Source organism: Cantharellus anzutake (assembly GCF_015039405.1).
Source record: "Cantharellus anzutake strain C23 chromosome Unknown EI90scaffold_15, whole genome shotgun sequence".
NCBI lineage: Eukaryota > Fungi > Basidiomycota > Agaricomycetes > Cantharellales > Hydnaceae > Cantharellus > Cantharellus anzutake.
The window spans coordinates 898,036-1,033,960 of NW_024066965.1; the positions used below are offsets into that span (position 1 = coordinate 898,036).

At 49.7% G+C, this 135,925-nt stretch overlaps 22 protein-coding genes across 22 annotated transcripts; 12 read left to right on the forward strand and 10 right to left on the reverse strand.

Moving 5' to 3' along the window:
• Positions 1-20,085: 20,085 nt before the first annotated feature.
• On the forward strand, positions 20,086-21,418 carry EI90DRAFT_3014965 (uncharacterized protein; the record flags this gene model as incomplete). Its single annotated transcript, XM_039056843.1, has 5 exons — positions 20,086-20,284; positions 20,476-20,546; positions 20,605-20,661; positions 21,012-21,093; positions 21,147-21,418. 5 exons carry the CDS (start codon positions 20,086-20,088, stop codon positions 21,416-21,418), a joined length of 681 nt encoding a protein of 226 aa, XP_038918225.1.
• Positions 21,419-21,428: 10 nt separating this feature from the next.
• Positions 21,429-23,115, forward strand: EI90DRAFT_3049966 (chorismate mutase). Its single transcript, XM_039059729.1, has 7 exons — positions 21,429-21,591; positions 21,663-21,777; positions 21,840-21,971; positions 22,028-22,049; positions 22,108-22,403; positions 22,504-22,793; positions 22,857-23,115. The coding sequence occupies exons 2-7, from the start codon at positions 21,687-21,689 to the stop codon at positions 22,938-22,940; spliced, it is 915 nt and encodes a 304-aa protein (XP_038918226.1). The 5' UTR covers positions 21,429-21,591; positions 21,663-21,686; the 3' UTR covers positions 22,941-23,115.
• Positions 23,116-23,155: 40 nt separating this feature from the next.
• Positions 23,156-25,762, forward strand: EI90DRAFT_3049967 (Septin-domain-containing protein). The gene is made up of 7 exons (XM_039059730.1): positions 23,156-23,987; positions 24,067-24,364; positions 24,421-24,470; positions 24,527-24,572; positions 24,626-25,238; positions 25,291-25,349; positions 25,401-25,762. The coding sequence occupies exons 1-7, from the start codon at positions 23,569-23,571 to the stop codon at positions 25,500-25,502; spliced, it is 1,587 nt and encodes a 528-aa protein (XP_038918227.1). The 5' UTR covers positions 23,156-23,568; the 3' UTR covers positions 25,503-25,762.
• A 1,276-nt stretch (positions 25,763-27,038) lies between these two features.
• Positions 27,039-29,187, forward strand: EI90DRAFT_2970160 (high-affinity nickel-transport protein-domain-containing protein; the record flags this gene model as incomplete). The annotated part of the gene is made up of 12 exons (XM_039055677.1): positions 27,039-27,182; positions 27,264-27,282; positions 27,349-27,370; positions 27,432-27,534; positions 27,592-27,611; positions 27,670-27,695; positions 27,746-27,772; positions 27,824-27,909; positions 27,960-28,076; positions 28,129-28,728; positions 28,813-28,935; positions 29,000-29,187. The coding sequence occupies 12 exons, from the start codon at positions 27,039-27,041 to the stop codon at positions 29,123-29,125; spliced, it is 1,413 nt and encodes a 470-aa protein (XP_038918228.1). The 3' UTR covers positions 29,126-29,187.
• Positions 29,188-29,654: 467 nt separating this feature from the next.
• Positions 29,655-33,053, reverse strand: EI90DRAFT_457582 (uncharacterized protein). Its single transcript, XM_039067640.1, has 7 exons — positions 32,347-33,053; positions 32,185-32,280; positions 31,105-32,048; positions 30,627-30,954; positions 30,355-30,574; positions 29,949-30,247; positions 29,655-29,861 (listed from the first exon to the last, which is right to left on the reverse strand). Exons 1-7 carry the CDS (start codon positions 32,819-32,821, stop codon positions 29,794-29,796), a joined length of 2,430 nt encoding a protein of 809 aa, XP_038918229.1. The 5' UTR covers positions 32,822-33,053; the 3' UTR covers positions 29,655-29,793.
• Positions 33,054-35,493: 2,440 nt separating this feature from the next.
• EI90DRAFT_3049978 (uncharacterized protein) lies at positions 35,494-40,317 on the reverse strand (the record flags this gene model as incomplete). The annotated part of the gene is given in 11 exon segments (XM_039059731.1): positions 35,494-35,595; positions 35,624-35,999; positions 36,022-37,432; positions 37,457-37,526; positions 37,551-37,592; positions 37,646-39,229; positions 39,295-39,445; positions 39,501-39,646; positions 39,703-40,155; positions 40,202-40,229; positions 40,241-40,317. 9 exon segments carry the CDS (start codon positions 39,850-39,852, stop codon positions 35,494-35,496), a joined length of 4,032 nt encoding a protein of 1,343 aa, XP_038918230.1. The 5' UTR covers positions 39,853-40,155; positions 40,202-40,229; positions 40,241-40,317.
• Positions 40,318-40,767: 450 nt separating this feature from the next.
• On the reverse strand, positions 40,768-45,123 carry EI90DRAFT_458255 (uncharacterized protein). Its single transcript, XM_039067642.1, has 5 exons — positions 45,110-45,123; positions 44,912-45,053; positions 44,702-44,852; positions 43,056-44,636; positions 40,768-43,002 (listed from the first exon to the last, which is right to left on the reverse strand). The coding sequence occupies exons 3-5, from the start codon at positions 44,765-44,767 to the stop codon at positions 40,912-40,914; spliced, it is 3,738 nt and encodes a 1,245-aa protein (XP_038918231.1). The 5' UTR covers positions 44,768-44,852; positions 44,912-45,053; positions 45,110-45,123; the 3' UTR covers positions 40,768-40,911.
• Positions 45,124-46,734: 1,611 nt separating this feature from the next.
• On the forward strand, positions 46,735-47,273 carry EI90DRAFT_3049985 (uncharacterized protein). The gene is made up of 2 exons (XM_039059732.1): positions 46,735-47,082; positions 47,140-47,273. Exons 1-2 carry the CDS (start codon positions 46,796-46,798, stop codon positions 47,150-47,152), a joined length of 300 nt encoding a protein of 99 aa, XP_038918232.1. The 5' UTR covers positions 46,735-46,795; the 3' UTR covers positions 47,153-47,273.
• A 337-nt stretch (positions 47,274-47,610) lies between these two features.
• EI90DRAFT_3049990 (uncharacterized protein) lies at positions 47,611-48,764 on the forward strand. The gene is made up of 3 exons (XM_039059733.1): positions 47,611-48,104; positions 48,180-48,322; positions 48,377-48,764. The coding sequence occupies exons 1-3, from the start codon at positions 48,088-48,090 to the stop codon at positions 48,658-48,660; spliced, it is 444 nt and encodes a 147-aa protein (XP_038918233.1). The 5' UTR covers positions 47,611-48,087; the 3' UTR covers positions 48,661-48,764.
• A 2,871-nt stretch (positions 48,765-51,635) lies between these two features.
• On the reverse strand, positions 51,636-53,775 carry EI90DRAFT_3050000 (uncharacterized protein). The gene is made up of 2 exons (XM_039059734.1): positions 52,444-53,775; positions 51,636-52,374 (listed from the first exon to the last, which is right to left on the reverse strand). Exons 1-2 carry the CDS (start codon positions 53,525-53,527, stop codon positions 52,082-52,084), a joined length of 1,377 nt encoding a protein of 458 aa, XP_038918234.1. The 5' UTR covers positions 53,528-53,775; the 3' UTR covers positions 51,636-52,081.
• Positions 53,776-56,085: 2,310 nt separating this feature from the next.
• On the forward strand, positions 56,086-57,775 carry EI90DRAFT_3014974 (uncharacterized protein; the record flags this gene model as incomplete). The annotated part of the gene is made up of 2 exons (XM_039056844.1): positions 56,086-57,252; positions 57,311-57,775. 2 exons carry the CDS (start codon positions 56,086-56,088, stop codon positions 57,773-57,775), a joined length of 1,632 nt encoding a protein of 543 aa, XP_038918235.1.
• Positions 57,776-58,295: 520 nt separating this feature from the next.
• Positions 58,296-59,791, reverse strand: EI90DRAFT_3121182 (uncharacterized protein; the record flags this gene model as incomplete). Its single annotated transcript, XM_039063377.1, has 2 exons — positions 58,296-58,405; positions 58,489-59,791. The coding sequence occupies 2 exons, from the start codon at positions 59,789-59,791 to the stop codon at positions 58,296-58,298; spliced, it is 1,413 nt and encodes a 470-aa protein (XP_038918236.1).
• Positions 59,792-61,457: 1,666 nt separating this feature from the next.
• Positions 61,458-63,634, forward strand: EI90DRAFT_2970168 (HisG-domain-containing protein). The gene is made up of 8 exons (XM_039055678.1): positions 61,458-61,489; positions 61,538-61,987; positions 62,048-62,065; positions 62,142-62,223; positions 62,279-62,649; positions 62,728-62,739; positions 62,826-63,098; positions 63,173-63,634. Exons 2-8 carry the CDS (start codon positions 61,927-61,929, stop codon positions 63,298-63,300), a joined length of 945 nt encoding a protein of 314 aa, XP_038918237.1. The 5' UTR covers positions 61,458-61,489; positions 61,538-61,926; the 3' UTR covers positions 63,301-63,634.
• EI90DRAFT_457937 (uncharacterized protein) lies at positions 63,327-64,264 on the reverse strand. The gene is made up of 3 exons (XM_039067641.1): positions 64,122-64,264; positions 63,935-64,055; positions 63,327-63,877 (listed from the first exon to the last, which is right to left on the reverse strand). The coding sequence occupies exons 1-3, from the start codon at positions 64,231-64,233 to the stop codon at positions 63,463-63,465; spliced, it is 648 nt and encodes a 215-aa protein (XP_038918238.1). The 5' UTR covers positions 64,234-64,264; the 3' UTR covers positions 63,327-63,462.
• Positions 64,265-66,959: 2,695 nt separating this feature from the next.
• On the reverse strand, positions 66,960-67,917 carry EI90DRAFT_458647 (uncharacterized protein). The gene has a single exon (XM_039067643.1). It carries the CDS (start codon positions 67,684-67,686, stop codon positions 67,369-67,371), a length of 318 nt encoding a protein of 105 aa, XP_038918239.1. The 5' UTR covers positions 67,687-67,917; the 3' UTR covers positions 66,960-67,368.
• Positions 67,918-68,959: 1,042 nt separating this feature from the next.
• EI90DRAFT_458712 (uncharacterized protein) lies at positions 68,960-70,412 on the forward strand. Its single transcript, XM_039067644.1, has 5 exons — positions 68,960-69,051; positions 69,113-69,399; positions 69,455-69,541; positions 69,599-69,719; positions 69,775-70,412. The coding sequence occupies exons 2-5, from the start codon at positions 69,135-69,137 to the stop codon at positions 70,184-70,186; spliced, it is 885 nt and encodes a 294-aa protein (XP_038918240.1). The 5' UTR covers positions 68,960-69,051; positions 69,113-69,134; the 3' UTR covers positions 70,187-70,412.
• A 748-nt stretch (positions 70,413-71,160) lies between these two features.
• Positions 71,161-72,651, reverse strand: EI90DRAFT_458758 (NRDE protein-domain-containing protein). Its single transcript, XM_039067645.1, has 3 exons — positions 72,440-72,651; positions 72,178-72,378; positions 71,161-72,117 (listed from the first exon to the last, which is right to left on the reverse strand). The coding sequence occupies exons 1-3, from the start codon at positions 72,481-72,483 to the stop codon at positions 71,319-71,321; spliced, it is 1,044 nt and encodes a 347-aa protein (XP_038918241.1). The 5' UTR covers positions 72,484-72,651; the 3' UTR covers positions 71,161-71,318.
• Positions 72,652-74,441: 1,790 nt separating this feature from the next.
• Positions 74,442-78,935, forward strand: EI90DRAFT_3121187 (uncharacterized protein; the record flags this gene model as incomplete). Its single annotated transcript, XM_039063378.1, has 5 exons — positions 74,442-74,612; positions 74,673-74,809; positions 74,868-75,006; positions 75,064-76,626; positions 76,683-78,935. The coding sequence occupies 5 exons, from the start codon at positions 74,442-74,444 to the stop codon at positions 78,933-78,935; spliced, it is 4,263 nt and encodes a 1,420-aa protein (XP_038918242.1).
• Positions 78,936-81,694: 2,759 nt separating this feature from the next.
• EI90DRAFT_459352 (uncharacterized protein) lies at positions 81,695-82,498 on the forward strand. Its single transcript, XM_039067646.1, has 2 exons — positions 81,695-81,848; positions 82,094-82,498. Exons 1-2 carry the CDS (start codon positions 81,809-81,811, stop codon positions 82,336-82,338), a joined length of 285 nt encoding a protein of 94 aa, XP_038918243.1. The 5' UTR covers positions 81,695-81,808; the 3' UTR covers positions 82,339-82,498.
• A 385-nt stretch (positions 82,499-82,883) lies between these two features.
• On the reverse strand, positions 82,884-83,825 carry EI90DRAFT_3050046 (uncharacterized protein). Its single transcript, XM_039059735.1, has one exon. The coding sequence runs from the start codon at positions 83,812-83,814 to the stop codon at positions 82,996-82,998; it is 819 nt and encodes a 272-aa protein (XP_038918244.1). The 5' UTR covers positions 83,815-83,825; the 3' UTR covers positions 82,884-82,995.
• A 4,585-nt stretch (positions 83,826-88,410) lies between these two features.
• EI90DRAFT_459420 (uncharacterized protein) lies at positions 88,411-91,103 on the reverse strand. Its single transcript, XM_039067647.1, has 4 exons — positions 90,653-91,103; positions 88,988-90,228; positions 88,663-88,919; positions 88,411-88,607 (listed from the first exon to the last, which is right to left on the reverse strand). The coding sequence occupies exons 1-4, from the start codon at positions 90,674-90,676 to the stop codon at positions 88,516-88,518; spliced, it is 1,614 nt and encodes a 537-aa protein (XP_038918245.1). The 5' UTR covers positions 90,677-91,103; the 3' UTR covers positions 88,411-88,515.
• Positions 91,104-91,282: 179 nt separating this feature from the next.
• EI90DRAFT_3014984 (uncharacterized protein) lies at positions 91,283-91,877 on the forward strand (the record flags this gene model as incomplete). The annotated part of the gene is made up of 3 exons (XM_039056845.1): positions 91,283-91,303; positions 91,359-91,412; positions 91,560-91,877. The coding sequence occupies 3 exons, from the start codon at positions 91,283-91,285 to the stop codon at positions 91,875-91,877; spliced, it is 393 nt and encodes a 130-aa protein (XP_038918246.1).
• Positions 91,878-135,925: the final 44,048 nt, after the last annotated feature.

Here is a 135,925-nt window from a genome sequence, read left to right on the forward strand (position 1 = left end):
AGGCTATCAACGTGATTGCCCAAATCACGACAAGCCCAAACCGCGCATGTACAACATAGCGGTCGAGTCTGACGAACGAGACCTACAGGACTCGGAGCCTGTAGAAGAACCGGAAGATGTTGAAGATCCTGCAGAGGTGCAGGACTATATGGCCGACGATGAGGCGTTCGACGATAAACTCGTGGACGACCCATACGATCCCAACCTCCTCGCTGAGGCGGAGGAGGAGTACGTAGAAGTGGACGCCGACATGTTCGTCGGTGCTATGACGTTCATGGATCCCACGGACGAAAACTTCTCCATTAAATTAGCGTCTGCTCGGCAAGCAGACAAACTGCCATCTGATGAGCAGATAGTAGCTGAGCTTGTCGACGACGCGGTAAAGACCTACAAAAGGGACGGTGTTATACCGGTCCCAAAATCTTCATCGGGGAAACCGTCAACGCAAAGTGTGACGAGTTCTTCAGTGCCTAACAAGCTTCTGAAGAAAATCCCGCCAATATTCGACGCGAAGTTTAGAATCTCACGAGAGGCGGGTAAATACCCTGAAAACCGCAGCGCCGACTTAAGGCGGACGCTCACCGGCGAGGTTAACATCGCCGGGGTAAACGCCTTTGTCCTATTTGATAGTGGCGCTGAAACAGACGCCCTATCTCCAGATTTTGTCCGAGCAGTTCACATTCCACTGCTCGAGTTGCCAAACCCCTTGGTTCTCCAGATGGGGACCAAAAACAGTCGTTCGTGCATAATGTACGGCACGAATACTCCCGTAACCATTCACGGGGTTACGTCTACTCACTATTTTGACGTCGTCAACATTGACCGCTACGACGCCATTCTCGGGGCTCCGTGGCTGAATGCCAACGGAGCGTCCCTCAATTTCGAAACTCACACCGTCCACATAAAGACGGGCGACATCAAAACGTTTGATGTCCTGACGGAACGGGGTAAAACCTCAGTGGGGGCTGCTGCACGCGGTCGCCCCAAACTTCCCCGTGCACCGAGATCCGAACTGTCATCTAAACAGACGGCATGACGCAATACGGCGAAGGCTGGAAACCCTTCGCCACGCATCCTTGCCATCTCCGCTCAAAAAGACGCAGATACCTCCCAGTGGCCCAATCACTGGCCAAGCCCGAGGTCGAAAGATCTCAGGCTTCCCGACTGTTCCCATTTAGAAGGTCTGCCAATGACAGACCCTGAATTCGTGCCACTCAGGAATTGGTGGCGTGAACGTTTCAAAGACGTCATGGCGCCAGCCCCTGAGGTCCTACCTCCGTTCAGGGAGGTTAACCACCGGATCAACTTGATTGATCCGAATAAAAAATATATAGAAAGAAGGGCTACGTGCCCTCAGGCTCTCGAACCGCAGCTTCAAGAAAAGATCGCTCGTTATGAGCGAGCCCAATGGTGGGAACGCAAGGCGGTCGCAACGGCGGCTCCACTTCTTTGTCTTGCAAAGAAGGACGGTTCTTTACGGACTGTAATCGATGCGAGAAATCGCAACGCGAACTCCATTCTCGATGTCACGCCCATGCCTGACATGCGTTTCATCATGGATAGTATGGCTCGGGTAACTTATCGATCAAAGATCGATATGACAGACGCATACGAACAGATTCGTATCGAACTGGACTGCGTACAATACACGGGGATGAGTACCCCGTACGGTACTTTCATATCGAACGTGCTGCAACAAGGGGACTGTAACGGCCCTTCCACGTTCCAGCACGTTTTGACTTGGATCCTAAGGGACCAAATCGGTCGAGCCGTCCACGTATGGTTCGACGACATCTTCACTGGAACTACGTCAGTGAAGCAACACAACGAGAAATTCTTGTGGATATATACTCGTCTAAGGGACGAGAAGCTCTATGTAAGCCCAAGAAAATTTGAGCCATTCGCCCCTGTACTCGACATACTGGGGTGTAAAGTGGACTCAAACGGAATCCACGCAGATTCCGACAAACTAGAGAAAATAAGGAACTGGCGAACGCCAGAGAACCACACCGAGGTTCTGCGATTCCTAGGGCTCATTGAGTACCTAGCGAAATTCCTACCCAACGTCAGTGCATACACTGGACCGTTGCAATCCATATGCACCAGCCATATGCCGTTCCGCTGGAGCGCCCTACACGAAAAATGTTTCGCGCAGATCAAAATAATCGCGTGCAAGACGCCGATTCTAAAGCCCATAATCTGGGATATACCGGATTCAGAAGACCAAAACAAGTACCGTGTCTGGGTGATCACGGACGCCTGCCCCGCTGGCGTCGGGGCCGTGCTCGCACAGGGTGCAGAATGGCAAACCTCTAACCCTGCTGCGTTTATGTCGAAGAAGTTCACCCCGACTCAACGGGCGTATTTCGCCTATGAGCTAGAAGCTCTAGGCGTTCTGGAAGCGCTCACCAAATAGCTCAACGAGCTGACTGGTGGGCGGAAATTCACTGTGGTCACTGACCACAAGGCGCTTACTTACTTCAAAGAGAAGAATCACACTGCGCCGCGTCACATTCGTTGGCAGAATTTCTTTCACGGTTTCAATTGTGACATCGTGTATGTACAAGGCCACACAAACAAAGTGGCTGACGCCCTGTCGCGATACTATGAGTCCTCGTCAGACGAGGATGTCCTCTACGACGATTACGTATCCGCAGACATACGAATTGATAAAGAGGGCGACGATCTGCCCTTGGCGCGTGCTGAGGAAGCACGGGAATTACTACACCTGCACAGGTTGAGACTGCAGTGCATACGGCTGGGCGCGTCCCACTCTATCGGAGACGCTCAGGAGCCATGAGATCTCGAAGCATCCGTGCTCGATCCCCCTGACGATCGTCAAGGGAGGAGGGAGCTTTCCCTCGAAGATGTACTGCCGCCATTGGCAGAGCTACGTCCTCATGTAGAGGACAAAGCTTTCATCGCAAGTGTGAAAGATGGCTACTCCAAACACAATGCTTGGAGAGGGATCCTGGCAAAACCTGGGGATTTCCCTAGGTTCTCGATCGTCGATGGCCTAATTTTCCGTCTGAATGATTCAGGCGAGCCACGACTTGTCCTCCCTGAATCTATTCATAAAGGGGAGAGGATAACGGGCATCGCGATCGAGCACGCACACCGCATCCTTGGTCACCTCGGCGCCAAGAAGACGCTCGAGTACATACGCAAACACTACTGGTGGTCTTCGATGTCAAAAGACATCGAGAAATTCTGCATGTCCTGCGGGACGTGCCAGATGACCAAGAAAAGCAAACTCAGATATCCGGGACTGCTTCACCAGCTCCCGGTCCCTGAGAAACCTTGGGAGTCAATCGCCATGGATTTCGTCGGACCATTCCCGACGAGCCTGAGTTATAACTACCTCTGGGTAGTTCTGTGCCGACTAACGTGCCAGGTTCACCTAGTGCCTGTGACGACCCAGGTCAAGACTATTGAACTGGCGCATCTGTTCCTGCAACATGTCGTGCGCTTGCACGGCATGCCAACATCCATCGTGTCAGACCGTGACACGAAGTTTACGTCTCAATTTTGGACTGAGTTACACCGACTCATGGGTGTTAAACTCAAGTTAACTACCGCATTCCATCCTCAAGGGGATGGCCAAGCAGAACGAGCGATCCAGACGGTGGTCCAGATCCTTCGGTCATTCGTCCGACCCGATCAGCGAGATTGGGCCGTGCATATACCCATGGTAGAATTCGCATTGAACTCAAGTGCGAACAAATCAACGGGATTCGCCCCGTTTGAGTTGGTATACGGATACCTCCCACAAATGACCGTGTCTCTGCCGTCATCCGAATTGCCGGGGGTGAAATCCTTTGCCCAGCGGGCCCTGGACAACATCCAGGCCGCTCACGACGCTATTATTAAGAGTCGTGTAGAACAGGCTATCCAGGCGAACCGACATCGGCGCCCTGATTCCCCAAAACTGAAGAAAGGGGACTACGCATATCTTTCAACGAAAGATCTGAACCTCCCCAAGGGGAGGGCACATAAGTTGTTGCCAACTTATATTGGCCCCTACGAAATACTGGAGGTATTTGAGGACTCATCAAACTACGTCCTCAGGCTTCCCCCAGTGTTGACGCAAAGAAATATCTTTGCGAAGTTCCACGTCTCACGGCTCGCACCTCATGAGCCGAATGATTCTGTGCTGTTCCCTGGGCGCGCCGTAGAAGTGTTTTACGACTTTGGCGACGACCCAGAACGGGAATACCAGGTTAAGGAGATCGTCGACCATCGATGGGACGACGATAAGTCTTTATGGTTCCGTGTCCGATGGGGACTTGGTGACCTTACTTGGGAACCCTTGGCCAACGTAAACAATCTAATTGCGTTGGATGACTACCTAACAGTACAAGGGGTAGAGAACGTCGAGGAACTGAACCGTCAACGACGGGATCAGACGCCGGACAATAGATCCAGCGGACCATCACGACCACAGCGTGAACGTCGCCTACCGGTCCGATACCAGCGGATATCAATGCCTTATCACGGCCAACTATGGCGTTGAAGCCATGAGTTGCCTAAACTGGCAAGTCCGGGAATATCCGAATAATATCGGATAAATGCGACGAAAGCGGGATCAAATCCTGCTTCCTACCATCAAATTTGAAATCGCTCAAATGAATGCTACTGAATCCCCCCTCGCTGATTCCTCCCTCGACCTTTCCCCCATCAAGGAGGCCCTCGTAGACTCCAGTCCAAACTCCCCACCTGTAAGTCCCACCACGGATGCTGCCATGTCGTCAATGGACGACAACTCCACAGTCGCTCAGACTGTCACCCCTGGAACGCCCAGCACGGGCGTTTTAACCCCAAAACAGGACCATTTGGTCCTGCCCACTCGCGTAAGCGCGAGTGAGAAATACCCCCACCTGCTGCGTTCCACGCAGACAGGGCTCGATCAACTCGAAATGATTACAGAAGTCGTGTGGGCCCGTATCGAAAAGAAACTCGAGAAACGCAAAGAGACTACGTTCGAAGACGAACGTAGGAGTGATGAGCTCGATGAGCTCAGGAACAAGTATGAGATGCTGCAGAACGAGGCCGACGACCTGCGTTCTGAAAACGACCATCTTCATCGACGGGTCGAATCCCTCCGAAAGGCCAACGACGAACTCAACGAGGACGTCTTTAGAGTCGCGCGCACGGCGAGGGGACGCCCTGCGTCTCCCAAACCCGCCCCGATCACATCTTCTGCTCCCTCGTCGTCATGGCCCACTGTTCCCCAAACCATCGTTATCCCCGGGGTTGGCCCGGTGGATCCTGCGTCGGCCAAGTCTGCGCCGTCGAAAAAAACCACCTCTTCCAAGAGATGGGCCCCCACGTCCGACGATGACGAGATGGAAGGCGAATGGGTCGTCGACCCTGATGCCCCGTTCGAAGAATTCGTCGCGAACCGTCCACCCGGCTACCATTACTACGAGTACTACGACGCCAAACTCACTGAAGTGCATGGCGAACCCCTACCCCCACCGACATATTGTCGATCGGTGGCCCTTCCTACCCGCTTCTACGACATCGACCATGTCGATAGAATCGAATTCCCAGACACGGCTGCGCTCGTCCGCGACAAAGAACCTAAGTGGTTCGAGTTGGTTCGTAACTACATACACACCGAAGAGGGTGTGAGGTTCTATGCTACAATGTACCATCTTGCCTGGTCGTTCAAGACGGGCAAGCCCTCGCAAGAGGACGTCGACACCTGTACCGATTGGTACAGGGTGGCTACAAACAACCGCGCCTCACGAATGCGTATGTCGCGCGACGACATTGAGACGGAGGCGAAAAGACTTCCCGACCAGTACCCCCCGGCTCGTATTGCACGGATGTACATCCTCGCGTGTCGATGGATAAAACCAATGACTGACGACGCTCGTGAGCGTCGTAAAATTCAACGCCAGGAACGAGCACTTATGTACTCGAACCCTCCCCCAACATCGTACTCAAACCCGCCTATGATGTACGCGAGCCCACACCCTGTGGCGTATTCAAACGCCCCACCTCCGCCGCAATACCCCCCTCCGACATATGCACACTCGTCGGTGTATGAATCGGCCCACGCACCACCAGTGCGAGGGCGTGCTCCCTCTTCTCATGGACGTGGCCATCCCGCGCACCATGTCCATTATTCGCACCGTCGTCAAGACGAGGATTCGTCCATGAACGACGCTGATGTCGAGACTCGTCACTACGACGACAACTATCTGAGTGACGATGTCGCTGTCGACGCGGCTAGGTCCACGACGACTCGTAGGACTACGTCGAATCGCCCATCCGGCTCTGGCCCGTCCGGGTCAGCGCCGCGTAAACGAATGAGGAACTGACCCCCCCTCATCCATACCTTTGTCAACGACAATGCCGTCGTTGATTACCCACTTTCGTCAACGACAAGGCCGTCGTTGATCAATAATCTCTTACCTTCGTCAACGACAATGCTGTCGTTGATTGTCTATTCTGTACCCTTCGTCCTTCGTCAACGCAATCGTCGTTGATTATTCATTTTCTCGTCGGCGACAACTCTGCCGTCGACGAGCTACACTGTCAACATTGTCACGGTGGACGATGGTATTTAATAAACTCACAACGACGAGAAAGTCGTTCCATCGTCGACAACACTGTCGTCGAGATCTGGGTGCATATGTTCCAGGAGAAACTCTAAGTGGGCTTCGCCTACAAAATACTATTATAGCCTCCTGCAATGAGTGTGCCCCCGTTTGCATACATTCTTCGTATGTAGAACGTTTTTTTTTTATTTCTTTAAAAATGCTTGCTTTCCCCTTGTGTATATATGCTAGTACCCTGTCTGCGATCTAGTATCGCAAGGGAGGAGGATGTGAGGCCCCGGCCCATGTCTATATTCCGCCCACAACATCAGTTGATGTTGTGTTGTGTAATAATTATGTCGCGACGCTAATTTAGCGTCGCGGAAGCTTCTCTATTTATTTGTGCCGAGAATGTATAAGATTGTATATAAACCCTCGGGGTAGCTGTAAAAGGCAGATTAGCCTTTACTTCTACCCCGTCAATATACAGCCAAATCAAGCGTATACTTAGACGGATTACTGAGGCCTGAGGCGAACGGGGGAACGGAACATTACCGTCCCCAAACTAGTAAGACAACCTTTCAGCCAGCCTGTTAGGGGATCTATCCAGGATTTTTTTCAGTTTCATAAGGTAGATTGCCTCATTCCTCGCTTTGATGTTCAGGATGTTTCTTCCCCCTTCTCCCGGTGGGTTGTTTAGGGTCCTCATGTTGAGAGGGGGAATCTGGGCATCCCATATGAAGTTTATTATCAGGGTGCTGAGCTCTTTTTTGACGCTCTCTGGCATGCCTTGTGCTGAGGTGTGGAACTGAGTCATGCCGCCTATCACCATTTGGGTGATGAGTTTCCTCCCTTCGATTGTCGGGTAGGTTTTTTGCCAGTTTTTGAGGTTCGTATTGATTTTGGCCATAATGTCCGGCCAAGGGTCGGATCCGCTTGGATGGTTTCCACATTGGGCTCCAAGGTATCTTGTGGTCTGGCCGTCCTGGAGGATTGTTGTGTCGTCATGGAAGGACATGGTTGAGTTAGGGCTCAGTTTCCTTGTGTCATGGAGGTTTTTGCGGTATGTCGGTGAGCCAACGGGAATAATCACCATCTTTTCTTTGTTAAATTTAGCTCCTGAGGCGGTGCACCATGTGTCAAGGATGTTATGGAGGTTGTTTATTTCATCTTTTTCTGAGAGGTAGACTGCGGCATCGTCTGCAAATAGGGAGACAATGATTTTCTGGGTGAGTGCCGGGGTTTTGATTTCAAGGCCATGTATTTTGCCTGATTCTCTTAGCATTGCTGATAGGGGTTCTATGGCTATGTTGAAAAGAAGGCACGATAGAGGGTCGCCCTGCCTTACTCCTCTGTATATTAGGAACTCTTTGCTGGTTTCACCGTTTAGGATTATGCGGGTTTTAGGGTTGGTGTAGAGAGCTTTTATGGTGTTGATGGTTGGGGTTGGGATTCCCATGGCTTCTAGTGTGCGCCATAGATAGTCATGGCGAATTCTGTCGTATGCCTTTTCTTGGTCCAGGGCGATGATTGCTCCATTTTGGTTGACTATTTCGCATAGGTCTATCATGCGGTTGACAAGGTCGATTTGATCGTGAATGCTTCTGCCCTTTATGAACGCGGCCTGGCACTTATTTATGAGGTTAGGAGCGATTGGAGCGATTTTATTCATGAGGGCAGTTGTCATGATTTTGTATTCTGCGTTAAGTACTGTTATTGGCCTATAGTTTTCTATCTCCCTCTTATCTTTCTTTTTGTATAGGGGGCATAGCCAGCTGGCTGTGAATTGTGGGGTGAGTACACCTCTGGTCTCAATATCGTGTATAACCCTGTGGAGGAGTTTTATTATGTCAGTACTTCTCTCCATTTTTGTTTGCCACCTCTCATGGAGTTTCTTGTAGAGCTCGGTTGGGATACCATTTAGGCCCGGGGCCTTACCATTTGGAGATTGTTTTAGGGCTGTCAGGACATCTTCGTAGCTTATGTCACCTGCCATAGAGGCAGTCTGTGTTGGGGGGGCTGGAGATATTTGTGAGAGGCATTCTGTGATACAGGCTTCTCTCTCGTTTGGGGGCAAGAGGTGGAGGTCTCTTAATTGTACTGTGTTGTAGTGTTCCATAGCGATTTTGGCCATTTCAGAGGAGTTTGAGGTGTAGCAGGGGGGGACGGTTTGGGGGATTCGTAGTTCGGCAATTGTATTGCATGATTTATTATTTTTTCCCCACCTGCACCAGTATTTATTTATTGATTCAGCGAAAAGGAGTCTGTTCGCGCTGGCTGTGTTCTTGTTATTTTTGAGCCGGATTCACTCTATCTCTTGGATCCTTTCTGTGAGAGCCATTATCTGGTATTGGGTCTCTTCTAGATGTTGCAGTGTTCGCAGTGAGCTTAATTTCCTAACTGCCTTGTCTCTGCGTTTCTCAAGATGTATGAGGGTTGAGTTTAGTTTGCTGGATTTGACTTTTGCAAGTTTGCGTGCGAGTGATGTGGTGGCTTGTGTCATATCCATTCCCGGCCATCAACTTCCGGTCCCTCCGATCCCTCCGGTCTAACTCCACTCCTTCCTCACTAACCTCGGAGCTCCCGCATTCCGCAATCCCCTCGGTACCCCTCGATGGTCACCACCCCCTCATTTCAATTTATTACCTACGCCTCCCTAAGTACGGAGCCCTGAAGACTTCTGGACAGCTCCAACATCCGCTAGTGCACCCCTGCCTCCGCTGGGCAATACACTCGCCTGCCCTGCAGAGCCCACCTTCGGGCCTATCCCTCCTTTCCGTTTCTGGGTTATCGCCTGCCTTTCCGCTAACCCCGCAACCCGACTCGTTGGTAATATTCAGTCGGCTAATGTTTAAACCCTGTTAGCTCCGCTCCGTTCGGACCCGTCTTCGCTGTAACCATATATATATCCCACTTGTACATAGGTTACACCCCAGTAATAAAATCAACTAGAGTTACCCCCCTTTGGTTCTGATTGCCAGTCAGTAAGTTAGGGCACGGATGTGTCACTAGGCACAGCGCTCTTGGCAGAAGTCGCTGAGGCCAAAGCCCTCCGCTATGGAGACACTCCCTCGTCTCGAATCTGGTCTCTGACAGCTTGAGTGAATAGCAGGAAGGTGTCTTGTATTTCCCTGGCGCTTGATGCGGTGGGTCTATCCATTTTGTCTAGGGCTTCGTTCCCTAAGTTTTCAACCCCTTTCAGGGATTCATGATCGTTTATCAGGTAGTTGGGGATTGCCCATCTACCTTTGCCGATATAGGGAGCTCGGGGGTCATTTAAGGTTACTGAGATCAATTGGTGGTCAGCAGTGGGGATACCGGGATTTTGGATGTTCCAGGTGAGCGCTTTATTTAACACTTCACTTGTGGCATAAATCCTGTCGATTCTTGACATGTGCATACCGGTTTTATGTCCGTAGGTATAGTTTTTTGCGGGTGCGGGGTTGGCTTGGCACCAACCATCTTCCAGGTTGTGGAGGTAGCGTAGTTCTTTGAGGGCTGTTACCACGGCATGTGCATCTTCGTGCTGGGGGGTGCGGTCGATTGCATCTTCAACGATGTTGAAGTCGCCCAGTATCATATCGATCTGGAGGTTTTCAGTGATCTTGCCCAGTCTAAGCCAGAAAGCCGCATTTTTGGCTCCTGCACCTCTAACATTTGGGGCATAGATGGTGAGGATTGTGATGTTGTCGTTTGATGGCCATTCGATGGTGGTGAGGAGGGCCCGGCCAGGGATGAGGTTGGTCGTTCCAGATGTTTTCTTAATGATATTTTTATTAATGATGATTGCAACCCCCGCAGCTCTGGAGTGGGTTGGGTCATAGGTGTGGAAGATTAAGAATTCATTGCCATAGCGGCTTGTTAGTTGGTTCTCCTGGGATTGGTCTGTGTGAGTCTCAGAAATGCACATCACTGCAATCTTATCTTTTTTCATTCTGTCAGTGATCTGTTTCCATTTCCGTCTTGTTTGCGGGCTATTGGCCCCTTTGATGTTGAGGGCGTCAATGCGGAGACTGCCATTCATGGCTGTTGGGTCTCTTCCTCCTCTCAGGCGGAGGAGTTTGGGTCCGTTTTCCGATCCCTGGTGACCGTCATTGGGTTTCGATGAAACAGTGTAAACTCTCTGCCCTCCGGGCACCGGGGGCTGTGGTCTGTTAGCCGGTTGAGTATTCGCCGTGTGATTGGGCTTTGGGGGGTTGATCTTTTTGCAGGCATTTTGGTGTTCCACGATCCGGTTGCCAGCCGGGGTTCGGGGTGTTCTCGGGTATTTTAGGGGTTGGACTACTAGGCTTTCCTGTCGCCCATGGGCTCAGTAAGTGTGGGCTCAGTAGGTGGGGTGATGGAGTGGGGGTCGGGGCTAGGTAGCAGTTTTGGTGTTCATTTGGGGGTTTTGTGAGCATATTCGCGCGGTTGTGAGTAGACTAGGGAGAGGGGATTGTATTCATGGGGGTGTGGCTTGTAGGTATTTACAGAGCAGGATGGGACGGCTGCGACGATATGAAAATAGATGATTTAGCAATTCAGGCTGTACTGCTGTATACCTATAGTTCTGACTTGGGTCTTTTTTTTATGGGAAACATCAGTCAAAGTTATATTTGGGTGGGATGTAAGAGGGGAAACATGGGCCGTATTGAGTGGGGGGCAGCCATGTCCTCTTCCTTGTTGGAGATTCGAGTACAGTGGGTATCGGGGGAGAGAGGGGAACGGTCCTCCGCTGGAGCTGGGGGGGATCGTGTTGCCGTCAGTGTCAGGTTCCTCGTGTTTGGGGTAGCGTTGTTTCCAGGCCGAGTGGGAATGGACTGGGCAGCAGTGAAAGAAGTGATCGGAGGCCTTGCAGGTGTTGCAGACTCTTTGTCTGTTGAAGGCGTGTCCAGCCTGGGTTTTTTCGCTTACAAACGAGGCTGATTTGAAGAGTTGGGACCACTGGTCATGTGGGGTTTTGCGCGCCTCTTTGAGGGTCTTGTAGGGTGGGTCTACATGCAGCTCCCACATGGTTACCGACTTGTCCGAGGTTGGTCTCCTCTTTTCTTCTAGGTTCTCGTTGTTTTCTTTCCCGTTGGGAGCATATCCTCTTGGGATTACTTTGATGCTGTCTACTATATCATTTATTTGGTTGTCCGTCATACTTGCCCCTTTCAGGAACATCATGAGGGGACTCGCCGGTTTGGCCATTGTTTGTTTGATGGCATCCTTAATGTTATTCTCATCTTTTAGTCTGTTTCCCATTCCCACAATAGAGATCATGAAGGTTGATGGTTTGAATGTGGTATTGATAGCGATGAACCCAAACGTTTTGCAGATCCACAGGTGTTCACGAACTAGGAGGTCGGCATATTGGGGGTTTAGGCCTTCAATTAGGAAGCCCCACGGTTTAGCATATTGGGGGGTTCCACCGCGTCTGAGGTCGATGGGGACTGGGGGGATGATGTTGACTTCCCCGACTTGGTCAGGGAATGCCCTTTCTAGGAAGGCCTCCATGTTTGTTTGGAAGTTGCTCGTGTTTTCTTCGCTGTGGGCGGCATCGAGGGGCATGGCTAGGATGGCACCTGCCTTTTTTAGCCAGGCTATGGCACGGTCAGGGTTCGCACCTTCAAGAAGGCGGCCTGGGCGGAGGCCGTGTGCGTAGAAATTGGTTAGGTCGGGTCCAAGTGGCAGCCAGTTGAGGTCATCTTTTCCATCGTCAGGTTTTTCCGCGATTACTGGCATAAAGGTTGGTTGGTCAGTGACAATAGGGGACCCGCTGCCGGCTGTGGCTGGGCTTCAGGTTGGGGGAATTCAGTAGGGTCGGTATTTTCCATGAAGGCCGATTGGCCACCTATTCCGGTGTTAAAGATGTCGGGGGTGAGATCATTGAGGGATTTTTGGTTCTGGGTGGTTGCTAATAGGAGGGCTAAAGCGGGAGCTCAGTCTCCGTTAATGAAGAACTGAATTACTATGGTTAATACTAACCTAAAGCGGGAGCTATAGTACAGAAGAGTACAGAGTAAGTAATGTAACAACTAACTAAAAACAATGATACTAACCTCAGTCTCCGTTAATGAAGAACTGAGGAGAAAAGGAAAGTAGACCCAAACAATTACCTATATACAATGCAGTCACGGTATCAATACAACGGAAACGAAAAATAAGATCATGTGAGTTTGGTTAGTGAGTCACGCGTCGTTGTAACTCCAACACGCCCACTCAACGCTTGTTGACTCATCCCAATCCCAAACTCGATCTGAGCTTCTCGAATTTTGACGCGGGTAATGGCTTTGTGAATATATCTGCCACTTGATCGGCAGTAGGGACATATTCCAGCCTCAAGGTACCAGTTTCGATTTTTTCGCGGATCCAATGGTGTCTGACATCAATGTGTTTTGTTCGCGCATGGAATATAGGATTTTCGGCAATGGCAAGCGCTGATTGATTATCGACGAAGATGGTGATGGGTTTTTGGGAGGATATGTCGGAGTTGTCGAGTAGATGATCCAGATAAGTAGCCTCTTTCCCTGCATGCGTGGTGGCCATATATTCAGCCTCGGTGCTTGATAGCGCTATCGTGGGTTGCTTCTTTGAAGACCACGCTACTGCGGCACCACCGAATATGAAGCAGTATCCAGATACTGACCTTCTTGTGCTAGGATCTCCAGCCCAATCCGCATCGGAAAATCCACACAAACCCTTGTCCAATCGCTTTCCATCAAACGTCAGTGCAAGGTCGCGCGTCCCGTTTAGATATCGGTATACCCGCTTGATACGGACAGATGTTGTTGTCCAGGGGCCACCGCGTGTTGAGATAACAATCCAACGGCGAAGGATATATCAGGACGAGTGCTGATCGCTGCATACATTAGCGATCCGAGCATAGATTGGTATAGCGTTTGGTCGATTTCTGGTGAGTTTAACTTTTCAAGTTTTAAATTTGCGGCCATTGGGGTACTCATTGGTCATGCTTTTTCCAGCCTGAATCGCACGAGGATGTCGGTGACATATTGTCGCTGACTTATCGTAATAGTACGTGCAGCTCTATCGCGCGTGATTTCCATTGCTAAAAACCAATGGACTTCTCCTAGGTCCCGCATCTCGAATTTTCCGGTAACCTCGGCCTTCATGTTGGCCAACTCGGACTTCGGAGCAACGAGTAACAAATCGTCAACATAGACGAGAATGAAGCGTGAGTGATCCGCATAATATAAACAAGGATCGTATCCAGATTGCTGATATCCAAGTGACTTTAGGTGCTTTTGGAGTGTGCGGTACCATTCTAGGCCGGCTTGCTTTAAGCCATACAGGGCCTTCTTCAGCAACCACACCTTTCCCGGTGTTGTCGGGACTCCGGCAGGAGGTTTGATGTAGATCTCCTCCTGGAGGTCACTATTCAGGTAAGCGGCGACGGCATCTAACTGGTGGATTTCGAGGTCGTGTCCAGCAGCATAGGTGAGGCACGCAAATAAAGTGTCACGGCCAAGTGTGGGTGAGTAAGTCTGGAAGTAGTCCACTCCCAGAACCTCGGTATATCCTTTTGCCACCAGTCTAACTTTCTTTTTTACGATTTCTCCTTCGGCATTAGTTTTCTCGGCAAAAACCAATCGGCCATCGTGGACTCGAATGCCTTCGGGAACATCGGTTTCCTCAAATACCTTTCGGTTGACAAGGTTCTGATATTCTTCGGTTATCGCTGCCGTCCAGCCATCAGCATCATTCCTTTTCATCGCTTCGTGGTAACTCCGGGGAGAGGTTGCTGCAACATAGGCGAATTCTTTGCCATCGCGCATGATAGCAAAGTTGAGTGTTTCAACTTTCTCTTCATTTTCGCCCACTGAAGTTGTATTCTTTTCAGAATCGCCCACTGTTTCCACATTCGGGATTGGTTGCATGGTTACTTGGGTGCGTCTAGAACCCAAATCCATCTTTGGATCTTCATCCAGTCTGATGGGTCGCTTTCCAGCATTCTTACGAGTCGTCCGACGGAGTGGTGGAGTTAGAGTAGGATTTGGGTCTGGATTGGGATTTGGGTTCGGAGCGGTGTTGGGTTTAGGATTAAGGTCGGAATGTTGGTTCTCGATTGACGGGTTCTTGGGTACGTTAGGTGAGTTGATCTTTGTATCATTCTCGCCATTTCCGTCCTTGTCCCCCCCTGAAACAGCATTCTGACTACTCGGACTTCCTTTAGGGCTTCCAACTTCGTCTTCCACTCCCTCTTCCTCATCATCTACATTCACCCTCACCCTCTCATGTTCACCTCCCTCAATAAATTCAACGTCCCTCGACTCTATCATCCGGCATTTAGCGCGGTCCCACAACAAGTACACTCTTTTGTCTTCGGCAAACCCAACGTGAATACACTCGACTGTCCGGGCCTGTCACGACCCGGCGTTCCCCGGGGCCAGACGACCTCCTCCCTGACCTTCTCCCACGCCCGAACACTCCCCGCACACTCCGCTCGCCGCCCGTCGCCGTCTAACCACTTCCCGCCACCTCTCCACAACACCTTCCCTCTTTGTCATTGAACGACCTAGCGGCGCAGAGCGCTGCGACCCGTTGTTCCATGTTTCGCCGCACCTTGTTATCTCGCGGCGAAGGTCACGCTTGACCTTCGTTGTCTTGAGCACGTGCTCTTTGTTTGTTTTCCTGCTTCTTTTCTCCGCCCGCAATCTCCGCGAGATCTGGCGACTTATTCCTCATTCAGTTCCCTAGCGCTTATATACGGCTTGTAACTAATGCCTGTACTGTAGTTCGAAATCAACTAGAATTCACCCCCTAGGCTTACCTCTGTCCCCCGTGAGACCTCTGACTTTCTGAAGTATCGGGACCGCGTCGAGAACGAGGCGCAACGCTCCTCCTCGAGTCGTTGAAGCCGAAATCCCGGCTCTCTCGCCTAAGTAGCCTCGGCCTCGAGATCGGTGGGGTTTATTCCTCGCTAAAGCTCGGTCGTGTGTAGGACGCCTATTCCACTAGCAGGCAACGCTCGGTCGCCTACGGCTACCCTCGGCGAAGATTCGCACGGTTCTGACAGGGCCCCAAGTTTCGTTTGAAACTTTTGGGGAATGTGTGCATAGGCAACACATCCGAATAGTCGCAGTGATTTGAGTGAAGGTTTTCGACCGAAATATGCCTCGAAGGGTGTCTGGTTCTGGTTTAGTGCTCGGGTTAATACCCGGTTCTTAATCCAGACAGCATGTCGTATGGCAATACCCCAGAAACTCGGAGGAAGTTGCTTGACTTTAAGCACTTCTTTCGCATCTTCTAGCATTGACCGTGCGCGGTCATTTAGAGTGCGGTTTACCCTTTCAGCAACTCCATTCTGTTGCGGGGTGTAGGCGTTTGTGATCTCGTGGGTGATTCCCTCGGACTCAAGGTAAGTTTTGAAGTTGGCAGATGTGTATTCGCCACCTCCATCTGTGCGCAGGGTTTTAACCTTTCTTCCAGATTCCTTTTCAGCTTTCGCTTTCCAGGCTTTGAATAGATTTAGCGCTGAGTCCTTGGTCTTTGCAAGTCCGATATGGGTGTACCGGCTATAATCGTCGGTGAAAGTGATGAAATAACGGTGACCCTCGCGGGTCTCTGGAGTGATTGGGCCGCATAAGTCGCTAAAGACTCGGCCTAGTGGTTCGGATGAGCGGGTTGAGGTGGATTTAGGGATTGGATCGCGTGTTTGCTTTCCCTTTAGGCAAGGTATGCAGCGTCCCTTTCCTTTCTCCGTAATTTCCATTTCGCCCACTGACCCATGTTTCTCCATGTTTAGGATTGTATCCTCAGTAACGTGTCCAAGCCTCCGGTGCCATAGGGCTAGGCTGGCTTTGGAAGTTGACATGGTTTGGGTCGTGAGTGCGTGCTCATCATCCTCTGCAACTTCGACTCGACAAAACTTTGCAGTTTCGGGATACATGATCTTTACCCGGAGTCTATAGAGACTTCCGTGTGGGTATGCGTGATTAACGACTCTTCCAGATTTGGAATTTACGATGTCGATGCGGTCATCCTCAATAATGGTTCTGAGACCATTCTTCGCAAGTTGTCGGCCAGATAGAAGATTTTCGTTTAAGCGGGGCACATGAAGAACATTTGTGAATCGGCCAGGATGGGATTGATCTCCCATGAATGTTTGGACCTCGATATCACCAATACCAACTGCGTCGATATAAGCGTCAGCGGTTTTGATCTTCTTTGGGTGAGTGAGTTTCTGATAAGTCAAGAACATTGAGGAGTCGGGGGTCATATGTGATGAAGCCCCTGTGTCGATGACAAAGTGGGTGAAGGGGGAAGTTTTTGAGGCTACTAGCGCAGTCTCAGACTCGAGGGTCTCATGTGCGAGGTATACCAATAACCCCTCTCCCGATTCTTCGGCTTCAGCTACTTTAGCTGATTGCCCTTTCCCCGACTTCTTCCGTCTCGGACCTCTTCCCTTTGGGGCTTTCCCTTCTGCCCCGCCTCCTTCTGCCCAACATTGCTCTGCAGTGTGCCCCTCTTTCTTGCAGTTGCCGCACGTTAATTTGTTTCCCTCCCTAGATCTCTGACTCAGCTGGCCTGAAGAGGCCTTCCCTTTTGGGGTTCCCTTCCCAACTCGGACTAGCATAGCAGTTTCCTGCTTGTGCTTGAGTTTACTCTCGTGTACGAGGATCGTGTCTATTGTATCTTACAGGGTAAGTTTGTCCTTGTTCAGGAGAATTTCCTGAATCATCTCCCACTCTTCCGGAAGTGCCATGAGTATGGCAACTGTCTGGATTTCCTCGCTAATATTGGTTCCTAGTGAGTCGAGTTTAATGAACAAATCCTTTAGCTCCTGAATTTGACTGTAGATATCCTTTTCGGGAAGCATAACAGTGTGGAAGAGTTTCTTCATAAGGTAAAAGACAGACTTCGTGCCTTTTCCTTCAAACTTCTTTTTGATTTCCGCCCATGCTATAGGAGCTTCTTTGATACCCTTTATGAGAAGTTTGACTTCCTCGTCGACGGACACAACAAGTTGGAGTAAAGCCGCAGAATTACCCTCTTTCCATATTTGGAGTGGAGTTAACGCGGTGCTGGGTTGTGGGGCAGGAGTAGCGGGGGGAGTGTTTCCTGAACCTGTACCAGTATTGGCAGGTGCAGTAGTGGGTGCGGGAGCAGGGGGAGTGGAGGAAGGTTTAGGGATTGAACCATCAATGTATTCCAGTAAGTGGTGATTCTCGAGTACGAGTTCAATCATTGATTTCCAAGTTCCGTAGTTCGATCCATCAGCTCGTAGCCGATCGTTCTCGAAGATTCTGGTATCGACTTTGTGGGAAATGGTGGTCATGGTTGATACTGGGTTGATGGGAGTCCTTCCTGGTTAGAATTAGAGAGCCTCTGGGCTCATAACCTAATAGGAGGGCTAAAGCGGGAGCTCAGTCTCCGTTAATGAAGAACTGAATTACTACGGTTAATACTAACCTAAAGCGGGAGCTATAGTACAGAAGAGTACAGAGTAAGTAATGTAACAACTAACTAAAAACAATGATACTAACCTCAGTCTCCGTTAATGAAGAACTGAGGAGAAAAGGAAAGTAGACCCAAACAATTACCTATATACAATGCAGTCACGGTATCAATACAACGGAAACGAAAAATAAGATCATGTGAGTTTGGTTAGTGAGTCACGCGTCGTTGTAACTCCAACAGTTGCAGGGAGGGGCCTCATCGCTTTTAGTGGAAGGAAGCGGGGGGGTGCCTTTTGGGGGCCTTGGATTTTCGCGGCAGTGGGTGATCTCGCATGTTTCCTCGTATCATTCTCGGTTGCTGATGTGTGTTCTTTATTTTTGCCGCTACCTTTATGTCTATTGCCGAAGAGGGGGGCAGATTGGGCAATATCTGTATCGTCAGAGTCGGAGGAATCCTCGTCCACCTGTTCGGCAATGGTGGTCGCAAAGTTTTGTGGCGCATTGGTTATGGCCACTATCATTTGTTCATCATCAGATGTTAGCGAGGTCTGGAAGGATGCAGAGAGGGGGGCAAGTATCTGTTTGGACTGCGATCTTGTCAGGGGGTTGTGAGTTGGGCATTGGGAGTATTTACCTCCATGGTTCCGTGGGTTGCTCTTAGCCAGTTACTTTTAGGGTCTGGGGCTATGAGTGTTCTGACGGAAACTGTCATAGTTCTTGCGGAGCTAACTGTATTATATCCAGCTGCTGGGGGCGTCGGTATTTGAGGTGGTCTAGCGCTTGCGATTTGTGGACCCGTGTCTGAGGTTAGTTTGCTGCCTGCCTAGGTACTGCTTGGGCGTCCTTTGGGTTGACGTGGTTAGCCCTATGTTGTAAGTTCTTTTGTGTAGGAGAGGACTTTGCAATTGACTCGTGGGCAGTTATTGGGTGGCGGGAGTGAACCTACAAAACCCCTCTGAGATGAGCGCAAAAAAATCACGTGTTTGATGAATTTACACAAATATGAAAATGATGATATTTTGTTTGAATCCGCCAATTACAATGAAGGAAATGAATAGGATGCAAGCATGAAGACACAGGCAGGGGCCCGGGCGCCTTCATAACTGTGGGGCATTTAACGGAAGGGAACAGAAAGTTGTATGCAGTAAGAAAAAAATAGTGGAAGAAGGGGGGCGAGGGAATTGAGGCCAGTTTAACTATACATATATATGGTTTGGTCAAGGCCCCTAGCGATGGTGGTTTGGCCTAGCGGCCGGTGCCGGATTCTCTTCAATCCCGTGTCTGGATGGGTCTTGGTTCGAGTCCTATATGGTGTTTCTTTTTTTTCTCCCTTAGAAAACTTTTAAGATGAGAAACTTCAATTCCGAGGGGTGATCAATGTCATGAAAAATGTACATTGGGCGGCTTTTGACTTCGTGATCAACCCCGGATCCGTGGCTGAAATTAACACTTTATATATTACTTTTAGGACCGGATCCATGTGAGGTCTACTTGGTCTAGTGGATTATAGCGCTGTTTATGACCCTGTCTCCCCCCTGCTTGTGCAGGTTCGATTCATTTATGGTGGATTTTTTTTTGCCTCAGTTATTGCACGAGGATGACTTCAATGTATATATAACACCGATAAGCAATGCTACACTAACTGCACTAAACAAACCCTATTCCGAGCACGTTCTACAATACACAAGCGCTGTAATGGTAATTAATAATTTTAGTTTGGTAATTGGGTTGGGTTGGGGAATAACAGGGAGGGGACGATGAGACCGCACGCAATGAATATTTATTACATAATAACGTCACATGTAGGCAATGGTCGTTGGCTGGTTTCTAAATCAATTCCCATCATTTTTTGTTCGGCCATGATCACGTGTATATTTCCTTTTGCGCTCATCTCAGAGGGGTTTTGTAGGTTTTCTGGTGGCGGGTTTCTTGCCCGGATGTTGTGGCCGTGCCAGGGTGGAGATTTGGTGGCAGCGATTCTGGTTTAGGTTAGCGGACAGATTGACTGCGCAATTTAGGATGGACATAGGTAATGCTCATTTGGTTATGGTATGGGTTAGTTCACACAGGTTGTACGGGTTATTTTATTATTATTATTATTTATTTATTTATTCCGCACGTTGATTCGGGTTTTCGTCAGCGTGTTGCGCATTGTCATGACAGCCCTTGAGATTTCATCCACTGTGGCAGGAGGGGGAGGTTCCTGGCCCTATTCTTATCGTGGGCGCGGGGAAACTGGAACCGGGGTTTTGGTATTCCAAGATGAGCTGCAATGGGGCAGTTTGGGTATATCGTGGATGTACTCTCGAAGGGGACGCAGATCGGCGTATATTAGGCTTGGGTTTGAGGGTTACGGTGGGGACAAGACATAATGTGTCCATGACCAGGGCGATACTGAAGCTTGGTGTTTCTTGAGTCATTGCGGTTGGGGCACGAAGATTGTGCGGTTATAATGGGGCAGGACGATTGGGTAGGGGGGTGGGGGAGAGCATCCGACAGGGCCGTCTTGGCTAATAGTGGCCGGGGATTGTCTGGGTAGCCGTTAGGTGGCAGGCCAGGCGTCGGTTGCGATCGGTGGTTGAGGTTTCGTGGGCACTGCGTTGGGGTTAGGGCTGAGGTGGGCAGTTGGAGTGTTTCGTAGGTCTTTAATATAGTTTGATTTTTTTTTTTTTTAGGGGGGTCGGTTGTCTGCTTGGGCTGCGCCCTCGTCAGGGGGAGGACAGATGGAGGTGGTACCTCCTGACTCTGCGAGTCTATAGTGGGACACCTAATCTACGGCGCGTAGGCTGTGTGGATGTTCCCGTGAACTGTCCTAGTTCTTGCGGAACTACCCATGGACCCAATTGCCTAGGCCGCGCTCGGCGTTTTTATAAGGTGGCAATTGGGCGCTCATGGTCGACGGCCCTGGGCTCGGGGTCGACGCGACGCCCGCCCTGGTGCCGCCTGAGCTTTACCCCCTGGTCGACATTGCCGGCCCCTTTTCTTTTCGTTTCTCTCTTTTTTCTTTTTTCTTTTTTTTTTCTTTCGCGTGTGTGTACTAGCTGTATGTTTTGCCTTTCGCTTTTGTTTTTTACCTTTCTAGTTTAACGACTTTGCGGTCGATTTTGTGATGTTTAAGCACCAGCCCAAGGGCGACTCCGATCGAATTGAACTAGGGGGAATGGGTGCGACCGAAGAGTTCTGACAGTGTCAACGGATGACTAGGCACCAGAATCAGGTAGTGGATGTGTGATCTGGGTGGAGATTGGTCGGGGTAGGGCCAATTGTAAATTTGGTGTTGGCCTGGTCGTAGCGAAGGGAGCAGGGGTTTCGGAGAATCTGGTTAAGTTTGAATGGAGTTCCAGTGCCAGTGAAGCTATAATTAAGGGTGTTCACGACCAGCCACGGCTCGACCCCAGATCGACCAGAATTCCACGTCTAAATTTTACAAATCGACTCATGACCTCGGCGTTCCCAGGAAGGCACGAGTTCTCGAAGCTCGGTGTGTGAGATCGAATGAGTTTAAAACTTGGAGGCAGGACTATATTTGTTAGTTCCGGGGGATGGCGCGTCGAGGGACCCAGGAAGAGACCGTTTCGAGGGCAATAAATGAGGTTCACGCGGGAATTACTTTTGACCACGGGAAATTGGTGGACGTGACTCTGACGTTAATTAGCCACAAGGTAATGTCCATCGGATCTGGCGTTTCGTCACCCAGCTAAGACTTCATATATCGGCAATAATCCACTTCAAGCTCCTGCACTAGAGTCCTTTCGAAATGATGCAAAATTTCCTCAGCTCCGACGATCCACTCAACCTGGACAATGTTCGAGCGACGCTTATACGACTTGAGGACAGCATCATTTTCGGTAAGATCCTGACTTCCTTACTGCACGAGAGCCGCCTATCTGATTATATACTGTGGTCAAAGCTCTGATCGAACGGGCGCAGTTTGCACTTAATCCTCGAGTTTACGAGAAGGGCGCATTTCAAGAGTTGATCGACCTAGGATTTAACGGCACTCTTCTAGGATGGTTCCTCAAAGAGACGGAGAGCTTCCATGGTCAGTAGTCCTAGCCTTTGTTCATCCACCTCACATGACGATAGTTTGCGAGGTAGCCAAGGCACGACGATACACGAGGTACGAACACTGCTCAGATGTCAGCACAACGTTCGGAGCTTATGTTGCGACTCCATAGCCCAGATGAGCACCCCTTTACTCCAATAGAGTGCCTACCAAAGCCTATCCTCCCTCTTCTTGAAATGCCTGCGATCCTCCATCCGAACAAGATCAACGTCAATCCCTCCGTCTTGTCTTTCTATACGCGAACTATTGTTCCTCTTATCACTCGACGAGCGACAAGAGATTTCGCTGCTATGAGCCGATCCAAGGGTAGGAATGGAGGCGAAGAGTTTGAGGATGATGGCAACTATGGCAGTTCTGTCACGGCCGACCTCGCTGCTCTGCAACTCATCAGCAAACGAGTCCATTACGGTGAGTCAGCCTGTTTGTGCATGCTAACTTGACATAAGTTTTCACGTCTTCATTATCGTCCTATGGATAACACCCTTCATCTTCCATGCGCCGCCTGCAGGGAAATTCGTTTCCGAGTCCAAATTCCGCTCTGACCCTGCCGCGTTCATTCCACACATACTCAAACCAGACCCTCAGGCTCTTGAGGCCCTTATCACCAAGCCTGCAGTCGAGAAGGCGCTTCTGGACCGGATTGTCGAGAAAGCCAGCATCTATGGACCTGATTTAGGTGTGGATGGGAAATTGCCGATTCAGAATGGGAACCATTCTGATACCAAGTGGAGGATTGACACTGAAACCGTTCGGGAGCTGTATGAGGATTGGATCATTCCCCTCACGAAGGAAGTAGAGGTATGCTGCGTCTCACAATGCGTCGCTTTCTTGATGTGATTACTAACGTGTGTTTCCTGAAAGGTTGACTACCTTCTCCGTCGTCTAGATGGACTTACACAGGAAGAAATTGACCTGCTTTCCAAATCCCAAGGGCCTGAGGCATGAAAACATTGACATGCCAGTCATCGCTTGCTATTTAGACACAAATGGCCCTGCCATTCCCCAACACTCTTATATTTCTTGTATCCACATATTTTGTACTATGTGCGTATCCCTCTGGCGCTCAGCCGTTGGCGTCCTCAAACAGAGAAATAAAGTGAGTGGAAGCGTTCGTGACGAACACCAGCTTCGGAGGAAAGCTAGCCTCAACGAAGGACCGCCTTCAACACTTTGAGACACATTGGCCGTGGGCAGTTCGCGGGGGCGATTTATAGTAATCCGCCTTCAGTTTGTCTCGATTGCATAAGCCCATGGCCGCTCGGGGGCATGGTAAATTGCATCCGGTTGCCAAATAACCCTGATTTGGGAAGTACATATTGAAGGGCTTTCATCCTTTGCGACGCCTCTTCTAAACGTTCATTGCACGCTCTCTTCGTTTAAAACATCCATCATACTCATTTCTCAACCAGACTAGGTCGCGCGAGATTGTGTGCACCGCACGCCCCGCTCGTGAAACGCGGGCATATATTGGAACCTCGATCTCTCGTAGTTCTTCTTACGGCGACCTTTGATCTTTTCTTAATTTGCCAACTCACACATTCCACACCTGCCAACCACGTAACACGTTTCCTCAATGGTGCTCGGCCTGACGCTTGGAAAATCTAAACGAAAACACTCTGTCAATGAGGAGCCTGAGCCTGTACACCTCAGAGCTTCCCCATCCCTCCCTGAGCTCAATCCCACTGCCGTCTCCTGGCCTTCGAACCTTGTCACCGATACTAACTTCAACCTTGACGATGCCACCTCCAAGCAGAATGGGAATGTGAGAGCGTCTCTCTCCCGACAAAGCAGTGGCCGAACGATCTCGTTCAGCAAGCCTTTCAAAAGGTTCTCGGTCTCAACGACTATTGGGGATGCAAGAGAGAAGAAAGACAGTATGGGGTCTTCATACCCTCCTTCTGCATTTGAACGTGCTGCAGGTATTATTGGTAGCCCATTACGTTCCAAGAGACGGCCGCAAAACATCGTCCCTAATTTCAACATCATGATTGTGTACGTAATGTTCGGACTTCATTCCACTCCAGCCGCATGACTTCTGACGCTCCTTTTCTTTCTTTTGGGTATTCTTTAGCGGAACTGTCGGAAGCGGGAAGACCAGTTTGATGCGTTTACTTCTTGGAACGAGCAACATCTCGAAGGGTGCTACGCCCGAACAGCGAGCTAAAGTTGAACAGATCCTCCAGAATCCGTCTCTATCGCATGACTCGGCTGTGAATTCTGCTTCGGTTGAGATCGAAGAAGGCGCGGAGCGTCTAATTTTAACTTTGCTTGATACTCCTGGTTTCCACCACAACGAATTAGACTTGGAACGAGCCATCACAACTCTGGTTCGGATGGTCGGGGCGAGATATGATGAGACGCTCAACGAAGTTAGTGGCTTGATGCGTGAGATAAGGTCACTGATCTCATACGTTCTTCCCCATAGGAGAGTAAAGTTGTACGACAGAGCGGCAAGGGGGATCATCACATTCATTTGTACAGCGATTGATTCTAACACTCTGAGTTGCATTGTTTAATAAGCCTTTAACTAGATGTCTATACCTTATTTCACCCACATCGCTGAGGGAATATGGAGACGTAAGCTCATTGTTTTTTTCCAGGGGTGCTTTTTTTGACGCCCAAGGACTCAGAGTCATCTCAAGCTTGACAAGGCCGATATCACAGCTGTCCAACGGCTTTCTGAACGTGTCAACGTTCTTCCCATTCTCACCAAAGCAGATACCATGACGGACGAACGGATGGCACTGGTGAAGGCAGCCGTGAATCGGGACCTCCGAGCGGCAGGCCTCCCTATAACGCTTTTGGGTTCCACAGATGTCGAACCTTCGGATGCTATGGAGATAGATTTGCAGGAGGATGCTGAGTACCAAGATGAGAATGAGCCCGTGCCTGCTGAGCCAACTCCTCACGTCGTACGGATACGCCCGACCTCCGCATACATCAAGGCTAAACGCCGGCGTACTTTCAGTCAGCGTTCAAGATCTCGTGCGCGGGCAGCGTTGACCGATGAGGATCTCGAATTGTTCGGAGATTCTGGCACTGGTTTGTTTACCATGAATGATTTGCGAAATGCCCTTCCCTTCGCCGTCATGTCGCCCAACAAGCTGCCTACTGCCTTGGGCTCTTTTTTGTACAAGGATGCGCCTGATGGTGGACTCTTTCCTCCAAGCTACGTGGAAGCGCTGTCCCAGAATAGGGGACAATTCACGCGGAAATACCGATGGGGCCCAGCTGATGTACTTGGTCAGGAATTCGGGTGTTAGCCAAGACTGCATGCTCACTTCTTCTCTTTCAGATCCACAACACTGTGACTATCTTGCGCTTCGGCATTCTATATTAGGTGTTCGGATGAAGGTAGAATTCAACATGGATTATAGATGGGGATTCACTGACAACTTTTGCAAGATGTTGAAACGGACCACCCGCGAAGTGTTGTATGAGAAGTATCGCACAGAACAACTTCTTGCCCGACGACGATCAATGAAGACCAACACCGAGATGTTGTAGCTAGCGTGTGTCTTCGTGCTCCATTTTAGACCTGATGACGATGTCTAGGCCACGGCACATCAAACCTTTCAACCATTTCACAATAATAGGGAGTTTTCTTGTCTTGCTTTATACTCTCCTCAACTGGAATCTGGGAAATTATTATATTCTTGCTTATTTCAGCCTCGGTACCTCACTCCTCTCCTTTATCTGTCGCCCAATTCACTCATTTTGCTTTCATCTCGTGTTCGCCGGTCATCGAGTGGCATGGCCCCTTCACCTCCCCCCGGATGTTCTTCGTTGCTTAGTCGTTCGAAGCGCTGGTTCTGCGTACAAATGTAATTCAATGCATGTTCATTGGTTTTGACACATCAATCAGTCTCCTTATAAAGCACCTTGCCCAAAAATTCTGATCAAGAGCGAATGCCAAGTTCTACATTCGGGGGCATGTTCAAAGGCCCTCTACTTCTCATTTGTGTGCTTCCGTCGATCCGTTAGTTGACCTGTAAGTTGGCCTGGGTTCCCTGTTAATTTGTTTTTTGAGTCGATCCTTGATGTCTTTGCGCTTGTCGGTATGTTGCTATTCTCTTATTGCGAAGTCATAGAGGCTGGAGTCCTGCCTATCTTTCTCATCGGTCAACGAGGCTCAGCTTCTTAGTGGTAGCGGGTTCTCCGAATTGTAGTAATATTAAATAAACTAGAAATGGCTGCCGTGCAGCCCTTGTGATAAGGCTTCTGCATGTGAGGTTAACCGCCACAGCAGAACAGTTTGTGCCGAATCGTTGATCAAACTGGCAGGGTCTTTTTGCACCATTATGCTGAGGTTCTTTCTACCATCGCGCAACTTTTATTAAGCTGTCATGGGTGTTCTTTCCCCTCTTTTTGTTTGCCATGAGCACACTACATTAGTTATTACCCAACAGTTAGCTTTCCCAACGCTCTATTCCACTAGCTTTATCCGATTAAAAGAATGCAGGACATTGCGCCGTTGATATGAATCACGGAGGTATGTGTAATCAGTGATGGTGGATGGATCGAGGTCCAAGGCACACTCAAAAATGAGTATGACCACGGTTTAGAGGTTGAATCGGAAGTGATGCAAATGGAGTTAGAGGAAGCCACAGTGTGCAGGAAGAGTCGCGTTTCAAACTGAGATTGGAGTAATGAGGAATGTGTAGTGTTAGTCAAGTTCGTACTCACAGAGAGCCGACTGGGTGTCTGAAGTCTGAGCTAACATAGTTATACGAGGGGTCAAGTGATTTGTCTTATCGCAGTGGTACTACAGCGGAAGTGATTGTCATATTGGGAAAGGAGGACCCTAGGTTACAAAGGATCCTGTGAACAGCACTTGTGGGGCCTAAATGTGCAGAACCCGCTACGAAGTAGTGGGAAAAATGAGCCAGAAAGATCTTATCGCGAGAGTTGTAAGAAAGGACACGTGCAGAGAAGAGGTCAATACATTTTCAGAATTCCCACGAATTGTGGACATGCAAGAGACCTTGCAAGCAAGGTAATCAAGTCTGGTCACCTGCTTACCCCGACAAGGACTTCAGACTGATGCGTCTGAGTCTCTTTGGCCGATCTCTCCTGCTATTTGTTTGCGAGGTGTTGGCAAATGCGGCCGTCTGGATTACCTCTGGATTACTTTTTGGCCTTCGTTCGGAGGCCCGATCCGTCCTAAGTTTATGTCTCCTTGCATGGGTAAGGATTGTGAACTTCTTCCCTTTTTTCCCTTGCGGCGTGCGCGTTCTACACCTTACTGATGCTTGTCCTGCTGAGCAGACATTAGGCCTTAGGCACGGTATGTCCGGTCAAGCCGATTCCCTTTATACCCCAATAATTACACAACAACCCGGTCGATCCATAGCTCTGGATGCCGATCATATAAGGTGCGCAATGGACTGTACTCTTTGAGCATGCCACACATTTCTTTGCGCTTCGATTGCTCAGTGCCATCGATAACGCTACACGGGGACTAATGGCTTTAGGCCAGTTTCCAGTGACTTGTGGTTTGTTCTTTTCTTTGGGACACAGTACGATCGTTATCGTTGTGGTAAGGTGGCATGATAAGGACGCATAAGGATGTGTATAACTGATGTTGGGAAGACAGAATATTGCCGTCGCCATCAGGTTTGTTGTATCGAGCGTTATCTTGGATGCGGGGTTTTTCTTATATTTCCATCCTCAGTACCGACGTGTATGATAAAATTGGAAGTATGTTATTGTATGGAAACTTTATACCGAAACTGATGTTCTTCTATAAGGCATTGGAGATGTTGGGAGCGTCGTAGGTGAGCCCTAGCGTACCTTTGCAGCCTGCTACAACTTATGGGTGTATGAAGGTGCCATTGTGAGCGGGACATTCCTTTTCCTCATTGGCACCGCGAACGCCGTCATACTCTGGCGAATCATCAAACGTCGCCGAATGGTTGGTAGTCCTTGTCGCTTCAAGTCGAATTGCGACCTCACCTTGGCTAGGATGCCAGACGCGCGGAGCTTGGGCTAGCTCCAATCGATGACGGTTACGATAATACTCCTTCAATCATGCTGCGCTTCCTAGGGCCCGTGACGGCATTCGTTAATCGGCCATGGAAAGTTTGTTGTGTCATTTTTTTAATGTGTCTTCTACTAAACAGCCGTGGCGTAGATGTATCCTGTCGGAGTCCTTTTCGGATTCGGGTTCGACACGGCTTCTTCTATTGCTCTGCTAGCAATAACAGCCTTAGCCAAAAAGAGACCGGATGGTCGAGGAACGATCAAGCAATCAGAAATCATCGTATTGCCCCTCCTCTTCACTTGCGGGATGACTCTTGTAGATTCCATCGACTCCATCATCATGCTCTACAGTTATGCTGGGTTCCCTGAGCGGGGATGGAGCCTATGGGAAGAGAAAGCTGCACTCTCAGTTGAAACTGTTGAAGGTGGTCCGAAGAGAGGTCCAGATCCTTCTGATCTGACACCAACAGGCATTGAAGATCCAAAAGCTTCCGGTTCTTCGCCATCAGCAAGTGAGACTGCCCAGCGTCTTGAACTACCCATAGATGCTCTACCAATTGGCGGGATCGGGGGACCAAGTGGGGGTTTACCGACATCAAAGGCTTCCTTTCAAAATCCTTCTGAGCAGGTGGAGCATCAGCATTCCGATGCTGAGCCTGGGACTCGTCAAAACGAATTGAGACGAAAACTCATTTCGAAACGAAATACCATGTCATCGCTTAGTATCATATTAACACTGATTTCCATTCTTGTGAGCCTGCCTACCATTATAGTCCAGAGGTTTTGAGTTCCATCACGAAATTGCTGAATCGTTTCTTCTTATGGCCTCTCACAGGTTGCTTTCAGCATCAGTCTAATCACGATCATGGGACTCATCGGTGAAAAGTGCGCGTCTTGCAAGGCCGCCGCCGAAAATGATCCCGGCATAAGCGGGAAATGGTGGAGAGGATGGGTGCAGGTACTAGGAGATTGACTCCGATTCGAAATTTCACGTTTATTCTGATGCATTTTTTTTTTTGCAGGCAAGCGACCAGTCGGGACTTGTGGGTGCTGGAATTATAGGAATATTTGTTTGTATTGTTGCTATGTATTATTCCTTCCGATGGGTGAAACGTTGTAACATGCATAACGACGAAGTTCGAACTTGATGTATAATCGCCAATAGAGTTTCCGCCAATGTAGCGGTGAAGGGCTGGGCCTTGTGCTTGTGCTGCTAATGAGTCACATTGTAATCAGTTTTTACATATTTGCCGACAGGCAGAAAAAGGCACACAACAAATCTCTGCCTTTGACTATAATCCCCTAAACCTTCCGAGTGGCGGAAGCACAATCCCTCAACTCATCCATCCGATACGCAGCCGATCCAACAAGCAAGGTCATAAAACCAGAGATCCCAATCGGATCAAGACAACACGTCTGGTCCTTCATTATCACACAAAAACTAGTATGTACTCGGAAGAAAAAAAGAGGAGCTAGAAACATACGCACACGCACTGTACACGGCGGCAAAGACGAAAAAGTATGAGAGCACCTGGACATGATTTCGTAGCTACGAACGGGGTTTGCACTGCATGCTGGGGGACTTGAAAGGGAGAGTAAAAATAGAGATGGCTAGCTGCAGAAGCCGGGTCAAGAGTGAGCCAAGCCAAGCCGACGCCGCAAATTATTATGTTTCTACATTTGAAAATGTCAATTGGGGGTCAAGACGTTCCCCCCAAGAAGAATCGATCAAAAAAAAGCGCCTGTGGGTTCCTGCCAGAGAGGGAGGATCTTGAACTTGAGGCCCGAAGTCGATTCCCACTTCCATTTCTGAGGACTAGGAATACTCATCTAACCATTTGCACTTCCCAAGAGCGATGCGATTGAGTTGGTCCCAATAGAGTACTGTCCAAGTTGAAAAAAAGACAGCAGAAGTGAGTCCGTTGCGCGACAACGAGGGGGAAAAAAAAAAAAAGAGGAATTTAACCTCACCCTCAGAGTGAGCAATGAATCGCCCAAGCAACGGAATCTTCGTTACCCAAACCCCGACTTTTTCTCTCAACCATTCGCCACGGTGTCTACGAAGATCCCTATCCCTGATCGCCTGAATGTCCTCTTTCGAAAAATGACTATAAATCCTAACGATCGTATCGTCTCGGGAGTAAAGAGAACCCGTAACGTTCGAGACGACGGGCCGATTTTTCATTTTGATTTCGGCTCCAAGGTGGGCGAACCCTGCGGGGTTTGTAGAAGAGAGTTTGAGCCGAGGGTTGTCACCTAATTGGGGGAGTCTAAAGCGATTAAGTGATTAATATAAGGGAATGAGTGAAGTTGCGCAAAAAAAAAAACAAGGATAAGCAAAAGAAAAAAAGAAATAAAGACATAAAGAAACACGTACAAAGTAGCAATTGCATCACCGTCATTCGTGACTCGCCACATCGTCTTTAAATGTTCACCGGGCTGTTTGATGATTTGGTTGAATCGAAGAGAGGTCTCACGATCTCCGCAAACAGGAGCCGCAAAGAGGTACGCATCCCGGATGATTATGGGTGATCCTTCGAAATCGGAAGGGGAGTTGAGCGCTCGAGCATAAACGAGCGTAGCGAGGGCGCATCCGACTGAAACAGGGATATATATCAAGGATAGAGAAAGAGAGGGAAAATGACTCACGAGAATGACCCGTAAACCAAACGTTGATCTTCTCCCCTTGGTCTAAATCCCTCGCCAAATAGTTCGCCAAAGCTTTCAACGCAAACCTGATCGTTTCATAAGGTCTCATTCCACCCACGACGTCCTCTTCAACCTCCCGTAAATCCTCCGGGAAGATCCTCTCCTTGAACCCTTTCACCGCTTGACTGAATCCAGGTAAGAAATCGTCGACGGGTACGAGCGTCGTACTTAGATCCGATACCCAATCTGCGTACTCGGTGAGTCCGGTTCCTTTGAAGGTGACGGCTATCCAGTTGCCTTTTGGTTCCCAGAAGAAAGAGCAGAAGGCCTGGAGGATTATATATGGGGGGGCCAGAAAAGGGGGGGTTGAAGCGGTATTGAGTGAGTGCCAGAGAGGGTTGATTAGAAAGCGAGTTAGTTTTTAGTTGATCACCGGGGGAAAAGAAAAAGGCGTTGAAGGGAAAGAATGTCCACTTACGCTTTGACTCGTATTCAACTCGCTGACAGGCTCATACGCCACTCCGATTCTCCTACAGAACCTTCTAATCACATCCTCCCCTTTCGCAATCTTACCAAATCTCATTCTCTTCTCCATCGACGACGACGAGGACCGTCTATCATCCTCGTCGCCCTCATCGTCCTCATCGTCCTCACCCTCCACATCCCCAGTATGAATACGACTCCCTTTCCTCGAGATCTTATCGAACGTTCGCAACTGCATGAACGACTCTCGAATGCGCTCCTCCTGGGTATTATCGAATAAAGACTTGACCAACTCTCCAGGTTTCGCTCTCGTCATAGTAGTCACGCCATCGAAGTGTTGAACTACAGGTTTTTCTTCTCGTTGTTGTTGCGACGACGAGGGAGCCCCGAAGGAGCGAGAATCAGGAGTTCTCAATCCGGTCAAAGTCACATTCCCCCTCTCGAGTTCCTTACTAGCCCACCTCGTAGCGGTCTCCACTCTTCCTCTCCCACTCCGGCTCGTCAAACTCCCCCCCGACCCTTTCAAATGACCACCTGAACGTGAATGCTTCTCCACTTCATCCAAAACGTTATAGAGAGCATGAGACTCCCTCTCATACACGACGCAGGAAAATTGAAGGAGTAACTTGGCGATGTCAAGGTTTAGCTCCCTCACCGTCAATCCTCCATCTCCATCACCATCTCCTCCACTTTCGCTTCCACCACCAGTACGACTCAACGCAACTTTCCCAATTTCCGCCTCCTTTTTCGTCAACACCTCGAACAATCTCGGATTGCCAGAATTCGCCAATCCTAATCCATTTGCGTACTTGTTCGACCATATCGTGTAGAGGGTTTCGACCAAGGGGAGGTTCCAGATTTGACACCAGATGAGACCTAAGAAGAGGATTACGGACGTTAGGAGGGCGAAGGCGATCGTTAGGAGGAGGTCGGCGAGGGCTGTTTTTTTTTTTTTGGGTGTGTGTGTGTGTGTGTGTGTGAAGGGGGAGCGAAGGTAGATAGAAGTGGGGGGAGAGGGTCGTTAGCAAACTGCACGTATTTCAAAACAGCGAAAATGGTTATAGTGTTAACTCACGGACTTCCATCGTTGTAGCTAAAATATTAGACCACGTCACATAAAGGTACTTCAAGTAAGCTTCCAGAGGGACCCATATCGCACCCAACGTCGTTTCTAGAAATACAAATATAAATACTTGGTTTGGACGGAGGAACGGTTTTGAGGAAGGAAAAGACTTACGTCCTCTTCTATGATGTGGTTTGGTACCCCTTCTCGAGTGACCCATCGCTACAAGTTCATCGAAACGAAGGGAAGCCAATTTGTCATTGATGAGCCCTTCTCTCTCTTGTCCACCATCGTCCCCGGGGGCTCCCGGAGCAGGAGCAGGAGGAGCATTCAACCACTCATCCATCTCATTAGGAGGATGAGAATGATGAGGACCATGAGGGAACGAGTTAGGTTTGGGCAATAAGGTAACGGGTGATTCTTGGAGTTGGGAGTTTGTGACGGCCGGAGTTGAAGATGTGGATGAAGGGTCGTATTCGGGAGTAGTTTGGAGTTTATGATTTTGTTGCTGAGGTCGAGGTTGAGGTCGAGTCTGATGGGGTTTAGGGGTTGTTGAGCGGAGATCGACATTGATGGTAGGGGTAGTAAAGGTCAACGAAGAGGTAATGTCATTGGTGACTTTGACGGGTGGTGGTACTGTAAGAGACATGGCTACTGGTAGATTCAAAAGTCGAGCGTTCAAGGGTTGGAGGTCCGATGGGTAAGGAGGAAGAGGGGGCGAGGGGGCGATCTGATTTTTAAAGCTGGACACAAGACAAGTGTCACACGCCAAGACTCAAAGATTGAGCGCGCAGACGAGGATGATATAGCGCGTGCGTTTCGAGCTAGCTTGAAATAATAACGTAAGATGTCCAATAATTCGCACTATCGAATCCGACCCAAGGACACTAGAGTGCTTTTCGACCAAAGACAGCAAGGCTGGGGGCGCACGAGAGCAGAGCTAGACAGAGGCGGCAAGTTGAATTTCAATATTAATATCAGACTCAGTGCAAGCTAAGAGGATCGAGCTCCGAAGGGGGGGAACATGCAAAGGAGCTTGTGCAAAACTCCTGTGACTCACTCTTATGTAGGAGGAGAGTAAGTAAGAAGAGGAGATATGTGTATATATATACCATCATCGCGGCAAGTTGCTCCCCGACAAAGAGCGCTCGTGAACCCAAAGTGATAGCCTCAACATGTGGCGAGGACGATTATATATGTTGCGATCTGGCTCCTGTGAAACTATATTTGAACATCTCCGGCCATTCGGCTCCGTGATCAATATCAATTGTTGCATAATCAATTTTATTCATATTTTTACTGATCACGCTTTCCTCCACATAAATTTATCCTTCCAACAAAACAAGTGTGAAAAAGTGGAGGCAGGGAGAAGAAGGGGTGGAACGAGATACGACATTGGAATTGCTCTTGTATTTTGCGTTTATGTATACCCGCAAACGGATGGTTGTAAACCACTGGGGAACTGATAAATCTCAGCAATGATAAATGGAAATTGCCGTCGTTGCACAGGTCTGATTGCTGATGATGGCTCAGTCAATTTGAGCACAATGCACAGGTATATAACGCTTGGAGCCCCTTCAACCAAAAGTTTCAACGTAACGGTTATAGGGGCTGGTGCAAATTCGATCTATGCTATGCGGTGCAAAATTCAAACTCCTGTATCTCTTTGACTCTCTCGCTCGGGATCCAGTATGATTTTTGCAGAATTACTCCCTCGCGGCTCCCACATGCACACCACGGTCCCCATCCTCCGATCCCCCCCCCCGCAGCTCTCCTCCCACATTATGCAATAAACCGAGTTCCTCCCCTGCCTGACCGATGTACCTACGGGAATGCCAACGGGAGACTTGACCCCATTTCATCATTTGCAAGTTCCACGTGAAATCAGCTAGCAACACTAGTACTATGAAGAATTGTTTTCACCGCCCCACCGTTATACTTTGCAAACTCTGCACACTAGCTTACCACCTGGTTACCCCCTCCCTCTTCACAACAGTGACTGCTACCCTCACCAACTAAGTACACTGCCTCGCCAGCCGCAACGCCGGGAATCAATAGGTTGCACAACAGGCTTCGAAAGCATCCCTTCGAGAAGCGCTCGCCGCTTGATGAATTAACGGAAGAATATATATATATCACTTTTGCTTCTACAGCAGAACGAACTAGTTCTCATCCAAGTCGCGCGCGTGAACAAGCTTGCTCTACTAGCGCGCCGCACCGCGTCAAATTAATCAAAACGAAGCTTCTTAATCTATAAGGCTGGCTGTTGGGGATGGTGTCAACAGCAATAATTGTAACTCGAGCCAGCTGGTAACATTGTATTGCCGGTTTTAATGATGGCTACATTAATTGTCGAACTCGCTCAGGCGAGTAGAGTTCATCCTAATTGTTGTGCAGAATAGGTAGAATGGCTTCCGATTGATGACAATGCCACGCTATCTGAAGAGAGCTATAGGGAGCTTGGGCCTTGAAGAGTTGTTTTATCTGGGAAAATCTTCGAGTTATCTTCATCATTAATCGTTGTCATTAGGTCCGTTCAAGTTGCCAGAGTCTTTCCTTGCATCAGTTAGTACATACCACAATATTGTCAGTTGCAGTAATATACAAGATGTCCATCACGCACGCTAAGGTTCTGTGATCATGCCAGAGGGGCATTGTTAACGGAGTTGATTCGAACTTGCAGTTTCTAATTGTGAGTTTCAATCCGTGGGGGCGGGAAGGTATGCGGGGGGACGCCATGGATTCCTTAACGGGTTTCTTAGGTTGAGGAGCAGTAAAGTGCATGAGTACAAGCAATTTGAGCGTGAGTGTGTAGTTTTTTTGGAGCGTGTATAGAGTCTTTGGCAGTTGGATAGTCTGAGAGGTGGCAGGGAGCGGAGTGGAAGTGGAGGCAGAATTATTGTTTCTGGCAGTGGCGTCCGCCCAGTGTGCCCGTCGCCTTGCCACTCAAACGAAGGTACCGTTTCCACCTGTGTTACGCCCTTCTTTTCTTGGCGACCCGATGCCTCCTCGCTGTCCAACTGGGATTGGTTATCCGATGAGTGTATTATTATCGAGGTCAAAAAACTCGACTTGAACAAATAACAACATGATCATACTGGCTCGGGTACATTTACATTACGCTCACCCGATGATACCACCCAGAAACCCACACCATGTATGGATGATCCCCTCATGTACACTCGGTGTAACGAGTCGGGATGGCCGCACTGCCACATACGAGGCCGCGGGGTAACAAAATAGAGTAACAACAACAAGATTTACATCACGCTATCGCGGAAAAGATTGGAACTTGCCAACCCGGCTGCTACGGCTTTCAGCTCAAAGCAGCAGGAGATACTTGGCTCTCCAGTGTGTCGGGCTGGGGGTTTGGTTCGCCGGTTTGTTGGCGTTCCGAGATTGCCTCCAGGGCCGTCGTTTTGTCTGCCTCTTTGTTTGTCTTCGTGCTTACCTCTTCAAAATCCGTGATTCGCATCGTCACGGATTTTGCATGAGCGCGTACGGTCACCAGCTCCTCGTGCCTTCCAAGACCTTCCAATGCATTAGCGACGCAGGAATATGTGAGCTGAAGCTGACTTGCGTAGGGAACAGGGTATTCGGAATGAAGCTGGCGATAGTATGATAATGACTCGTTACCCGTATCAAGCGCGTCTACATAGCGCCCAAGGCTGGAAAATTGAGTTGATAGGGTTTGCAACGCCAAGGCTAAATCGGGAGCATATGACGTCGGATGGGTGACAGATAGCGAACGCCAAAGGGAAATGGATTCTTCAATGAGAGGAAGCCCCTCCGCAGGACGACCAAGGTTGTAGAACGTGCTACTGAGACTACAGAGTGATCGCGCCAAACCTGGGGTGTGATGCTGGAAGAATGGCAACTAGCTGTCGCCAGAGGTGGACACTTTCCTCTACCACCGGCAGCGCCTCGGAATGCCTTTCGAGGCGATTGAGTGTCTCGTTCAGAGCGTTGAGCGATCCAGCTAAGTTTGTAGTGTATGTGGTTGGTCGAAAGGCAACTAGTTGGCGACTGAGTTTGACACATTCTTCAATCGCGAGGAGGGATTCGGAATGCCGTCCGAGCGTGTCAAGGGACTCGTTAAGACATTTGAGTGATGCTATCAATTGGGAAATATATAGGTCTGTCGGTTTAAGTTCAATGTCAACGCCGTGGCGGCAGAGTTTGACACTTTCTTCAATCGCCAGAAGGGCTTCGGAATATTGTCCGAGATTGCGGAGTGTCACGTTAAGGTGACAAAGCGAGCGGGACAACGGTGCACTGTGCAATATCCCTTCAGCAACAACTAGCTGGCGATCGAATTCGACACTTTCTGTGATGGCAACCAGCGCAGCGGCATGCCGTCCGAGATTGGAGAGCGATATGTTAAGCTGCTGGACTGAGATTGCCATGCTGTGAGAGTAATACATAGTCGGATCAACCGCAATTAGCTGACGCCAGATATTAACACTCTCTTCAATGGCCAGGAGCGCGTCGGAGTGCTGTCCAATACTGGAGAAAGACCGGCTAGCGTTGTAGAGCGATAAAGCCAAAACCGGGGTATATGATGTTGGATGAACGGCAATGAGCTGGCGGCACAGTTCAACACTTTCATATTGCACTAGGAGTGCCTCAGAAGGCTGTCCGAATTGGATTAAAGCGTTCCTATAATACCCGAGTACTGCGACCAAATCCTCGTGTATGATGAATGAGGTCGGATAAACAGCAACTAGTTGACGATAGAGTTTGACACTTTCTTCGCATACTGGGATTGCCTCGTAATAGCGTTCAGTGCTAGAGAGCACCCAACCAAATATTCGGAGCGATGAAGCCAAATCGAAGGAGTAGGATGTCGGGTCTATGGCGACAAGCTGACGCAAGAGTTTGACGCCCTCCTCGATCGATGTGAGCGCTTCAGAGTACAGTGAGATGTTCCGGAGCGAACAGGCAAAACCGTGGAGCGACCGAGCTAAATCTAGGTTGTGGGATGTGGGGTAAACGGCGACGAGCTGGCGGCAGATTTTGACACTTTCTTCCGCTGCCCGCAGTGCCTCGGGTTTTCGCCCGACTCTGCAAAGCGATAATCTGAGAGACTCGAGTGATCGTGCCAAATCCGGGGTATGTGATATAGGATCAAGAATGACTAGTTCGCGCCAGAGCTTGACACTTTCTTCGACCGCTGGGAGCTGCCGGGAATCCCATCCGAGTTTGTCGAGTGATGACTGAAGATCCCCGAGAGATGTAGCCAAATCTGGGGCATAGGTTTCTGCGTCCACAGATGCGAGACAACGGCAGAGTGCAACGGAATCACTTGCTAACTCGTGTCCCTCCTGAAACCTGGAGAAAAACTCCAAATTTCTCTTCAAATTGTTGAACACTTTGACCAATTTGTGGATTTCTTCCTTTGAACCCATGTCAACACTCAACTGAAAGAGCATAAAAATGAGAATAGTTAAGAAACGATATTGACGCTTCATACCTTGGCCCACTCAGGGAACGATGATATACTTATGTACCCTTCCGTTCTCACACAGACTTCCACCCAACGAGTTACTTGCTGACCGAGAAATATGCGAACTGCTACGTTGAGCAGTTCCAGCGCGTCTGGAACTTGATTGAGGTGATATACAATATGCCGACATCCGTAATGGAGCTGTTCAGACAGCATTGCCTGAGGAATGGGTGGCAGCTCCTCCTTCTCCCGCAAATATTTAACCAGGCCCAAGGCCTCCACAGAGGGTAAATCTTCATTCAAAATTTCGATGCAGCGCATGGCCATCCTCGCATTCTCCCTCCTCGCATCCACCACAAAATGATGGAGTGTGTGTGATTGCGCATTGACTCGGTCCATGAGGAAGTCACGGAACGAGTGATGTAGGATACGAATCGGCGTGTGAGGGTCCTGAACCCCTGATAGGAGGGGTGCAAGTTCGGCTAATGTGTGCTCGACAGATGACTCCAGTTGTAATGACAGAATGGCAGTCCAAGCTGCAATAGATAGTGGCTGCTGTGCGATCAAGATGGTTCCTATCACAATTGGGAAGTCGTGAATAAAATCTTCGTCTTTCCAATTACACTTCTCCAAGATGCTCGTATACAACGCATCCATCATCTCTTCAGCAGAAGCCTTCGATCGGTTCGTGCCAGTATCAAGCAGTTTCTCCAGCATCCTCATGGGAGCACCACTTGCCATCTTCATGTAACGGAAAACGGTGCTAACCCAAATGAACAAGCCACCCGCTCGTTCCAGTATAGATTGTACCATTTCATCCTCTTCCTTGAGTTTGGGCTTCAAACTAGGATGCACATCCTTCAGCTCGCGCAGTTGCGTACGAATGTAGATAGCGCAGTCTCGTATGTTAGCATCATCCGAGAGACTGATGCCGAGGCGATCGATAGGGAATTCAAGTGAGAGAAAACGATCGACGAGATCAAATTGCCTCGAGGTGACAAAGAATTTGATGTTGGATGGTAATTTAGGTACTTCTTTCCGAAGTATATCGGCAAGACGCGGAAATGCTTCCTTGTCGCATTCGTCCAATGCATCGATGACGACTACCAGGGGTCGATTGGAGGATAGCGGCCTCAGGTGGAGAGGTTGAGCGATCAATTTCTTGAATTGCATCGTGAACGGAGCAGTTGTGAGAGTCGGATCTTTCTGAAGAATGGATGTGATGAGGGACCGGTACGCAGGATAGTGAGCCGCTAGAGATCGGGCCATGCCACTGAACATATTGTCTGGACGGGATTGCTCACCCGCCTTGAAGAAGAAAGTCGATAATAATATACCCTCTCCAGCGCACTCCTCCGCGATGGAATGGGAAATGGACGTCTTTCCTGCACCAGCCACAGCAGTCAGAAGCATTACACGTTTCTCGCTAGCCTCCGTGTTGCGACACCAGCCCATGATACAGTTGAGGAGATCTGTTCTAGTTCCGGGAAGGCACACCTCAGTTGAATCGTGGTGGGCAACGATAGGGTATCGGAGTTGGCTGAGAACCGAGGAACTCTCCACCTCACGAGTGACATTTGCCATGACACCAATTGTCAAGTTGGTCTTCACCTGCATGATCGCAGCGACAACATTAGAACGTCCGCATAAATTCAACAGTGATCAAGCACCATTACCTGAAATGTTGTCAGAGCCTCGTTGAAATCTCTCCTCAGGTCGTCAATCTTGCCTGGGTCCTTCATATGAAAAAAGAAGTTGACGACAGCAGACCGTCTTTCTCTCTTTCCACGTAGTTGTTCGATTTCGGTTTGAATGCGCTTCAACGCCCTATAAAACGCCCATGTTACAGACTGCCAGTCTGTATGTAGAAAATATTGCCTACTCGCTCATATTTGTAATGCTATCCATCCACGGCTTTGCCTCTTCGCCCGACGCATCATATGAGTCGATGGCTGCAACCACACCAGCCATGGTGTCGACGATGTGTTTTCCAAATTTCTCCCATTGTTCCTTATTCTCTTTGAACTTCTGTACAGTACTGATTGTCAGCTTTAGTTCCCGACGCAGTATAAACCGTTACCAACGTTGACCTCTTCGAAGATAAACAGTGCGATACCGGCGGCAGACTTTAGAGGAGGGAACGCACCGGAAGCAGCATTGATGGCTGAGAGAATTGGGATGGCGCCGTGACCCCCTGCGGCAAGGAGACCGCCAGCCTTTTGCTTCATTGACATGGCAGATGATGAGCGAATCTGTGGATGGGGAGCAAAGCGTAAACGATTGGATGCACACTATAAATCCTCGAGCAAAGACTTCCCAGTGCAGGTTCGTCCGAGATGCATCAATGGAAGACCGAGCAACATTGTTTGTGCAGACGCTGAACCGCATGGCATTGGCGCTGGTGGCTGAACTGCGGCCTGATGGTGGCTTGCTCTTCTCTGTCCCCCTCAAGCCCCAACCCTACTAGGGTCCCTACACGGCGAAGTATCATTCAACAGACATCCCACCTCCGATACTGATGAACGGGCAGAACCCGCGACAGGAGAAAAACTACCGCGCCTCGAACAAGTGGAGAAATTATTCAGAAAATAGTGTCGCGTTTGCTGGGGGTATTCCCTCAGCCATGTCAGTAGGCACCACTCAGACACTGCCACTCAGCATATACGCCCACTTGAGCAAGCGCTTGGGCTTGGGCTGTTGAGTAGATAAATTTATAGCGTTTTTTTTGAGGCGTTTCCACACCGCAAACAGGGATTCAAGTGATATCGACAGCTTGTCAAGGGTTCAGTTAATTTACATCCTTGTGAACCTCTAAGTCCATATTCACATCAGTCTTCTGATCTTCAGCCTCGAAGCGTTCTGTAGGTGCAAATGTGCTGGCAAACTCCGAAATCCAAAATTCGCAGGCCCAAAACTCAGACGATTCAACGCGCGCCCAAGGAGGCTATTCAGATAGTGGAGCGATGCGGAATTTTTTGGATTACCAATTTTTACACTGATGACTAAATAATATTGAGGTTTCGTCACGAAAACTGGTACATATGGCTCTAGAGATCATGAGATCATTCTCCGAAGTCCCGCAACCCTATGCAGGTGACCAGCTTTTCTTTACGCAACTCCGGAGTTGATCCCCGGACATCAATCCATTGCACTTACATAAACAAACAACAACAACAACAACAACATATTTCGGCTAAACTGGAACATCTCTGACATGGTACATTACGCTGTCGCCTCATGTCCGTTTCTGGGAAAGATTGGGACTTGCCATACTGGCTGCTACAGCTTTCCGCTCAAAGCAGCAGGGGATAGTTGGCTCTCCAGAGTGTCAGGCTGGGGGTTTGGTTCGCCAGTTTGTTGGTGTTCTCCAGGACCGCTGATTTGTCTGCCTTGTTGTTTGCCTTCGCGCCTGCCTCTTCAAAATCCGTGATTCGCATTGTCACGGATTTTGCATGAGCGCGTACGGTCACCAGCTCCTCGTGCCTTCCAAGACCTTCCAATGCATCAGCGACGCGGGAATATGTGAGCTGAAGCTGACTTGCGTAGGGAACAGGGTATTCGGAATGAAGCTGGCGATAGTATGATAATGATTCGTTACCCGTATCAAGCGCGTCTACATAGCACCCAAGGCTGGAAAATTGAGTTGATAGGGTTTCCAATGCCAAAGCTAAATCGGGAGCATATGACGTCGGATGGGTGACAGATAGCGAACGCCAAAGGGAAATGGATTCCTCAACGAGAGGAAGCGCTTCCGCAGGACGACCAAGGTTGTAGAACGTGCTGCTGAGACTGCGGAGTGATCGCGCCAAACCTGGGGTGTGTGATGCTGGAAGAATGGCAACTAGCTGTCGCCAGAGGTGGACACTTTCCTCTACTACCGGCAGCGCCTCGGAATGCCTTTCGAGGCGATTGAGTGTCTCGTTCAGAGCGTTGAGCGATCCAGCCAAGTCTGGAGTATATGTGGTCGGTCGAAAGGCAACTAGTTGACGACCGAGTTTGACGCATTCTTCAATCGCGGGGAGCGACTCGGAATGCCGTCCGAGCGTGTCAAGGGACTCGTTAAGACATTTGAGTGATGCCATCAAATATGAGATATTTGAATCTGTTGGTTTGATTTCAATATCCATATTGTGGCGGCAGAGTTTGACACTTTCTTCAATCGCCGGAAGGGCTTCGGAATATCGTCCGAGATTGCGGAGTGTCGCGTTAAGATCACGAAGCGAGTGAGACAACGCTCCCGTGTACAATGTCCCTCCAGTGGCGACTAGCTGGCGATAAAATTTCACACTTTCTGTGATGGCAACGAGGGCAGCGGCATGCCGTCCGAGATTGGAGAGTGACTCGTTCAGCTGCAGGAGTGAAAATGCAATAGTGGAGGTGTGATATGTAGTCGGATCAACCGCAACCAGCTGATGCAAGAGATTAACAGTTTCTTCAATGGCCGGGAGCGCGTCGGAGTGTTGTCCAATACTGGAGAAAGACCGGCTAGCGAGGTAGAGCGATTCAACCAAAACCGGGGTGTATGATGCTGGATGAACGGCAACGAGCCGGCGGCACAGTTCAACACTTTCATATTGTACCAGGAGCGCCTCAGAAGGCTGTCCGAATCGGATTAAAGCGTCCCCATAATTTCTGAGTACTGAAATCAAGTCCTCGTGTATGATGAATGAAGTCGGATAAACGGCAACTAGTTGGCGATAGAGTTTGACACTTTCTTCGTGTACTGGGATTGCCTCGTAATGACGTTCATTGCAGGAGAGCACCCAGCCAAATACTCGGAGCGATGAAGCCAAATCGAAGGAGTATGATGTCGGGTCTATGGCGACAAGCTGACGCAAGAGTTTGACGCTCTCCTCGATCAATGTCAGCGCTTCAGAGAACAGTGAGATGCTCCGGAGCGAACAGGCAAAACCGTGGAGCGACCGAGCTAAATCTAGATTGTGGGATGTTGGGCAAACGGCGACGAGCTGGCGGCAGATTTTGACGCTTTCTTCCGCTGCCCGCAGTGCGTCGGAACTCCGCCCGACTCTGCAAAACGACAATCTGAGAGACTCGAGTGATCGAGCCAAATTCGGGGTATGTGATATAGGATCAAGAATAACTAGTTCGCGCCAGAGCTTGACACTTTCTTCGACCGCTGGGAGCTGCCGGGAATCCCATCCGAGTTTGTCGAGTGATGACTGAAGATCCCCGAGAGATGTAGCTAAATCTGGGGCATAGGTTTCTGCGTCCACAGATGCGAGACAACGGCAGAGTGCAAGGGAATCACTTGCTAACTCGTGTCCCTCCTGAAACCTGGAGAAAAAATCCAAATTCCTCCTCAAATTGTTGAACACTTTGACCAATTTGTGGACTTCTTTCTTTGAGCACATGTCAACACTCAACTGAAAGAGCATAAAAATGAGAATGGTTAAGAAACGATATTGACGTTTCATACCTTGGCCCACTCAGGGAACGATGATATACTGATGTACCCTTCCGTTCTCACACAGACTTCCACCCAACGAGTTATTTGCTGACTGAGAAATATGCGAACTTCTACGTTGAGCAGTTCCAGCACGTCTGGAACTTGATTGAGGTGATATACAATATGCCGACATCCGTAATGGAGCTGTTCAGACAGCATTGCCTGAGGAATGGGTGGCAGCTTCTTCTTCTCCGGCAAGTCGTTAACCAGGCCCAAGGCCTCCACAGAGGGTAGATCTTCATTCAAGATTTCGATGCAGCGCATGGCCATCCTCGCATTCTCCCTCCTCGCATCCACCACAAAATGGAGTGTGTGTGATTGTGCATTGACTCGGTCCATGAGGAAGTCACGGAACGAGTGATGTAGGATACGAATCGGCGTGTGAGGGTCCTGAACCCCTGATAGGAGGGGTGCAAGTTCGGCTAATGTGTGCTCAACAGGAGACTCCAATTGTAATGACAGAATGGCAGTCCAAGCCGCAATAGATAGTGGCTGTTGGGCGATCAAGATGGTTCCTATCACAATTGGGAAGTCGTGAGTAAAATCTTCGTCTTTCCAATTACACTTCTCCAAGATGCTCGTATACAACGCATCCATCATCTCTTCAGCGGAAGCTTTCGATCGGTTCGTACCAGTATCAAGCAGTTTCTCCAGCATCCTCATGGGAGCACCACTTGCCATCTTCATGTAACGGAAAACGGTGCTAACCCAAATAAACAAGCCACCCGCTCGTTCTAGTATCGATTGTACCATTTCATCCTCTTCCTTGAGTTTGGGCTTCAAACTAGGATGCACATCCTTCAGTTCGCGCAGTTGCGTACGAATGTAGACAGCACAGTCCCGTATGTTAGCATCATCCGAGAGATTGATGCCGAGGCGATCGATAGGGAATTCAAGTGAGAGAAAACGATCGACGAGATCAAATTGCCTCGAGGTGACAAAGAATTTGATGTTGGATGGTAATCTAGGTACGTCTTTCCGAAGTATATTGGCAAGACGCGGGAACGCTTCCTTGTCGCATTCGTCCAATGCATCAATGACGACTACCATGGGTCGATCGGAGGATAGTGGCCTCAGGTAGAGAGGTTCAGCGACCAATTTCTTGAATTGCATCGTGAACGGAGCAGTTGTGAGAGTCGGATCTTTCTGAAGAATGGATGTGATGAGGGACCGGTACGCAGGATCGTGAGCCGCTAGAGATCTGGCCATGCCACTGAACATATTGTCTGGACGGGATTGCTCACCCGCCTTGAAGAAGAAAGTCGATAATAATATACCCTCTCCAGCGCACTCCTCCGCGATGGAATGGGAAATGGACGTCTTGCCTGCACCGGCCACAGCAGTCAGAAGCACTACACGTTTCTCGCTATCCTCCGTGTTGCGACACCAGCCCATGATACAGTTGAGGAGATCTGTTCTGGTTCCGGGAAGACACACCTCAGTTGAATCGTGGTGGGCAACGATAGGGTATCGGAGTTGGCTGAGAACCGAGGAACTCTCCACCTCACGAGTGACATTTGCCATGACACCAATTGTCAAGTTGGTCTTCACCTGCATGATCGCAGCGACAACATTAGAACGTCCGCATAAATTCAACAGTGATCAAGCACCATTACCTGAAATGTTGTCAGAGCCTCGTTGAACTCTCTCCTCAGGTCATCAATCTTTCCTGGGTCCTTCATATGGAAAAAGAAGTTGACGACAGCAGACCGTCTTTCTCTCTTTCCACGTAGTTTTTCGATTTCGGTTTGAATGCGCTTCAACGCCCTACAAGACGCCCATGTTACAGACTGGCAGTCTGTATGTAGAAAATACTGCCTACTCGCTCATATTTGTAATGCTTTCCATCCACGGCTTTGCCTCTTCGCCCGACGCATCATACGAGTCGATGGCTGCAACCACATCAGCCATGGTGTCGACGATGTGTTTTCCAAATTTCTCCCATTGTTCCTTATTCTCTTTGAACTTCTGTACAGTACTGATTGTCAGCTTTAGTTCCTGACGTAGTATAAACTGTTACCAACGTTGACCTCTTCGAAGATAAATAGTGCGATACCGGCGGCGGACTTTAGAGGAGGGAACGCACCGGAAGCAGCATTGATGGCTGAGAGAATTGGAATGGCGCTGTGACCCCCTGCGGCAAGGAGACCGTCAGTCTTTTGCTTCATTGACATGGCGGAGCGAATCTGTGGATGGGGAGCAAAGCGTGAACGATTGGATGCGCACTATAAATCCTCGAGCAAAGACTTCCCAGTGCGGGGTTCGTCCGAGACGCATCAATGGATGACCGAACAACATTGTTTGAGCAACGCTGTTGGCGCTGGTGGCTGAACTGTTGCCTGGTGGCTTGTTTCCCTCACGCCTCAAGCCTATTAGGGTTCCTACGCAGCGAAGCTCCATTCAAGACAGACATCCCGCCTCCGATACCGATGATTTTCGGGCAGAACCTGAAAAACAAAACGCTGCGGCTCAAACCAAGTGGAGCAATTAGAAAATGGTGTCGCGTTTGCTTGTGGCGTTCCCTAGGCAGGATCCCAGCCTCTACTAAAGTGGTGTTCCCTCAGTCATGTCAGTGGGTACTACTCAGACACTACCACTCACTATAAGTATACGCCAAGCGCTTGGGCTTGGGCTGTTAGATAACTTTATAGCGTTTTCTTAAGGCGTTTTCACGCCGCAAACACGAATTCGAATGATATCAACGGCTTGTTAAGAGTTCAGTTAATTTGCATCCTTGTGAACCTCCTTCTAAGTCCCACGTCAGTCTGATCTTCAGCCTACTAGTAAACACGAAGCGTTCTGTATTCGTTGAGAGGCGGACGGATAGCCCGCAAACCGGAGAAGCAATGTTGATGCCGGTGCCCTGATGCCGATGATTTTGTTGACGAACTCCGAAATTCAAATTAAATTCGCACTTTATCTTTTGTCTCATTTCTCTCTCAAAACTCGATCACTTTTGGCGATTCAACGTGCGTTGGAAAGTGCCCAAGTAGGGCGTTAAGCCATTCAGATAGCGGAGCGTCGGATTTGAGAAAAACTTTAATTTTACACAGATGACTAAATAGTATGTATTGAGGTTTCGTCACGAAAACCGGTACATATGGCTCTAGAGATTATACTCCGAAGCTCAGATGCCCCCACAACTCCCGGGTTGATCCCAAATCCTTTACAGGCATCAATCCATCTAAGTGCCTTGCACTTAATGCATGGAATAGTCTCAATAGCCTCGCAAACTGCACAGGATCCTTGATGTAGCTGTCAATGAGGAAAGGCGTTTATGAGTGGATGTTCTCCCTTTGGTGGCTGTAAGCAATTGCAAACCACCTACTAGATACTATTTCACTTACATCATACTGTACACATCACGCTAACCCGTGCAGACCTTTGTCTAAGGCTCTGAAGGAGGTGTGGGCTTCGAGTTTGCCAGCGATTAAACCTGGGCGTTTTCCACATTGTGAGGGCTGTCCAACGTGCGTGCCTTGTGCAAGGGCTTATCGCCTCAATAGGAGGGCTTTGCAATGGTGCTGCGAGGGTCGGGCGGACTTCTTCTTGAGCCAAACTAGGTGAGCCGCTCTGTGCTCATACCCTGTTAAAGCACCAACTCAGCAGGCTTCGGCTCGGTCGGGATGAAGATTACATTGTCAGCGCAAACATAGAACGCCTTCCTACCATAATGGCCCAGCATAATTGATATCTAACTGCTAACAACAATGTTAACTAGACTAGTCAGTCATAGACGTAGCGCTTGGGCGGCTACACTTGTCCCTGTTAGGATTGGCAGTCCAATGCCGATGGTGCCGGTAGTCTGTTGGCAATCGGTGCAGTACTGCCGGTGTGGTGAGATCGAGACACATGATATAAGGTTGTTTGTCTCAATTTGTGTGGCGCATGACGACCGGACGTCTGTTTATCCTTGCCCAGGGTATTTGAGGTGCTTGTTAGCGGAGGAGCGCGGTATATTTCGCATGGTTACCGCGCTCAGGTATCTCCCGCACTGCTGATAGTAGTTCTATATGGGTGAGACTATCGATGTCATTATTGCCGTGCAACTTACCTCGTATATATAGGATTGATGGCGCACGGCCGATTCTCAGAGGGGTCGGAGATCGATCTGATTAAGTAAGAAAGATGTGGGAGCTAAGTATCGTGGCTTGTCTCCAACAAACAAGCCCCTGGTTCTAACTCGTGTATGTCGGCATGGATCATCTCCCCAAGCAGCATCCCCTAGTCAACCCAAACGGTGCATCTGTGCAATGCATGAGGGCTGGTCCGTTTGCACATTGTATTATCACGCATTCCCCTCCGAACGGGCAATGCCGGCTGCACTCTAGCGGAGATTTGGCCTCAAATCGCAGTGACTGCTTTTACAGGCAATAGATGCACACACTTGGATGCTTAATCTGTGAACTGGATGAACTTGACCCCCATCGACAGGCAACCGTGAATTGGGGGTTTCGATGTGATTGCAGCCCACTTGCCCCCATCCACCGTTCCCTCTGCATCTCGTGTGCGGATCGAATGAACACACGGATAAGAAGTTGACCAGGCTGACACCGTCCTACGTATGGCTAGTGCGAAGGAAACTGCCGAATCTGCAGAAAACACATCCATTCGCCGTTCCGCCGAGCAGGACATTGAACTCGCCTAAGGCGTTTGCACTTTGCACTACTGGGCATCTAGTGAAAGGTAGAAGTTTCTTCCTCGCATCAATTATGTTATCACGCCGCGTAACACTGGTTAGGATTTCCTGGAGCATGGAAGCATCGATGATTTTAGAGCCTCCAAATCGGACTGGAGGGGATTGCACTTGGTTGCAGATTACTATTTTGGTCCCCGAAAAAAAAAACACACGCTCTGGCTGTCGGCTGCGATCACAATAATGCACATATACGTCCGTGATATTCCGCCTTGTCGGGGAATATTATTTTTCATAGTCAGACATGATACTGGAATCGCCTATATAGCCTCCTGAGGTTGTGCTCTTCCTCCCTCCTTGTCGCATATGCCCAAGAGACTGAGGTTAGCACTTCCTGCTTAACGTTGACTAGAGCATATATATTTACTCAAGTCATGCACGCTCCCTGCCCATAACAGTAACACAATGCGATTCTGGAATCTCTTCGGCCCAATCGCTTTGCTCCCCATCGCCGCAGCTGATTTCCTCGTTGGCACAGTTGATATTTTCCCTCCTGAAACCTCGAGCTATTTTCAGGGAGGTGCGGTTAATGTGTCCGACAGTGAGCCAAAACGTAAAATAAAAGTGTTGTTCTTGGTTAACATTTTCTCAACAGACAATTGCAAAGCTGCCGCAACCACGTACGTCGGCGCGTTCGTTTATGGGGCGGACATCATGCAGTTCAAGCTTTGCGAGTCTACAGTTAAGATATTTAATAGTTCATTATGGGTGCTCGTTCTGGACGAAACAGAACTAATTATAAACGGAACATGCACTCAAATCCAAAAGCCCATAGACGACGGGCCTTGCTTCACTGATAAATGGTCGCAGGTTTCGGCCACGTGGACTGCTGAATTGCTCTGCTCATCGGTGGTGTGCCTAACGGGGGAGTTGGACTAATCAATGACACACTTATCCACATCGTGCAGATGATTGTCATCTGCCTCGCGCTGTACAATCGGATCTGCGTTACCGCGGTCAATAATGTATGTCCTGCCATCCGCCCAACAACGGAGTGAACAGAGGCTGCCCATGCATAAGTGGACGAAGATGACAATAAGATTCGGGAGTGTCTAAGTGTGTCTAAAGTGGGGGGACACTCGAACTCAACTCCTGTCGACGAAGGAACTCCCCAGTTCCGATTAAGAGGGAGATAACTTCCAATTCGAAAGGAATGGTGGTGTGTGTATGTTGCATAATGAGGAGCTGCCTCCAACCAGTGCGTGCGTGCGCACTGCAGTACCAACTACTATTAGCATGATGAGTCTTCCCCCAAATTTCCAACGAGGCGTGGGATCTCTTCGGTAGGGTTTCACTGAGATATAGAGTGACATGGAGACGCCAGGGAAACTTTCAAAAGCGACATGATATTTCACCACGCTTGAAGTACACGAGTAGCATTGAAGAGTTGGGGGCGAGATTGGCCATCACACGAAAGTGAACGACGTCAAGACACGCATACCCCTGAGGTACAGCGAAGGGTCTTCGGTACTCTAACAGGTCATTTTCAATCATGTGGATCTTGTTCGTTACCCCGCGGTCGCGTGACGACGCACCATGCAGTGCGGCTCCCCTATTGTAATCTGCATAAAAGGGGTCATCAGGACGGGAATGAAAGGGGGTGGCGTCGGGTTAGCATATAGTCCTCGGGGTTGTGGCATCGGGGGTAGGTGTCATTCAATCATCTTGAATAAGAGCTGGGAGAATGGAAATAATCGCTAATCACAATATTCGAGATAGATGCCAAGGGAGTTCCATTCCCTAGCTTATTTGCCAAGGAATACTTACTGTCAGGGAACCAATGCTTGGTTCTCGCCCGGCCGTTCAACTTACAATTGCTATCCTTAGCTAGCGTCAGCGATTGCATACAAATAGATAATCGGGATTCTATGTAAGAATCCGTTGCTCAGATCTAGCACATGCCAAGATGTACGTCGGGCGCGTTTAGCGGAGTTGTCCGAATGATATTGTAATACTGTAATACGCGCGTTGCCATCCACACTCCTGAGATTACTATTTGGGTACGCACCGGAATGCGCGCTCCGACTGTACAGTCGGCTGCGATCGCTCTGCTCCCCATCGTCACAGCTGATTTCAATATCTCTTTTTACGCTGACGCGCTCACCGAACCTGAAGGGCATGCGCTCCCTTCGCACATTGGCGGGCCGAAACGTAATATAAAAACATCCCTCTTAGCTTAAGTAAGAAAGACCACTAATGAATCATCCTTTTTTCGAACTGGTTCGCAAAATTTTGCCTCTGAACCGAACCGAACCGAACCACGGTACCCCTACCCGGGCAGTGGTAACGATATGTCTGTAGTATACGTGAACTGAGGAAAGACATAGAAAGGTAACACGACCTACTCTCATTCCTCCCACTGGATGCACTTTCATCTTGCGAGGATTTACTGGTCACGGACAGACAATCGTTGTCAGCTTATAGGCCATGCCTCATCAACCTGCAAACTACGAGCCCACCCCCCCAAACCTGTTACTGAGAACCATATGCACCTGTATACCTCGCACACCATCTCTGGCAAGCGGTACTGGCAACTAACCGCCGTTGTTTGTCTACTTCACACACGCACGCACACACGCGCACGGGCCTCACCCTTGTTTGGATCTTCCAATGTTCTGTCACCAACTTGACTGCTCGATCAAACATTGTCTCTATCTACATACTCCCTCCTAACCATCCCTCCACCTCGTACTTGTGGTCTGTTGCAAAAGTGTCTTACGCGCTTCAGCGGCGCGACCATATCACCCTCGCTCGCACTTTTTGCGAACTCAAATTCTTCACCACCACCATCACGACACGCCACTCTACTCTTCTTTCTAGTTGTACACGTGTGCCATGCTACAACTAGGGGTGCTAACGTTCGCGAGCCAGAGCTCTCACTCCGCAAGCGCCAATTGGGAACCACCTAAATCCATTGGGGATATGAATACCTTTCATTGAAACCTTTCAGTGGTCGTGGGCTGAGATGGCGGGTTAGGGTGAGTGAACATACGGGGAAGAATGGAAGGGATGCATTCCATCAGGTATGTGGGGAGGTTTCTTTTTCGCGCTTCCCGAGTCCTTTGGCTGCCGTTATGTTTCCAGGGACTGCTTTTTTGATTACCTCCCCTCAGACCGGCCCATGTCGTTTTGTGTCATCTAGTTGTGGCAAACGGGGATCAATTATGCCCAAGAGAAAGAGTATGCTCCGATACCGCATCTCTGCGTTCCAGCGCTGATATAGCATCCTCAAGATATTGCAGATATAATCCTGACCTTGCCTCTGCGACATCTCTGATGACTGTCGGTCGCGTGAATCAATCCAACATTGAAATCGAATGTTGCACAAGAGTATGGTCACTCCATTATATATTCCCTCCACCAATATCCCCTTGGACGGTTATCGTTCTGTCAATCACACATCTCTCAACCATCGATCCCTGAGTAGGATGGGTCATCGATATCGGCGAGAATGATTTGCCCTCATCTCTGTTCATCGAAGTGGGTGTCAAATCATATGTCATCGATTCAAAGGATTGGATGGTGGTATGTCGCCGATCACTCCTTGTTCGAGTCAAAATTGCTCACAGAATACACATTCCCTTAGCATATGTTCACCCAACACCAATTGTAACTCGAACCAGCCGCCATCAGGCTATGTATTACCGGTCAAACGGTTTCAATGACGGGAAAAGGAGGGACGTAAGGGGACAATGACCGACTTTTCCTCAGCTTGTAGTAAAAGTACGTAGGTGGGGGGGTGGACAGGCCAGACGGTGGTCTTTTCGGTCCCCCTTCCACTATTTTATAGGATATGTCATCAATTCCTTCCTATGCCATAATGGCTTAGCATAATTGATATATTTATAAAGATAGGAATGAGCAACGTTTGAGTTTTTGTTCTAAGAGATCCTGGGTGAGATGATATGATACTAGGCAGGTTACCAACCTCTATTGAATGATACTATATTGTCGGGGGGAGTGCAGAGTAGTTGTTGAAAGGCACAGAGAAGATAGGGAGGGTTGCGCGCATTGCACGAAATCCTTGCTACCATCTGGCAATTGGGAAGATCGAAAACGATCGTCGCGATAATCAACACTCCTCATACCACTGGATCTCGATCTCGGCGAAAGCAATGTTGAGGACGTGACGAATTGATAGATATGACGAGAGACTGTGGCAATCCGGTGCTGTTCAATGGTATTAAGATGATTGCAAGGTGGAAAGAACGGGCGCTGCCAATGTTGCGGGGGATGGGGGCAGGGAGGCGAAGGATGATCAACTCAGTCCCACCGTGACAGAAGCAGACAATCGGATTCCTCAACTTCTGTACAACGGAAGCGTTTCGGCCGGACTTCTTAACCATACTGGTGTCGGACTCGGACTCCTTACCGTTTGACTAGCTGGAGCGGTCCATCCTGACATGGACATCGAGCTGGATTCGGGTGCGAGGTACGATCGGCCCTCCCAGGACGCCGCATAAGGTGGATTGTTATTAAACACTGGGGAAGGTGGGGCACGAGCTTCGACAATGATATCGTCGGCATGACCAGCATGCCCCAGTACAGACACGGGGGGTTGGGGGTCGAATTTAGAGAACGGAGCCACTCCTGCTTTTGAACGATATTTCAATAATTTCGGTTAGTCTCATCAGTCGGTCGGTGTCAAGATGAAATTCGTACTATTTGTTGCCGCCCTCTCCCTGTGAGCCTGAGATGGCGTTCTTTTCTGGGATCGGCGGTATAATACGTATGCTGCAATGACGGCCAATGAAACGGCAAAGAGTCCGCCTATCACACTTCCCGCAATGGTTCCTGCGTTGGTAATGGAAGGTCGCGCTGTCGAACGAGTGCCCGGCGGTGGCGGAGGTTGGGCATGAGGTGGAGGTGGACCAGGCTGGCTGGGTTCTGCAGGCGCGGTCCAAACCTCTGCATAGTCAATAGAAAGGATATTTGGATCGCTAGGACTAGTGGCCTCATTGGAAACGATAATGTTGGTTGAAGGTGATGATCCGTCGTTCAGCCCTTCAAAAAGGCACAGCATTTGTTGATTTGTTGGGTTAGCGTACATCCCTCCATTCCCAATGATTGTTCGGGGCCCTTCACCCCGCGTCTTGTTCACGACGCACTTGTATGGCCCATGGCCTGGCCCGAGTTTTCCGTAAATTGCAACTAAATCTGCGGTGGATGGGACGATGAGAGAGGTCAGAGCGTTGGGCTTTTGGGCTGATGATAGCGTGGTATTGTATGCCTCCGGTTCTAGATATCCAATGGTCCACGAAGTCGGCTCAGGGAAGTACCGGAATGCAGAGGTGGCATCGGTGTTATTAGAGTAGGTCGTATCATCAATAAGCACTTGAGTTGAACCATTCGTTATAGATGTTTCCCAGATGATAAAGTCAATGTCAAAATATCCTGGCCCCGGGGAATTGAGAATCGTCAATGTATGATTCTCAGACGGAAGGTCTGATTGCCCAAAGAGGAGGACTTGGAAGGCACCCTTTGGGTCATGACCATCATAGATGCTCATCCCCCCATCTAATGACACGGTATAATTCCCATGGTTGTCACGTCTGGCACCGTAAACCCATATCCCAGTTCCAAAGAAGTCAAAGGTCGCACTTGCCCCTGGTGTAGAGGATGTCACAGCAGTCCCATTTCTATAGAAATTGGCGGAAGGATCGTCGGCTGCGTATACAAGTCTCCAGCCCGCTGTGGAATATTGTATGAGAGAATTTGGAGCATCTATCGTGAAGTTTCGTCTCATGCTGCACGTTCAAATAGAGGGGATCTTAAGAAGTTGTACTGGTGATAGGTAGTTATGTGACTTAGTACTATGGGCAGTGAATATTGGACGCGTGCGCGCGTCGATACGGCGGGGTTGGTTGTGTCTGGCCGGGCCATCACTTGATGCATGTAACAATGGTAGTACATGCTGAAGCTACAGCCACATTGCATTCTGTTGGGAAATACTATGCCATCGGTGCACCCGGACCGGCTACGCTTACCAACCTCTATTTACCGGGAATAGAGGTCAGCTTTTGTTATTTATTTATTCCGAAGACCTCAACACCGAGCATCGGCAATTGGGGGTTACATTCAACCGGTGGCGTCCTGGCCTGCGGAAGAGGCCAAGTCTAGGGTTGGATCTCCAGGGTTGGCCACAGCGGTGCCACGACCCTAATGACCTCTTTGTGTGATGCCTTTTCTTAGCTCGATGCTCTCAGAACCATTGAAGCGCGCTAATTAGGATTGCATCAACTTAGGTAATTGAACTACCAAAAATTACTCGGCCCATCTGCGCCATCTCGCGCGAATTCCAGGATACAACTCCTAGCTCAGAAGAAGGAAACAACGCGGATCTTGGGAACGTCAAAACAAAAGAACGACGGTTGCCACATATATTGGCGATGGACTCATCCGGTGCATATTATTTGCGCGTTCGGGCTCTGAATTCACCGGCGCAAAATGGTTGCCTTGGGGCGCGCAAGGTACCAACATCTGAATGTAGATGATGGAATCCGCGCGCGACCATTATATATGGTGGAGAACCCATCAGTTGCTGATGGCCTGACCTCCGTTTCACACTGCATGGTCGTGACTGGTGTAACATCAATCTAATGACACTGGTCTGGGCATGGCAGTACTTGTTCTAGCCGCACAATCGGACTGCATGGGAACTAAGGCTAAGGCGTTTGCCTCCACTGAGATGTATAAAAAACAACAGACGCAAGCCCAACGCGCGATTTGCAAATATTTCCACCCTATCAAAAACACGTTCCTACTTTGTTGCGAAGACTGGAGATGGGGCCATGGGAATGCTGATGAAGAACGAACGGGAAATAGGCTCAAGAGTCTGCGCATCCTGTTCTGTCAAGCGGACCCGCCCAAGGTTCGATCGGCCATGCCATACTTCAGCGGTCTCATCTTGCGTATTCTTGGATGGGGCCACAGGCTTCTTTGGTCGACAGCAAGTATGGAATGAATTTATTTGCTGGGGATTTGAAGGGGTAAGTAAGGATGATCGAAGGGATAGCTAAGTAATCAAGACGAGTCAGCACTTCAAGCGCAATTAACAGGCGCCACCTTAGAGCGGCGCGACGTGCAAGTGTGTGCACTTGAGCATCTACTTGCACTGTCGACAACCCACAAGTTGGGGGATCCACTATCGCTGGTATATAATTCCGATGCCATCGCATCAACTCGAGCGAGATGACCGAGTCCTTGGCAATGACCTCTCGCCGCCCTCATTTTCTTGGTACCACGTGTATAAAGTTCCCCATATCAGTCTCGGTAATATTGTTTTTCCCGACTCTCGATCAATAAGTCTCTTTCCGCCATCGCACCAGCTGGCTACTCTGTAACTCATGACTAGTCTCATACGGTCGGCGCAATGAAAGCCTGACTACCTCGTCATTCATCGCTGGTTTGAATATTTTTCTCCGTGTTTGCTTGATCGATCACAGTGCGAATACTTTGTTGATCAGGCGTTAATTGCTGTTATCAGTGTGTGCATTTGACCTCGTCTGTCCTTCGTTTCGGATTCAATGCGAGCACACCGAGTCGCTGCCAATGCTGATGTCCGTCTAGTACCACACCACCGTATCACGGATAGTTGCATAGTGCCACTGCAGATGTGATAATACATTGGCATCACTTCGAATTCATTCATTCTTGAAGATGCAGGAAAGAAGCTGTTTGATCAAAAAATACCGTTAAAGAAGATTTCCGTCCAGTGAAAGAGACTCGTAAGGGGGAAAGATCTTGACGTGGGGGGAAGATGATCTACTTTTGCAGAAGCTGGGATCCTGGAGGAATCACCTAGGAGAATAGTGAACCGGAGAGATCCGTGGCGATTGGCCAGACCGATCTCGTCTGGTTCCCATGGAGTATCCAAGAACACTTCGCTATCTCTTGCGCCTGTGGTGATGGTCTTTCCCGATTCCCTAGCTTACTGCTATGAGAATCCACTGCTCTTCTTCGTTCATCGTCGGGGGGTATTGCTTCACCTTCCTGAAAGCACGCTAGGTACCACTTCGCTTGGACACCAGGCCACAAACTCGGGGCACTCTACCGCTATTAGTGCTGCTAACTTTGACTAAGCTCGCCAATTTAAGGTACACCTCTCATTCATGAAACCCCCACTAACTCCACTGATTTCGGACTCTTACCAGTTTGGCCCGTAAGGCCAATTTATTGCGCAAGGATTCGCGCGCGTCCTGCTCATCGGCGTGGTCTGCTGACGCGATCTTCGATTGGCCTTATATAGCCCCTGATGATATCCCCTCAAAGCCAATTTACGAACACTGTTACATCGGGGTCAAGATGCGGTTGGTCAACCTCAGTAGCGAGCTTGACGTTGCGAAAGGTGCTCTTGATGCCGTTTTTTATACACTCAATGTGCAGTCCGATGGATCGGATGGATCTGAGTGTCGGCGCCGAGATTCACACTATATCCAATCGCTCCCAAGATATTTGGAACAGTTACTCAGCATCGAAAGGATTCTCTCTTCTGTCAAGTTCAAGCTGTCATATGAACGAGATTTCGTTCATTCCCCCATCAGTCGCCTTCCTCCCGAAATTTTGGCATCCATATTCGTTGAGCTTCATAATAGTGCCGCCGTCTCCCAGGACGGTGACCCAACGCGAGATATCTCCCGGCTTCCGACCGTATCCAAGCTATGGCGCGATGTTGCTCTGGGAGATAGCAGACTATGGACCGTCGTTCACGTCGAATGGCCGGTCGAAAGACAGGACCTTTGGCTTCAACGTTCCTGGAATCGCCCCCTCACCATAGTTGCGGATTGTCCGAACGAAACGGAAGCTAGCGTTCCTTCGAAATTGGTAATTTCGCATCGGGTTGCGCAACAATCTGGACGATGGAGGGCTATTCATGTCAAGGATTTCAACCAGGCCGATGTGGACGCATTTCTAACTCCTTTCGTCTTCCAGTCCAAAGACTTGTCGTCGCTTGAGGAGTTAGTCCTTGATGCTGGTGATTGGTTCTCCTGGCATCGTGGGGATTTTAATGCCCCTCCGTTCACTCTTTTGAATCAGAACGAGATGACCCTTCCACCTTTTCGACTTCTTTCGCTGAGGATATTCGCAATTCGTCTTCCAAACCCAGAACAACTTGTACGATCTCTCACTCATCTCCAATTCACCGGCACACCATATCCTCTCAACGTCCTCGCTCGAGTACTGAAGGAATGCTCCTCCCTGGAGTCCTTGGAACTCATAGGATATTTCGTCCATCGAGAAGAGATACTTGCTTACGTTGCCGCATCCGCTCGAACCGCCATGGGCGACAAAATATATCTCCCAAGATTGAAGAGAATGTCCGTTCGGCTGAGCGGGTGGAACAACGCTCTTCTTGCATTTCTATTCGTGAACATAGTTAGCCCGGAATTAGAGGAATTTTCCCTGGATGTCAAAAGGCAGTTTATAGAGAGTCCGAGAAACACGAGAGGCGTGCCTAGTTTTGAGCGATTCGTGAGTCTCTTTTATATTCAAACTACCTATTCTGATGGAGTTCCTTTCTGTGTTTTAGTGCATGAACAGCCCGAAGCTCCGGAACCTTGCCCTCTTGTACGATACGACAGTTATATCAGACATCCTTTTCTCTCTTCCGACCGAAGCTTTCCCTCACCTTCATACCCTACGGATCGACTGCTTAGACCCTCGATCGGCCAATGAGGCACAGTCCATGTCCACTCATTTTGGCATGGACTATACATCTCACCACCGAAGAAGAGGCTCTGGGTTCGGTTTGGGATATGGATATTATCCAATCTGCGATGACCTTGAGAGGTTTGTCGGGGCGCGTGCTGATTGGAGAGGTGGCGCAATGCTCCGGGATAATGGGGGGATAGTACCCAGAAGGTTGGCCAAGCTTGTCTTAGGAGAGTGTCCGGACGAGCGGAGAGCTTGGTTAAGCGAAAGGGTAGACGAGCTGGTGCTTCAGCGGACCCTTGATGCAAAAAGGAGGTCAAGATCGGTCATGGGTCGAAGGTAGTGAATCACACTAGTCAGTTGGATGGCATTGTCTTCTTTCGTCGTTTTTGGACGCACACATTTCGATACCCTTGTTTCTGCACTGCTACCGGGAATTGGCGACTATTATCCTCAAACTTTCTCTCCCCTCGACGAATGGTTGGAAAGGTGGAGCCGTGAACTTATGCTGGATCTGCATTGTAACATATGTACTACACGTGTGTCGGTGGTTTTATCAATACCCTCAATATCAATTGCTCGTGAGTCCAACCATAGCGTGTGGTCACCGTTATTCGTGAACGAGATTATACACATGCGGCAAAAGTACGATAACCCGACGACCGCCCGCTTGCACGCGGATTGACCAAGAACAGAAAGAAACAAGCATGAAATCGGGATTGGGAAGTCGTTGGTAAGATAACGATATCATATAGCGAAAATGAGCGTTGTAGAACGAAGGGGTCCAAGAGCAGTTGGCAACCCCATTTCCTCTCAACTGGGTGCCATGTATGTAGCACACTGATTGGGTGTTCACACTAAGACTACGCACGACCCCTATACCCATTTGCATTACGGAAATCATTTTCAAGATCTAACAGTGGTGATGGGTCGTATCCAAGGTCATTTCGGGGTATGATAGCTCCCCGTCCATCTGTAGAAAAGCGGGGGGGATCAGCGATCAGTATTCATTCTTGCGACGATGGGAAGGGAGAAAAGAAAAGATGAATCACTCACCGAAAGGTGGAGGACTTCCTATCGTTTGGCTTGCAGGAGCGGTCCATTCTGATAGAGGCATCGAAGTTCTCGAGCTCGGGCGAACCAGAGCAGACGAGGAAACGTATTCGTCCGAGGGGCGAGTGCGTGGATTTGCTAAATTTGTAGGGTCTCTAAGGGTACTAGAATAGTAAGGAGCGGTATAGGAAGTGGCATGAAAGACGGGACGTGTGGTGGCTAACGTCGTTTCCGTCACATCTTGGCGATGGGGTGTGATATCACGTTCACGTTGTCGTCGGCGATAGAAGATGAATGCTACTATGAGAGCCACTGCAATAACGACCACACCTCCTATGGTGCCGCCGACAATCGGTCCCACACTAGTTGGAGTCCAGTTTGACGATCGAAGTTGGGTTGGACTCGAGGATATCCAAGTGGTAGTTGTGGAAGCGAAGAAAGGGGTACTAGAGTTAAGAGAGGATCCCCATACTTCGACGTAGTCAATGGAGAGAGTAGCGCTATCGACGTTGTTGGCGATTGTGAGAAGGGTTGGAGATGAATCGTCACCCAGTCCAAGGAAGTAACACAATAATTGCTGTTTCGCTTCGTCGCTGAACAAGCCCGCATCACCGTTCATGGTCTGGAGCATTGGGATGACTAACGTCTTGTTTATACCACACGCATAACGTCCATGGCTGGGTCCAACTTTTCCGTAGACAGCAATGGCATCAGCTGTGGATGGAACAATGATGGATGTTCGAGCATGGTTCGTGTTCGTTGATGAAATCGTATCGTGGTATGACCCTTTGTCAAAGGCACCAATGTTCCAAAGAGATTGACTGGGAAGGTACTCGAACATGAGCACACTGCCGTCTGAACCAAACCAGCTTGAATCATCGACCAGTAACGACGTTGAATTGTCTGCAACGGTAGCCTCCCACACGATATAGTCAATATCGAAATAGCCATCTGAGGGACCCCCGCGGAGATTTATAACACTCAGGGCGTGCAGTCCAGGTGCGAGGTTTGATTGCCCAAATAACACATTCTGGAACGTGTCAACGGGGCTATAACCACTGTATGCGTTAACTGCACCATCCAAATTCACGGAATAGTTGCCATGATTTTTCCGTTTTGCGCCATAGATCCAGACCCCGGTCCCTTTAAAAATAAAAGTTGCCGTTGCATTTATAATATTCGTCATCACCCCGGTGCTGTTCTGGTACTGATCCACGGACGGATCAGTTAAAGGTACCAGCTGCCAGCCACTCGTGACATAATATATGAGCGAGTTGGGGGCATCGACTGTGAAGTTGAGCTTCATGTAACAAAGCACGGGTCAAGGTGGTAGAGGGAACCTGAGGGTGGTTGGAGCACAGCGAGGGCCTGAAAACTCATTGAATGCGGGCGGCGATTGATGGCCACAGCATTTAGGGAGCTTCGCCCATTCGGAAAATCTTTGCGGAGCAGTTCAAGGTCACACAGCCACTCCTCAACCACCCAACGGTGGCCTCCCTTTGTTATACATGAGAATGTCGTCGATCTATCCCTTAAGGTCTGGCCGTGAAGAAGAGTGATCGGAATGATCAACAGACGGAGGACGAAATCCAACCAGCGGCCTGCAAACAATTTGGGGTCACCGCGCAATTGAAATTAACCGTTTCCGGCAAGCGATGTGACTCTGCTCCCAATTCAACCGATACACTGGAACCCTCGGAAACGATGTAGCTATCCCCCTTCTGCAGCCTGAATGCGCCTGGGACCTTGTTGTGCCGATCCAAATTTGAGTGGCCGGCCCAGAAGCTTAACGATTGTGAGAGGTGCTTTGAAGGGCACGCATGTGTTACATACGCAGCCATCGACTTGGACGACGGACTGCGCTGTTGACCCCTTCAAATGGTGTCACCATTGCGGGACTAATGTGTCGAGGCATCTCCGGCCAGAAGCAGTGTTGTGACGTAGACACTGGCAAGAACAAATGGATCGCGACCTTAATCACACGCGTATCTTATTTTTTTTGGCTTGGGTTGTGCGATGCTTCGAGCCTCCTTGAACTCGGAACTTGCATGTAACTCTATTCGTGGAGACTCTAGTATCTAACGCGCTCCTGGAAAAGGGAAGCGGCATTTGGCCAAATTGTTGCGCATTGAAACTGGTGTAGCTATCGAGAACGGATTGTAGTGTTTTTCTCAATTGGCCTAAGATGGCATCACCGTCGTGAAGCCAATGCATCGGGGCATTTCCGGACAGATTGGAGCGGCGATGTGGATCGGGGACAAAACGGATCGTGATCTTGGATCTGTGTCCACCTTTTTTTCCCACGCACTCACCGCTCGGCTTGATGGTGAACGCATCCTGCGACCAGAGGCACCACTATCCGTTCAGCGCTCAGCGGAAAAATAGCAGATATTTGAGCGTCTTATATAGCCACTGGTGCTGCCGCGAAGCCGTTGATACAGTAATTCCTGGACATTGACGTACGCTGTGACCACCTCACTGTTGGAGCAGGGGTCCACGTTTTTTCTTTATCGCGCACGGACATCCTGTACTAGCGATTGTTCGTTGCTTTCTTTCGTGGGAACCACAACGATGGGATGCGATCGACGGCGCGCAGCAACCCAATGATGAATCACACCACTCAGTCGTGGATCGCTTAAAAGCCACCTCGACCAACTTTTTCGTGTTTATCTCCTCAGTTCACATCATTGGAACTGGGGTGAGATAGCCTTTATTTTTGAAGCTCGTATCCACATAGCTCATTACCTTGTATGCCATTCTCCTGGCGCTTACAGCGACGCTCCAATATATTTGGTTCACATCATTGCTTGGAACTGAGTGCTCACACGACTCTAGTTCTTCTAACAGTAATCTCCTCTTGGAAAGACTGATGCCATCGCCACTGCAGAACTTATCGCCGGTGCGTGCATATGGTTGAGGACAAAACGGATCACGAACTTGAATCAGAGCGCGTGCGCTCAGCTTTCTTTTCCCACGCATGGTGTCTGGGCAGAGATGAACTCAAGTGTGTTTCTCACCACTAGACTATCATCCGCTAATAACTTGTCACTAGCTAGGGCCAATGGCTCTTCTGAAATAAAGAGGAGAAGCGCTACAATGACATTGAAAGCAAATGGGGTCGCAATCATTTCCCACGGTGAATTTGTCCGTTGGAGCAGTACTGTAACCCGTTCCTCCCAAGAATTCACATGGAATCGTGTCTCCCAAGCGTGGTGACTGCACCGAAGCATTTTAGTTTTAGTTTGGTGGGTGTGTAAGTGTGAGGACAAAACGGATCGCAAAGTTGAATCGACGCGCTCGCGCGCTCTTCGCTTTTCCCACGCGTTTCTGCTTCATGAGTCACAGTTGAAGCTGTGGGAATTTTTCTTGTTTTGGCCGAACTAACCCGACATCCGACAACGTCTTCGAGGTTGCCCTTTCCCGCCCAAGTGCGCCCAGATCATGGGGACTCTATTGGCCGATTCCGTGAAAGGCAGATTGTTATTTGCTGTCCCAAAGAAAGGTGTGGTTTTCCAGTGATTGTTCTAGCCTAAGAACATCATCGGCTCACAGTCGAATTCAGGAAGGCTGCACGAGCAGTGTATCCAGCTACTAGATGGCGAGTATACGGATTATTGACATATATCGTGGACACCCCCGGCGGTTAACCGTGAAAGTGACTCTTGCAGGTGCTGACATCAAATACTTCAGGTCTCACCGTTTAGATATAGCCCTCGTCCAAAATCATCCGATCGCTCTGTAAGGGTTCTGCTTCTGGTACTTCAAGCGAGGCTAAATTTATCTTTCGCTACAGACTCTTCCTTAATGCCTCCGATATCCCTCAATTTGTTGGCTCTGGAAACGTCGATCTTGGAATAACGGGCCAAGACCAAATTGCCGAGTCGGGACTAACATCAAAAGTTAATGAAGTCCTCCCCCTCGGCTTTGGGAAATGTAAACTTCAAGTTCAAGTACCGGAATCTTCCCCATTCCAAACGGTCCAGCAGTTGTCTGGAAAGCGGATCGCGACGAGCTTCGAGTTTGTCGCTGGTGAATACTTTGGAAGAATCGATAAGGAAGTCGAGGCTAGTCGAAGTCATGAAGAACCATCTAGCCCTACAAAGATTCAATATATCGGGGGGAGCGTCGAAGCTGCCTGTGCCCTCGGACTCGCAGATGGGATAGGTTAGTCTCTCCCCTTTCCACCCTTCACATCGATCTTTGTCTAACATCTCCATCGTACCTTTTCCCCTCCCCATGTAGTTGATCTCGTCGGTACGTGATCACCATTCCGTCGTCGCGGGAACACCACCCGACAGTTCAACTCGTCGAGCTCACGGAAATTGGCATCCCCATCAAAGAATCGGGTGAAACTATGCGTGCGGCTGGCTTACATCCAATTGCCACCATTTTGGAAACTCAAGCTGTTCTCATCACATCTAAAGCGCCCCACTCGACGACATCGACTAATCCTGTCCTTGTGGAACTCATTGAGAAGATTACGAAGCGCATCCAGGGTGTTATTGCCTCTTCCAAATTCGTTCTGTGTACGTATAATGTGCGAAGGGCGGACATGCAGCAGGCGGTGGAGATTACACGAGGGAAGAAGGCGGCCACGGTGTCTCCTTTGGAGCGTCAACCAGGTAAGATTTCTAATGCATGTATCCGCAGTAGGTTGATCCATTCACGATGCCTCGCCCACCCCCAGGTGAAGAAGAATGGGTAGCCATCAACGTGATGGTCGAAAGGGCCACCATCGCTGATGTCATGGATAAATTGCAGGTGATAGGTGCTGAAGATATTCTCGTCACCAAGCTCGAAAATTGTCGTGTGTAGACGTAAATATTCGTTTGGATTAAATATAATGCAATCGGTGTTTTGGATTTCGCATGCCGGGTAATCAAGACCACAAACTCAGACAGAGCAAGACACGCAAATCTCAGAATCCCGGCAAAGCTCAGCAGATGCAGTCCAATCGTGCATCAGAATCCCTGACACCTAGTACGCGAGCACTGGCTGACATCCCCACCATTTCTGTACATCATCATTGCCCCCTAACAACCCTGCGATAAAGCCTCCGACGTCCTTCCTCGAAATCGAGAACATCCCCTTCCCTGAACTCTCCTCCTGTCCAGTCCCTTCCTGGATAATACGATAACTCCCCCTTCCCTTTGCCGTCTTATTGTTCAATAATGCAGGTCGAACCACACATACGTCTTGAGGCGCGATGAAAGGGCTAATCGCAGCGTCAATGGCAGCTAGTGTTGTTACCTTAGGACTGATCTCGGATGGAGCAGGGAAGAAGCGAGGGTATGATTCTTCAGAGGGAAGAAGGGCTTTGGAGAGAGCGACTTCCATCGCTATCTTGTCAGCGTGGGGGTGCTCGAGGAGCATGGTGTACAGGAGGCGAAGGCTATGAGATGTGCTAAGTTAAGGAAAGTGTGGCCGTCAGTGAGACAAGAAGACATACGCGAATGGAATGGTGCCGTGCGCGACTTTCCCCATTCCCATTGAGCTTACGAGAACGATCTTTGGCTTGACTGCGTATGAGTCATACCTCCTCCGGAGAGCTTGGAGAAGAAGGATAAACCCTAGGATTTGGGCGGGGGCACGTCAGCAATTGAGAGTTGACAGCGACATTGCCACGTAGGTCTTACCTCTAGAGCAGAGATCGGGCGGTTCGATGGGAAATCCCTTGACAATAGCTTTCGTCGCAGCCGAAAAACCGCTTGGAGGAGTGAAACCTGTTCGAATTGCAAGCGTTCGCATTAGGATGATCTAATCATCAAGGGTCACGTACCAATGCTATATACGATGGCTTTGAGATCCGAACCACACTCGTCTAAAAGGCCTTCAACGCTATCAGAGTTATGTGCGTCACCCGTCAGTAGCGTTGTCCGCTCCTTGACGGTAGGATCCAGTGAAAGGTAGGGGGATGACTCTTTGAGGACATCAGGTTTCCGTAGCAATAGCACGCTTCGCACGTTGGGTTCAGCAGCAGCAAGATCGACGTAGGCTGCAAAACCAACTCCTCGAGAGGCACCAATGTAGGCAACAGTAGACATAGCTCAGGCTGTTCAGGTTTGGGGGGGGTAACGGCTTTAACCTGTCTCAACTCTCAAGGTTCCTATCTTTATACACAAGCCATTAACTCCTACAGCCGTGCCATTATGCCCGTCTCGATCACAGATGACCCTTGGAAGGAAACCCATAACAACCAGATTGTATTAAACTCTCTGAATTTCCGTCAAGCTGTCGGAATGGATCCATTCAACTGAGCACGCTGCACTGCCACTCTTCTGGAGTTCCTGACCACTTCGATCGTGTTGGGTCGACTGTGTCAGAGTTTCCCTGCGCGATCAGTATTGACCTTGCTCGAGAGGGCTGGGACGAATCGGCGCAGCTTGTCGCAAATTTTTCGCTCGTGGCCGTCTCTGCAGTAACTGTTGCCGAATCCTCGTCGGGAGTGTCTCTAGCCCAATTTGGGCTGGCTCCACGTGGCCCCATTCTTTTTTTTTTTTTTTTTTTTTTTTTTTTGGTGGAACCTTCTGTAGCTTTCGCGGGCTTGAGTGCCTGAAGGTTTGTGGGGAAGGACTAGGCCTTCCTATCGGTGTATCTAGTGCCTATATGATGGGAATTGCCACCGCGGGGAAATGCGTTATCGCACTGGCGAAATCATTATCGCACCGTGTGGGGCTCACGCGACCGTGGGGGGTCGGGTATACCCACACGTGGCCCCATTCTCACACTGTTCAATGTCCCTACGTAATCTGCTTTTCTCTGTGCATGAGACGATATATATTTTGAGCATCTTCTCGAACCTGGTTCTCACTGCACTCTTAGCTATTCTCTCATGGTTTATTAGCTTCTGGGATATCTGTATACACTCAATGGCTCACGCTGGATTCACTGTGACACCATTCTATCTACTACTAGAATTGACACCGACAACTATCTGTGCTTGGTGTCTGGTCAATTACGCTATCCCATCGTTACGTACGTTCATCAGCCTTCGCACGGTGAATATCCCTTGTGGAGTTATGACTTTAATCATTGACGTTTCTGACTCTCTGCCTTTAGGTCTGCGAGTCCTCGTTCGCAGTGATTGACAGGGCTGAACTTCGCCACCAGAGACCAGACGATCGAGTGCGGAATGCCAAGCACTTGACAGTTCCGTCATCTTACTGTAAATTCCAGGACTTTTGCACTCTGACATACCGGCCCCCCCACGTGTCTGCCTCTTTACTCGAAGTGAGGATCAGCACTTCAGGGCCAAACTCAGTGCGAGAAACAATATGAGAAGAAGAGGAGGCAACAGAAACACTGTCACCAACTCGGAATGGCCCTCAGCAACCGAGGGGTTCCGCTATCTTATGTGTCTTATTCGGTACGCTGGAGCTCTTCGTCGGTGTAAGATAGCTGCTCCTTGGTATGCAAGATGCCAACATCTGCGTGGCAGAACCGGTAGAATCCCCAAGCAACGTGGTTGGAGAATTTATCAGATATTGATGCCCTGGCCTCCATTTTCCTCGTTACCAAAATTAGTTGCGGAGTTCAAACCGTGCGGCGTGGCATCACGTTCGCCATGGAAGGTGACACCAATCTAACGGCGTTGTCGGGGCAGTGTTCCGGCTAGTCGGACTGCATGAGAACTCAAGCCAGATCCATTGGAAAAGAGAATTTAATCACGCGGAGACGCGACGTACATCCTTGCGTTTGAAGTCGCTTGGCAAACATATTCGAAGATATGTATGAAACGAAATGAAGGCCCAGATGAGTTTACAGCCTGTTGTGCAAGTCACAATAGCCAGTCGGAGCCATCAGAGGCGAGAGGGAGAATGGTCGAGTGAGCGACAGCGTGTCATTTTGAAGGCAGTGAAAGGCGAGTTTCCGACATGATATCCCAAGGGCAGGGCCACATGTTCCACCGCGGATATGACCACCCTCCATTCCCATTAGTATCACTAGAACTGTCCTGGAGGCCCAGCAGTGGGGAAAGGTCATATCCAAGATCTCGTCGGGACCTCAACGCAGTTTCCGAAAAGCATTGTCAATCTGGGTTTGTCAGCGTAATTTGTTTTATTTGATACACCTGGAGGTGGACCGGATGTCGGCGTGGAATTTCTTCGAACAGGGCCATCTGCGCGTGCTCCCTCACCAGAAGACAAAGAGCTCCAAATCAGTGGAAAGAACGTGCCAGTTTGGGTACTATGATACTGGGTTACTGGTGGTGGGAATGACGGCGCTCCGTAATCAATCGGACTTGGCTCCGTGACGTGCCTGTGTCGGTAGTAGAGCACCACTACAGGGAGAGCAACCGAAACGACAAGCACACCCCCGGCAATGCCACCTGCGATAGCTCCTATCTTCATGGCATTGGGTGAAGAGTCCGTAAAGACAGAGGGGTCCCTAGATGATGTGGGTTGGAACAAAGCAATTGCTGTCCCATTTGGCTGGTATACATCCCACCATCACTACTTATTATCCCAGGCGCCGAGCCACCTAGCGTCTTGTTTACAGTACATGTGTAAGGTCCATGACCAGGGCCAAGTTGTACATATACGGCGACTGCGTCGGCAGTTGACAGAACGAGGGATACACTAGCCCCATGATTTCGGGTCGATGACAGCGTATTGTTGTACGCCTCGCCGTCTTTTTCGCCAATAGTCCAGGACGATGGGTTAGGGAGGTAGGACTTGAATTGAACCACGTCCAGTCGTCGACAATTAGCTGCATCGAGCCATCTTTGATAGTTGTCCCCCAGGTCATGTAATCAATGTCGAAAACATCGCCGTATGGCCCCCCACCCAAGTTGGTGATGGTCATAGTATGGATGAAAAGCCGTGCGATGAAAAGAGTTGGGCTTCAAAGACTCGATTTGGGTTGGGGAGATAACTATTATATCTAGCGGTTATGTTTCACAGAGGAATTCCCGTGGTTTGAACGTCGGGCACCGTACACCCAAATCGCAGAACCATTAAAGGCAAGCGTCGCAGTTGGCCCAACAGTTTTAGACTTTACCGCAGTCCCGTTTTGGTAAGAATTTGCGAAGGGGTCACCAGCCAAGGAAATCATTTGCCAGCCTCCGGATGAGTAATGGATCAAGGAGTTTGGAGCATCGACGACCAGGTTGTGCTTCATCCCCACTGCGTGCAAAGAGCAGGGAGAGGGAGTACTGTCGCAGCCAAAATGTTGCTTGATGCCAAGCAGTGGAGTTACCATCAACTTCAGGCGTTGATTGATGCTACGTTCCTCCCATGACAGGGACTACATAGATAGCAGATCTCTCTCATCACTTTACGCCGCTCCGCCTTATGAACATGCACAACATAGCGCTTCACTGACATTGCTAGGGTGCCTATTACGGGTGGGACGCCAACAAGTTGGTACACCCTCTTTGCACCGGGCCCTGGGAGCTGGGCTCTGTGTGGTTCCCTGGGGCGTTCTGTCAAGGATCTACGTGTTCACTGTTGTCAGAATTCATGAACTGGGGTCACACGTAATGCCGAGTTTCGTCGTATTTCCTCTTTGATTCCTGGTTTGGCGGACCATGCAGTCATTTCCTGAGCTGTATCGCGTGTAGCGGAGTTGGCCAAATCGTTCAGTTCACTCGGCGAAAGGTTGTGTTGCATTTACTGCTCGCGGTCTGTCGCCCATAATGCAGTTTACATATTCGCTAGCGCGATGATGGAGTTGACCCTGGAGAATATCTTTGAAGTGGATTGTATCAGCCGGCCTGGAAATCGTTTTTTCTTCGGAAACTGTCTCAAGACTTGCATGAAACGATTGATGTCAGGGCCAGCGTTGTCAGGCGTGGCATGGAGGCCTGGGGATGATGAATTAGCGTAGCGTAGTGTGGTAAGTAACCCAAGCGAGCAAGTAACAAGGAAACGATTGAATGGGTTAGCAGGCTCCGGTAACTCCCGGAGACCGTGGGAATGAACTTGCCGCCAGCCGAGTAATAGCGGATGGCTCGACACAGGCAATTTCTGCCTGTCGAGTCATTGCTATTGAGTGATCGACTAGGCAGGACTCCAGCCTCTATGACTTCGTAACAGGCTTCACAATCTGCCCTCATCGATTAACTGCTACTGTTCAGTGTCTGCGGCTTACCAATTACATTTTCTAGTAGCCGAGTGCTGCTGCTATGGGCTCCAGCAATGCCCACCCCAAAGCCACCCCCAATTGGCCTATCTTTCCTCCCTCCATTTTCCTCTGGCTCTTCCTCTTCTTATCATCCACAGTTAGCTCTAATTGATAGGACTTCCAAGAACAGAAGAGCGGGGGATATGTTTTAGTACCAATGGGGTCCGGGCTAGACTCCCACGACAGCGATTTCGGGCAACGAACTATCCAAGTTTGGTTGTGACATATAACCATTGAGCACTGCCACTGCCCTAATTTTCTTGCCTGCCTCACTCCTTGTTTCTGCCCATTTTTTCAATCTCATGTAAACTGCATAGAAGGAATCAGGACAGCGAGTTCCCACCGACGTGGCGATGCGCGGTTGAATCGGTTCGTTCCGACAATACTGGCTGTGTCGGCAATGGCGACCAACCCCTAGCCACGGCGGCGTTTTCGATCAAAGTTAACCCCTCGAAGGCGGTATAAAAACAAACGTTTGACACAGGCCAGAGCCTTTTACTAGCATAACTTCAAGCCGAACAAACATGACCACCGTCGCCTACATTGGAGCCTCTCGAGGAGTTGGTTTTGCAGCCTACGCCGATCTCGCTGCTGCTCGTCACAACATACGAAGCGTGTTGATGCTACGAAGGCCTGATGTTCTCAAAGATTCGCCATCCTACCTTTCTCTAGATGCCACAATCAAGGAGAGGACAACGTTGTTGATGGGTGACGCCCATAACTCTGACAGCATTAAGGGGCTTTTGGACGAGTGTGGTCCGGATCTCAAAGTCATCGTATTTAGCATTGGTATGTGGCTCTTAAGCGTTTAGCCCCCCAATACGAACTCCTGCAATTCGGACAGGGTTTACACCTCCAAGCGGGTTTTTGGCCGCGACGAAAGCTATTGCGAAGGGGTTTCCCATTGACCCGCCTGATCTCTGCTCCAGGGGTAAGATCCACGCCAACATGAACTCCCAATTGCTGATACACTCCGTCCCAACTCCAGGGTTTATCATTCTTCTCCAGGCGCTTCAACAGAGGCATGACTCATACGCATCCAAGCCAAAAATAGTTCTTGTAAGCTCAATGGGGATGGGGAAAGTCGCCCACGGCACCATTCCATTCGCGTATGTCCTCTACCCCCACTGACGGCTGGACTTGATCTAACACATTTAAATCTAGTCTTCGCCTCCTTTACACCACAGTCCTCGAGCATCCCCACGCTGACAAAATAGCCATGGAAGTTACCCTCTCCAAAGCCCTTCTTCCCTCATCATCATACCCTCACTTCTTCCCATCCCCATCCGAGATTAGTCCGATGGTGACGACCGCAGGTGACATTGACGCCGTGATTAGCCCATTCATCGCACCTCAGGATGTATGTGTGGTTCGGCCGGCGCTCTTAACTGATGACGCGGCAAAGGGAAAGGAGAAATACCGTATTATCCAGGAGGGGACTGGACGAGAGGAGAGTTCAGGCAAGGGGATGTACTCAATTTCCAGGAAGGACGTCGGAGGCTTCATTGCAAGATTGTTAGGAGGTGATGATGATGTACAGAAATGGTGGGGATGTCAGCCAGTACTTGCATACTAGGAGCCCGTGCTTCCAGTATACGGATGGACTGCCTCCACTCCCTTTCTATTGCCAGTAGATTAGCGTATTTCAGGCCAGAAGCCCGCCTTCACGATCAGAATTGACTGTGCTCGGGGAGGATAGAACAATTCGCAAGTCAGACACGCCCTGTTGAAAGTAAGGTCGACGTGCCTACGTTTCCGCGCACGGCCGTTTCCCCCCAAGATATCTTCACTATTCCCTTCTTGGTCTGCTTGTTGATAGATACAGACGCTAAAGCCGCATTTTTTCTTCTCTTCCTGTAAGTGCCGATTGTGGTTTAGTTCAACGACGGTTTGTATCCGTTAGACCATTTGTCGACGAAACAGTGTCGATAGGTCATTGCATCATCGTGTTTAGTGTGTAAAGCCAACCACATCTTGCGACGCTTCCAGACTGTCCCCCCTCCCCCGAAACCTCGAGAAAATGATTCTTACGCTCCACAACAATAACCTCCAATATATATACCCCTTCTCCAGATTCCGACTTCACGGTCACCTACTTTCATCCTGCTCGGAGATGCGCCAATATCGATCGTTGAAATCAAGGAGCCTGGAATCTGCTCGGGAGCTAGGAGGCGTATGGGCAAATCCGATGGACTTGACACCAACATGTCCTCTCCCGATTCTTCGTTGCGTTTCTTGGGGCAGAAAAAGCGGAGTCCTTGCGAGAGCAGGTCAATATTATCAAGGAGTAGTATGCAAGGACAGGAGCTTGGTCGGTGATCAGATTGTTCTAAAGAAGTATAATTGGTAACGCATATACGCGGATCGCCATGACATCTACATACACACATCATCTTTCCACCGGGATCAAATCAAACTCGAAAGTCATTTATACCTCTATGCTCCGTATCTCTGCCTGCGTGAGGGAAAATGAAGAACTGCTTCATACCCTGCCCAAATGTCCCGTCACCAACGCAACGACACCTTCTGGGGGGAGGTACATTGTCAATGACAATTCTATCTGCGCTTTGCCAAAACACAGAAATTGAAATTCCGGTGGTATTTTGCGAGCCTGGATTAATATACAACCCTGGTTAAAAGACATCGATGGAAGTCCTTGTTGATGATAACGTTTTCGGGCAAGAAGTTATAGTCCACTCGGCAACCCGCTATTGAAGAGAAAACCTGTACAATCGTTGTGTCTCCGATTTTCCTCTCGAACCGAAGACCTCCGTCACATCGCCGGGGCCTCCATCTCCTTTCAGCGTGGCTCTATCTCTCTCCACAAAGCAGACCTTTCCATCTCTCCGAATCAAAATTACGGTAGTTATACGGGTGCCGCAAAGTTTGCTTGTTTGCGTTGAAGGCGGTTCCGGTGAAGCGTCAGGATTGATTGGGGTGGAAACACAAGGCACAATATTGAAGGGAGGGATGAAGATGGAGTCACGAAGATGATCTTGAGAAGGATGGAAAGATGGTGGCGACCATCCCATGAGTTCCATGAGGGCTTCTATGAGAGCTACTTCTTGCTCATCATCGGTTAGGTCTGAACTTGAAGATTTTCGAGCCTTAAGTATCCCTTCGAATCGTGCACGACCAACATCTGTCTTCGGCCACGGTCCTGTTTGACCGAGGCCATCCACAGGGCTTCCATCTATGGCGTTGGATATTCCGCCACAGTGGCATTCATCGGCAGAGATGGGACGGTATGTCAAGCGGCCATGGCCACCATGATTGGTTAGCAGAGCAGCCTCGTACTCCCAACCCGATGATCTCGACGGTTTCGGTGCGAAGAGGGTGAAGTTGAAACCGGCACTCTCAAGGTGCGTCGTATCTCCATCATAGTGCTCGCTAAGGTATCTGAGCAGAGGGGATGGTGTACTGTCATGATGGGAGAGATACTCCTGGGCGAACGATCCTCGGGAGACAGCAAACTTCTTCCCGTCCGAAGGCTCGATGATATTGGTCCTGTGAACAATCATGTTTATTCCAGGCAGGCAGTCGGCGCAATCAGTAGTTCAGGCGCACAAGAAACCAATCTGACCAGCCCTATTGATGCCTAACCACGTCCCTCCGCCCTTTAAATCGATGCCTGATAGAATAAAGCCTCCAGAGACTGAGGGAATCTGTACATCATTATCTGATGGTCCCAGTCTTACGCCGAAATTGTGGAAACGCGCTGGCAGTGTTGGACGGGCCAGGAACTCGTCCCTATTAGCGCACAATATCCTAGCGGGTGGAAAGAGTTAGTGCCGTGCGCAACATCAGCAAGGTCGACATTGTAACCCACAGGCAGTAATTAGGGTCATCTAGTGACCAGAATCCGATACACATGATGCGAGAATGTGAGGAGCACTGGTAAGAATGGAAGGTATGTCGAAAGGTTTGGGTCGAATGTTGTATAAATGATCCGAAGGGTACTCCATGGGACGAAGCTATATATCGTGGCACAGCTATATCAATCTCGGACCCGGGATACAGCAATTAATCCAGTCTTTTCACAAAAGGTACACGAAAAGGTTCACAGATTGAGTTCAGGTTGTATAAGCACTAAACTCATGGTTAGCGACCGCAAACGCCCGATTCATTGGGAGGCACAGCTCTTACCAAGGTGCGGGACTCGTGCGTCGGCGAGCGCTTATCTTTTTCTCTCCTTCGTCCGCTGTTACACTACGGCATTGTGCCACTTGGTTGCTACGCCGTACCTGCTGTCAGTCAGCTCTTTCGCATGTTGATTGACCGCGCGCGCCGATCTAGCAATAATTCCTGACCTTCGGGTACCTTCGGTAAGCAAGGGTCCGGTACTTACCGGTCATTATTCTTTCCCGTATTTGCATACCCGTTCTCCTTGTGTGTCTTTGTATTGTACTGAGCGGTCCAGGAGCCCCGGCCGTATATACATCTACAAACCGAAGGCTAACATATCGGTGTGGGCTGCCGCCAGCTCTCAGGCTGAGGCCCTAGGCAAGTGACCAGCCTCTCTTTAACGAGAAGAGACTGAGGCCCCACGTACGGTCATAAGGACGGCACCGGGTGATTCCGGTTTCATCATCGCTGACGTATCGTCGGCCTCCTCGGCCCACCGACGTCACATACGCGCCGCCCTTCTACTGGGTCTTCAACGACCATATTAAGGCGCCCCCAACGCCTACCTCTACCCGATCAAGGCCTGGGCATCGCGACATCAATCTAGAACCACATCGGGGATGCTGGCGACGCGGTTGAGGCGGAGACGTCTCGTTCCTTTTCCTTCTTGCTTCTGCTTCTGCCTCTGCGACTTCTCCTTCCGTCGCGCTCCTTTATCTGTGGGTTAGTTGTTGGTGTAGCCGGGTGCCGCTTTGATTGGTGGACTGTCGGCCATGCTCGCGACCTTCGAGTGGCGTCTACTGAATATACGCAAGCATTCAATCAGTCACTGGGGATTTAACTCTCCTCCCCCAAATATCAAGGTTGTAGAAACAGGACCGGCACCGAGTATGCACTGATAGTATACCATCACTTCCGATGTGGTTCCTAGAAATCGAGTGCCTAAGCTCTACGGTGGTTTGTCAGTCAGCGTCTTTTGATATGACAACCTCGTCGCGTCAAATTAGGTTGGGGGCATGTGCCGATCACAGATTCGGATACGTTTTCAGAGCGTCCCGAATCCCCGAGAAAGTGATTTTTACGCTCTATATAGTAAGCTCCTATACATCCTTTTCCCTCCGGATTCCGAGTCAGACTTCTCAGCACCGCCTGTTTCCGCCCTTAAGAAGATCGATCGAACCCGAGATCATCCTGCCTGGAAGGCTCGGAAGGGGGCGGATGAGCAAATCCGATCTCGTTTGCTGGACTTCACACCGAAGTGTCCTCTCCCGATTCCTTGTGTGTTCAGTGCATCTGGGACATCTCTGGCCTTTCGTCATGGAAGTGAAGGCGAAGTGACCCAGTCTCCGTGATTCCTTGTTCCACATCGCACCAAATCGATGTTGCGCCCATCGGATTGTGGCCATTCTTGGGGCAAAAGGAGCGGAGATCTTTAGAGAATAGGTCAACATCATCAAGGAAGAGTGCAAAGATACGTGCTTGGTCAGTGATCAGATTGGATTGATGCAATGGACATTCTCATACTAACTAGTCGAACTGCCTTCGGCTGGCTCTGATGTATGATGAGTCGTGGGTGGGAACTGGCGCCTTCAACTGGAACCCTGTTCGGGAAACTCAGAATGAATTCTCATAAGACTGGGTTGGACATATGTAGTTAGATTTCCCGGAAGCAATCGTGGGCCAGCCCCTGTCCATTCCTTATCACCATGTCTTTGAGGCGAAAAGCCAATGTGCTTAAGCAAAAGGTCGATGAAATTCTTGCAGCAGGAGGCGATGTAGCAGTTCCAATTCTCAACGCTGTTAACGCTGCATCAGATGCGTTCCCTCCCCTCAAGTCTGCTTCCAGCGGCGCACTCTTTATATTCGACGAGTTCAAGGTGTGTCATGGTGATGACCCATGCTGAACTGGGCGCAAAAAGTGACGATCTGTTACGTAGAAATTCAAGCAGAGCAAGCAGGAATGGGAGGACTTTGGAGAATACGTCAACACCATGACCGATGCGATTGAAGCCATTAATGATACATCAAGTGATGAGGCAGCACCTTGGATGGAAAGTATTACGAAGTTGAACGGGTAGGCAGCATTTGTTCTATACAATGTCTAGCTGCCGTATAACATAAACGTTTCACAGGGCGTTGCAGCGCATTCAGAACGAAATCAAATTGCATGAGGGCCCGCGGAGAAGCTTCTCCTTCAGCAATTTTGTCTCGCTTCCGAGGGACCTAGATGGCTTGAAGAAGGATCTCAAGGAGGCTCTGGAATTGTTCCAGGTAACCGTGCTTAATTTCGTCTCTGGCTCTTCTGACTACATCGTGGGGATGATATAGGTGAGCACGATTGGCAGCAATCAAGGTCGGTTAGCTCGAGTAGAGAATGCTTCGGTTCTCGGGGGGCTCCGGCTTCCCAGTGTTGCCCACCACGATTCTGCTCAGACGTGCCTGGAAGGCACCAGGATCAAACTCATGGAGCGTATTATGGCCTGGTGTCACAACACCAAGGATAGTGAGAGACGTGTAATGCTGCTAACGGCCGTGGCCGGTGCCGGCAAGACATCTGTTGCGCACTCTATCTCCGAGAAGTGCATGGAGGAAGGGATACTAGTGCTCTCCTTCTTCTTTAGGGCAGGTGAGCAATCGCAACCAGATTGTCTATTCAGCGGCGCGGCGCGGTCTCTAGCAAGGCACGACCCAGTGTGCCGAACCTCCATCGTATCTACCCTTCAGAATAATCCGGCTCTGACGACTGCACCGTTCACCATGCAATTCGAGAAATTGGTGGCTGAACCCCTTCATCTGAAAGTGCTACCCTCCGATCGACCTATGGTGATCATAATCGATGCCCTAGATGAATGCGAGTCACGATCATTCGAGCTCCTTGCCGACATACTTCGAGAGCGTGTGCCCAAATTGCCCTCTAACATCAAATTCTTTGTCACCTCGAGGCAATTTGACCGAGTTGAGCGTTTTCTCCCTCTTAAATCTCCTATTGATCGTGTCAGCATTGATCTTCTGGATGATACAAATGTGCAAGACTGCGATACCTACATCCGTATGCAACTAAACAAACTGAAACACGTACATCCTAGTTTGAATGATGAACTCAAGGAAGAGGAGATGTTGGTCCAAGGCATTTTGAAACGAGCAGGTGGCTTATTCATTTGGATCAGTACTATCTTCCATTACATGAGGATGACGAGCGGGGCTCCTATGAGAACACTGGAGAGACTGCTTGATACCGGAGCGAAGACTCAAGCCGAGGAAATGATGGATAGCTTGTACATGAATATTCTGGAGAAGTGGGATTGGAAGGATGGAGATTTCGTACACGACTACCCAGTTGTGATGGGAGCAATCTTATTTGCACAACAACCGCTGTCTGTTAAGGCTTGGGATGCCATCCTGTCGCCAGTTCTGAAGTCTTCCATCTATTCCACATTAGCTCAACTTGCTCCTCTCCTCTCGGGTTATGGAGAATCTCACACGCAAATTCGTATCCTGCACCAATCCTTCCGCGACTTTGTCACGGAACGAATCAACCCACAATCACCCATACCCCATCATTTTGCAGTGGATGCGAGGAGGGCGAATGCCACAATAGCCATGCGCTGTGTCGACATCTTGAATAAGGCACTCCCCTTTATCAAAGGTTTGGGGACGCTTGAAGACCTGTCCAGAGAGGGCGAACTACAAAGCCCTCAGGAGATACTGCCTGAAGAGTTCCGTTACGCATGTCGGCACATCGTGTATCATCTTAATCAAGTTGAGGAGCCGCCGAAGGAGCTTGTTGGTTCGGTTCGCGCATTTCTCAACAAGGAACTAATGCGCTGGGTAGAAGTTTGTGTGAGAACGGAAGGGTATATCAGTATAACATCGTTCCCAGAGTGGGCCAAGGTGCGAATTATTAATGGGGTTTATGAGCGATTCTTATCAGTGTCATGTTCATCCAGCTAAAGATGGATCATAGTTCCGGAAAAATCATCCACGCGCTAGTCAAGGTACTTCGTAATGTGTGGGAAAATTTGGCGTTCTTTTCGAGATTTCCGGAGGCATATAAGTTGGCAAAGGATTCAGTTGTACTCTGCCGTTGCCTTGTATCCGTTGACTCGGAGTCCTACACCCCAGATTTGGCTCTATCTCTTGGGCGTTTATATGCCTCACTCTTCTATCTCGGAGAACATCTCGAGTCCCTCCCCACGATTGAAGAAAGCGTCAAGCTCTTGCGTCAGCTGGTTAATGTGCATTCGACGTTGTACACCCCTGGCTTGGCCCAATCACTTGGGAACCTGTGTGCCTCACTCTGCTGTCTTGAACGGCACCCCGAGGCTCTCTTAGCGATTGAAGAAAGCGTTAAGCTTTGGCGTGAGCTTGTTGCTGTTGATCCGGCATCCTACACATCGAATCTGGCTCAATCACTCCAGAATCTCAAAGTATCGCTTGACAAACTCGGAAAGCACTCCGAGGCCCTCGAGGTGATCAGAGAAAGCGTCAAATTATGGCGTGGGCTGGTTGTCACTCATCCAACATCATATACTCCAGATTTAGCAAGATCGCTTCAAAAGCTTAGTGTGTCACTGAACAGAGTCGGGGACCATTCTGAGACACTTCCAGTGATCGAGGAAAGTGTTGAGCTCTGGCGCCAGCTGGCAGCCAGCCATCCAACATCGTACACCCCAGATTTGGCTCGCTCACTTCAGAATCTTCATGTATCACTTGACAAGCGTGGACGGCATTTTGAGGGACTTTTGGTAGTTGAAGAAAGTGTTGGACTCTGGCGCCACCTAGTCGCCGTTCATCCTACATCTTACACTCCAGATTTGGCTGGATCGCTCGAGAACCTTAATGAATCACTTGGCAAGCTGGGACGGCACTCTGAGGCGCTCTCAGTAATTACAGAAAGTGTTCAACTCTGGCGCCAGCTCGTTGCCCTTCATCCGAGATCATACACCCCGGATTTGGCCGAATCGCTCGAGAATCTTAATGGATCACTCTCCAATCTTGGACAACATTCCGACGCACTCCCAGTGATCGAAGAAAGTGTAAATCTCTGGCGGCGGCTAGTTTCATTTCATCCGGCATCATATACCCCAAGTTTGGCACGGTCACTCCAGAGTTTTAACACGTCCCTCACCAATCTCGGACGACATTCAGACGCGCTTCCGGTAATAGAAGAAAGTGTCGGGCTCTGGCGCCAGCTCGATCCAACATCATACACCTCCGATTTGGCTAAGTCGCTCGAGAATCTTAACGAATCACTCTCAAATCTTGGACGACATTCTGATGCCTTCCCTGTGATCGAAGAAAGCGTCAATCTCTGGCGCCAGCTAGTTTCGACTTATCCAGAATCATATACCCCAAGTTTGGCGCGGTCACTCCGGAACCTTAACACGTCACTGTCCAATCTCGGACGGCATTCTGTCGCACTCCTGGCGATTGAAGAAAGTGTCGAGCTGTGGCGCCAGCAGGTTGCTGTTCATCTGACGTCGTATTCCCCGGGTTTGGCCTTATCACTCAAGAATCTCAATGAGTCCCTTTCCAATCTTGGACGACATTCCGATGCGCTCCCAGTGATCGGAGAGAGCGTCAATCTCTGGCGCCATCTGGTTGCAATTTATCCCGCGTCTTACACCCCCAGTTTAGCACGATCACTCCAAAATCTTGGCATGACACTTTCCAATCTCCAACGGCATTCTGCCGCACTCCCGGTAATCGAAGAGAGTGTCAAACTCTGGCGCCAACTGGTTGCCGCCTATCCGGCGCTGCATACCCCGGGTTTGGCCATATCACTCTGCAGTCTCAGCAGCTCGCTTCATAACCTTGGTCGTCATAAAGAGGCCCTACCTCTCATTGAAGAATCCGTTTCCCTGTGGCGTCCGCTTCTCGATAATCATCCAACTTCATATGCTTCTGATGTAGCCTTGGCGTTGCACACTCTCTCAACCGAGTATTCATGTCTCGGGGACCATTCAGCTGCACGTGATGTGGGTGAGGAGTCGTCGGCACGCTATTACCGACTGTATTCCCAATATCCTGACGTCTACGGACACAGACTTTGGCTTGCATATTCCTCCGTCGCTGGTGCATGGGAGGGTCTTGGCAGACAAGATATGGTAATGACTGTAAGCGCTCTCATGCGGAACCTGTCACGACCCCACCTGTACACATGTTCATCGCAATCATCCGCGCAGCAAGCTCGAATATAAACCTCAGAACTTCCATACATTGTTCGTCCTAAGTATAGCAGCGAGAGCAGATCCATTGTCGAGTTCCAATTTGATTGTGAAATTGATCGTCAGGGTAGTGAGATACCTTACGCTGTATAAGCGTGTACGCGTGATGGACGTCGCTCACCAGATGCAGGTCACTAATAAGGAGGATTTGTTTTGTCATGTCATGTGTATTTCGGGACGCGTACCTAGCATGGCGTTCATTACACTGCCGATTCGAGATTGATAGTCACGGATGTTGACTTCGGGTGTATCGAGTCGGGGTAGCTTGAAATTAGACGCAATTGGAGTAGAAATAGGGCGAGAATTAGTGAAATTAAAATGAGAGAGGATGTCTTTAACATAGCGCGACTGGGCTCATAACCTATTAGAATAGTGACTATGTCGCGTAAGATTCAGACTCGAATAAGAGATCTAAGTTGTAAATACCTATGTCGCATAAGACTGCGACAAGAGTTATACATGAGTTATAATAGGAGATATAGAATGGTTCTAACCTCAGACTCGAATAAGAGATCTGAGGGAGAAAAGTCTAAGGCTTCGTTCGGTATGGAGAAACAGGTTTCTTTGGTCTGTTTCTTCCTGTTTCTTAATACAAAAATTGCGTGTTTCTTTAGGTAGAAGAAATGAGAGAGAATATTGAATTGAAAAACTGGAAGAAACAGGCCTGTTTCTTCATACCGAACGAAGCCTAAAAGGAATTCCTCCCTTATATACGCGACATTCCTGAGTGGCAACGTCATCGTACAAAGGGAGTTTTAAGTTGAATAAGAGGGGCAAAACACCCCCAACACCTCAAAGCGCCCCATAATGAATACCAACCTTGTTTACATCGGGTAGTTGTGTAGCGGTTATTCGTAGCGGTCATTCTGGGGCGCTTTGAGGCGTTGGGGGCGTTTTGCCCCTCTTATTCAACTTAAAACTCCCTTTGTACGATGACGTTGCCACTCAGGAATGTCGCGTATATAAGGGAGGAATTTCTTAGACTTTGCTCCCTCAGATCTCTTATTCGAGTCTGAGTCTTACGCGACATAGTCACTATTCTAATATATTTGTTCTGAGTGGTAGGATCCAAAACTTTGCTGGACACAATAAAGACATGGTTCTATCCTCTCGTACTCACAGACGTTCCGTTGGCCAGGCCCAGACTCCGCTCACCGAATTTTCAAGGTTTGACCACAACTTGGGTTGCTTCCGGAAATCTGGCTCCAACATGATGAGAGCCTGCATTTCAAGAAATTCCCGCTACTCTGTAGCGGGTCTTGAATGCGTAAACTGAATGCCCGTGCAAGAGGTCCTGTATTATTGCAAATTCCTTTGCTATCCAGGGTCCTTATCTTGATTTGTAAGCCAACTGTCCGCATTTATTTTGTAACTCTTCTTGCTCTAAAAGCTCCCCTCCCCAATAACTTCCCCTGCCCTTCATGCCATGTTCCTTACCCATTCTCTCTTTCACAGCCTTATTCGACGTTTCGCTAATGTCTGTGGCCAATGATGTCATCACCCATTGCACGGTCATTAGCGGTTGTGGAAACGCGCCAACTTGTGCTAATAAACATTGCATTGCTGGTTCGGGAGGTTGTGTACGATTCACAGACGGACTCATGCATGGATTTTTTTGGGGTTATGTTCGCTGGGTGCTTATGTTACTTGTGGATTGTCTACCAAAGTCCAAAAGCAAAGTGTAGTACCCTGCCCGTCAGTGTAGGTCCCAATCAGGGAGGGCCATAGTTTCTGGAAGCCAGGCGGATTCTTACCAATAATGCATGATAATGTCGCGCTCCCCAGGCTTGAGGCACTTCGAACACAGGCCATCTTGGGAAGGACGCACTGCAGTTTGAGTCTTTAAACAATCCTCATGAAGAAGGCATCCTGTTGCGCATTCTCGAGTTAAAGCAGTCAGGGCCCGGCCCTGAATGGATTCGCTCACGCAGTCACCATGGATGACACTCAATTTTCATCCCCAACACTACTCTTGTCGTTTCAAATCAAGCTGAGGGCCTTGGGAGTTGTCTTGTTGCAAATGCATGAATTCGCACGTACATGGGAGTAAACCTAACTACACCACCCGGTGAGTGAAGCGGGAGGTCATGTGAGTGAAAAAAAAATAGGATTAATTTAGAAAATTAATTCTGCAATCTGATTCCAGATTTCTATATTTAGAATATTAAAGTGCTATCTACAAATCAAGTGCGGTGACTTTGTCATTGATGCATTAGCCTGATGGCTAATGCCAGCGTGGGTTTATGTTGTGCTGTTAGGCTCCGGTTCGATTCATGGGTGGGTCTGACTTTTCCAGGTTGTCGGGTTGGGGGTTTGGGTCAGGGGGTTGTGGTTAGGGGTTGGGTTTTTGGGTCGGGGGGTTGGGTTTTTGGGTTGGGGGTTGGGTTTTTGGGTCGGGGGTTGGGGATTTGGGGTTGGTGGTTGTGTATTGGGTATGTGTCTATTTTTAATGTAAAGGGGGGTTGGGTGTCGGGTCGGGGGTTGAGAGTTTAGTCGGGGGTTTGGGTGGTGGGTATGTGTCTATTTTTTGGGTTGGATGGCGGTGCAATACTTGATTTGTAATAGTGAACCGTTGGCTGGTTTCGAAATGAATTGCTACCCATTTTTTTTTCTGGCACATGACCTCCCGCTTCACTCACCGGGTGGTGTAGTTAGGTTTACTGTACACGGGTAGAGCACTCGTTCAAGAGGAGATACCAATGTACCACAGCGCACAGTGACACAAGTTTGGCTGACCGCCCCACTGCTCAAAGAGAAGAAAGGCCAGGGGAATTTTCAGGGCGATTTGGGACAGCACTGTAACTCACAATGCTGAATTCAATCTGGCCTTCCTCCATGGACGTCAGATGAGAGAACCGATAAGAGTAGCGGGTAATGCCGGCGTCCGTCAGTTATCCTACGACGCCCATGGGGAACTGAAAGGTGATGATGATGATGATAAATCTCTCTTATTACCCCGCGGCCTCGTGATGACGTGGCAGTGCGGCTATCCCGTCTTGACACCGTAGCGTACATGAGGGGATAATCTAAGCATTGTGGTATGGTGTCTGATTGGTATCTTCGGGTGTCAGCGATCCTCGGGTTCTGTAATGTCTGGGGTATTGTCGTGGGAGGGAACTGAAAGGTGTCAGGCTGGCAGAGTTCATCAAAAAATCACGCGCCATCGGCAAAAGGACCGAGAGCGCGAGCACAGGTAGAGAGAAGCATAAACGCCCACTCCGTCACCCCAACCACACCAACCAGCCGCCCTTATCGATCGTATTACGTCTTGCGATGCTTTCGGAACGTCCCCTCGAATTCCCGAGAAAGTGATTTTTACGCTCCATACAATAAGCTCTTATACACCCCCTTTCCCTCCAGATTTCGAGTCAGATGAGCAAATCCGGTCTCATTTGCTGGACTTCACACCGACGCGTCCTCTCCCGACCCTTCGTGCGTTCAGTGCATTTGAAACATCTCTGGCCTTTCATCATGGAAGTGAAGGCGAAATCCCGCGATCCCTCGTTCCACAGCGCACGAAATCGATGTTGCGCCGATACAACATTCTTGGGGCACAAGGAGCGGAGTTCTTTTGAGAGCAGGTCAATATCATCAAGGAAGGGTGTGCGAGGATACGTGCTTGGTCAGTGATCAGATTGTGCTGAAGTATAATTGATGCAATAGACATTCTCATAGACGCATTTACGCGGGTCTTCATGACAGAGTCTCCGCGATCCCACCGCGAGTCTTGGGTCGAATCAAATTTGTTGGTCATTTACAGTTCTATGGCCCGCGTCTAAGAGTGAAGAGCAGCATCATATTCAGTTCAGCGCGAACGTCCTGTCGCCAATTAATACCAGCACTTATGGTAGGGAAATTATATTTGGACTTGGGTAGTGGATACTGCCCGCATTCTACATACAAGAAATATTGTCGATGACAGTTCTGGCTGCGCTTGACTAAAAACACATGGATTCTGAGATGATGCATTGATCGCTCAAGAATTTTATGAATTTCGATTTTTGGGCAGTAGATAAGTGCGCGTTATAGTTCGCTATGTAAGGGAAAACTTGTACACTCGCTGTGTCTCCAATTTTCCTCTCGAACCAAAGACCTCAGCCACATCTTCCGGTCCTCCATCTCCCTTCAGCGCGCTTCTATCTCTCTCCACAAAGCAGACCCTTCCGTCTCTCCGAACCAAAATTACTGTAGTTAGACGGGTGCCGTAAAGTTTGCTCCTCTGCCTCGGAGGTGGTTCCGCTGGCGGAGTAGCATCAGAGTTAACTGGGGTTGAGAGGCGAGGTACAATATTGAAGGGAGGGATAAAAATCGAGTCGCGAAGACGATCTAAGGATGGATCGAAAGACGGCGGTGACCATCCCATGAGTTCCATGAGAGCTTCTATCAGAGCCACTTCCTGCTCGTCATCGGTCAGGTCTGAACTTGAGGATCTTCTAACATTAAGGATTTCCTCGAATCGTACACGACCAATATCTATCTTTGGCCATGGTCCTGTTCGACCAAGACCATCGACGGGGCTTCCATCTACTGCGTTGGATATTCCTCCGCAGTGGCATTCATCGGCAGAGGAGATGGAACGATATGCCAAGGGGCCACGGGCTCCATGATTGGTCAGCAGAGCAGCTTCGTACTCCAAACCCGATGATGATCTCGACGGTTTCGGTGCGAAGAGGGTGAAGTTGAAGCCGGCAGTCTTAAGGTGCGTCGCATCTCCGTCGTAGTGTTCGCTGAGGTAGCCGAGCAGTGATAGTTGTGTACCCTCATTATGCGAGAGATACTGCTGGGCAAACGATCCACGAGAAACGGTATGCTTCTTCCCGTCGGAAGGCTCGGTGATATTGGTCCTGTGCATATAATCATGTTTATTCTATGCAGGTAGTGTACGCAGTCAGTGGTTCGTGCGCACAAGAAACCAATATGACCACTCTTGTTGATGCCTAACCATGTGCCTCCTGCCTCTAAATCGATGCCCGATAGAATGAAGCTTTCGGAGTCTGAGGGAACCTGTCTATCATCACCAAGTGGTCCCGGTCTCGCGCCAAAGTCATGGAAATGGGCTGGCAGTGTTGGACGGGCCAAGACTTCGTCCCTATCAGCGCACAGTATCCTAGCTCATGAGAAGGGCCGGTGCCGTGCACAATGTCGGGTGTAAGACGCAAGGTAGGAGCAGGTCGACATTGTAACCCACAGGGAGTAAACAGGGTCATCTAGTGACCAGAATCCGACGCACATAATCAAAGGACAGAGGTGGAAAGAATATCGTTTATTCTGGATATTTATCGTGCAAACTACAGGCTGCTCGTGAAAGCGCCAAGGGCGGGGTCGGGGTAAATACACGAAAATAAAGTGAAAAATAAAGCGATTTGGGTATGCTTGTCCAAGAAATGCCCCAAACACTGCTCCACTCTCAAGTCGTCGCGGATGGGTTGTTTGGAAGGGTTATCGAAAGGTCGAGCTCCTTGACAGCCGAATTAATGTTGTATAGGTGACCCAAAGGACACGCTGCGCGATGAATATAGCGCAGAGCCGTGGTATAGGCAATTGAGCCGATCTGTTCACGAGAATGGTTTGGTTTAGGCTGTGAAAGCAACCACACTCCTTCAATTAGATCTCACATCTTTCTAACCCAAATCTGACCCAACAGAAGAGCAGGGATCATTTATTCTTCTCGGGCTGGGACTGCACCAGTTGTAGAGAAAAGAAAAAAAGGAAAAGAAAGGCATTTAACAAGCAACCACACAAGTACAGTAACGAACACAATGTCAACGCGTTTAGTTGAAGGATCAGAACAATAATGTATGAAAAATAAGAAGATAGTGTTTTGAGGGACGAAGATAGCAGCTTTTAGAGAATACAATACCGAAAGGAAGCCAGCGTGGGTATTACCAAGCAAAGAAGAGAACTCGTTAGGCCAAGGAGAGTAAGGTTTCCTCAAAAAAAAGAAAGCAATGAAGTTTTGTTGGGCGTTGGTTCAACGAAAAATTCATGGTGGGTTAATGGTGGAAATAAAAAAGCTTCAAGTTCACGGATTAAACTAACGCACCACCGCATTCCGGTTGTTCTTGCAGATTTCTGCGTCGCGTGTCTTAGCATCAATACCACGCTGCTGCTTCAAAACATCACGATGATCTCGACGTTGATCCCAGTCACCACCACGAGAGGGCGCAGCATACCGATGATCCCGATCCCGACCCCGCTCACGACGACTGTCGTACCTATCGCGTTGATCATCCCAACCGCTACCACCCCAACGGCGAGGATCGTCTTCCCGGTCGCGGTCATAAGGACGGATATAATCACCACGGGTTCGATAACGATCAAGATAGGGTCTGTTATCGTGCTGACGATCACGGTCCCGAGGTGTATACGGATGGTGACTTAATGAGGATGAGGATGGTCGCCACTCAGCAGCGTCATCTCGCCAACGATCGCTACTGCGTGGAGTGCCGCTATCGTACCACCCGTTTGTATGATGAGAAGAGTGTGGAGAACGATTAGAGTAGGATGACACAGAAGCAGAATCAGAAGGGGAACCTGGACCAAGAGCGCGAGAACGAGGCCCGAATTCATATTTAGAACGAGCGGGCGAAGGGGGTTCGGGGCAACTATTAAGAGAAGGGCGATGAGTACTAGTAATTGAGGGAACAGATGAAGCAGCTGGCGAGTCCATCTTCCAATACGGAGATTGCGAACCGTCCTCTGGGAGTGGAACATCTTTCTTTTGCGGTGAGGTGATTTCTCCATCTTCCGCGCCTTCCACGTCAGATATCACAGATGTCTGGAATGACGGTGCTACAGTAGGAGGCAAGGATGAAGACGAGGTCGTAGACTGTTGCGACTCCTCCCACGCTGGGCTGGACTGCAAAGTGAAGGTAGCATTCACAGCATGCGAACCTAATCGCCAAACAGGGGAACTTGGCTTTTCATCCCGTCCGCATATGACTTCATCGACCTTCGCCAGTGAGCCACTAACTCTACCCCACCCACCAGGACACTGAGCAACCGGAGCGGCGTTACAGCCTGGCTCAACGATAACAGACGGAGCGGTTGTCGTAGCGGTAGTAGTTGGGATGTTCCACTTTAGCAGCCGGGTGGATACTATAGAATCTGAGTCAATATCCATGCCATCGTCATCAGACTGACCCTCTTCCGTCATGTCTTCGATCTTAACCACAACAGGGGATAACTCCGGATGGGAAGCGGCACAGGAGACAGGCACTTTAGTGACAGGTACACTTGCCACAGAGTCACTAGACCCGGTTGAAGGCAATTTGATGTCTACCGATATGGTGGGACTCACAACGGGAACAGTACCATCACGATCCCCCGCTAGCGAGACACCCTCTGAGCTGAGAGGACGAACGGCAATGATGAGCGGTGAGACAGCACGCCCTTCATCGCACCTACCAACATCGATGGGTACAAGCCCACTGGCAAGCCCACCTTTGATAGCCGGAGCGGATGCACCCTCTGCCTTCTCCCTAGAAATGGTAGCCGTGGGGATCGTAACAGGAGCGGAAGCAGTCTTAACTTCAGGAGCACGCAGAGGCGCCAGCGCAACAGCAGGGGTTGTCACATTTTCCTTGTGTCCCTGCTCAGCAACGGCAATGCTGACCGTCTCCATAGCCCTACCTTCCTGCATCTCCTTGTCCTTATCCTCTTGCTGCTTCGTGGCAACCGCAGTTGCAAGGGCACGCTTCTTTTTCCAGTCTGCAAAACTCATTCGAGCAGCAGGTGCGGGGACAGGTGCAAAAGTTGGAGCAGAGGCAGATGCGGGAACAAATGAAGGTTGGGGTGTGGGGACAGGTGGGGGAACAGGAACAGGCAAAGGCTCAGGCACGGAAACAGGCTCTGGTGCCTCGGTTGACATTGGCGGTGGAGCGGAAAATTCTTCAGACAGAGGAGCAGGCATTGGAGCGGAAGGGGCTGGCTCTGAGTCTACTTTCAGATCGGATGCTGGAGCGGGCACAGATGGGGGGACAGATGTAGTCTCAGCCACAGGATCGGGCAAGGGTACTTGGAAAGTCGGGGCAGCGTCGGACAAAGATGAGCGAGAGACCACAGGACCAAGCGGCGTAGGTTCAGTGGCATTAGAGGAAGAATGACGGATTGATGGCGGGGATGGGGCTCGAGAAAATGTCAGGGTAGGGGCAGGTGAAGGTAGTGGCGAAGACCGAGGCTGGGACCGGGCTTCATCCGGCGTAGCTTGTCGAGAAGTAGCTGTCTTCGGTTTTACTTCAGGCGCGGAAGCTTCCTCGACAACAGGCATCGTCACCGTTACAGACGAGGCAGATGTCAAAGAACTAAGAGCCAGCTGCTTCTCAACAGTGATTGAAGCTGCAGGCTTCTCCTCATCCCTGTAGCTACTCTCCCTCTTCTCTATTTCAGTCGATAACGAGTCATCCACCGTAGCCAGTTCAGGTTCAAGTCCGGAATCGTCCGTTTCGACCTCGACTTCCATTGCGTCATCCTCAACAACCGTCCCCAAACTCGGTTCGACACTGACTCTGGGTGACGTTGAGGGCTCTCTCGATCGCTCTGATGACATAGATGATGCCTCATACGACATCTCACGCTCCGGCGTCCTCGGTGTAGTCGCATGAGACGAAACGGGCGACAAGTGGCGTTCTTCCGTCTTCGCCATTAGCGCGAAAGTGAGCGAGAGCGAAGAAACGGTCGTCGGATCCATCGAAGCAGGAAGTGGTGGTGGTGGCATTAAAGTTGCATCTAAAACAACAAACCAACAACCAATCAGTAAACATCGCGGCGATGAGGTGGAAGTTATCAAGCAAAAAAAGACGCGCACCGTCAAGCTCACGAGGACTCAAAGAGGACTCAGCAGTAGAGCAACTCGAATGTGAATCCACAAGCGACAATCCCGCATTCCCATTCTTCGCCCTCTTCCTCATCTTCGGTGGCAGCTTCACCACTTCCTCCACCTCCTCCAACTCACCGTCCACTTCACCGACCCTTGCACCATTCCTGTCTCCATCTATCATCGCGACATCCTCAGCCCAAGCTTCGACACTCTCTACTGTTGGACTCAGCCGACTGCTACTGCTATTACTCCCCCGCTCTTTACCCGTTTCCGCAACTCCAGAGCTTGACGCATTCCGCTTCAGCTTCCCACCCAACGCAAACGTACTCCACTCTCTCGGACTTGCAAGTGAAGACTTGCTAGGAACAGAAAGAGCAACGGCTGGTAACTTCATCGTTCCAACCTCCGGACTCCTGCTCTTCGAAGATGGAATCTCCATCGTGGTGGACCCGCTCGGTGAACTAGGAGTCGGCAACGAATGTCTAGTGTTCGTGTTAAGGTGAGGTAGGTTGGACCTGTCTTGCATCGTCTTCCCCACTGATCCGGCGCCTGCCAAAGTCCGACTACCATTGGCGGATACATGGTTATCAGGACTAGGGGCCGGACTCGGCGGCAGGATCGTCGGGTTGGATAACTTGGGCTGAGGTCCCGGAGAATCATACAAGCCTACAATGCTCGCCCAGCTCTTTGAGTGCAGTCTCGCAGGGGGTGTAGTAGGACTTGGCGGCCGGATCGCTAAAGGGGCAGGTCCTGGAGTGGGTGTGGGTGTGTGAGGAGTGGAACAAGGAGATATCTCACTCCGGACTGGGGGAGGCGAAACGGAGACGCTTTTAGGCGTCATCAAAGATTCACGCGGAGCAAGTGAAGAGAAACCTTTCGCACCAAGCATTGGGCCAAGATAAGGCTTTTCCTTCTTCACACTCGTCCCATCGAGTGACTCAGGCGACGACGGTGCATGCATCCTGAGTGGGAAAGGTGTGGTTGCCGTGAACTGGGACCGATCACAGATAAATTGAGACATCAATGTGAAGACGCATTTGTTAGAACCTGAGAGCTTCTGACCACTCCCGCAGGCACACGAGGTGAACGTCCCACCGAGCGTGCACAATATCTGGCACATCTCAGCTTTCAGGTTCGTTCTGATACAATTCAAAAAAGTTAAATTTCAGCATCTCCACAATTCAGAGATAAGGGGGTAAAGACTCACTCATCTTGTACGTCCGCGCACCCGTTCTCAAGGACATCATTTAGTAGTTGTACAGGACTGTTCGCATCCCATTCCCACCCCAATACGATTTCCTCGCCCTTGGCACTGATACTCCTCATGCTGTACACACCCCACTCCACACCGGCTGGGCTGCTCTCAGAGATCACAGGCCTTATCACTGCATTGGGATGACACCCGTTCCGTATGAACCTGCTCTCATTGCCCATTTCTCTTGCATCAAGCGCTAGCGATAGCGGAGGCGGGATGAGGCGAACGTGTGGCTTCGGCAGTTGTAGTAGCGCATATTGTGACAAAGGCGCACAGGTATATGCTGATACGGGGATGATGCGGGAAACGAACGTCGCAAGGAGCGTGCCTGCTGGGATGGTTCCGGAGGTCGAATTGGAGGTGTAAACGCCGTATGTAGGCGGACGACCATACGAGAGAGATTTGGGGTCTGAGTTGTGTAAGGTATTGTCGTGATAAGAAGGTGTAGCATTAGGGGGAGGCAGTGAGGCGATAGTGGGAGTCGGAATTGGTTGACACTCAGATGGAGGGACTTGCTTCACAAGGAGGCGAACAGGGGGCACCTTGATTGATGGTAGTGGGGGTAACGGGGAGCATTCAGTAACAGGTGAGATCGGCATGGGAGGTTGACTGCGTGATGAGGATGTTGGAGAGTCTCGGGTGTTACCTTCGATAGACGAGCGCCAGTGACGAATGGCTTGTCTTACACCCTCGTCCGCGATAACGTCTTGGTTGATGCGAACGAATTCATTTGCCCAAGGTTCAAACATTGTGTCCTCGTCCAGTGGGGAAATATCGACGGATGAAGAACGGTTGCGGTTGGAAGTTGGTTTCCGGGAAGAAGTGCCAGATTTTGACCTTCGAACTGACTCCGTTGTAATCTGTTGAGTGCCAGTAACGGTACTACGTCGCCGTTTGTCAATGTTTTCGGGTCGACTTTTCTTGCGCCCATTAGGTATCTGTTCGACTATTCCAGCTGCACGGAATAGGCGTTCACGGTCAGCCTGTAATCTTCGGGTTTGCCGGGCACGAGCAGCAGATGCATCCACAGGTCGAGGCACGCAACGTTCACAGAACCACTGCTCTGGTAGAGCGGCACTTGTAATGGATGATGTTGACGTTGGAGGTTTCGTTGATTTTCCCTTGGAAGAGGAGCGAGAAGAGGTTGTAGAGGAAGAGGTTTGGTCGTCATCAGAAGCCGTTGCGCTGTCGTCCTTCAAAAGAGGAGGTGGGTTGCTTAGAACGCAGCTCATGTGTTGCCAATACCCGCACATGTCGCAAAAAATGGTGAGGCCGTCATCGTCGGTATAACCGCATATGCAGCGTATGAGACCGCTGTCAGGAGTGGGTTGGGCAGAAGAAGTGGAGGGGGTTGAAGTTGTTGCAACATTGGAAGAAGAGGGAATGTCGTAGGATCGTTTTCGTTTGTTTGATGTGTGATGCGCGAGCGGGTTGATGTCTTGGTTGGTGACAGCTGGAGAATGAAGCGAGAGTCTCGCAAACGTCGCTGTAGGGGAATTCATCGCGGACGCATCTAGGGACGGCGAGTGTACGGCGAGAAAGACGAAAAAAGGAAGGGGAGAGGGGACTTTTGAAGTTTGGGACACTTGGGCTGATTGGTCAAATTGAGTTGCTTACGTAAAGACATGGTTGAAGTGCCATCTCGAGTCTCTTTCTCTCTTTTTGACTTTTCTCACACAGAACTTGCCCTTACGACGATGGCGAGGTTTCCATACGATTGTCCCGTACTGTAATGGAGTGTGAGTATCTCAAGAAACTTTTGACGGTTGAACCGGGTTTCGCCCGCTGCCGATGGTATCCTGTGAGAGACACGGAACACGAGTCAGGAGAAGTGAAAAGGATGGCGTGACATTGATAATATTATATTGTTATTATTCCATCACAACGAGTGCTAGCAATCGTTGTTGCTTTGCGGGCGTATGTAACTTTTGGTCATCAAAGGCACTTACTCTTCCATTCTTCATGCCATCGCTCACTTTTTGTCGCTAGATCATTGGCCTTTGAAAGGTGACACCCCCGTATTACACACACAGCTGGCTGAAACTGTTACAAGCAACTTGAACAACTTCACTTCCTATTGCTTGAGATCCGTTTCGCTTTCTCAACTCTTGTCGCGCGAACGCGCCTGTGACCGCCTGCAGTGCGGCTGATGCGATGCCGCCGCCGGCTTACGTCAAATATTTAACGCGGAATTTGCCTAGTTTTTTTTCTTTCTCATGCCTATTTCATGAACTCGACCTTTCCACAATGCCGCCTGTCGTTCCTCCAGTGAGCGGAACCTCAGCAGTACCTTCCTGCAGGTGAATATCGGAATGTATCCCAGTCTGTTTGGTCGCTTACCGCTGAGTTGGACTGGTTGCCACATGTGGCATCATTGGTACGTACAGCGCTTCCCAGGATACTCCCAAACCTGGTGACTCGCACGTGTGAATATCACTTGAAGTGCCACGTATTCTCCGACCCCTGCCGCGCACCTTGGAGCTTAATCCCCCTAGATGGTATTCGCTTGCATCCCCGCACATAGCTATCGCGGTGGACAGCTTGTGACGAAGATGCCGTGAAGTTCTTATCTCCACAACGCTCCCTTTATCCAATGCAAACGTACAAGATCACGCTCAACCAGGCTGCTATCGCAAGAACCCTTGGGTACTGGCACCCAGTTGCCGATGCAGGCGCCACAGCACCTTTGGTTGCCCGTCGTTTAACTGTCCCTCCAACTGAGACAAGTGCTCAATACGGTTCGCACGGCGACTTCTTACACCGCCTTGTTATCCGGAACATCCATCCGATAGAGCTCTGTATATCCAGACAACTTCAAGTCAATGGTAATCAGTCCAACTGACCTAACTCGATCGGAGAGTCAGCAGCAAGCGGTGGTTCGTATGGGATTTGTAGACTTGAAAAGGATTCTTCCTTCCTCTCCGTGCATTCCTACTTCGGACGCATCTGAAAGCTGTGCCTCCGCGGCTCCAAGGCGTCTACCCTTTGGCTGACGCTCGCCTACGGCCCAGGACAGGACTTTCTAATCGCAGATTTCAGTTCTTTCTTTGTACTACTCTTATGAAATCCGATGATAAATAAATTCACGATTCACGGTAGGCATTTCTTCTACTATACAGGTTGGAAGATAAGCCCAATTGAGATGACCGAGCGCGCTCACGCACAGTAATCTGTGCAGGCAATTGATCGAACTGTGCTGTGCCAGGTACTTGTAGTGCAAGCCGCAATCAATCCTTGTGAATAACCCGGCCTCGCTTGACGACATCATCGTGCTCAAAATACGGACTGTGCGTTCGGACTTGCGTTAAGCCCCTTTGCAAGAATGGCCAACCCCCATAGAAACACCTAGTCCCACCATCATTTGTGGCGCTGCGTTCAATATTCTCAAACCCCATGAACCAAACGATTGAAACCTGGCACTTTTCTTCTTTTCTGGCGTGGTGGCGGCGCTAGTGATGGGCACTAGTGTATATTACGACCTCTGACTGCCGTACAATGTACTTACTCATGACTGGCGTTGCGAGAAGGGAGATCCATTCGGGGAATTGGATTTGTGCCCAGACACTTCCATCTACTTACGCATTTTCGGATGCGATCAAAGCGCACAAGAATAACTTATGGCGCCCGTCCAACTGAAGTTCGCGGAGTTCACCGGCGGGAGCTCGACAGATTTCGGAGGGCAACGTAAGTTGCGGCTAAACCTCGGAGAAATCACGTGAGCGACTGGGAAGGAGTCTGGATGGGCGCTTGAACTCCGATAAGCATTATAGGCTGGCCAATTATGAACTTCACGTGAACACGTGAACCAAATTAAGTTCATGAACTAGAGTGCGTGTCTTCGCATGCGCTGACCTGCACTGCTTTTCAACAACCCTAGTCACAGAAAAAAGTGAATCATGATTAAATCATTATTCCACACGAAAAGAGTGCATAGATGTCCTATGCTCAGGGATCCCGAATCATGGCATCGGGCTATGTCAAGTGTGTGGAGACAATAGTGGATGTGTTCCGGTGGATATGGATAATAGGAAACAGATAGGAAATGGGGATGTCAGGGCAATAGCCCCAAACCCCGAGTCACATGTAAATTAGATACATATAGTCACGTGGGCAAGCGGGAACCTCCGGGTAACCGCTTACACACCACCGTAAAATACACTATCTTGTATCACTTACGGCCTTGTGTGCTGAGCCACCCTAAGACCTCACACTTTTTTAAGTGCAAGAGGTGTGTTTACAACACAACCCACAACTCTAAAATCTTAACATCTGACTCGGAAGCGCCTATGGCACCTAAACACGCCTGCAAGGGCAAGGTCGCATCTGCAGCGACACTAAAAAGAAACGAGCGGTTTATAAAGAAACCGCAATCTCCCATCATGGGAGATTCAAACCAAAAGCCATCGTCAGATGACGACGAGGATCAACATGATCCGGCATTAGCAACCACCTCAGGGCTGGTCCCTGAAGGTTTTAGAAACTTACGTGGAGTAAGTGCGGGGCAAAATACCCCCAGAACTCCACAACATACCGATCTAACCCAAGCTGGGGAAGATCCCTCACCTCCTCACGAGGTGATCGACTTGCGCGAAAAACGCGTAAGCGCCGAACGATCAGCCCAAAAAGCTGATCGGATAGAGTCGCAGGAAACTCCAGGGCCCCACTATCCCCTAGAGTCCCCCCTCACGTCCCCAAGTCAAGCCCCAAAGGCAGACAAAGGGAAACAAAGGGAAGAGCCCCTGCATCGGCTATCCAAAAAACTACTGGACTTGTTCCAGGTTCCGTCTGAATGGAGGACGGAAAGTGAAGATCAACTTCTTCTCAGGCTGAAAGCCCGAGAAGGCACGAAAATACACCCTGAGAGCAGGATCTCCCAGAGCGCGGAAGCTCCAAAAGAACTTCCGCTGTTTACACTCCCACACACCATGCCAGACAAGGCAAGGTTGCCAACCTCGGAGGAGGTCTCCAAGATAATGAAGAGGAGGCGAACTGAAATGAGGGAGTTCGCTGAGGAAGCCTTACGTAAAAGTAAGGAAAAACCAGCGAACAAACCCCCTATGAAAGGGAAGCACCCTCCACAACGGCCTCGCCTAAACAAAGCGAGCGTGGAGTGTTCACTCCAAGAACCCATTCTGGAACCCCCAGAAGCGGAAATGTCAACTGGGGAGAGTCTCTGCTCGCCCAACCAAACTTCCTCCTGGAAAACCAGGAATCGCGCATAAACGCGATAAACTTGATCCAAAAAAAGATCGAGGAAACGAACCATAATAGCACGGCTCATCTAGAGATAACTCTAGAAAGAATGGCCAACGCAATCGATGCGTTGACTGAAAAAATCAGTGAACAAACAGATTTGCTGAAGGAAATAAATTTCTCACAAAAAAGTGAGGAAACAAATAAACACCCCTGGACCATGGTCCAGGACATAAATAGAACTCGTGAAAAATTCACGAAAAGAACCACCAGTGAAAGCACACTGGAATATCATCAGCGACTCAACAGAGATGCTAAGGAGATCCTTCTCCAAAGGATAGGAGAAGACGATGCCGAAAGAAGGCATCATTCAGAGATTAGGAGGAGAATTGGCACGTACCAAAGGTTTGGCCAAACGTCCACTTATGACGGACCTCTCGAACAGAGAGGTAACTCATTCACACCCTCTCAAAACAATGAGAGAATACAAATACAACTTCAGGCGAATTCGCCTGAAACCAAAGAAATGCTGCGAGGAAGATTTCCCCCAGCAAAAACCCCCCAAAGGAGAGATCTCCATTGGATAGCGACCCCGCAAAGGCAGGGGAGCAAGAAGAGTACCTGGAGAAATGGTACGAAAAGGCCATAAGAATGGCCGAAGTGAGAATACTCACTCCCTACCCAGAAGGAGTGAAACCAGAAGCCCTAAAGAATGGGCCGGCATTCCCTGACAAGAAATGGTCAGGGGAGAACGACATGGAATCGTTCTGGCAGTGGTTCACAGAACTACTGGGATTCCTCACCTCGCGAGGATGCAAAGGTCCCCAATTTGACGAAGTCCACCTGGACTGCTTGATTCATGGATTAGGGGGGCCCGCGTTTGACCTCGGAATTAGACTCCGAGACGAAACTCTCCTCAGAGGAGACGAGGGCATGTTCCTCGAAGTTCTCAACATATTGATGAGAACCTTCATCAAAGCCTCTGCCGCGTTGAACGCGACAAAGAAATACCGCAACGTCAAATACAAAGTGGAAAAAGGCCTAAAACAGTTCTACTTAGAACTGTCAAAAGCAGCATCCCAGATGGTGACACCGCCAGACCAGGCATCCTTCAACGCCAGGTTCCTAAACTACATTCCCCTCGAATGGAAGAGGGAAATGATTGCTCATGATAGAATCAGAGCAGACTTCTCCTCAAACGAGGAGATGTTAAAAGCAATATCTCGTGTAGACGAGATAATTGATGGGCTGAAGATGTCTTCAGCCTACAAATCAGGTTATTATACCAGAACAACTACCACGGCAACCACAAGCCATGGCAGAGCCCTCCCATCAGGAAAGAAGGCGGAAGAGCTGAAACCCAGATGGAAAGAGGATACATCCTCGAAAAACTCGAGGAAAACTGACCAAAAGTCAGTTCCAATTTGCGGCAAATGCGGCAAAATAGGGCAAACGAAAGATTGCCCAAGACACAATATAACGAGCGATGAAAAACCAAGGCGCATAGCTGCCATGGAGATCACGAACTCAACGGATGAAGAGTCGAAAGGCTCATCAGATGAGAAACCAGAGAACAACTCTGGTAACTCCGAAGCATCAAGCTTTGAAGTAGAGGACCCATACGAAGGACCTCAATACTCACCCGACTCAGAGGGTGAGGAAGTCAACGTCGGGACCATAAGAATGGGCCCAATGTCAGTCATCGACCATGATGACATAAATTATAAAATCAAACTGGCTGTAGCACACCAGTTAGAAAACACGGCAGACGAAAAAGTCGCCGAAGCCTTGGTGGAAGCACCAAGAAAAGACGCCTTGGGGAAATACACCAAAGTACCCAAGGAAAACAAGGACAAAGGGAAGAAGGACCAAAAGTCCATCAAAACCCAGTCCCCCTTGTTTGATGCGAAATTCCGCATCTCAAAAGACGCGGGAAAATACCCCGCAAACAGACCGCTCTCAACGAAGAGAACGCTAACGGCTCACATAAAAATAGCAGGCATAAAAGCCTATGCGCTATTCGATAGTGGAGCCGAAACGGACGCGTTATTGCCGGACTTTGTCTGCACGGTCCACATCCCAATTCTCCAATTGGAGAACCCAGTCATCCTTCAAATGGGGACGAAAGGAACAAGATCACAGATCCTGTTCGGAACCAACGTGGACGTTGAGATCAACGGCCACGTAGAAAAACACTACTTCAATGTAATTAACATCGACAGATACGATGCCATCTTCGGCGCCCCCTGGTTAAACAAAAACCAGGTAAGCTTAGACTTCCGGTCCCACAAAGTGAGAACAGTGAACAAGGGCAACATAGACACCCTTGGAATAAGCGAAGACCGTGTGACGAGATCACACAGATGGAAAACTCGAGCAAGAGCCCAAGAACAACCAAAAAAGAAGCCCCCCTGACAGGGAGGTGGGATTGAAACACACCTCAGGGTAATCACAAGAAAATACCCTGAAGGTTGGCCCAATCCTAGTCCGGAAGGACTAGAACTTCCAGACGTACCACACCTGGAAGGTCTCTCCATGAACAACCCCGAGTTCGAAATACTCAGGGAGTGGTGGAGAGAAAAATTTGAAACCATAATGGTGCCAGCGCCATCAGAAATGCTTCCCTTGAGGGAGGTGAACCATCGAATCCCGTTGAAGGATCCGAACAAGAAATTTCGGGAAAACACCCCGAGATGTCCTGCAGCACTGCAGGAAGCACTAGCGACCAAAATAGATCGCTATGTAAAAGCAGGATGGTGGTATCCTGCGAACAGCAAGCGAGCATGCCCGCTACTGTGCATCTGCAAAGCAGATGGATCTTTGCACACGGTAATAGATGCGAGGAACCGTAACTCAAACACGATCCTCGATGTCACACCAATGCCAGACATGCGACTGATCCAAGAATCAGTCGCCAGAGCAACATACCGATCCAAGATCGATATGTCGGATGCGTACAAACAAATATGCATGGATCCAGAAGACGTCCATAGGACGACATTCTCCACGCCCCATGGGATGTACAACTCTGTAAGGGATTAACCTTACTTCACTATAATTCTGATTATAGTGATATTTATATTATGTTGCATCGCTATAATTCCCATTATAGTGATGTGGTTATTTCTTTATTTATTTGTGCCGAGATATGTAATTTACATATATATACCTCGGAGTAGTTGTAAAGGCCCGGTAGCCTTTTACCTCTACCCCGTTGAATATACAGCTCATTAAAGCTTATGTTTAGATGGACCTACTGAGGCCTGAGGCGAACGGGGGAACGGAACGTTACCGTCCCCAAAATAGTAAGCAACCTTTCAAACTCGAACACAATGCAGCAAGGAGACTGCAACGCTCCCTGCACCTTCCAGCGTGCACTGACCTGGGAACTACGAGGAGAAGTAGGCAGACGCCTACACGTCTGGTTCGATGATATATTCACCAGCACAAGCTCGGTGGAAAACCACAATAAAGCACTATTGTGGTTATTCACTTGCCTAAAAGGGGCGAAATTCTACATAAGCCGGAAAAAATTCCAGCCATTTGCCCCAATCCTAGATGTTCTAGGAAGCCGAGTGGACGAACAGGGCATCCATGCTCAAGCGGATAAAATGGAAAAAATCTGCAACTGGCGAGAGCCAGTAGACCACACAGGAGTCCTAAGATTCCTGGGAATGGTAGAATATCTATCGATATTCATGCCAAACATCAGCGGTTACACAGGACCACTGCAAACAATCTGCTCAAACAAGCAGACATTCAGGTGGACACCACTCCACCAGAAATGCTTCGACGAAATCAAATGTCTAGCATGCAGGGCTCCGATCCTGAAGCCCATCCAGTGGAACCCACCGGAAAGCCTCTCAGAAGAAGAGAGGACCAAACTCCACGTCTGGGTCATAACAGACGCATGCCCAGCGGGCATGGGTGCATTAATTGGACAAGGCAAAAGGTGGCAGACTTGCTGCCCGGCCGCATTCATGTCCAAAAAGTTCACCAACACACAATGTAGGTACTTCGCCTACGAGCTCGAGGCACTGGGTGTCCTCGAAGCACTCATGAGATGGCAAGATGACCTCATGGGAGGCCGTGAATTCACAGTAATCACGGACCACAAAGCTTTGGAATATTTCAAAGCGAAAAACCACAACTCAGGGAGACACCTGAGATGGCAAGCCTTTTTCGCAAGCTTCAATTGCGAAATAAAATACGTGGAAGGCCACAAAAACAAAGTGGCAGATGCACTCTCACGATACTACGACTCGTCAACGGACGAGGATCTGCATTTCGACGATTATGTGTCAGCGGACATCCACCTGGACAAAAATGCAGAAGACATTATCCCCGACAGAATCGAGGAATACGAAGAACTGCTACTAAGCAGTACCCTGAGTAAAAACTCAGAGAGAAAGAGACTCGCAGCGATACGTGCGAAAAACACCCTAGAGGAAGCTCTAGGGGGGAGCACCCAAAATCTGGAAGAAATCATAACTCCAGAAGAGAACCTTCGAAAACAATTCAAAGAAAAAGACCTCATTGAGGCAATAAAATCTGGATACTTGAAAAGCCAGATCCACCGGGAAATCCTAGAGAACCCAGGGAATTTCAAAAACTTCTCTGTAAAAGACGGGCTGATAACCCGACTTGGAGAAGGAGGAACGACCCAAATAGTAGTCCCGAAAGGAAACTACGAAAGGAAGTCCATTCGGGGAATAATCCTCGAGAACATCCACGAAACACTTGGACACCTAGGATCCAAGAAAACAGTGGAAACCCTCCATCGACACTTCTGGTGGAAGTCGATGAGAAAGGATACCCACAAGTTCTGCAGGTCTTGCAGAACTTGTCAAACGACAAAGAAAAGCACCAGGAGAAATCCCGGAATGCTTCACCCACTCCCGACCCTGGAGACACCATGGTCGTCAATAGCCATGGACTTCACAGGTCCATTCCCAACAAGCTTGGGATATGATTACCTCTGGGTAATCATCTGTAGGTTGACATCCAACGTCCACCTAATTCCAATAAAGACAACAACGAACACACTAGAACTAGCATTCGTATTTCTTCGTGAAGTTGTAAGACTCCACGGTCTACCACACTCGATCATATCAGATTGAGACTCAAAGTTCACGTCAAAATTTTGGTGCGAACTACACTGAATACTCGGTGTACAGTTGAAATTCACAACTGCATTCCACCCACAAGGCGACGGCCAAGCGGAAAGAATGATACAAAAAGTAGTACAAATACTACGCACGATGGTTAGACCAGACCAACGCGACTGGGCAGCAAAACTGTTGATGGTGGAATTCGCGATCAATGCGAGCTCGAACACATCGACAGGATTTGCCCCATTCAAATTAATCTACGGCCATATGCCAAAGATGTGCCTAACAGCACCACTCTCGGACTACCCGGGAGTAAATGACTTCGCTCAAAAAGCGAAGGAGAACCTCATGGCAGCACACGACGCGATAATACGTAATCGCGCTGCTCAAACAATCCAGGCGAATAAGAAAAGACGCCCGGACCCGCCTTTGAGAAAAGGCGAGCTCGCATACTTATCCACGGATAAGCTGAACCTACCCAAAGGCAGGGCAGGAAAACTAAAGCCCTTATACATAGAGCCTTACGAAATTCTGGAAACATTTCCAGAAACGTCAAACTACATCCTCAAGTTGCCACCACAACTTGAACAATGCGGAATCCACCCAAGATTCCATGTATCCCGGCTCGTACCTCACGAGCCGAATGACCAGGAAATCTTCCCAAATAGGGAAGTAAACATATTCTACGATTTTGGGGAAGACCCCGATCACGAAGCAGTAGTTCACGAAATCCTAAACCACATGTGGGTTCACAATGAACTCTGGTTTAAGGTTAAATGGGAACTAGGGGACACCACATGGGAACCCCTAGGAAATTGCAACGACCTCGTCCACCTGGATGAGTACCTCACCTTACAAAATGTAAGGGAACCAGAAAAACTCCCTATCAAAGAAGACAGGGAACTCTCGGCATCACTACGCCCCCAAAAACGGAGGCAGAGGAAGTAAAGCCGAGGGACAATGGCCCACAGCCAAGAGCGTGGGAAAGTTCTGGGCGAGTAACTCGCCCGGACAGCCACACCATGTACGAGAAATCACATGGGCTAGGCGAGTAACCCGCCTAGACCACGTGAACCACAGGCTCACATGCAAAAGAACACACATCTGCGGCGAATCCCATGCACGCAAGAACAAAAACCCCTCCCACCACCATGAGTAACATAACGACGAAATGTCGTTCTCTGGGGGAGGTAACCCTTGGTTCGATCCAAACAAACCACTGGATATCGAAATACGACAACCCGGGGAGCAAGACTCCCCGGAACAACAACAACACCAGGTGCAGATAAGCGCCATGGATTACACGACGCATGCAGCACAAATGAGTGCTGCGAACCAACAACCATCCACGTTGCTAACAGGCACTGCATACCCCCAGCCTCCCCAAAGAGGCTTCCAACCATACGCAGTGCAAACTGCACTGATGGCGCAACAAGTGCCATTCCAGGGGCAGCATTTGCTGCTGCAGCCCCAGGCATACTCCCCAGGGAACTTCCCTGGCCAGATCAACCCCTGGATTAGCCAATTCGGCCCAGGTCCAACAACACCCCAGCCAAATGCAGGCTGGGAATCAGCTATCGCGTCAGCGGTAGCTGCTCAGACAGGTCAGCTCCGTGAGGAGCTGAAAGAGATGAAGTCCCTCATAGGAGGGAGATGAGGGAGCGACAGCGGCTCCTCGTCCAGACCGTCCAAATGGGCATGGTCTGATAACTTGAGGGCGTCAGAAGACACCTGTGACCATTGCGCCCACTGGAGGCGCGAATACAACAGAGCACAAAGAGATGCTGAGGGCATCTTTGACTCTCTGAAAGACACAGAGAGAGAAGTCGATCTCCAAAAAAGGGAGATCGAATTACTGAAACACGAGCTCAGAGAGGCATGTGCACTGGCAGACCTCGCTGCCAAACCCATCATGATGGGGGCCTCTCAGGTCAGGGGGAGGGGATACAGTGCTGGGGCACCGACTATCCCGCCACCCCGTGGGCAGGCGACCCTGTCCGGGTTGCATAAGGGCCCGCCCTCAGAAAGGCAAACCCATGTCGAGGGGAAGAGGGAGAGCGGTAGGCAACCGACAGCAGACCCTAAAACGGGGACCACTGCCAGAGGCGGCGGGCCACTGAGTACCTCAGCACCCTATGGGCAAGCTACCCTGCAGGGAAGTGTCCACATGCTATACGAGACCGCCGAACTCAACGAGTTCGGCAAAGTCGAAGCTCCAGTTGACATAACAATCGACCCCAACTTCCCCATGAGGAGAATAGCGGGGTCAGAAGTGGCGCATGACGCCGCATACGCTTGGTGGACAAGCGTGAGTGGGAAAGAATTTGTACACTGGTACGAACAGGCCAAAGCCGCCTTCAAAAGCGGCAAGGTACACAGAACCCTTCACGAAAAAGCGAAGGAAACCGAGAAATACTTCTTGGGACTCCCGAGTATCGCAAGACTCGCAGAGGAATATAATTCCCCAGAGAATAAGGGAAAAATCTCCTGGGAAAGTCTAGGCAAAGCTGCCTACTTAAAGTCCCAGTTCAAACCACTCAGGACTCCTGAGGAACGGGAAGCGAAAGCTTCCAAATACCGGGAAAGAGATGCAAGTCTCCGTGCTGGACAACCAGCCCAACGACCATCCTTCCCCACGGGAAGAACGGTAGACCTACCATACTCTACACCTGAGCCAAGCAGCTCAGGAACACAACAACCCGCTCCCACCCAGGGAGCACCCACTTCGTCGAGCCCACAGCCCGACAATGTAGCCCAGGCTACGTCATCGCATCCGACACAGCAATCGGATGTCCAGATGAACAACCCGGAGGAAAACCCTCCTCCGGGGCAATGAATCCACCCTTGAGAGAAGGGAAAGTGACATGGTAATACGCCATCGAGGTGCCCATGAAAACACCTTCCCCCAACTCGAGGCCCCGCACACAATACTGTATGCAAGGAACTGCAAGTAACAATTGCGGAAATTTCCACTCCGTCAAAAGACCCACATCCACCACCGCTCGTGTGTAAACACCACTTACACATGAACCCTCACAGAACAAGTGAGGAACACCAAAGACATACAACCTTTGGGTCGAAATTCATTTTCGACAAATTCCACCATTTTTTTCTCTTCTCTCCCTGCGATACCAATGTATCGCCGTTCACTTCAAAGTAACGGCCCACACTCATTCATTCCTTAAACCCCCTCTCTTTCCTTCACCGACATGTACAAAATCGCCCACTTTAAAGTGGCGACAACAAAACACTCATTGATAATTCCAAACTCAATGTAAATCAACTGCTAAAACTCTGTTTTATTCACTATCAATTTTGTATGCATCGCAAATGCAACGCAAGGGGGGAGAATGTCAGGGCAATAGCCCTGAACCCCAAGTCACATGTAAATTAGATACATATAGTCACGTGGGCAAGCGGGAACCTCCGGGTAACCGCTTACACACCACCGTAAAATACACTATCTTGTATCACTTACGGCCTTGTGTGCTGAGCCACCCTAAGACCTCACAGGGGAGCAGAAAGAGGACATCAGGACAGTGATTTGGGGGGGTGGGGGGACAAGTGTACAGATGGGGGACAGATAAGACAAGCACACTAAAAATTGGTCAATAGTATTGACTAATAAATCTCCTTCCCTTGCTCAAAGTGCCCATGCAGCAGGGCAAGTGGGGAGATTGCAGCTGGGTTACAGTGTTGCAGACGGCCAGCCAGCAGAGGGCAAGCAGGGGTGCAGCAGCAGTGGGGGGGTCGGACCAAGAGCTGCGCAATTGGGCAAGTGTCTGCTACATCCCTTCAAGAATGGGCTGCATTGCAGGCTGTCAGGGACTCGTCCGGGGTTGAGGGAGTCCGGGTATAGCGTCCGGGACCGAGAGCCTGGCAGGGGGCGGATCGGGCGTGCGTACTGACAGGCCCGATGTGGGACAGTAGTCCCTGGCCACTTGGACTGAAGTGGAAAGTTGTTATTATTATTAAAGGAGAAATATTGTACTACTTACCTGAAGTGGAAAGTTGAGAAGAAGGCTACTTCTTCGGTTCCCACTTCAGGTTCGTTTATATACATGCGGCTTGGATCACATGACGGATGCCACGTCACCCTCACACACAGCCGTAACCACCCGGGTGTCTCCGTGGGAGATCCCGAGGGTATCTGGTGCAGGCGCGCGTGCTGGGCACAGTGGGAAGTCGCCCGAGGTGCCCGGGCCGGGTACATGGTGGGCGCGCTGCAGATGGGTCAGTTGTACATTGATACAGGGAAAGTCGTCCATGTAGAATAAAGAGAGAATAAAGGGGAAGTAAGATAAGGAGAAACTGAGGAGGGGAGGATGAGGGGGAAGAAGGGAAAGGGGGAGGGGGTAAGGAAGGGTGGACTGGCGGGGTACCGGGTCAGGTTGGGCCGGGTGGAGCCGGGTCAGGCGGGTGTGCCCTGACACAGGCTGACATGCCAATTCACGAGTACAGCACAGTACTTTAGGGCATGCAGCAGATGCAGTCTGTGTCTGTGTCTGTCATGGCTGTGCATTCCGGCCCGTTCCCCACCCATCCCGATGCTGCCCAAGCCCATTCCTGCTATGCAAGCATGAGCCCCGACCTCAGCCCTATCCTCCCTGAGGACTCCCTGCTCACCCCCCTGCTTGCCCCTAGGCTCCCCTGCACCTGGCCGACTCCCCCACAGCCACACCAACCTTCCCACCCTGAGTCCGCCTCCGGCACCACACCCGGTGCAACTCCTCTACCCTGCCCACTTGGCCCCTACAGGGCTGCTACCATTCCCACACCCGACTCCGGCCCAACTCCAAGTCCAGTGCCACTACAATACCATCGCCGCTATCGTGGCCCTATGCTCCTTCCTTTGTTTACCTGTTATTGTTTGTTTTGACCCTCGGTCATTGCCGGCCACTATGTGGCCAACCCCGCTCCTTATTCATGTTTGCTTCCGGACCCTTCGGCCTTCGGCCCGGGTCCGCTTCTATTCATTCTTTCTCCCTATATATATCCTGTATGATACTTTATTGTACCTTAGCTCTAATATCGATTTGACCACAACCCCCAAGTCCTGACCCCAGCAAGGCAACCCCAGTAAGTCTGAAATGAGGGCCAAGAGACAGCTAGGGGGCACAGCGCTCCTTTAGAGTCACTGAGGCCAAATGCCCTACCCTCAGGCCTTGTTCACGGCATCACAGCCATCACGGCCTATAGTGGCCCGCTAACGGTGACCCTTGGTGCCGACCCTGGACCAGTGTCTAACAGTGTCATAGGATGCAGCCCAGCAGGATGAGGGGTGCAAATACAAGTAAGGGGAGTTGGGTTCAATTTTGGCCAGGTAAGTGCTGTGTCATGACCCAGCATTCCCTGAAGTCAGACGACCTCCTCTCGGACCTTTTCCCATGCCCAAACACTCCCCACACACTCTGCTTGCTGCCCATCACTGTCTACCTTCTGTCCCTCTTCCGCCAAACCTCCAGCAAGTTATGACCTTCCGCTGCTGCCCTGTACCTTGTACTCGGACACCGCTCATACCTTCACTCCGAGATTCTGTCATAGTTCTGACCTCGGACTTTGACTCCACCTTGGCTTTAGTCCATTGCATTGGTGACCTCATACTACATAAACACCATTGCCAACATTCCTCAGACTTTCAACCCCACCTCTGTAACCTCTGTAAGCTCCACAACCTCTAAGCTCCATGGATTATACCCAGCACTTTCACTGCTTGTAAGGTATCTTTCACACTTTCCCCTCATCCTTATTTGGACTGCTGCTTCTCTCCATTTTAGCCAGTTAGTCATCATCCCCACTTCACCTCATCCTCCTGCCCCTCTGGGCTTTGCCCTCCCTATCTCCTTTCGGATGTACCACAGGTTCTGACCTATGACCTTTGGTGCTGCTCCGATTCCATCATCCCTTTGTCCCTGTTCGGATGCCTTTGTTCCGATTCGGACCCCCATTGTTTCCTCGTGCTTTCACCTCTCTCCATTATATACAGGCACTTGTACATAGTCGTTTTAGGCCCTTAGTCTAAAATCAACCTGAAATGCCCCCTAGAGACTTCCTGCTCACTGCCTCTGAAATTAAGGACCAAATGGACAAACAGCAATGGCACAGCACTCCACATGAGTTGCTGAGGCCAAGGTCCCTCCTTGCTAAGTCTCCGGTTCCCCTCTGGAATTGTCCGCCCTCACCCAGTTCTAACAGTACTGACCAGTCAACCTCTGTTTCACAGACTTGTGTCAGCACTGCACCAACCCCACTTTCTGATTTGCAGACTTGTATTGGCACCACTCACTGAACTCCGCTTTTCCTCTGGCTTTTGGCCACTTGGCAGCTTATCATTCATTCCTTGCCAAGTGCCTATTATGCTTATTCATCCATTTGCTTAACTTGCCAATATTGGTGTTGATCCGCTTTTATTGACATTAGGTTATTGACCCCATTGTTCTTCCCTCATCACTCATTATTGCTTATTCATTTCTCACTTCTATCTTCCGGGCTCTTGTCCTTCATCCAGTTTGACAATCCCCGCTTATTTCCATGCCAGACTGTGCCGGACTGACCGGCCCTTCTACATTTCCTTTTGCCTATTTATATCTTGTAAATACTTTCAGGGACCTTAGTCTGAAATCAACTAGAGTACCCCCCCTGTCTGGTCTGAGTCCCTCCTTCTGCAAAGGGGCTTCCCCCCTTCTGAGTCCGTGCTCACAGAGTCCATGCTCCTCCTACAGGCCTGCTCCACCCACAAGTCTTGTTTGAAGTTCTGTTAGAACTGGGTGAGGGTGGACGATTCTGGAGGGGAACCAGAGACTTAGCAAGGAGGGACCTTGGCCTCAGTGACTCATGTGGAGTGCTGTGCCATTGCTGTTTGTCCATTTGGTCCTTAATTTCAGAAGCAGTGAGCAGGAAGTCTCTAGGGGGCATTTCTGGTCGATTTTAGACTGAGGGCCTAAAATGAGTATGTACAAGCACCTGTATATAGTGGAGAGATGAAAGCACAAGGAAATCAAAGGGGGTCTGAATCAGAACAAAGGTGTCCAAACGGAGACAAAGGGGTGATGGAAACGGAGTGGTACCAAAGGTCATTGGTTGGACTCTGGGGTACATCCGAAAGGAGATAGGGGGGGCGAAGCCCAGAGGGGCAGGAGGATGAGGTGAAGTAGGGATGATGACTAACTGGCTAAAATGGAAGGAAGCAGTAGTCCAAATAAGGATGAGGGGAAATTGCAAAAGATACATTACAAGTGGCGAAAGTGCCGAGTTTGGTCCATGAAGCTTGGAGGTTGTGTGTCATGGCCGTGCATTCTGGCCTGCTCCCCGCCCATCCTGATGCCGCCCGAGCCCATTCCCGCTATGCAAGCGTGAGCGTGAGCCCCGACCTCAGCCCTATCCTCCCTGAGGACTCCCTGCTCACTCCCCTGCTTGCCCCTAGGCTCCCCTGCACCTGGCTGACTCCCCCACAGCCACACCAACCTTCCCACCCTGAGTCCGCCTCTGGCACTGTGCCCAGCACGACTCCTCTACCCCACCCACTCAGCCCCTACAGGGCCGCTACCATTCCCATGCCCGACTCCAGCCCAACTCCGAGTCCGGCACCACTATGATACCATCACCGCTATCGCGGCCCTACGCTCCTTCCTTTATTTATCTGTTATTGTTTGTTTTGACCTTTGGTCATTGCTGGCCACTGTGCGGCCAACCCCGCTCCTTGTTCCCTTTTGCTTCCGGACCCTTCAGCCTTTGGCCCAGGTCCACTTCCATTCATTCCTTCCTCCTATATATATCCTGTATACTACATTATAGTACTCTAGCTCTAATATCGATGTGACCACAACCCCTAAGTCCTGACCCCAACAAGGCAACCCCAGTGAGCCCGAAATGAGGGCCAAGAGACAGCTAGGGGGCACAGCACTCCCTTTAGAGTTGCTGAGGCCGAATGCCCTACCCTCGGGCCTTGTGTGTGGCATCATGGCCATCACGGCCTCCAGCGGCCCACAATGGTGACCCTCGGTGCCGACCCCGGACCAGTGTCTAACATTGTGGAGCTTACAGAGGTTACAGAGGTGGGGTTGAAAGTCTGAGGAATATTGACAATGGTGTTTACATAGAATGAGGTCACCAATGCAATGGACTTAAGCCAAGGTGGGGTCAAAGTCCGAGGTTGGAACTATGACGGAATCTCGGAGCAAAGATACGAGCGGTGTCCAAGTACAGGGTATGGGGCTGCAGCGGAAGGTCGTAACTTGGCAGAGGTTTGGTGGAAGAGGTTTGGTGGAAGAGGTTTGGTGGAAGAGGGATGGAAGGAGAGGAGTGAGGAGAGGAACGAGAAGGGGGGGGGTAAGAGGAGGAATGATGTCAGGTCTGAAGGTGAATATCGGAGTGGATGGAGGTAGGGTAGGAGAGGGATGGAAGGTGAGTAAGAGGAGGTGACATGAGGATCAAGGAGGAGTGTGGTGTGAGGAGTGATGTTCGGTCCGAAGGTGGATGTCGGAGCGGATGGAGATAGGGCAAGACTCCAGAGGTGGTGAAGTGGAGGGTCCAGGAGTTGGATTGGGATCGGGTATGTACAGATATGACAAGTTTGCTGTAAGTGTCAGTCTGTAAATAAGGGATCTCCCCCAGATGCCAAGCTCAGGGCACAGCACTCCACTTGAGTTGCTAAGGCTGTGATCCCACTCTGCTAACCTTGAACAGCGCTTCCAGATGCGCTGCATATTTCTGCCCACATTTCTGTGTGTGCATGCTGTAGGAGAAATAACAGTCACACTGTGGAAACCCATTATAGAAATATGCCAGATAAATCACAAAACCCCATATGACAAGTAGATATGAGAAAATAGAAGAACCTGAATTTTAACGAATTTTTACAAATTATTATGACTACATACGATAAATTGGAAGAAAGAAAATACTTCAAGCTTAGCATCAACAAGATGGAATTTTTGGGGGGAATTTATAGCAAATATTAAACCAAGAACTAGGACAATCGACCAAGATTTGACTATAAAAACAACCAGAGAACCTCCATGGAAACTACTTTCCCATGTCCGCACACGTAGCTGAGGATGGAAGTACCATGGAACAAGGATTCCTTAGGAACTAATGCAAAATTCAAAGTCGTGTTTATAATAGGAAATGTAGATGTCCCTTAAACGGACCCAATGAAAGTAATTACAGGGAAAACTACCCATAAACGACAGAGATATGACCAAAACTCTCGGAAAATGAGGACAACGTTTAAAAGGTAAGCGCAAAGAACAAGCAGTAATAACCGAGACAAGCTTGATAGCCCATTAGAAAGGAAGGGATCTAATCTTAATCCACCCAAATTTTCATAATAAAAGGATCACACATCAATGAGATATCCAATAATGGGAAGAGCAACATCAAAAGTCTGGGCTCAGGGAAAAGACGACGTTTACGTAGGATCCATATTTAAAACACACTACGAAATTTACACGGAAATTATGATAAATAGGAAACTATAGTTATGCAAATTTTCAGCCCAAATGATCCAGCCGTTGTGAAGTTATACCAACGACAGGAATATAGAAATCCGCATCATGTTTAATGACATGTGAGGGTGGCAATGCAAAGGGAACCAGCCATCAGAACCGAGATCTGCACTTTGGCAGATCGCGAAGACCAATTTCTGTCCAAATAAGGAAGACCCCAGTCAAAACAAAGCACAGAAAGTACAAAACAACCTTAGACCATGAGGGAAAAATCTGAAATAAATCACGGAAGCCCATATGAAGGATACAAACACCTGAGCATATCATAAATCCCGAACAATTAAACAGAAATGGCACCCGCATACGAACGACTATGGGAATGATGCACATGATTACTGAATGTGCGTGCAAACTTTTGCTAACTCGACGAATACCAAGAAATAGAACACAACTTTAGTACCATTGGAAAGGTGGGAATAAATGAAAATTTATGATACCAAGAACGTGAAAAACCATCCAGAAATGAATGAGATACAAGGACATGAAGTTAGGAACCTGAAAACGTGTGGGAAGACAGCTTCTAGAGGTCCAGAGCCTCAAATAAAATACATAAAAATATGATATCTTCGAGGACGACCTACTATAACAACGAACAATACATATGGAGGACTAGGATGCAATAATACAAAGGGGAATCAGGGAAGATGGATGAAATCCATGAAAACCACTAAACTACGACGGACCATGGTGGGAATTTTAGGGAACGATATACCAATGAAGCAGAGAGCTATAATACATTCGTTTGAACAATTCTTGACTACTAGCAACTTTTTCTTTCGGTTCTAAACCTGAATAATTCACTCATTTATCATTTCAAGTCTCATTTCAACTAAATGTTACTGGATAAAAATAGAATAAATCAGCTGAAGGTCTCAGCGCAGCCATACGCAAAGTAATGCGAAGTTTGAATTCAGAATGACCGAGTCATAGTGAACTTAATGGTAAATATGAGGAATTTGAAATGGAAAACTGTGACAAATGCAGCGCAGTCAAGTTCTAATTAACCATTAAAATAGCTTAGGCGAGGAAGGACAATAAGGATTCTAGGTGCAGTCTGACCACAGTAGAGCCGCAGTTCAGCACAGCAGAGCGCAGTAGAACTATAGCGTGAAAATTTCATTTTTTATTCAGTTTGAGGAAAATACACTGTAAATAAATCCTGTAAATATGAGGTAGAGCATGAAAAAGGAAGGCAACCCAAGGAGTATAAAAGGGAGACCCTTTCTGCGACTTTTCGCCCCCTCAGAGAAGTAAGAAAATAGAGTATTATTTTTCTCAAGCATTTCTGGTTGTCACTCCAGTGTGAAAAAGTGATATACAGTTAAGATTGCCACTGTAGTAAAAGGCAGCAATTAGGAAGAGAAATATTAAGTAAATATTTCAACAGGAGAGCTGGTTAACACTCCAGAATTCAAAGTGTAAACACAAAACAGTTATTTTGCTACTGTTAAACAAGCAATAAAATAAGACAAAAATAAAACAAACTCAGGGGACACTGTCAGGGACATGTCCGGGGTAGAGGGGGTCCGGATGTATTGCCTGGCAGAAGGGCCCTCGCGGGGTGTGAACCAGGTGTGTGTGCTGGCAAGTCCAGGAAGGGACAGCAGTCCCTGGCCACTTAGACTGAAGTGGAGAATGTGAGAAGAAGGTTACTTCTTCGGTTCCCACTTCAGGTACATTTATGTATGTGCGGCTTGAGTCACATGACGAGTGCCACATCATCCTCGGAGACAGCTGTGGGCATCCAGGTGTCCCTGTGGGGGATCCTGAGAGCGTCCGCTGCATGTGCGCGTGCTGGGCACAGTGGGAAGCCGTCCGGGGTGTGTGGGCTGGATGGGTCAATAGTACATTGATACAAAGGAAGGTGGTCCGTGTAGATAGAAGGAAATAAACAGGAAAAGGAAGATGAGAAGAATGAAATAAAGAAAGGAGAAGGAAGAGAGAAAAGAAAGGGGAAGAGAGGGAGGAAGGAGGAGGGAGAGGGATGGACAGCAGGGAGTGGGTGTGGTGTGGCCAGGTGGGTCCAGGTGGACCCGGGTCAGGCGGGTGTGCCCTGACATCACCCCCTCCTTAAGCTGCTTCGCCTTGAAGCAGTCAGGTGGTTCTCTCTTTCTCTCCCTGGGGCTAGGGATGCGTCTTGTGGAATTCCTTGATCCGGTCAGGGGCATGGGCTAAGTGGTCCCGCTGGAGCCATTGGTTCTCTGAGCTTGGCCAACCAACACATTTTACCAGATACCAGAGTTTCCAGCATAGCCACTTAGAGTCCAATACTTTCTCAACCTCATACTCTTCTTCTCCATCTATGAGTTCCGGGCCTGGGTGGGGGTCAGTGGGTCGTTCTGCGATATCGTCTGGGCGGTGTGGCCTGATGTTCGTTATGGACATGACCAGGTGAACTCCCTTCTGTCGTGCAGTGAGTTGGAGTTTGATGGCAGCTGGGGAGACGACTTTGACGATCTTGAAGGGGCCAAGCCATTTGTGGTCCAGCTTTTTGGTTGGACAGTCGGTCGTGTAGTTCTGGGTGCTGAGCCAGACTTGGTCACCTTCTCAATATTCTGGGGCCACCTCACGGTCTCGGTCGTAGTAGCAGGCCATCTCGTCTGCTGCATGTTCCAGTGCGGCCTTCGCCTCCTCCTGCATTTTCATCATCCTTGACGAAAACACATCAGCAGCTTCCACTTCGGACATATGTGTGGGTTCCATCCCCATTCTGGGGTGCTGGCCAGTATCGAGTTCGAAAGGGGTTCAGTGGGTGGATGAGTGGATGCAGTTGTTGTAGGAGAATTCCGCTAGCGGGAGCCAATCTGCCCAGCCATCCTGTTGATGGTTGACGAACACCCGGAGGTAGGCTTCAATCTCTTGGTTGACCCGCTCGGTCTGTCCATCTGTCTGGGGGTGGTAGGGCATTGAGGGGGTTAATTTTACACCTAGGAGGTCTGCGAGCTCCCTTGAGAAGTGGGAGACGAAGGCGCTTCCTCTGTCACTGAGGATCTCCTCAGGGAGCCTGTGATGCTTCCAGATGTGCTCTAGGAAGAGCTGCGCGATACCCTCCAAGTCTACGGTTGTCACAGTGGGGACTGTGTGGATACGTTTGGACAGGCGGTCCACTACCACCAAGATGGCGTTATATCCCTTGGACTCTGGGAGCTCTCCCACCATATCCACTGAAATTACCTGCCAACGATGGGTAGGGACTTTGTTCGGGGCAAGCTTCCCAACCTTTCGTGAGGGGAAGGATTTGACACGGTTACAGGTGTCACACCCACGTATGTACCGCCTGACATACTCTGCCATCTGGGGCCACCAGTAGTCGTGGGAGACAAGTTCCAGGGTTTTCCACTGCCCCAGGTGCCCTGTCACCCGTGCGTCATGGTGTAGCCTCACTAGGTCATGGCGGAGTTGGGGGTCTTTTGGGATGTATACCCTCCCCCGGTACAGGACCAGTTCGCCTTGCCTTTCCCATTCATCTGACCTTAGCATCCCCTCTCCTAGCTCTAGCATGGCTTTTACTACCCTCTCATTGTGGTCCTTTGCCCTGCGTATCCGATCTAAGATGCCTACCTCCTCACCTTCCACCGAGAATGCCTCTGTTGCATGGGCCTCAAACCAGGCTGGTTGGAGGAGGGTCAACCCTTTGTTGTCATCTTTCCCTTTTGGGTGGTCAGCACGATGGGAGAGGGCATCCAGTTTTCCCATGAGCTTCCCAGGACGATGGACAAGGGTGAAGTGGAAGTGGGAGAGGAAGAGGGACCATCGGGCCTGGCGACAATTTAGCCTCTGGGCCATCCGGAAGTACCCCAGGTTGCAGTGATCAGTGTAGACCTCGACCTTCTCTTCAGCACCTTCTAAGAAGTGTCACCATTCCTCAAGAGCTCGGACAATCACGAGCATCTCTTTGTCATACACTTCATAGTTACGTTCCACATCCGTAAAGCTCTTGGACATGAACGCCACTGGGTGGAACTCCCCGTTGGGTTGGAGCTGGGAGAGGACCGCACCGGTTGCAAAATTGGAGGCATTGCATTCGAGTTTGAAGCAGCCGGAGTCGGAGGGGAAGGAGAGAACTGGGGCAGTGGTGACAGCTTCTTTGAGGGTGCGGAAGGTGTCGTCTTCATTCATGCCCCAGTTCCAGGTTTGGGCCTTTTGGGTCAACTTGTGGAGCAGGCGTGCCTTCTTGTCAGGGCACACACCCTGACTATCCCAGACCCGCACCTGGACCTGCATGTGCGCCTCCACCCTGCACGCTCCGCGTGCCGCATGCTCCGGGCCCGGTTCCTACCCTTCATGTGACTTCCGGGTATCCCCGGAAGTTTTCGCCATATTGGGGCCACTGTGGGAAAGTGAGAAGTTAACCTTCTTCTCACTTTCTTACCCACAGTAGGTTGTGCCTTGGGATAGCTGTTCACACACAGGGCTGTGGGCTATAGAGAGAGGGGTCATGGGGACCCGGGGTCCGTCCCCTGACACTTCTCAGAGAAGTCTTTGATGAACCAGCGATAGAAGTTCACAAACCCCAGGAAGGACTGCACTTCCTTCACTTTGGTTGGGGTTGGCCAGTCAAGGACTCCACGGACTTTTACGGGGTCGATGGCAACGCTACCCTCCGAGATGACGAGGCTGAGGTACTCAATCCGGGTCCGCTCAAACTTGCACTTTTCTGGCTTCAGGAAGAGCCTCCTCTTTCGCAGCGTCTCCAGGACTTCTTGGACGACCTTCCGGTGCTCCTCCAGGGTGGCCGTGAAGATGAGAATGTTGTCCATGTAGCAGATAACGACTTCCCAGTCGATGAAATCCCTAAGGATGTCATTCATCATGGTTTGGAAAGTTGCGGGGGAGTTACACAGCCCGAAGAACATCACCATAGGCTTGAACAGCCCTCGGTTGGTCGCAAATGCTGCCTTCCACTCGTCCCCATCCTTGATCCGGATGTTGTTAAACCCCCAGCACAAGTCCAGGGCAGAGAAGTATTTGGCATTCTGGAGGCGGGCAAGGACGTCCGAGATGAGTGGGAGTGGGTATGAGTTCTTTACAGTGATCTCGTTCAGCTTCCAGTAGTCCTGTACCAGGCGCAGTGATCCGTCTTTCTTCTTGACAAAGAAGACTGGTGCACCCATCGGAGACTTAGACGGTCGTATCTGCCTGTTCTGCAGGTTCTCGCACAGGAACTCATCCAGTTCTTTCTGCTCCAGGCACGAGAGGGGGAAGGTCTTTCCTCTGGGCAGTTTGGTGTCTGGTACCAGATCTATAGCGTGATCCCAGGGCTTTCCGGGGGGGGGGGGGAACTGGTCGAAGGCTTCTTTTGAGAACACGTCCTGGAAGTCCTGGTAGTGCTCTGGCACCAGCGTCTCGAACAATGCGGGCTCTGCGTCCAGGTCATGGGCCTCCTGGGCCATCCACTGAGAGGGGGTCATGGTGGCCCTCAGGTCGTGTCCCCAGCTGGGGGGATGATTGCAGCGTAGATACCATCCCCCAGCTCTAGTGCAGGGTCCTGGTCATCTCGTGCTCGTGGCTGTCTACAGGCGGACAGGCAATGGGACATGATGACTTTCTGTTGTGCCCAGTCTACCTCTGGGTTGTGGTGTAGCAGCCACGAGTGCCCTATGATGAGGGACTGTCATCCCAGGTTTGCAACCGTGAAGCGAGTGCGCTCTGTGTGCTGCCTGAACGTCAGGAGGGCTTCCAGCTCTTCGGTTATGGCCCCATTCTTGTTTGGGGTTCCATCAATGTTACGGATGGGAATGGGTTGCGGGAGAGGGGTTGTCTTGAGCTTGTGCTTCCAGACGAACTCAGGGCTCATGAAGTTCCTGGTGGCTCCTGAATCTAGGAGGGCTGATGCCGACACTGATGCGAGGGAGGTCAGGGCAGTTAGTTTCACCATAAGGTTGAGGGATCTGGGGGATTGCTTGGAGAGGACATAGATGGCTGGCAGGGATACTGCCACTTCAGGTGCCGTCTCTATGGTTCTCTTACTCTCATGGGTTGAGGATACGTTTTTTCTCCTCTTCTTTGCAATAACTTGGTGAAGTTTTGGCATTGGCATTGACTCATGCGTGCTGTGGTATTTACACAAGCTTATCTTCTACGGGTGGCCGGGACGCATCCCTCACCGGTTGCCTTCCTGAAAATCCCCCTGAGCTTCCATCTCTGGCTCTTTAGTCAGCTGCCTCTTCAGCCCTTCCATCAATGCCTGAAGGTCCTCAGGGTGGAGACGTTGTGCCCAGCGGACTTTGGGGTGTGGGCAGTCTCGTAGGATGTGCCCCTGGGTGTTACAGTTGTAGCACCGTCTCTGGTCAGTCCTCGAGCGGTCGAGGTCCATCGGTTGGGGGCCCATCCCTGTTGTGGGGCAGGCTGCTGGGGTGGAGGGTGGAGGCAGTGGTGCAAGTTGTGGAGGCCCGGGCGTGGGTCATGCCTGAGGTGGGGTCATGATCGATGGGGGTCGAGTTGGTGGGAGTGTGGGTTTGGGTGGGAACGTGCGTGGTTGAGTGGCCTAGAATTGTCGCCACTGGTTGTCCAGGAGCGTGGCTTCGTGCTTCCACTCGGCCCAAGGAGTGGGCATGGGACGGAGCCGGTATATGCTCTCCTGGAGGCAGGAGTTGATCGCCTGCTCAAAGCGGTCGACTAGTCCTACGTCACCCAGCCTTGAGGCGGGTCCCAATATCTCGAACTCCTGGACATGGCATCGAGTTCTGTGTTGAACTCGTCCATGGTGAGAGGGGGGGAGCCGGCCGTCAGCAGTGTGATCGTGCGTTGCGTGGCCCATGCCCCTGCAGGTCCTCCTTTCATGTAGGACAACACAAAAAGGATCTGGGAGAGGGCGGTGGGGAACTCAGCCATGCAAATGTGGAAATAAATCCCGCACTCGGCCTTAAAACGGTCAAGGTCCTCACTAGCTCCTGAGAAGGGAGTGGGGGGGGGGGGGGGCGACCTTAGGTGGTTTGGGTCTGGGTGCAGGTGCAGGTGTGGGGGTAGGTGCGGGGGCGGGTGCTGGTGCAGGTGCGGGGGCGGGTGCTGGTGCAGGTGCGGGTGGGGGGTGGTTGCGGGCCTGGCTCTCCATGATGGCTTGGAGCTCTTGGAAGCGAGCCAGCAGTTCTTCATACTGCTCTTCTGACACCATGGCTGGGGAGGCAGGGGAGATGGGGGAGGTGGGGGAGATGAGGTTGAAACCTTCTTCTGCTGTTAGGGATGCATCCGGGGTAGAGGGGGTCCGGATGTATCGCCCGGCAGAAGGGCCCTCACAGGGTGCTGTCAGGGCAATAGCCCCAAACCCTGAGCCACATGTAATTAGATACATATAGTCATGTGGGTAAGCAGGAACCTCCAGGTAACTGCTTACACACTACCGTAAAATACACACATTTGTATCACTTACGGCTCTGTGTGCTGAGCTACCCCAGAGACCTCACAGGTGCGAACCGGGCGTGTGTGCTGGCAAGTCTGGGAAGGGACAGCAGTCCCTGGCCACTTAGACTGAAGTGGAGAATGTGAGAAGAAGGTTACTTCTTTGGTTCCCACTTCAGGTACATTTATGTACATGCAGCTTGAGTCACATGACAAGTGCCACGTCATCCTCGGAGACAGCCACAGGCATCTGGGTGTCCCTGTGGGGGATCCCGAGAGTGTCCGCTGCATGTGCATGTGCTGGGCACAGTGGGAAGCCATCTGGGGTGTGTGGGCCAGATGGGTCAATAGTACATTGATACAAAGGAAGGTGGTCCATGTAGATAGAAGGAAATAAACAGGAAGAGGAGGATGAGAAGAATGAAATAAAGAAAGGAGAAGAAAGAGAGAAAAGAAAGGGGAAGAGAGGGAGGAAGGAGGAGGGAGAGGGATGGACAGCAGGGAGCGGGTGTGGTGTGGCCGGGTGGGTCCAGGTGGACCCGGGTCAGGTGGGTGTGCCCTGACAGACACTTCAGACGGAATCTAAATCCATTAACTGAGTAGAATCTTTGAAAATTCACCAACTAGAAGATTTAATTCAAGTTAAAATCCAAATTAAACAACTCTACACAGATTTACACCCAGACAAATTGAGAAATTACAATAGAGGAACAGCTCCACAGGGCTCGGTTTATCTGTAAGTCAATTCTCAGAAACTTTTAGACTAACCCATAAAATAGAATCAGCCAAAACACTCGGATTGGTACTATAATTACAACAAATATTACTAGTACACTTCCCCATCCTAACTAAAGAACCAGGGAACAGCTTGGTGGTGGTCTCGTTTGAACCTCCCAACTGACCTTCCTTCGTTCTCTCCTTCAACGCTCCAACAGACCTCTGCCAACACCTCTGACCTTGACTCAGACAGTAACCTGCCTGTCTTCTGACATTTTGTTCCCATGTGACTTTGGCATGTAAAATAGATAGATAAAAGATAGGTATATAAAAGTAGATAAATAGGTCATAATAATTGTAAATAGTAATAAATAAAATAAAATAGTTGTTGTATTAGTTATTTTTTTTTGGTTGTTTTTGCTAATTAGCATATACAATTAGACAGTAATAGTGTTGCATTAGTCATGTTGGATTATGTTTTTGCTATTGGTATATATATAAATAGGAAAATAAAAAAAGCCCAAGTGTTTTATATACATAAGGTGAAATTTAAATAAATATCTGGGAAAAATGCAGCAATGTGGAACAACAAAAGAGAATAAAACCAAGGTATTCTATACAAAATTAAAATCCAGAAAATTCATGGCAACACAGGACAATGTAGAATAAAAACATAGAAAATAAAAGCAAGGTGCTCTCTATAAAACAAAATCCAAAAAAATCATGGTAACATGGGGAACACTGTTTTATAAACTTACAAAGGATTTTCATGTGATGGGAGGTGGTTGGGGTGGTGGGTTTGGAGAAATGGCCAGAAAATGAAGAAAAACCACAAATAAAAGGGCCTCACTGTCAGAGACCGGATTGAGACGAAAGATTTGTCTCCATGGTGGAGGGCTTCAGCCTCAGCGACTCAAGCCAGGAGCACTGTGCCAAGTTACATGTCCGTGCCCTAATTTACTTACTGGCAATGAGAACTAAAGGGGGATCAACTCTAGTCAATTTTATTACTGAGGTGTAACCTATGTACAAGTTAAGTATATATATAGTTACAGCGAGGGTGGGGCCGAGCAGAGCAGAGCTAACAGACTTAAACATTAGCCGATTGAATATTACTGACAAGTCAGGTTATGGGGTTAGCAGAATGGCAGGCAATAACCCAGAAACAGAAAGGAGGGATAGGCCCAAAGGTGGGCTTGCAGGGCAAGCGAGTGAATTGCCCAGCGGAGGTGGGAGTGCGCTAGCAGATGTCAGAGCTGTCCGAAAGCAGCTGTCCGGAAGTCTTCGGGGCTCCATACTTAGGGAGGCATAGGTAATATATTGAAAAGAGGGGGTGGTGACCATCGAGGGAAGTGGAGGTGATTGCGGAATACAGGAGCTCTGATGTTACAGGAATGGGTTCTGGGGAACCCAACCTGAGCTGTTCTGCTCACAGGCAGAGGTGGCTGCATAGCCATTGAGGGGAGAGCAGGAGGAGTTCCAAGGCTAGGTGTACTAACAGTAACTTGGCGCTCTGAGGAGCGTACCAGCAGTGGGTGTGGTGGTCTGCTAACAGTAACTTGGCACTCTGAGGAGCGTACTGGCAGTGGGTATAATGGGGGCTCCTTGAGGGAGCCACCTAACAGTTGGCTAGCAGTGACTTGGCACTCATATGAGCGTACTGGTAGTGTGGGTAGTCGGCACTCCTTGAGGGAGTAGCCCAGTGGTCGACTATCGGTTACTTGGCACTCAGGGGAGCGTACTGGTAGCGGGATTTGTTGGGACAGGTAGGTTGATTGACCGGTGCACAGTAGTGAGTGACTGTGGGAATTTGGGCCTGCGGGTGCGTGGCCAGGCATCCTGGGGCTGCCTGAGTCACTTCTCCCTCCCAAGAAGGGAGGAAGGGTTGTAGGACCCAGTGGGGTACTACAGGAAGGGTAGGAACAGGAACTCAACCACCCAGTGGGGGGGTGGGAGCAGGAAGAGTGAGGTCCGGTGTCTGAGCACTCACTGGGCCGTTGAGGTTTTCTTACAGATTGTAAGAATATTGATGTAGACATCAATATGGGTCAAGTCAGATGTTACAGGGAAGGTTCACAGTGGTGGCACAATGGTGGCAGTTACAGTTGTGGTACAAGGTTTTGGGGTTATGTATTTCATAAGGAAGGAACAATTCCAGCAACTGCCTTACATGTCATATGACTCATAACTATCTAATATAAATATTACAATGGTCAAGGGAAATCCCTTGAAACTCAACAAATCCCCCAGCCAGCACCAAAACCCAGTGGGAAAGCTTGGCATGGGGTTTGACAGCGAAATAAGGTGATGGAATCCCAAAGTCTGCTTGCCCCTAGTCACGGACCATAAGATTCTAGATCCGTTTCTATAACATCTGAGGTTAGTGAAGAAGGAGCGGAGGTAGTCCGGAAAGATCAGAGGTAGTGGAAGTCGATGGCCATGGATGGATATGACACTCACTCCCAGTGCATTGCCAAGAGGGGGGAAAGGCTTTTCTCATTCCTGTGCATGATTAATAGAGTGGGGTTTGGGGCACAGCCCCAAGGCTCTCTGCAGGAGTGTAAGGTTGTTAACATTGAGTTCATGAGTGATCTTGCGATAGTCAAGTGTTGCCTCACACTCCCAGTCTGTCAGATATATGCTGTATGTAGCTATATTATCAATGGGGGAGTAAAGGCTGGGGAAGCCTTTACCCCCTTGCATGCAGGTTAAATACATCATTGTATGTACATGTAATTATTGCAGCTTGTGTCACGAACCCACCTGGGGAATGTCCGATCGCTACCCAGGCAGGTGTGTCTGGTGGAGCTCGACATTCCGGGTCGTCCGATGGTGGGTCGGAGACAGGCTGGAGGTGGGGCAGAGCTCTGAGGGTGATGGGAGGTTGAAGGGACTCAGCTTCAGCGACTCGGAACGGAGCACTGCACCCGTTATGTCCTCGTTGTCCCCAATTTGTCAGGGGGGCTGGCAATGGAGGAACAGGGGCTGCCAGTGGAAGGGGGCCAGAAGCCCCCCCTCACTACTTAACAATGGAGGCATTAGCGAGGGTCAATTGTTTGTCATGTGATTTGTCGAGGTTTATACCAAGGCACCTTTAGATGCATCTGTCACTCAGCTCTTGGTTCAGGGTGGAGCAGCAGATGAGTAGAACATGATAGACATCCTGGAAGGGGTTTGGATTCAAGGGGCTTGAGACTTAATATTATGACTGGGGGAACTATTTACTAGAGGGGTACGCGCGTACATATAGTAAAGATGATTGGATCTGAAGGTAAACAAAGGTTACCAAGGGGAAGAGGAAGTAAATAGAAAGGAATCCACAGGACAAATATAGACTAGGCAAAAAGCCTGAATTACGTCTGAGGTTTGTGGAGTGGGAGGATTAGAAATCAACTGAAGGGTAAGGCCTGGGCCTGTCTATGAATGAGCAGGGGACTACAGGAGAAGATGTCCAGAAAGGTCTGGAGCCCAGAAGTTGTGGTCCGGGAGATTGGGGTTGTGGAAAGTGTCAAATGATAAAACAATAAAGAATAATATGACCGGAGGTAGGGTAGGAGTGGGGAGGCACTGGAGATACACGACTGGAGGTGATGGAGGTGCAGTGACCGGAAGTACGAAGGAGGGTGGATGGAACAAGTTGAGGGTTACCAACAACAAGTAGATCTGTGTCCTTTGAACAGGAGGTCCAAGGGGGTGGAGGTGTTACTAGGATCATTGGCATCAACTGGAGGTAGCAGAGAGAGGTTGGAAGGGCTGGTGGAGGTTATAGGAGTTGTCCAGGACTAGGGCAGAAGGAGGTGGAAGATCCAGGATATGACAGCTTGGGACTGCATGGTAAAATGAAGGGTTTGGGAATAGAAGTGTTGCATCGGGTACAAACCCGACACAATAAATAAAGAATGAATAGGGTAGGCCATGAGTACAAGGCCTATCTCCCTTACAAGGAGTGGGGTTCGGGGCAATGCCCTGATGGCCCTCCACAGGGGCAGGGGCTGGCCCCTTGGTGTAAAAAATAATCAAATATATCCAGGGGGGTTTGGGGCATAGCCCCAATAGCTCTCCACAGGAGCAGGGGTTCAAGGGGCTGGCCCCTTGGTGCATAAATAATCACCATATATCTTATTATTCCTTGAGCACATGGGGAACAATAATAACAAGGATGACATTGCATGGGGTGGAGCCCCAATGGGGTCTGGGGCAACACCCCAGGGGGGTTTGGGGCACAGCCCTGATGCCCTCTGCAGGAGCAAGAGACTGCTAAACATGTGGGTGTGTGTCTGGGCACACCTGCCTGACCCGGCTCCACCTGGCCCAACCTGACCCGGTACCCCACTGTCCACCCCTCCTCACCTCCTCCCCCTTTTCCTTCCCCTCTCCTCATTCATGCTTCCTCACTTTCCTCCTATCTTACTTCTTCTTTATTTTCTCTTTATTCTACACGGACAACCTTCTTTGTATCAATGTACCATTGACCCATCTGCAGTGCGCCCACCACACACCTGCCCTGGGCACCTCAGGTGACTTCCCACTGTGCCCAGCACGCATGCCTGCACCGGATGCCCTCAGGATCTCCCACGGAGACACCCAGATGATTACGGCTGTGTGCAAGGGTGACATGGCACCTGTCATGTGATCTAAGCTGCAGGTATATAAACGAACCTGAAGTGGGAACTGAAGAAGTAGCCTTCTTCTCAACTTTCCACTTCAGGTAAGTAGTACAGTATTCCTCCTTTAATGATAATAACAACTTTCCACTTCAGTCTAAGTGGCCAGGGACCACTGTCCCACATTGGGCCTGTCAGTATGCATGCCCAATCCGCCCCCCACCAGGCTCTTGGCCCCAGACACTACACCTGGGCTCCCTTGACCCCGGACAAGTCCCTGACAGTGTGCGAGGAACAAGCACCCCATGGGTTAAAGGTCTCTAGTGCTTGTTGAATAAAGGCATGTGGCAGATATGCCTTTAGTAGAAGGGGTAGTGGAGAGAAATGAAAGTGTTGGGGTGACGGCAGGACTTGAACCTGCATTCCTTGCAGTCAACTTTTTGTTGGCATATGGGGCTATCATTGGCACTACCACTATCGTGCCTCATCACTAAGAGGTAGTGGAGAGAGAGATGAATCGGAAGGGTGTTGGGGTGATGGCAGTACTTGAACCTGCACTCCTCCAGCCTGCCCATGGACTTATGGAGGCTACCATTGCCGCTACCAATATTGCACCTCACCATCCCAAAAGGTAGTGAAGAAGAGACAAAGAAGGAAGGGTTGGGGTGATGGTGGGACTTGAACCCACAGTCCTCTGGCCAGTCCCATCTGGGCTTACGGAGGTCACCATTGGCGTTGCCACTATCGTGCTCGTCATCCCAAAAAGGTAGTGGTGAGAAGAAAAAGGAAGGTTGGCTTGCATTACCATGGTGGCCACATCATCCTCCCTTCAGATGTTAGAGGCCTAATTAGTTTTAACGAGACCCATGGTATGGGTTATGACGGTTTCAACCCTATCACCAATACATCACATGACCACATGAGTTCCCATCAAATGGCAGTGTGAGGCCCTGGCCCATGTCTATATTCCACCCACAACATCAATTGATGTTGTGTTGTCTAATAATTATGTCGTGATGCTAATTTAGCGTCATGGAAGCTTCTCTATTTATTTGTGCCGAGAATGCATTAGAATGTATATAAACCCTCGGGGTAGCTGTAAAAGGCGGATGAGCCTTTACTTCTACCCTGTTGATATACAGCCCATCAAAGCATATACTGAGATGGACTAACTGAGGCCTGAGGCGAACAGGGGAATGGAACGTACTGTCCCCAAAACAAGTAAGATAACCTTTCACTTTTTTATGCTCTATTTTCTTTTCCATTCTCGGCACTGCGTTACCGGTGCTGAAACCCCATTTGGCAACATGCAACTTTGATCAAGTTCTCATGTGAACTTGTTGAACAACTCGATACATCCTCTTGATGTCGTCGAGATACAACACCAGGAGCACGTCTAATGCTCCCACCAACATGGCCGGCCCCTTCACTGGCCGTAGGGCAGAAGATGACACCACCTCAAGTGATGGTGGTGATCTGGGCCTGAAAGGGCCCAGTGATGCATCTCAGATGCATTGAATCTATCTGGGGGACATTGACCAAGTCACAACATCTGAAGCCCTCGTAGCTGAGACTCTCGCAGCATATGTCCCAATGCACGCATTGCATCCTCCATCCCCAACCCACTCCCTTGTGTCTGAAACGGTGCAAGTACTAAGAAATCGTGTCGACCAAGTCGACGAAGACATCGCCAACTTGAGGGGCGATGTCCATAACATGAATACCCAGATCTCTGGGAATAGTGATAACATTGCTCGTTTAGATCGCAACATCATTAAGGTGGAAGAAAGACTAAACAAGAAACTAAACGAAATCCTCCTCATGCTCTCTCAATGCAACGAGCCAAAGCCACCTGCAGCAATGGTGGAAAATCCACCTGCAAACCCACCAACTGATGGGGTTCCCATCGTCGTCTCTGAGCAGACAAAAAAACCCACTGTTGAGGCACAAGCACCCCAAGAAGTCCCTGTAGTCCCCGTCAATCAGATGGGTCCACCAATCATTGGGATCCCAGTACCTGAAGGGATCCCCACTGCCACTGCTGTCATCACAGAGGCGGCAAATTCATGCCCATCCGTCAAGGTACAAGAACCTGATGGGTGATTTGTTCCCATCTTTAGTGGGGCTAAGCCACCTGCCCCATTGACAGCGCCAATAACCACTGATGCCAAGGGGAAAGGTAGGGAGATTGACCCAGGACAGCTGCCTGGATCGTCGACTGTGGGGAGAGTGGAATTTCTCCACTCCATTTCAGGCCAGGCTTCGTGCGCACACTGTTCATTCTGTCATCGCAACCCACAAACAGTGGGGTGAAAATACCATGCGTTGATGTTACTCAAACGCATAATCTGCCTCCCGACTACAGGAGAAAGAAAACAGTGCCAATGAAGGCCACTGTGGAAACGATACAGGAGGAGGACGATGATGCAGAAGTTGTCAATGTTCCATACGATCATCACGCATGGAAAAAGCACCTGATCTACGTCCAGGATCATGTAGATGACATTGGCGGACAGCCCACCAAGGTCAGACCAATCTTCGCTGAGCATAGTCTCAGCAAATCCACTTTCGACTTTAACGCCCATCTGGATACAGACGCTGCATTCATATACAACGTGGGTCGTGGGGCAAACGGTGAAAACCCCAAAAGACTGTCCCACAGCACAGCACTCAGATGGGTGCTGGATAATTACCACCGTTTCTCACAACCGCCTGCGGCTCCAGAAGGGAGCAAGAGGCATGTAGACCAAGTTAGGTCTAACTCAGGAAGAAGGCCCTGCTGTCTGAGTGGGGATGGTGATGATGAGGATGGTGAGGGTGGCTCGTCCTGGCCCAACCCACCATTCCCTGACCCATTTGGCACCGAGATAAAACAGGAGCCTTCATCTAATTTTCCAAACCACTCGTCTATACAACCCAGTTTGTTTGACTCAACCATGTGTTCATATGCAGCACCTGTGGCACGAGTAGTGCCTGATCCATCTGAGTTCATGGCTCAGCTTCTTGAATCTGCACACCGAAGTGTAGAAGTTCGAATCCTGCAGCCACTGCCTGCAGATGTCCATCCAGAACTGCTCAAAAAGATGCAGGGACTAACTCTGACCATTAAATGGTCTGGAGAAAATAACTCAAAGTTATTTCACAACTGGCTGCACTCCTGGCTAGCCTATATGTTGTCGTGTGGGTGGAAGGGTGAAGCTTACAATGAGATTCATGTCCACACTTTGACAACCGCCGTTGAAGGCAAGGCGCAAGACCTCCTAATGCACTATATACGCATTGGAGTGCAGAATGGGGAAACTCCCCCATTCTGGGATCTGCCAGAGATCCTTATCTGCACCTTCATCAAGAAGTCTGCAGTGGTAGTGTCCATGAAAGTGTTCAAAACGCTTTCATACGATTCCACAAAGGGAATCAAACACTTCTATAATCAGCTGGCTGTATTGTGCAGCTGAAGAGATGATCACGCCCCCTGACCAGGCAATGTTCAATGAACGTTTCCTGAATGCCATCCCTGGCGAAATGCATTGGGAGATGGTTATGTGCCACGAAATTTCCGTGGATTACACAATGAAAGATGAGTTGTGGACCACCGTGCTCCACCTGGACCATGCATACGATTCAATTAAGGTGATCTCTGCATATCGTAACGACTCGCAGGTGCCAACTGCGTCGAAAACGATGCAAAAACCAAACACCAATACTGCAGCAGCACCCAAAAAGGCTGCTGATTCCTCGCCCGCCAAGAAAGTGTATAAAAACACCTTTGGGGGGAACACGTCAACTCAGAAGAGCAGGCAACAGCTCCAAAAACAGAAAAGTCGACATCGTCTACAATGATGAAATTGACTCCATCCTTGGATAAGGATGGGAAACCACGTTGTTATAAAGCAGGAAAGTAGGGTATCAATGTGATTGCCTAAATCACAACAAGCCCAAACTGCGCATGTACAACATAGCCATCGAGTCTGACAAGCAAGACCTACAGGACTCGGAGCCTGTAGAAGAACCGGAAGGTGTTGAAGATCCTGCAGAGGTGCAGGACTATATGGCCGACAATGAAGCGTTTGGCGATAAACTCGTGGACGACCCATACAACCCCAACCTCCTTGCTGAGGCAGAGGAGTATGTGGAGGTGGACGCTGACATGTTTGTCGGTGCTATGACGTTCATGGACCCCATGGACGAAAATTTCTCCATTAAATTAGCGTCTGCTCAGCAAGCAGACAAACTGCCATCTGATGAGCAGATAGTGGCTGAGCTTGTCGATGATGCAGTAAAATCTTACAAAAGGGACAGTGTAGGTGGGATAATTGCCCACACGCAGAGCCGGCTCGGATATCCATTTTCACCATTCAAAAATCATCTCCATTTGTTCCATAAATCGATACAAACTTGGTACCTAAAAATACTCCTAATTCCTACAAATCCGTCGATGTCAAGATCGTCCCAATCGGTGGAGATTTGGTGGAGTTAAGTGTTGGGGAGGTTAGCCACGGTGCGGGTCACGGGATCTGGCCATGTGCGGGCGTGGGAAGTTCAATTTAGGCAAGCGGGAAGTCAGAAAAGCATGCTTCACACATTCCCAAGGCATCAAATAAATTGGGAAAAATGTTCTTTAGCCACGCAAAGGTTATTCCCAGCCACATTTCCAGTTTTGGGTACTAATTTTGTGAAATCATTGATAAATTCCCGATTTTCCTCATATTTTCACATTTTTACCATCATTTTGATATATTGGATGATATTCTTTTATTCTTCTGATGCCCTTTTCAAATATTTCGCTTACGATGGGGTCCAGGAGCCATATGGCGCCAATATTTCCCATCAATCATTTCTAAAAATGTTTATTCTTTATAATCCTGTCAAAAACCCGTTTGGTTGTGGAAGAGGGGGTAAATGCGTGAGTCCGAATGCAGGCAGGGCTCAACTAGAGGGGGGTCCGAGGGCTCCGGTAGTGAACCGAAGCTTCTCAGGGAGCCCGGTTCTGCTGGATGGTACAAGAGGCTCTAAGAAGGACGCGGCCTCAGCGACTTGGAGGGAGCGCTGTGCCTCCATTACGTCTCTGTTAGTCCTTGTATTTCTTATGTCTGAGGTGTCTTGTAGAACAGGGACAGGATTCACTCAGAGGGACTTTGGGTGGCATTTTAGTCGAGATTAGAACTGAGGAACTACAGGTTCTAATCTACGTGTATTTATTAAAGGAGGATGGGGAGGACTTTAGTCAAAGCCCGAAAAGACAAAATGGGGAAAACACCGAAAGGTACCGAATGATACCGAGAGGTACCGAAAGGTTCCGAACGATATCTAAAACGGGGAACCGAGGTGTCGGGCCAAGGAGGGCGGAGTTGGAGGCCGGAAAATGAATGGGGAAGACAAATGGATAAAGGGGGTTAGCCGACTGAATGGTAGTAAGAAGGTAGTCGTGCTAAGAATGGGAGATGACTAATAAGTGATTACGTGAGGGAGATCACCGAAGGATGCGGGTAGCTCCAAAAACGGAGTTGCGTATCCGAAGGATGTTGGGTGACTCAAATAAATGAAATGGGTGGAGGAAGGGTTTAAGGGCATGTCAAGGGATGTCGGAGGTCCGTCGGGATATCGGAGCAAATCCGGGATCTCCGAATGTTCCGACTCGGGACCGAGGTTCCGGGATGGGAGTGGCCAAGGTTCGGTGTGCCGCAATGTCAGGGCACACCCGCCTGACCCGGCTCCACCCGGCCCAACCTGACCCGGTACCCCGCCAGTCCACCCTTCCTTACCCCCTCCCCCTTTCCCTTCTTCCCCCTCATCCTCCCCTCCTCAGTTTCTCCTTATCTTACTTCCCCTTTATTCTCTCTTTATTCTACATGGACGACTTTCCCTGTATCAATGTACAACTGACCCATCTGCAGCGCGCCCACCATGTACCCGGCCCGGGCACCTCGGGCGACTTCCCGCTGTGCCCAGCACGCGTGCCTGCACCGGATACCCTCGGGATCTCCCACGGAGACACCCGGGTGGTTACGGCTGTGTGCGAGGGTGACGTGGCATCCGTCATGTGATCCAAGCCGCATGTATATAAACAAACCTGAAGTGGGAACCGAAGAAGTAGCCTTCTTCTCAACTTTCCACTTCAGGTAAGTAGTACAATATTTCTCCTTTAATAATAATAACAACTTTCCACTTCAGTCTAAGTGGCCAGGGACTACTGTCCCACATCGGGCCTGTCAGTACGCACGCCCGATCCGCCCCCCGCCAGGCTCTCGGTCCCGGACGCTATACCCGGACTCCCTCGACCCCAGACGAGTCCCTGACACGCAACCAGACCGGAGCTGAGACAGTCAGGAGGCAAGGTGACTTGGAGAGTGGGGAGGCAAGGTGTAGGGGATGGTGAAGTTGTTAGGAAGGTGTGATGTGGTGGGAGTGCGTGGGGTCGGGATTCCGGGATATGACAAATCCTGTACATACCGGGATTGAAAAATCAAGTTCTCCCCTCCCCCAATTTTCTCTAAGGTGCTAGGACACGTCAGAGTTAGTTTGAGTGTGTTAGAAGTTCCTACAGTAGGAGTAAGGGCAGTTGTCTAGCCCACAAAGAGTGGGTAGTGGACCCTGAGCCCGGACCTTGCGGAATTTCCGGAGAATTTCCTGGAGTTTTAGGATTGAGGCCAGTGGAGAAAGGAGTTCTTGTGGAGAGTTTCCCCCACGAGCTTGGTTGGCGCTGAGAGCTGCTAGCTCTCTTGCAATGGCATAATACCGGTCCCTAAATCTTCATCCACCAAACCATCAACGCAAAGTGTGACGAGTTCTTCAGTGCCTAACAAGCTTCTGAAGAAAATCCCGCCAATATTCAACGCGAAGTTTAGAATCTCGCAAGAGGCGGGTAAATACCCTGAAAACTGCAGCACCGACTTAAGGCAGATGCTCACTGGTGAGGTTAACATCGCTGGGGTAAACGCTTTTGTCCTATTTGATGGTGGCACTGAAACAGATGCCCTATCTCCAGATTTTGTCCGAGCAGTGCACATTTCACTGCTTGAGTTGCCAAACCCCTTGGTTCTCCAAATGGGGACCAAAAACAGTTGTTCATGCATAATGTATGGCATGAATACTCCCATAACCGTTCATGGGGTTACGACTACTCACTACTTTGATGTCGTTAACATTGACCGCTACGATGCCATTCTTGGAGCTCCTTGGCTGAATGCTAATGGGGCACTCAATTTCGAAACCCACACCATCCACATAAAGATGGGCGACATCAAAACATTTGATGTCCTAACGGATCGGGGTAAAACTTCCATGGGGGCTGCTGCATGCCATCGCCCCAAACTTCCCCATGCACCAAGAACTGAGCTGCCATCTAAGCAGACGGCATGATGCAATATGGCAAAGGCTGTAAACCCTTTGCCACACGTACTTGCCATGTCCGCTCAAAATGATGCAGACACCCCCCAGTGGCCCAATCACTGGCCAAGCCTGAGGTTGAAAGATGTCAGGCTTCCTGACTGTTCCCATTTAGAAGGGCTACCAATGACAGACCCTGAATTTGTGCCACTCAGAAATTGGTGGCATGTGTCAAAAACCCGGATCATAGGGGTAAATGCATGAGTCCGAATGCAGGTGGGGCTCATCTAGCAGGGGATCCGAGAGCTCTGGTGGTGGTCCGAAGCTTCTCCAGGAAGCCCGGGTCTGCTGGATGGTACAAGAGGCTCTAAGAAGGATGTGGCCTCAGTGACTCGGAGGGAGCGCTGTGCCTCCGTTACGTCTCAGTTAGTCCTTGTATTTCTTATGTCTGAGGTATCTTGTAGAACGGGAACGGGATTCACTCAGAGGGACTTTGGGTAGCATTTTAGTCAAGATTAGAACTGAGGAACTTGTCATATCCATCCCCAGCCATTGACTTCCAGTTCCTCCGATCCCTCCGGTCCAACTCCGCTCCTCCCTCACTAACCTCGGAGCCCCCATATTCCGCAATCCTCTCGGTACCCCTCGATGGTCACCACCCCCTCATTCCAATTTATTACCTATGCCTCCCTAAGTACGGAGCCCCGAGGACTTCCGGACAGCTCCGACGTCCGCTAGCGCACCCCCGCCTCCGCTGGGCAATACACTCGCCTGCCCTGCAGAGCCCACCTTCGGGCCTATCCCTCCTTTCCATTTCTGGGTTAACGCCTGCCTTTCCGTTAACCCCACGAACCGACTCGTCGGTAATATTCAGTCGGCTAATGTTTAAACCCCATTAGCTCCGCTCCGTTCGGCTCCGCCAATTGCGGACCCGTCCCCGCTGTAACCATATATATATCCCACTTGTACATAGGTTACGCCCCAGTAGTAAAATCAACTAGAGTTACCCCCCCTAGGTTCTAATTGCCAGTCAGTAAGTTAGGGCACGGACGTGTCACTAGGCACAGCGCTCTTGGCAGAAGTCGCTGAGGCCGAAGCCCTCCGTTACAGAGACATTCCTTCGTCTCGAATCTGGTCTCTGACAGAACTACAGGTTCTAACCTACGGGTATTTTATAAAGGGGAGTGTAAAGGACTTAGTCAAAGTCTGAATAACAATGGGACGACACCGAAAGGTGCCAAATGATACCGAGAGGTACCGAAAGGTCCCGAACGGTATCTTTAACGGGGAACCGAGGTGTCGGACCATAGAGGGCAGAGTAAGAGGCCGGAAAATGAATGGGAACGAGAAATGGGTAAGGGGGGGTTAGCCGACTGAATGGTAAGAAGAAGGTAGTCGTGCTAAGAATGGAGGGTGACTAATAAGTGATGACGTGAGTGAGATCACTGAAGGATGCAGGTAACTCCGAAAGCGGAGTTGCATATCCGAAGGATGTTGGGTGACTCAAATAAATGAAATGGGTGGAGAAATGGTTTAAGGGTGTGTCATGGGATGTTGGAGGTCCATCGGGGTATCGGAGCAAATCCGGAGTCTCCGAATGTTCCGACTCAGGACCGAGCTTCCGGGATGGGAGTGGCCAAGGTTCGGTGTGCCGCAACCAGACCAGAGCTGAGACAGTCAGGAGGGAAGGTGACTTGAGGAGTGGGGAGGCATGGTGTAGGGGATGGTGAAGTTGTTAGGAAGGTGTGATGTGGTGGGAGTGCGCGGGGTCGGGATTCCAGGATATGACAGCATGAACGTTTCAAGGACGTTATGGCACCAGCCCCTGAGGTCTTACCTCCATTCAGGGAGGTTAACCACCGGATCAACTTGATGATCCAAATAAGAAATATATAGAAAGGAGGGCTACGTGCCCTCAAGCTCTCGAACTGCAGCTCCAAGAGAAAATTGCTCGTTATGAGCGAGCCAGATGGTGGGAACGCAAAGCAGTCACAATGGCTGCTCCACTTCTTTGCCTTGCAAAGAAGGATGGTTCTTTACGAACTGTAATCGATGTGAGAAATCGCAATGCAAACTCTATTCTTGATGTCACGCCCATGCCTGACATGCGTTTCATCATGGACAGTATGGCTCGGGTAACTTATCGATCAAAAATCGATATGACAGATGCATATGAACAGATTCATATCGAACTGGACTGTATACAATACACCAGGATGAGTACCCCATACGGTACTTTCATATCCAACATGCTGCAACAAGGGGACTGTAATGGCCCCTCCACATTCCAGCACATTTTGACTTGGATCCTAAGGGACCAAATCAGTTGAGCTGTCCACATATGGTTCGACAACATCTTCACTGGAACTACGACAGTGAAGCAACACAACAAAAAATTCTTGTGGATATATACTCGTCTAAAAGACGAGAAGCTCTATGTGAGCCCAAGAAAATTTGAGCCATTCGCCCCCATACTCGACATACTAGGGTGCAAAGTGGACTCAAACAGAATCCATGCAGATTCCGATAAATTAGACAAGATAAGGAACTGGCAAATGCCAGAGAACCACACCGAGGTTCTTCGGTTCCTAGGTGTTAGAACGGGCGGATTCAGATGACTCCGGAGTGGAATCAGAGACTTAGTGTGGAGGGACCTTGGCCTCAGCGACTCAAGCAGAGTGCTGTGCCATTGCTGTTTGTCCATTTGGTCCTTAATTTCACAGTAGGCGAGCAGGAAGTCTCTAGGGGGCATTTCAGGTCGATTTCGGACTGAGCCCGCTACGAGTATGTACAAGCGCCGATATATATAATGGAGGGGGCAAAAGCACAAGGAAGCGAAGGGGAACCGAATCGGAACGAAGGCGTCCGAACGGGAACAAAGGGATGGCAAAAGCGGAGCGGTACCAAAGGTCATAAGGCAGAACCTATGATACATCCGAAAGGAGGTAAGGAGGGCGAGGCCCAGAGGGGCAGGAGGATGAGGGGAAGTGGGGATGATGACTACTGGCTAAAATGGGGAGAAGCAGCAGTCCAAATAGGGATGAGGGAGAAACGCGAGAAATACATTACAAGTGGCGAAAGTGCCGAAGATGATCCACGAAGCTCGGAGGTTGCGGAGCTTATGGAGGTGGGGTTGAAAGTCCGAGGAATATTGGCAATGGTGTTTACGTAGTATGAGGTCACCAATGCAATGGACTAAGACCGAGGTGGAGTCAAAGTCCAAGGTAGGGACTATGACGGAGGCTCGGAGCAAGGTATGAGCGGTGCCCGAGTACGAAGTACGGGTCAGCAGCGGGAGGTTGTAACTTGGCAGGAGGTCGGTGGAAGAGGACCAGAGGGAAGAGAGGGGAAGGAAGAGAGGAGAGGTGTCAAGTCCGAAGGTGGGTATCGGAGCGGATGGGAGTAGAGCGGAGGAGTAGGAGGAGGAGGGTGGCGAGAGGGGTGGTGTTCGGTCCGAGGTGGTTATCGGAGCGGACAGAGATAGGAAAGGAGAGTGACGGAGGAGTGGGGGTGGCATGGGAGGTGAAGGGTGGTATGGTGCCAGGACCGAAGGTGAATATCGGAATGGACAGCGGTAGGGTAGGATTCCAGAGGTGGGGAAGGAGGAGGTCCGGAAGTCGGGTCGGGATCGGGTATGCACAGATATGACACTAGGTCCCATAGAGTACCTAGCCAAATTCTTGCCCAACATCGGTGCTTACACTGGACCATTGCAATCCATATGTACCAGCCATATGCCATTCCGCTGGAGCACCCTACACGAAAAGTGTTTTGTGCAAATCAAAGCAATCACATGTAAAACACTGATTCTGAAGCCTATAATCTGGGATATACCAGATTCAGTTCCTTCTGACAAGTTCGGTGTCTGGGTGATCACCGATGCCTGCCCAGCTGGTGTCAGGGCCATGCTCACACAGGGTGAAGAATGGCAAACCTCTAACCCTGCTGTGTTTATGTCTAAGAAATTCACCCTGACTCAATGGGCATATTTTGCCTATGAACTGGAAGCTCTAGGCATTCTGGAAGCGCTCACCAAATGGCTCGACGAGCTGACTGGTGGGCGAAAATTCACTGTGGTCACTGACCACAAGGCGCTTACTTACTTCAAAGAGAAGAACCATACTGTGCCACATCACATTTGCTGGCAAAACTTCTTTCACGGTTTCAATTGTGACATCATGTATGTACAGGGCCACACAAACAAAGTGGCTGATGCCCCATCGTGGTACTATGAATCCTCGTCAGACGAGGATGTCCACTACGACAATTACGTGTCTGCAGATATACAGATTGATAAAGAGGGCAACGACTTGCCCTTGGCACATGCTGAAGAAGCACAAGAATTGTTACACCTGCACAGGTTAAAGATGCAGTGCATACGGTGAAAGAGGGCTAGCGGCTCTCTATGCTGACACAGCTCGTGGGGCCAAACTCTCCTAAACTCTCTACTTTCTCTCTAAACTTCACTTGACTCGATCCTTAACTCCGTGGTGGGTTCTCCGGGATTCTGCAAGGTCCGGGCTCAGCGTCCACTACTCACTCATTGTGAGCTAGACAGCTGCCCTTATTCCTACTGTTGGAATTCCACTCACTCACACCCACTCTAGCGCGTCCTAGCACCTTAGAGAAATTGGGGGAGGGGAGAACTTCTATTCCAAAATCCGGTATGTACAGGATTATAAGAAATAATTATTTTTAGAAATAATAGATGGGGAATATTGGTACCATATGGCACCTGGATACCTTATTAGGCGAAATAATAGAAAAGGGTAACAATATCAATAAAAGAATATCAATCAATAACTGAAATGATGGTGAAATATGAAAATAAGAGAAAATAAGCGATATCTCAATGGATTTACGGAATTAAGGGCCTAAATTGGAAATGTAGCCGGAGATAACTCTCACGCAGCCAATGAGCATTTTTACCAATTTATTAGACGCCGTGGGAACGAGTGAGGCTGGAATTCTGGGTTGCCGCTTGAGATTCCCACGCCCGCACATGCCCGTGACCTGCTGTGCCTAACTTGCCCAACATTGAACTCCGTCAATTCTCCACCGATTGGGACGTTCTTGATATCGTCAGAATCGTACGAATTAGGACTATTTTTGGATACCAAATTTGTACCGAGTCGTCGCGTGAATGAAAGTTGTTTTCTGATCGTGGAAGTGGGTATCCGAGCCGAGTCTGTGCGTGGGCGATTATCCCGCCTACAACGGCTAGCTGTGTCTCACTCTATCAGAGATGTTCAGGAACCATGGGATCTCGAGGCATCCAAGCTTGATCCCCCTGACAATTGTCAAGGGAGGAGGGAGCTTTCCCTCGAAGAGATACTGCTGCCATTGGCAGAACTACATCCTCATGTAGAGGACAACGCTTTCATCATGAGTGTGAAAGACAGCTACTCCAAGCACACTGCTTGGAAAGGGATCCTCGCAAAACCTGAGGATTTCCCCAAGTTCTCAATCATCGATAGCCTGATTTTTCGTCTGAATGATTCAGGCGAACCACATCTTGTCCTCCCTGAATCCATTCATAAAGGGGAGAGGATTATGGGCATTGTGATCGAGCATGCACACAGACTACTTGGTCACCTCGGTGTCAAAAAGATGCTTGAGTACGTACGCAAACACTACTGGTGGTCTTCGATGTCAAAGGACATCGAAAAATTCTGCACATCCTGCGGGACATGCCAGACAACCAAGAAAAGCAAACTCAGATATCCGGGACTGCTACACCAGCTCCTGGTCCCTGAGAAGCCTTGGGAGTCAATCGCCATGGATTTCATCAGACCATTCCTGATGAGCCTGAGTTATAACTACCTTTGGGTAGTTTTGTGCTGTCTAACGTGCCAGGTTCACCTAGTGCCTGTGATGACCCAGGTCAAGACAATTGAGCTGGTGCATTTGTTCCTGCAACATGTCATGCGTCTGCACAGCATGCCAACATCCATTGTGTCAGATTGCGACACAAAGTTTACGTCTCAATTCTGGACTGAGTTGCACCAACTAATGGGTGTTAATGTCAGGGGACGGACCCTGGGTCCCCATGACCCCTCTCTCTATAGCCCACAGCCCTGTGTGTGAACAGCCTATCCCAAGGCACAACCTACTGTGGGTAAGAAAGTGAGAAGAAGGTTAACTTCTCACTTTCCCACAGTGGCCCCAATATGGCGAAAACTTCCGGGGATACCCGGAAGTCACATGAAGGGTAGGAACCGGGCCCGGAGCATGCGGCACGCGGAGCGTGCAGGGCAGAGGCACACATGCAGGTCCAGGTGCGGGTCCGGGCTAGTCAGGGTGTGTGCCCTGACAGTTAAACTCAAGTTAACCACCACGTTCCATCCTCAAGGGGATGGCCAAGCAGAACGACCGATCCAGACGGTGGTCCAGATCCTTCAGTCATTCATCCAACCTGATCAATGAGATTGGGCCATGCATATACCCATGGTAGAATTCACATTGAACTCAAGTGTGAATAAATCAACGGGATTCGCCCCGTTTGAGTTGGTATATGGATACCTCCCACAGATGACCATGTCTCTGCCATCATCCGAATTGCCAGGGGTAAAATCCTTTGCCCAGCAGGCCCTGGACAACATCCAGGCTGCTCACGACACTATTATTAAGAGTCATGTAGAACAGGCTATCCAGGCGAACCGACATCGGTGCCCTGATTCCCCCAAACTGAAGAAGGGGGACTACACATATCTTTCAACGAAAGATCTGAACCTCCCCAAGGGGAGGGCACACAAGTTGTTGCCAACTTATATTGGCCCTTACAAAATACTGGAGGTATTTGAGGACTCATCAAACTATGTCCTCAGGCTTCCCCCAGTGTTGACGCAAAGAAATATCTTTGCAAAGTTCCACATCTCATGGCTTGCACCTCATGAGCTGAATGATTCTGTGTTATTCCCTGGGCGCACTGTAGAAGTATTTTACAACTTTGGCAACAACCCAGAATGGGAATACCAGGTTAAGGAAATCATCAACCATCGGTGGGACGACAATAAGTCTTTATGGTTCCATGTCCGATGGGGACTTGGTGACCTTACTTGGGAACCCTTGGCCAACGTAAACAATCTAATTGCA

Excerpts from the sequence above, each read along its gene's own strand:
- EI90DRAFT_3049966 (XM_039059729.1), top strand. The coding sequence starts at position 21,687 with ATGATGCAAAATTTCCTCAGCTCCGACGATCCACTCAACCTGGACAAT. Across the intron at positions 21,972-22,027 it reads AGAGACGGAGAGCTTCCATG|CCAAGGCACGACGATACACG; the intron begins GTCAGTAGTCCT and ends TTTGCGAGGTAG. Across the intron at positions 22,794-22,856 it reads CCCTCACGAAGGAAGTAGAG|GTTGACTACCTTCTCCGTCG; the intron begins GTATGCTGCGTC and ends GTTTCCTGAAAG.
- EI90DRAFT_3049967 (XM_039059730.1), top strand. The coding sequence starts at position 23,569 with ATGGTGCTCGGCCTGACGCTTGGAAAATCTAAACGAAAACACTCTGTC. Across the intron at positions 24,471-24,526 it reads GGGGATCATCACATTCATTT|ATGTCTATACCTTATTTCAC; the intron begins GTACAGCGATTG and ends GCCTTTAACTAG. Across the intron at positions 25,239-25,290 it reads GGGCCCAGCTGATGTACTTG|ATCCACAACACTGTGACTAT; the intron begins GTCAGGAATTCG and ends CTTCTCTTTCAG.
- EI90DRAFT_457582 (XM_039067640.1), bottom strand. The coding sequence starts at position 32,821 with ATGTCTCTTACAGTACCACCACCCGTCAAAGTCACCAATGACATTACC. Across the intron at positions 32,281-32,346 it reads ACCACATCATAGAAGAGGAC|AAACGACGTTGGGTGCGATA; the intron begins GTAAGTCTTTTC and ends TTGTATTTCTAG. Across the intron at positions 30,248-30,354 it reads GGTGATGCAATTGCTACTTT|ACTCCCCCAATTAGGTGACA; the intron begins GTACGTGTTTCT and ends TAATCGCTTTAG.
- EI90DRAFT_458255 (XM_039067642.1), bottom strand. The coding sequence starts at position 44,767 with ATGAAGGACCCAGGAAAGATTGATGACCTGAGGAGAGAGTTCAACGAG. Across the intron at positions 44,637-44,701 it reads AGGCTCTGACAACATTTCAG|GTGAAGACCAACTTGACAAT; the intron begins GTAATGGTGCTT and ends GCGATCATGCAG. Across the intron at positions 43,003-43,055 it reads CGTTCCCTGAGTGGGCCAAG|TTGAGTGTTGACATGTGCTC; the intron begins GTATGAAACGTC and ends ATGCTCTTTCAG.
- EI90DRAFT_3049985 (XM_039059732.1), top strand. The coding sequence starts at position 46,796 with ATGTTAACTAGACTAGTCAGTCATAGACGTAGCGCTTGGGCGGCTACA.
- EI90DRAFT_3049990 (XM_039059733.1), top strand. Across the intron at positions 48,323-48,376 it reads TGCGGTTAATGTGTCCGACA|ACAATTGCAAAGCTGCCGCA; the intron begins GTGAGCCAAAAC and ends TTTTCTCAACAG.
- EI90DRAFT_3050000 (XM_039059734.1), bottom strand. The coding sequence starts at position 53,527 with ATGAGACGAAACTTCACGATAGATGCTCCAAATTCTCTCATACAATAT. Across the intron at positions 52,375-52,443 it reads GGAGAGGGCGGCAACAAATA|CAGGAGTGGCTCCGTTCTCT; the intron begins GTACGAATTTCA and ends ATCGTTCAAAAG.
- EI90DRAFT_2970168 (XM_039055678.1), top strand. The coding sequence starts at position 61,927 with ATGGGGACTCTATTGGCCGATTCCGTGAAAGGCAGATTGTTATTTGCT. Across the intron at positions 62,224-62,278 it reads CAAAATCATCCGATCGCTCT|ACTCTTCCTTAATGCCTCCG; the intron begins GTAAGGGTTCTG and ends CTTTCGCTACAG. Across the intron at positions 63,099-63,172 it reads CACGGTGTCTCCTTTGGAGC|GTGAAGAAGAATGGGTAGCC; the intron begins GTCAACCAGGTA and ends GCCCACCCCCAG.
- EI90DRAFT_457937 (XM_039067641.1), bottom strand. The coding sequence starts at position 64,233 with ATGCGAACGCTTGCAATTCGAACAGGTTTCACTCCTCCAAGCGGTTTT. Across the intron at positions 64,056-64,121 it reads GCCCGATCTCTGCTCTAGAG|GGTTTATCCTTCTTCTCCAA; the intron begins GTAAGACCTACG and ends CCCAAATCCTAG. Across the intron at positions 63,878-63,934 it reads CACGGCACCATTCCATTCGC|CCTTCGCCTCCTGTACACCA; the intron begins GTATGTCTTCTT and ends CACATCTCATAG.
- EI90DRAFT_458647 (XM_039067643.1), bottom strand. The coding sequence starts at position 67,686 with ATGGTAACTCCACTGCTTGGCATCAAGCAACATTTTGGCTGCGACAGT.
- EI90DRAFT_458712 (XM_039067644.1), top strand. The coding sequence starts at position 69,135 with ATGACCACCGTCGCCTACATTGGAGCCTCTCGAGGAGTTGGTTTTGCA. Across the intron at positions 69,400-69,454 it reads AGTCATCGTATTTAGCATTG|GGTTTACACCTCCAAGCGGG; the intron begins GTATGTGGCTCT and ends CAATTCGGACAG. Across the intron at positions 69,720-69,774 it reads CACGGCACCATTCCATTCGC|TCTTCGCCTCCTTTACACCA; the intron begins GTATGTCCTCTA and ends ATTTAAATCTAG.
- EI90DRAFT_458758 (XM_039067645.1), bottom strand. The coding sequence starts at position 72,483 with ATGTGTATCGGATTCTGGTCACTAGATGACCCTAATTACTGCCT. Across the intron at positions 72,379-72,439 it reads GATGACCCTAATTACTGCCT|GATATTGTGCGCTAATAGGG; the intron begins GTGGGTTACAAT and ends TCCACCCGCTAG. Across the intron at positions 72,118-72,177 it reads GCTGGTCAGATTGGTTTCTT|GACCAATATCATCGAGCCTT; the intron begins GTGCGCCTGAAC and ends GATTGTTCACAG.
- EI90DRAFT_459352 (XM_039067646.1), top strand. The coding sequence starts at position 81,809 with ATGAGAGAACCGATAAGAGTAGCGGGTAATGCCGGCGTCC. Across the intron at positions 81,849-82,093 it reads AGCGGGTAATGCCGGCGTCC|GCTGGCAGAGTTCATCAAAA; the intron begins GTCAGTTATCCT and ends GAAAGGTGTCAG.
- EI90DRAFT_3050046 (XM_039059735.1), bottom strand. The coding sequence starts at position 83,814 with ATGCACAGGACCAATATCACCGAGCCTTCCGACGGGAAGAAGCATACC.
- EI90DRAFT_459420 (XM_039067647.1), bottom strand. The coding sequence starts at position 90,676 with ATGGCACTTCAACCATGTCTTTAC. Across the intron at positions 90,229-90,652 it reads CACTTCAACCATGTCTTTAC|GACGACAGCGCAACGGCTTC; the intron begins GTAAGCAACTCA and ends CCTCTTTTGAAG. Across the intron at positions 88,920-88,987 it reads TGCGCGGACGTACAAGATGA|AACGAACCTGAAAGCTGAGA; the intron begins GTGAGTCTTTAC and ends GAATTGTATCAG.